The sequence below is a fragment of the Vombatus ursinus genome, unplaced genomic scaffold (assembly GCF_900497805.2).
Source record: "Vombatus ursinus unplaced genomic scaffold, bare-nosed wombat genome assembly UNPS02014798.1, whole genome shotgun sequence".
Classification (NCBI taxonomy): Eukaryota; Metazoa; Chordata; class Mammalia; order Diprotodontia; family Vombatidae; genus Vombatus; species Vombatus ursinus.
In genome coordinates, this window is record NW_020954576.1 from 13,139,034 (window position 1) to 13,283,212 (window position 144,179).

The window sequence follows — 144,179 nt, forward strand, 5'->3', positions numbered from 1 at the left end:
TGCACTTTCTGAGGGTTTATGCAATCTCATATTCTGGACACTGTAACTATAACAAGTGTTTAGAAAACAAAGAAGTTTGTTAAATCTAGATAGATATATTTTAAAATGTATCATTTGGTTAAATATTAAAGTTCATTCTAGGACAGTGAAATTCATCTTTATGATCTTGGAAAATCATTTCTAAATATTATGTAGGAATTGTATTTCAGAAGGTTCTAAATTCTGACTTAATCACTTTACTCTCAACCTTAATTTCCTGAATTAGGCAATTGGATTAACAGAAGCACAATTCTAGTGCTGACATGTGGGGAAAAGGGAAAAGATATCCAGAAAGCATGTGGGAATTGAATCACTCCATATGCTTTTTAAAATGTACTGTTCCTTTTCTGTTATTTCAGAATGCAACATTTCTAAATGCTTAGCACCACTGATTGAGATCTAACTGCACCAGGGTCACTGATTTTATTTTTCAGTGCTAGTCATAAAACAGGAACTGTATAGAAGACCATCAATAGAATTTTGCTTCATGTTTTTGTTTAGATTTTTCCACGTCCAAACAAATATTTATTGAGTGCTTATGGTCTGCAAAGCATTCCAGTTAAGTATCAGGACCCAAAAGATAAAATTCAGGTGATTTGCTTGTGACTTTCATCTATCTTATCCATCACTCTTTCCTGCCTTCTCTCCCCAACTAGAGAATGTAGTTGCTGCAGTGTTTTATCCTTAGCTAGATCCCTACTAAATACTGATGAGTCATTAGTCGATTTAATAATAGCTTAGGGTGTTATGATCCTGAGGAGTATTTTGTATTTCAATAGGGGCATTCTGGAGACCTTTTACTCTTAAATGCAAAGGAATGACTCTCTAATGGTAGAATTCAAAGTACAATAACTGGCATTGGGGCAGTGAGGTGGCATAATAGATATAAGGAGGACATTGGAGTCAAGGAGACCTGAGTTCAAATTTAATCTCAAATGCTTAATAACTGTGGGACCCTGGGAAAATCATTTAACCTCTGTTTGCCTCAATTTCTTCACCTGGAAAATGGAGATAATAGTAGCACCTATTTTCCAGGGTTTTGTGAAGATTGAATGAAATATTATTTGCAAAGTGCTTAGCACAGTAACTGGCACATAGCTACTATTGAAAGACAAATATGCTGATAATATATGGAGACAATGTGTCTGCATGTAATTCTAGTCCTGGAGAACAGTTTCATTTAAGATGAGTCTGCTTTCAGGAGGGCATTAAGGAAAACTGAGGTAATTGAAAGTTAGCTGAGATATTTGGAATTTAGATTTTGGATTCCAGAAAGTGAGAACTTTCTGGTTCTTTGTGAATCACAAGAAGAGCTTGGATCCTCTCTAGGAAAAGGTTGATTGTTTTTTTGATAGAGAGTTAATAGTTTATGGGGTCTTTTTACCTTTCCTTACTGATTGCTATTAATTATGTAACCAAGCCCATCCTTAAGAATTGGCTGAGGAGGAAAAATCACTCTCCTTTGCATATGACCAAGGTAAAAATGATGTTGGATTTAGACTCAGAGGACCTGAGTTAGAATCCCAGCTTTACCAATAACTACCCATATGATATTGGGCACTATAAATCAATTACAATGATATGTTCTAGAAGTGATGTAATGGGATCTGTTATTGATTTTCTTCAATATAGGGTCCACTATTATTTTTTTATATCTATCTTTATTTGTATAAATCTTTGTATCATGTGACATCTCACAATTCAGATTCTCCAAGAGCATTATTTGATGAGTTTCTCTTAAATACTGGTGTATAATATAGTAGTCTATGTGAAAGAGACAAACCATGCACCTCCAAACTGCTTTGTTTCTTTCTTCTCACTTTTAAGAACTGTTACCAGTGTCAAGAAAGAGATAAATTGCAACAATAGCAAGAGCCATTCATGAAGTATTTACTCTGTGCCAGGCAGTGTGCAAATTTGGGGAACACAAAGAAAGATGAAAACAGTCCTTGCCCTTGAGGAGTTTACATTTTAATGGAGGAGAAGCCATGTAAAAATAACTAGTTACATATGAGATATATACAGAGAATATGGAAGGTTATCTCAGAGGGAAAGTAGTGTCAGTAGCAGCCTGGGGAGTGGAGAAAATATGGAAAAACTTCTTAAAAAAGATGAAATGAAATGAGTCTTAAAGGAAGCCAGAAAAACCAAGGAACAAAGGTCAAAGGGAAGAGCATCCCCAGCATGAGGGACAGCAAATGCACAGAGACTGGAGATAAAGTGTCCTGTTCAAGAAACTTCTAGTGTATCTGAATTACAGAGTGAATGGAGGAGACTAAAGGGTAAAATAAGACTGGAAGGTGGCCAGGTTGGGAAGGGCTTTAAATATCAAATAGAAGGATTGATATTTGATCCTGGAGGTAATATAGAGTCCCTGGAACTCATTGAACAAGGGCTAGACGTGGTCATCTGTGCTTTAGAGAAATCAGATTGGCAGCTGAGAGGAAGATGGATTGTAGTGGGGAGAGATGAAGCAGAGAGACCAATCTATTACAATTGTACAGAGGAGAAGTGGTGAAATCCTGACCTAGCTTGGTGGTTATGTGAGTAGAGAGAAGGGGGCACAGATGATAGATGTTGTGAAGGTGATATCATAAAATTTGGAAACGGTTTGTATCTGAGAGATGAGAGTGAAGAGCCCAGAAAGACTTTGAAATTCCTAGCATAGGTGACTAGGGAGATTGGAATGTAAAAAAGGGGAATTCAAAAGAAATAAATTAGTATGTGTGTGTGTGTGTGTGTGTGTGTGTGTGTGTTTTGTTGGGGAGAGAAATATATGCGTTGGAGGTTATAAGCTCCTTGAGATGGTAGAGGATGAGAAGAGACAGATCACACAATAAATAATATTGAAAATAGTTTACAAAAAATTCTTCTCTCTAGTTATATGATTCTAAATGGGACCAATAGAAGTCACTTTTTCTTTTCTTCCTAAGAAATAGTAAGTAAAGGTCTTTCAAATGGCTAGGTTACCTGTACAATTAGCATAAAGTAATATGAGTATGAGAAGGGTCATAGTCTGCCCTCAATTAACATGTGAAATTCCTCCATGAATTAGTTGGACAATCTCTGCCCTTAGATAATCAGGTCAATTTTGTGAATTAATATCCTAAGACAATATATGACTTCATTTTTCATTTAAATTGGAAGAGCATAATATGATGAAAAAGACTGAGAACTACGGTGAAAAATGAAAGAAAAGGTTCAGACTTTGTAACAAAAATTTTGACTTTAGTGTAATTGGAATTAATTATACTTGCAGAATAATAAGCTAAACTATCCCCTTGAAATGTTAAATCTTGAAGGCATAAAGGTAACATAATTACATTCATTGAATCCTCCCTAAAGCACCATTCTAAAAATGTCACAGTATTGTCAATGTCTTCAGAAGATTTTATTAGAGATAGATGATTAAGAAATAGAAACAGAATGAGGTTGGGTACAAGGTGTAAATATAAATATGAAATCAATTTTACTAAAAATTCAGGAAGGTATATTATTGCAAAAAAATTATATAGATTATATAAGATTTTGAGTTCAAAATTTCCCCCCTTTTATTCATGCCCTCCTCCCCAAGATGGCATGCAATCTGATATAGGTTATACATGCAAGATCATATTAAACATATTTCCACATTAGTCATGTTGTGAAAGAAGAATCAGAACAAAAGGGAAAAACTATGAGAAAGAAAAAACAAAAAGCAACAAAAAAGAGAAAATAGTATTCTTCGATCTGCATTCAGACTCCATAGTTCTTTCTCTGGATGTGAATAGCATTCTGCATGATGAGCCTTTTGGAACCGTCTTAGTTCATTGCATTGCTCAGAAGAGCTTAGTCTAACAAAGTTAGTTGTCACACAATGTTGCTCTTGCTGTGCATGGTGTTCTAAGTTCTGCTCACTTCACTCAGCATCAGTTTATAGAAGTCTTTCCAGGTTGTTCTAAAGTCTGCTTGCTCACCATTTCTTATGTAACAATAGTATTCCATTACATTCATATACCAAAACTTCTTCAGTCATTCCCCAATTGATGGGCATCCCCTCAATTTCCAATTCTTTGCCACCACAAAAAAGCTGCTATAAATATTCTTGCACATGTGGGTCCTTTTCTCTTTTTTATGATATCTTTGGGATGCAGACCTAGAAGTGATATTGCTGAATCAAAAGGTATGTTAATTTTATATCCCTGTGGGCATAGTTCAAAATTGTTCTGCAGAATGGTTGGATCAGTTCACAACTCCACCAACATTGCATTAGTGTTCCAAATTTCCCACATCTTCTCCAACGTTGATCAGTTTCCTGTTTTGTCATGTTAGCCAATCTGATAGGTGTGATGTGGTACCTCAGAGTTATTTTAATTTGCATTTTTCTAACCAATAGTGACTTAGAGCATTTTTTCATATGACTATAGATAGCTTTAATGTCTTCATCTGAAAACTGTTTGTTCATATTCTTTGACCATTTATCAATTGGGGAATGACTTCTATTCTTATAGATTTGACTCAATTCTCTATATATTTTAGAAATGAGGCCTTTATTAGAGACACTGGCTATAATAATTGTTTCTCAGCTTTCTGCTTCCTTTCTAATCTTGGTTGCATTGGCTTTGTGCAAAAACTTTTAAATTTAATGTGATCAAAATTATCCATTTTGCATTTCCTAATTATCTCTTGTGTGATTTAAAATTTTTCCCTTCTCTGTAGACCTGACAGGAAAACTATTCTTTACTCTCCTAATTTGCTCATAGTTTCACCCTTGATGTCTAAATCATGTAGGCATTTTGACCTTATCTTGGTACATGGTGTAAGATGTTGGTCTAGTTTCTGCTGTACTTTTGAGTTTTCCAGTAGTTTTTGTCTGACAGTGAGTTCTTATTCCAGAAGCCAAAGTCTTTGGGTTTATCAAAGAGTAGATTACTATAGTCATTGATTTCTGTGTACCTAACCTATTCTACTGATCCACCACTGTATTTATTATCCAGTACCAAGTAGTTTGATTATTGCTGCTTTATAATAAGTTTTAGATCTGGCACAGTTAGGCCACCTTCCTTTGCATTTCTTTTCATTAATTCCCTTAATATTCTGGACCTTTTGTTCTTCCAGATGAATTTTGTTATTATTTTTTCTAGCTCTATAAAATAACTTTTTGATAGTTTGATTAGTATGGCACTGAATAAGTAAATTAATTTAAGTAGAATTGTCATTTTTATTATATTAGCTCAGCCTAGCCATGAGCAACTGATATTTTTCCATTTATTTAGATCTGACTTTATTTGTGTGAAAAGTGTTTTGTAATTGTGTTCATATAGTTACTGGGTTTGTCTTGGCAGGTAGACTCCCAAATATTTTATTTTGCCTACAGTTACTTTAAATGGAATCTCTCTTTCTATCTCTTGCTGTTTGGCTTTGTTAGTAGTATATAGAAATGTCAATGATTTATGTGGGTTTATGTTATATCCTGCAACTTTGATAAAGTTAATTATTTCAAATAGTTTTTTAGTTGATTCTCTAGGATTCTTTAAGTATACCATCATGTCATCTGCAAATAGTGATAATTTTGTTTCTTCGTTGACTATTCTAATTCCTTTGATTTCTGTTTCTTCTCTTATTGCTAGGGCTAACATTTCTAGTATGATATTGAATAACAGTGGTGATAATGGACATCCTTGTTTCACCCCTGATCTTATTGGAAATGCTTCTAGCTTATCCCTATTACATAAAATGCTTACTGATGGTTTTAGATAGATGCTACTTATAATTTTAAGGAAAACTCCATTGATTCCTATGCTCTCTAGCATTTTTAATAGGAATGGGTGTTGTATTTTGTCAGAAGCTTTTTCTGCATTTATTGAGATAATCATATGACTTCTATTAATTTTGTTATTAATATGGTCAGTAATACTGACAGTTTTCCTATTATTGAACCAACCCTGCATTCCTGGTATAAATCCCATCTGGTCATAGTGTATCATCTTTGTGATAAGTTGTTATTTAAAAATTTTGCATCTATATTCATTAGGGAAATTGATCTATAATTTTTTCTCTGTTTTGGCTCTTCCTGGTTTAGGTATCAGCACCATATTTGTACCATAAAAATAATTTGGTAGGACTCCTTCTTTGCCTATTTTCCCAAATAATTTATATAGTATTGGAATTAATGGTTCTTTAAATGTTTGGTAGAATTCACTTGTAAGTCCATCTGGCCCTGAAGATTTTTACTTAGGGAGTTCTTTGACAGCTTGTTCAAATTCTTTTTCTGAAATGAGTTTATTTATTTCCTCTTCTGTTAATCTGGATTATTTATATTTTTATAAATATTCATCCATTTCACTTAGATTGTCAGATTTATTGGCATACAGTTGGGCAAAATGGCTCCTAATTATTGTTCAAATTTCCTCTTCATTGGTGATGAATTCACCCTTTTCATTTTTGATACTGGTAATTCAGTTTTCTCCTTTTTTTTAAATCAAATTAACCAAAAATTATCTATTTTAGTGTTAAGCAGTCCTTAGTTTTATTTATTAGTTCAGTAGTTTTCTTAATTTCAATTTTATTAATCTCTCCTTTGATTTTCAGAATTTCTTATTTGGAATTTAGTTGGAGATTTTTAATTTGTTCTTTTTCTAGCTTTTTAGTTGCATGCCCCATTCATTGATGTCTTCTTTCTCTATTTCATTCATGTAAACATTTGGAGATATAAAATTTCCCTTATGAACTGCTTTGGCTGCATCTCATAAGTTTTGGCACGCTGTCTCATTATTGTCATTCTCTTGGATGAAGTTATTGATTGTTTCTATGATTTGTTGTTTGACCCACTCATTCTTTAGGATTAGATTATTTCATTTCCAATGAATTTTTAGCCTGTCTTTTCATGGCCCTTTATTACATGTAATTTTTATTGCATCATGATCTGAAATGGAGGCATTTAATATTTCTGTCTTTCTGCATAGGGTTGTAAGGTTTTTTTATGCCCTAAGTACATGGTCAATTTTTATGTAGGTGCCATGTACCTCTGAAAAAAAGGTATATTCCTTTCAATCCCCATTCAATTTTCCCCAGAGGTGTACCACATCTAACTTTTCTAAAATTTTATTTACCTCCTTAACTTCTTTCTTGTTTATTTTCTGGTTAGATTTATCTAGTTCTGAGAGAGGAAGGTTGAGGTCCCCCACTAGTATATATATTTTTTGGTTTATTTCTTCCTGTAACTCACTTAACTTCTCTAAGAATTTGGATGCTATACTACTTGGTGCATATATATTTAGTATTGATACAAGTAATTAAAACTTTCTAGGTTTCAGTTACCTCATCTATAAAATGAGGAATGAGGGATTTGGACTAAATCACTTCCAAAGTTGCTTTTGGGTCTAAATCAATGTTCTTATGATCCCCAATTGTTTTTCTGAATCTCTCTATCATTATTCACAGGAAAATGAATAATTTATTTTAGTAACTTATCCCCATGTGAAAATGAATGAACAATTGATTGAATGAAAATCTTTCTTACATGCTTACTATGTGCCAGGCTTGGGACTAAGTACCTGAGATACAAATTTTTAAGTTACATTTAATTGTTTTCAATAAACAAAAATGCTTTATCTCCATTCTACATCCTCTCCCTTATAAAAACAAAAGCAAAAAACAAGCAAAACACAACAAAACAAAACAAGTTCCTACATTGGCCATGTCCAGATAATATATATCTCAACCTATGTGTTACATTTGTCACCTTTCTGTTAAGAGGTGAGTAAAAACTTAATCTTCTAATGATGACTGGTCATTCTTAAGTCTTTCAGAGTTGCCTATTTTTATAGTTTGTTGTTATTGTATAAATTATTCTAGTTTTGTTTGCTTGACTCTGTATTAGTTCATACAAGCCTCCAAGGTTTCATTGAAGCCATCCTTTTCATTATTTATTATGGCATGGTAGTATTCAATTATATTCATATAATCTATTCAGTTATTCCCCAATTAATGTTTCCAGTTTTTTGTTACTACAAAAATAGCTGTTGACAGTTTTTGTATGTGTGAATCCTTTCCTTTTTCTTTAGTCACTTTGCAAATAAAGGCTGAGTAGTGATAACCCTGGATCAAAGAGTACACACAGGTTAGTGGTTTTTTGCACATAGATCTAAATTGCTTCCCAGAATTGCCATGGCAATTCACTGATCTACTAATCATTTATTAATGTGCCTGTTTTTTCACAATCTCATCAACATTTATTATTTTCCTTTATTGTCAGCTTTGACAGTCTAATGATTGTGAGGTAGAGTTTTAGAATTGCTGTAACTTATATTTCTCTGTTAGTGATTTGGGACTTAAAAAAATATGACTATTAATAGCTTGTATTTCTTCTTTGAAACTTGCCTGAAATTTTACTAATTAGGTAATTATTCTTACTGTTATAAATATCATATATATATCTTATAAATTAGAAATTATATATCTTATCAAGGAGATAAATCTTGTAAGTATATATCTTATATATGAAAACTTTAATAGAGAAGTTTGCTGCAAAAAATTTTTTTCCTATTTACTTTCTTCCCCTCTGATTTTAGCTGCATTGATTTTGTTTGTGTGAAAACCTCAATTTTATGTAACCATAATTGTCCATTTTATCTTTGGCAATCTTCTATTTACCTGGTTTGATCATGTACTTTCTTCTGTCTGTAGATATGAAAAGTCATTTCTTCTTGACTTCTCTAATTTCTTTATGATGTTACTCTTTATCTTTAAGTCACATATCCATTTAGAACTTATAAGGTGTGAGATGGTTTTTATCTAGTTTCTGCCCAATTGCTGTTCTCTTTGCCCTGCAATTTTTGTCAGGTAGTGAGATCTTACCCCATTAGCTGGGGTAAGGCTTTTTAAGCATCAGGTGACTCTGTTCATAGATTTCTGAATGTTGTATACCCAAGGTGTCAGAATGATCACTTTCTCTATTTGCTAAAACATACCAAATCATTTTGAGGATTACTGCTTGGTAATATAGTTTGAGATCTGATACTATTACCCCTTCCTTCTCACTCACCCCCTCCTACTTTTTTCTTAATATTTTTGATCTTTTATTATTCCAGATGAATTCTGCTATTTTTTTGGCTGCATAAAGGGATTATTTAGTGGTTTGGTTGACATGATTTTGAATAAGTAAATTAATTTTTGTAACATGATTTTTTTTTATATTGGCTCAGCATACCTATGAGCAGTTAATATTTTTTCAATTATTTAGATCTGTCTTTAATCCTATAAAGTACCTTGTAGTTATAATAATGTAGTTTTTTGTGTATCTTAGCAAACTCCTAAATGTTTTATATAGTCTGTAATTATTTTAAATGAATTTTCTCATTTTTTCTCTTTCTACTGGGTTTTGTTGGTAATATTCAGAAACGCTGATGATTTACATGTATATATTTTATAGCTTGCAACTTTGCTAAAGTTATTTCCATTAAGTTTTTAGTTGAATCTCTAGGGTTCTTTAAGTAGAAAATAATATCATCTGCAAAAAGGAGTGATTTGGATTCCCATTTGCCTATGCTTATTTCCTCAATTTTCTTGTCTTTAATGAGATAGCTAAGATTCTAGCATGATATCCAATAGTAGCAGTAATAATGCACATTCTACCTCTACTTATTGGAACCTTATTGGAAAGGAGTCTAGTCTATGCCCATTTCACATAATGGTAACTTTTGGTTTTAAATTGGTACTAATCATATTAAGGAAAAGTCAATTTATTCAAACATGTTAACAGTGTTTTTTTAAAAAGCAGAATGAGTGTTTATTTTGTCAAAAGCTTTCCCCACATTTTTAATAAAAAATCTGAGTTTTTTCTTTTTATTAATATGACCTATTATATTTATATTTTTTCCTATTATTGAATCAGCCCTGCATTTCTGGTATAAATCTAATCTGGTCAGTTTATAATCTTCATAATATGTTGCTGTAACTTGGCTAACATTTTATTTAATGTTTTTTTATCAATATACATTACAGATATTTTATAATTTATTTCCCTGCTTTGATTTTTCCTTGTTTAGATATCAAGACCATATTTGTATCATAGAGGGAACTTTGTAGAATCCTTTATTTTCCTTTTTTTCAAGTAGTTTAATATTAAAATAAATTATTCTTTAAATGTCTTCTAGAATTCTTTGTAAATGCATTTGGGCCTAATTTTTTTTTCTTTTTAGTAGCTCATATATGGCTTTTTTAGTTTCTTTTTTTTCCTGAGATTTGGTTAACTTTTCTTTCTCTTGTTCTGGGCATTTTATATTTTTGCAAATATTTATTCATTTAATTTAAACTGTTATGAAATATATAATTGAGCAAAATAATTTTAATAACTTACTTTAATTCTCATTTTTTTGTGAATCCTCATTTTTTATACTTGAAATAGGTTATTTGGTTTTCTTTTTTTCCTTAGCTAATGGTTTGTTTTATAAATTTTTTTAAACTTCTAATTTTATTGATTAATTCAATCCTTTTTTTCAATTTTGTTAATCTCTGATTTTCAAAATTTCTGTTCTGGTATTTAATCATGCTTCTGAGGTTTCTTCTAGCTATAAGTCAATGATCCTATTCACTATTAGTTATCTGCATTTTCCCATCATTTTAGAAAATAATTTATTATGTTAATTTATAATAGTTAATCAATAGTAAGTAATATTCATGCTAAACTAATAAATAATAAAAGAATGAATGAAAAGAAACTTCTATTAAGTGGTTACCATGGGCTAGGCACTGTACTAAGTTTTGGGCACTCATTTTTTTTAATGATAAAGGACCTGCCCTCAAAAAGCATCTATTCTAACATGTGAGAAATTGGTGATCAGAGAAAGGGATTTTTTTTTTCTGGTAACAAGGTGGAGGTAATATTGTCTGGCAGATGAGGCGTTGATGGGGAAGATGGTAAAAGGGTTTCAGTAGATGATTAGACAGGGTGTGAATCTAAACTGTCTAGGGCTAGTTAGTGTATAGAGAGGCTGAATGTACTGGTTTGTATAGACTCAGGCACCAGTTAATTGGGTGGGGCTATAGGGCAAAATATCCAAACGTGAATGAATGACCTTCCCCCAGAGACTAAGGAACTAAGTATCAGAAAGACCCAATATGGAGGTTCAGGTCACAGATCTAGTGTGAAGGGTACTGGTTCAGGTGGTAAGGAGGTCAAAGATGGCAGGCAGTTTGGTGAACTGGCCTGGTTTTATGGGATATGAAGCTGAAACAAGAACAAGAAGCATTTTACTCTCAGAAAGTCTGCCTAAATTTCAAAGAGTTTTTAGAAAAAGTATCCCACAATTAATGGTAACATGTAGATCATTGTATTTACTTAGGCTTTAGTTCTTCAAGGATTACAGCCAGGGTGGCTCCATTTTCCAGTAATGCAGATCTTAATCATAATTTGCTGCTGTGGCAAAATAAAATTAAATCATTAGCTAGTGGGGAATCTTGTAGCATTTGACTTCATTATAAAAATTAGGAAGAAAAGTTAATATAGATAGTATATGTGACTTCAAAAATGCACATGCTAATAATAACCAGAAGATTTATTGAAGTCATTGGTATTTAATTGAGTATGGAACTTCAGAAAAAAAGTGAATTCCTGATACTATAGAGATATATCACATACTCATTAGGGCAAATGACCAGTCACTCAAAACTTTTTTGAAAACCATGTCACTACTGACTTACAAATTGACCCGTTTCTTTATTAAACTTTTTGTGATTGATCTACTTGGTTTTACTTGAGATTTCTAGCATTTTCTCCTTTACCATAATATCTTCTCACTGAATAATTGGGAAGACATATCCAGACACTATTCAAAAGTTAATTCTCCAAAAGAAATTTGATAAGTTAGAAATGTAGAACTTTTCAGATTCTTGCAAAAATAAGAAAGAAAACAAAATTCTGCTAGCATCTTTCCTGGGATCTCTACTGATTCTTTTTTAGGATACTAGCATACTGAAATTTACTATATGTAGCTAATTTGCTATAAATTCAGTTGACTGGTCTTAGAGTTAATGTAGCTCCCAGTTGAAACCACTGTATGCACAGACAAACCAAGGAAGTTGGAAAACAAGCAACTAAGATGCCTTTTTATTCTACCTTTCATATCCTCCTTTTTCCATCTGTCACTCCTCTCCAGCCTCATATTTAATGTGGGTCCTGTAGGCCTGTGGCCTAAATTGTGGCATATACTAAGGAATGTCTTTCTAGGCATCACCTTATTCTCTTGACCTTTCCTTCTCCTTTTTTCCTTATCAATACTGACCCATCCTGGTGCTTTTTTTTTCAAGGTTTGTCTTGCTAATCTTCATGAATTTGAGCTCCCATGTTAATGGCTAATAATGGTTTAATAAATTATTATTCCAAAATAAAAAAAGTCATTAAAACCTAGAGAGGAGAGTACTCAGGAGAAGAGGATGAGTGATAGTGACTAAGGCTGCAAAAAATTCAAGAAGAATGAATATTTAGAAAATGTCATCAGATTTGGCAAAGAAGTCAGACATTTTTGGTGAACTGTATGTACGATTGTGTCTTTTCTTCTTTCTTATCCTTTATTATAAAAGATGGTTCTCAGGGAGAGTAGAAGGGAATATTAGGGAAAATGAAGATTATGTCAAAACAAAAGGCATAAGTAAGTATTTGTTTTAAAAAAGAGAAAGGGGTTACTGCTAGTTAACCTTTTCAAGGTTTTTTTTGGCAATTGGATTGCCTAATATGAGCTATTAGAGAAGATTTATAGATCTAACTACCTTTGAAACTAGGATAAGAGAGGGGGTAGTGAGTGACTAGTAAATATTTCTCAATTTGAGAAAGAAGTAGAAAAAAAATTAAGACAGAATTTAGGCTTTGCAACTAGTGACTATAACACATATACTTTGAATCACATTCTGATTACACGCTAACCCTTGGAGGTAATGGAATGCAGTGGAGTAAAGATAGGGTGGATTCATTCTGGCTAATGTTATGTGATATTAAGTATGTCCAAGTTTCCTCTTTTCTTGGTAATTATGCTCATCTATGTCATGGGGAGCTTCTTTATGTTGACAATATTACTGACTGCAAATTGGCACACAAGAATAAAACATCACTATGAGATATACACCTCATTGCCTTCAAGCAACCTTTTTTCATATCAATGGATTCACCTTGCATTCTCTGAAGTTCTAGCCAGATTCAAGTTTAGCTTCATGCCAAAATTGGTAAATCTTATTGAAAGGTTCATAAGCTTCGATGAAATGTCAATTGACCTCAGGCCAGCTCCTAGTTTGGTTGACAAACTTCAGATCATGCCAATTTTCCCCATTATGGAACCCCTATCTGGGATTAAATTCCAATTTGCATTTATGCAAATTTAGGCATATTTTATCTCCCCTGATTGAATAGAAGATCTTTGAAGGTGGGGACTGTTTCATTTGGCCTTTGTATCCTCAGTTCATAGCACAATGCTTACTTACCACAGTGTCTGGCACAGTGCTTCCCTTGAAAGCAAAGATCTGTGTTTTCAACAAATTTTTCCTGTCTTATTCCAGTATATGGAAGCTAGGCATGGAATACAGTAGCTTCTGAAGAACTAAAAAATTAAATCACACAGAGGACAGTGGAGAGGCGTATGGTGAGGACAAACAGGCTAAAACACATAACTAATAAGGAAAGAAGAAGAAGAGGAGGAAGGAGAAGAAGAATTAGAAGAATTAGAATTAGAAGAAAAGGAGGAGCAGCAGGAGAGTAGTAGTAGTAGTAGTAGTAGTAGTAGTCGTAGTCATAGTAAAGGATGTCAGTAAGGAATTATATGGCAGGAAGATGTTCTGGTCATTCTCTAAGATTGAAGGATTATAGATGGACAACCAACATGGCTGACTGGTACCCCTAGAATGTGTAGGAGAAAGGAAAACCTCCAGCATGTTGGATGGACCCTCTGTGCTAACTTTTGGAATGACATGGACAAAGATAACATACAATGGGCAGGTGTGGCTGGATTATGTTCTGCATCACTGATCCACTTGAGAGTGTATTTAAGTATTCATCATAAGTTAAAAAATGACCTCCCTTTTACTCCCCTGCATAATAAACTTGGTTTCTCCTTATCACCTCTAGGAGAGGGTTGAAACTGCTCTGTTTGGCTTTTAAATCCATTCACAATCTGATTCCAACCTATATTTCCAACTTTATTATGCAATATCCCCCTTCCTGCTATGGTTGAGCCAAAGTGGCTTTCTCTCTGTTCCTCTCTACCCTTTTGCCTGTCTCCTTGCCTTCATTCTGGCAGTCTCTCATTTCTGAAGTGCATTCTGTCCTAAGCTCTGTGTCATAGAATCCCAATCTTCATTTATAATATAGGTCTTGTACACAAAGACTTTGCTAATACTTCTACCTGCTGGTACTCTGCTTCCCTAAGGACCTTGGATTTATTTTGTTTGTATCATCTATGTATAGGTTATCTTTCCATTTCAGAGTACAACCCCCTTGAGAGTTAGGATTATTTAATTTTTTTTCTCTTTGCACCCTTGGTACATAGAACAATGCTTGGTACCTAGTGGTGATTAAATACTTGTCGATTGTAATAACTAAAAGATCTATATTCATTTCAACCTTTTTTGCCCTTGAGGTCATTGAGACTGTTATTCCATTTCACTGAGTAATGGAATTTGGAAAGGAAAAAATGGAAAGGGACCTTCAATCATTCATTTTATGGATCAAAAGGGGAAGCAAAAGACAAAAAACAAATGATTGACACCTGGAGAAGTTGTGTGTCACCCAAGGTCACACAACAAGTATTGATAGAGCTTCATCCAGAACCAAAGGTTTTTGATTTCTTAATCTATGCTCTTCCAATTACTCTACACTTAACTGATTGATTCCACATTTTCCTTTCTCCTTGTCATAGCCTTGCTTTCTATTATAACTGATTCTGTTTCTTTATAATTAAATTTTATTATGAACTTGACAAATATGACATTCAATTATACAAAGAACATAAAATAGCATTGAATGTGAAACTGAATTTTGTATTCAATATTTTTAAAAAGTATATATTAAATTTAACCTGGCAGTAACCAAACTATCCTGTTTGTATCTCCTTCTAAACTTCCTTCTGCTCTCATTTGTGCTATAATTACATAATCATAAAGGCATAATTAAATTGTCTTCTTGAATTTAATGTTGAACTGATTTAGTCTCTGCTAAAATTAACTAACTTGAGCTGGTTTGGCCCAACCAATTCCTGCTTGTCCTTTATCATAAATAATCAATCCTCACTGTAATTGATTGGTACTTCATATCATGTTGGGTTGTGTGTGTTTCTGAATTATGAGAACTGGGCATCATGCTAAGCCAAAGGAAGTAGTGTTCAGATATTAACAGTGATATTGACCTGGTCCTCTTAAATCCCTTGCTTATGATAGTCCATCATTTTTATGCCCTTCCTATATCCAGGATAAGGATAATTAGAGGCCAAGTAAAGTTCAGAAATTGATAGTATTAAATTAAAAGTAAGAGCTCACTAAAGTTCAGAGCAAGATGCGCTGTCCAAAATCTATGCAAGTAGTTAGCCCGACAAACAGCCTGCAAAAAGAATGACAATAGGAAATGGAAGAGCAGCAATGGGATAGACCGTACCCCAAGAACACAAATAGATCATTCATGTACTTATGTTGTGATAAAGGATAAAATGAGATCTATGTCACTAGTAGCTTTAGTTATCTTGACTTTATTTCATTGGGATCTTTACTTTGGACTATTTATGAGTTAATTAAAAAAAAAAACTTTGCATCTGACAATTAGTACTACATTGAGCCTCTCTGGAGCCTGGAAGTAATTGGTCCACCATTAAAAGTGACAAGGCCTTGTGAATTATGTAGTAGTGTTTCCTTATCATTGAATAGTTTTTCCTTGTAATTAACTGATTTTTGTTAGAATTGATCAATCTTGTCTTGGAACTGACAGGTCTTTTATTAAAATGTACTAGTTCTTAGCTAAAATTGACAAGTTCTTCAGTAAGAATGCCCTTTTGGTGGAAATGGTAGAACAAAGATCTGTGCAGATATATCAATCAAGTGGCTCAATATTATCCCATTTCTGAGACTGAGAGCTATTCAGACAGCAAGTCATAATATTTATATGTACAGTAGGTAGAAAGTGAGTTTAACAATGTAACCTAATTCTTTGCAAATAATTAAGGTTAGGTTCTCACACTTCTTTAGAGAATCTAGTGGAATGTCTTGATTTCTATTGTTGTCCTAATTTTTTTCTAGCCATCATTCTCTATATTTGATTGCATCCATCATATTCTTTGATGTTTGAGGACTGGATTTAACATTGCTTATTTAATGAATCTATGGTGCAATTATGAGACTCTCTGCCTCTGTACTTTGGTTCCACTATTCTGTAGCATTTCAGTTATGAAGATGTCAAATGTTGCAGAAATCATAACTAAGTATTAAATTCATGATTTACCATAGTAGCTATTTTTTTAAATTTGAATACCCCAGTTTTATTATTTTTCCAATTTATTTATTTTTAGTTTTCAACATTCACTTCAGCAAGATTTTGAGTTCCAAATTTTCTCCCCATCTCTCCCCTCCACACACCTCATGATGGTGTGCATTATGAATACCCCTACCAATCTGCTCTCCCTTCTATCACTGGGCCCCCTTCTCTTTTGAGAATTGGTCGCAGGTCATGGAAGAGCTCCAAAAGGATTTTGAAAATCAAGTAACAGAAGTAGAAGAAAAATTGGGAAGAGAAATGAGAGTGATGGAAAAAAATCATGAAAAATCAGTCAACAGCTTGCTAAAGGAGAACCAAAAAAAAAATACTGAAGAAAATAACACTTTAAAAAATAAACAAGCCCAAATGGCAAAAGAGGTCCAAAAAGCCAATGAGGAGAAGAATGCCTTAAAAAGTAGAATCAGTCAAATGGAAAAGGGGGTCCAAAAGCTCACTGAAGAAAATAATTCCTTAAAAATTAGAATCGATGCAGTAGATAGACCAGTGGCCCTGAAGTCAGGAGGACCTGAGTTCAAATCTGGCCTCAGACCAAACACTTTCCACTTACTAGCTGTGTGATCCTAGGCAAGTCCCCTTCTATTTTCCTTTTGGGCAGGATAGCTTTCTATACTCCTTTGTCTGTGTATCTTATTTCTCAGTTGCATGTAAAAACAACTTTTACCATTTGTTTTTAAAACTTTGAGTTCCAAGTTCTTTCCCTTCTTTCCTCCTCACCCACCATCATTGAGAAGACAAGCAATTAGACATAGGTTATACATGTGTAGCCAAGCAAAACACTTCCATAATAGACATGTTGTAAAAGAGTAACTATATTTCTCTCCATCCTATCCCACCTCCTTTTTATTCTATTCTCTCCTTTGACCCTGCCCCTCCCCAAAAGTGTTTGTTTCTGATTATCCCCTCCCCCAATCTGCCCTCCCTTCTCTCATCTTCCCCTCCATCTTATCCCCTTTCCCCCTACTTTCCTGTAGGGTAAGATAGATTTCCATACCCATTTGAGTTTATATATTATTCCCTCCTTAAGCCAAATCTGATAAGAGTAAAGTTCACTCATTCTGTCACCTCCCTAGTCTTCCCCTCCACTATAAAAGCTTTTTCTTACCTCTTTCATGTGAGATAATTTACCCCATTCTACCTCTCACTTTCTCCTTCTCCCAGCACATTCCTCTCTCACCCCTTAATTTTATTTTTTAGAGATCATCCCTTCATATTCAACTCATCCTGTGTCCTCTGCCTACATATATATTCTCTTCAACTACCCTAATAATGAGAAAGGTCTCATGAGGTACAAACATCATCTTTCCATGTAGGAATGTAAACCTACTTTAATAAATTCCTTATGATTTCTCTTTCTTGTTTACCTTTTCATGCTTCTCTTGAGTCTTGTGTTTGAAAGTCAATTTTTCTATTTAGCTCTGGCTTCTTAAGAATGCATTAAATTCCTCTACCTCATTGAATGACAATTTTTTCCCCTCATAGATTATACTCAGTTTTGCTGGGTAGGTGATTCTTCATTTTAATCCTAGCTCCTTTGACCTCTGGAATATCACATTCCAAGCCCTCTGATCTCTTAATATTGAAGCTGCTAAATCTTGTGTTACCCTGATTGTGTTTCTACAATACTTGAATTGTTTCTTTCTGGCTGCTTGCAATATTTTCTCCTTGACTTGGAAACTCTGGAATTTGACTATAATCTTCCTAGGTGTTTTCCTTTTGAGATTTCTTTCAGGAGGTGATTGATAGATTATTTGAATTTATATTTTGCCCTCTGGTTCTAGAATATCAGAGCAATTTTCCTTGATAATTTCTTGAAAGATGATGCCTAGCCTCTTTTTTTTTTTTGATCATGGCTTTCAGGTAGTTCAGTAATTTTTAAATTATCTCACCTGGATCTATTTTCCAGGTCAGTTGTTTTTCCAATGAGATATTTCACATTGTCTATTTTTTTTATTCTTTTTCCTTTTTTTTTCAAGAATTTCTTGATTTTTCATGAGTCATTAGCTTCCATTTACTCCATTTTAATTTTTTTTTTTTAGGCAATTGGGGTTAAGTGACTTCCCCAGGATCACACAGCTAGTAAGTGGAAAGTGTTTGGTCTGAGGTCAGATTTGAACTCAGGTCCTCCTGACTTTAGGGCCAGTGCTCTATCTACCGCATCCATTCTAATTTTTAGGGAATTATTTTCTTCAGTGAGCTTTTGGACCTCCTTTCTATTTGACTGATTCTACTTTTTAAGGCATTCTTCTCCTCATTGGCTTTTTGGACCTCTTTTGCCATTTGGGCTTGTTTATTTTTTAAAGTGTTATTTTCTTCAGTATTTTTTTTTTTTTGGCTCTCCTTTAGCAAGCTGTTGACTCATTTTTCATGATTTTTTCCCATCACTCTCATTTCTTTTCCCAATTTTTCTTCTACTTCTGTTACTTGATTTTCAAAATCCTTTTTGAGCTCTTCCATGACCTGAGACCAATTCATATTTTTCTTGGAGGCTTTGCATGTACGAGCTTTGACTTTGTTGTCTTCTTCTGATTGTATGTTTTGATCTTCCTTGTCACCAAAGTAAGATTCTATAGTCTGAGTTTTTTTCTGCTGTTTGCCCATTTCCTCAGCCAATTACTTGACTTTTTAACTCTTTGTTAAGATAGCAGTCTGCTTCTAGTGTAGAGGATGTACTGTCCCAAGCTTGAGGGGTTTTGTGCAGCAGCTGTTTTCAGATAAACTTCTAGGCACCTGTAAGTTTTCAGTTCTTCCAAGGTGGTATAATCTAAGCAGAGGTGTTTACTCCTGTCCTGGCCTGTGCTCTGGCCTGTGAGTGACCACAAGCACTCTTTCCTGCCCTGAAACTGCAAGGAGATTCCCTCTCCACTGCTGCCACAAGCTGTGCTATGTCAGTGTTCCTCCTCACCCCAGGACTGTGACCCAGATCCAACTATAGGCAAAGCAACAGAATCCTGCCTCAGTGCCAGTGAAGAGATTCCTATAACCTCCTTCTGATCAAGTTGTTCAATCTCCTTACCATCTGTGGGCTGAGAGCTCTGGAAGCAACCGCTGTTGCTGCCCCCACTGCAGCCACGGACTGGGGCTCCACTGTGCACTGCTCTCTAACCCAGATCAGACAGACTTTTCCCACTGACCTTCTAAGTTGTCTTTGGCATTTGTGGGTTGAGAAGTCTGGAAACTGTCACAGCTTCCTTTGTGTTCAGTGCTCTGAGGCCTGTTCTGGGTTTACTGGGGCCTGGTCTGTGCCAGCACAGCCACACTGAACTGTACTCTTTTCCCAGCCTGGCACAATAGACCTTTCCTGCCAACCTTCCAGGTTGTCTTGGGCTGGAAATTTGTTTCACTGTGTCTTTTTGTGGGTTCTTCTGCTCTAGAATTTTAGAGTCATTTTTACAAGTATTTGGAGGGTTTTGGGGGAGAGCTCAAGTGAGTCCTTGCTTTTACTCTGACATCTTGGCTCACCCCCATGATAACTTTTAAAAGCCATGATCTTTTTTCCCAATTAAAAAAATTCTGAATTTATTAAAAACTAACAAAATAAGCATTTCCATATACAAATTACAATAGAAAAAATAGGATTAAATAGGATACGAACCCCTGAATCAATGAGATCACAGATTTATTTGAGTATTGATGAATAGATCCCTGCATATCTTGGCTAACTATTTCTCAAATCCTCTACTCAATAATTCTTCCATGTCAACAAAAGAACTTCCCAAAACCACAAAACCATGTATATAAAAAAATAAAAACAGGTCTCTGATATAGTGTAGGTAAAATTATGCTAACTAAATAATAAAGATCCAGAGCATGGTAAGTTTAATATGAAGTTGGGAAGTTTAATATGAGTCATCCTCTCCTCAACCCAGCATTACTTCCATTGTCATAGTTTTGTTAAGTTACACCCTTGAAATTATCATGCTTTTCAAACTCAGTGGCATATGAAGATTCTGTTGTCAAAGTTGGAAAAATGCTGATTTTCCTCCTAAAGTTGGATTGTTTTACTTGTTTCCACCCAAGTCTAATGACTTTAACATTCTAAATAATTTGCTGTTTAATACTAAATATCCAGAAATGTTGACGTTCTAATACTACACTTAAACGACTTTGATTTGGTAAACAGAACTGCAATATTCTGGACCATGATTCCTTTAAAATAGGTCTATTTGACGTGAATCTAAAAGAACTAGGGGAGTATTGATGATATTAAGGGTATCTTTAACTTTAAAGTGTATCTATATCTTTATTAAAAGTCCAAAAATGGCTTTCAAATTTACAGTTGGAAAACTTTCAATAGCTTTAGCTTTTGCTGTATAATAAACAGCATATTCTCTTTCATCTGTTGCATTTAGTACTGTCAGCATATAGTTTCTAATGATGTATGTATGGGTATATTTACAGAAAATAAAATTACAACAGCAGCTTAGGATAGTGGATAGAGAATTGGCTTCAGTGTTAAGAAAATGGGTTGAGGTCACATTTCTGACACATCATGGCTAAATAACTGTGTAAGTCACTTAAACTCTCAATCTCCCCAGGCACTCTATATGATTCTAAGGTGAAGATAAAAGGGACTGATATGCATTGCTAGAGGGATTTCACTTACTGTGAGTTCCCCTATACCAGTGAAATCACAGATCCATTCCTTCTCCATTCTTATGCATAAGGATTCAAATTATTGTGTCATTGTTTTCCAACTTAAACGACCTAAAATATTATTGCCAATTGATACTCAATTGCCAATACTGTCTCTGAAACAAATTAACTTCTGACTTATGTACAAAAGTAGATTCTGTCCACAGGATTAGATGCATTTCCATATAAATGATTGGAAAACGACAGATTTAGACCTGGAAAGGGCCTTAGAAGCCTAATCCCTTCATTTTGCAGATGAAGAAATTGAGTCTGAGGGATCTTAAATGACTTGGCCAGGTTCTGAAAGCTAGTAAGTTTCTGAGGCAGGATTTGAACCCAGATTTTCTGATTCCTGTAGAGTCTCCTATCTATTACATCACTATTGAATGTGCTTCATAAAAGTGATTTTTAAAAATCACAGAGGTCCCCCTCAAGCTTTTTGTTCTCATTTCATTAATGTTTACTCACAATATTTCAGGACTGCTCAACTTGATTATTTAATAGATGCATTCCAAGTAATTCCCTGCAGAAAACTGAATTGAACAAGGAGGAGGTCAAGGTCCAAATAATAAGGTTGAAGGGTCCCTCTCTAACCTCCAATTAGAAAGTGGCCCAGGTGAACTCTGGGATGATAGGAACTTCTCTTATTGAGACCCATATCCAGTGGGAGGACACAACCTTGTCTTCATAAATGAGGTAGGAACATGTCAACCATATAGCTTTGGATTGCCTATAGTATTTGTAGTAGCAACAACTCACATAGACCTGTGATCTATGACTCCCTTGTGCTTCTTAAATGGAGCCTTGCTACAACTGTTGATTCTGTGGACCTCAGAATGCATGGTCTTGCCACTTTGTGAATGGCTATGTCCACTCCAGCCAATTCCTGGGATACTTTGTTCTCCATCTAGCACAAAACATGAGATTATTAAGCACTCACATAAACCCCACTAATGTCTAATGGTCCACTGAGAGGCTATTAAAATTGTTCTTTTAGCTGTGGTGTTCTTACATCAAATTTTCCTCTGCTAATTGAAATGTTGACTATAAATTGCCTTTAGAGGTGAATTTTAAAAATTAATTAAAACATGAACACCACCTTTTATTTTTCATTTTCACATTTTAATGTAATGTGTCATGGAGCTACAATAGTTAGTTGGTTTTCTTTATAAAAGAGAAGGCATTGTTATTCTGTTCCTTCTTCTTCTGTTACCCTTTGCCATTCACCCATAAAATAAGGGACATTAACGACATGATTAAAATAATTATCTCAGGTATTTTGGATTTCTTGATGAAAAGTTGTTTCAAGACTACCTTTCTAGGCTTACTGCAAAGTACTCTCCAAGAAATCTGCATTGTAGCCCAACTGGTCTGCTGCTATTCCCTATATACAACATCCCATCATGTATCATATCTCTGTGCCTTACGAGGCTGTCTCCCATGTGTAGAATGCCCTCCTTCCTTACTTCTTTATCTTAGAATCCTTATCTTCCTTCAATTCAATTACCTTCTCCTCCAGGAAACTTATCCTGATCTACACAGTTGCTAGTGCCCTCCCCCAGAAACTTTTCTGTTTATGTTTTCTATTTAGTTTCCTATATACCTAGTTTTTTTCCTCCAATAGAATATAAGGGCATTGAGGGCAGAGACAGTTCTATTTTTATCACTGTGTCCACAGTGCTAAGCATAGTTTTGGTACGTAAGTGCTTAACAAATGCTTGTTGAAGTAAATTCTATAAGCACTTTCAATGTTTTTTCCTCCACTTAATTTCAAAATTATTTAACTAATTTATTTTTTTTCATTTTTCTATTTCAGAAATTACTTCAGTGGCCCTTCAATTTCAACAGTCACATCTTTTAGTTTTTTTTCCCCCCTATCATTGCTACTCTCTATTAAATGAGTTAAGCAAGTTGTGAATTTACCCCCAGGAATCCAAAAGAGAAAGCTCTGATGGATAGTTAGCAATGACAAAGCTATTGTTAAAATAAAGTGTAAGAAGTATACACAACTTAGTCCAATCATTTTTACTTTTCAATAAGATTATATGATCACTGGAAATAAAAATGACTTGTTTTCCCAATGTTCAGAAGGATTACTCAATTGAATAATACATGGATCTTTTTGTGTCCAATCCATATTCACTTATAGTTCCTTCCATAACATTAACATATATAGATGATGTTCGTATAATAATAAAACCACTATTAGTTTCAGGTGCTTGGCATAAAATTCAAACAGAAATGGTTGACTCAGTGTTTTATTCTTAACCAGTCGCCATAGTCTTATGGGGGCACTGTCATAGTCTATCTTATGGTAACCCATATCTTCAGGGATAGCCATTTCTAAACTGCCCCCTCCCCACAACCCTTTACCTTTCTAGGATGTTTTAATGGAATACTGTGTTTGTTGTTTGAGCTCCAGTCTTTCTGCTGCTACTAATAACCATTTGTGACCCCTGTTGAAAATTTCCCATCTTCCATTATAACTTGACAGAGGACCTGAGGTACTTGGTTTTCCTCTTTTATTCGTGTGTATTTTCGTCCTTTAACTGGCTATGTTACTACTCTTGATATCTAATTATCCTTGCTTGCTGCTTGACCAGCTCAGGACTGCAGCTAAAATAATCATACACTCAGTGCTAGTAATTGTGGGGCAGACTATCCGTCCACTTGGTGTTAACTTTGAAGTGTGACTTCTTATAGTTACTTTTAACTCTCTTTTGGTGAAATGACACTTTACAGATTTCCCAGGGGTCTATATCCAGGGTACAATATCACGCTGCTTACTCTTTGAAATACTTAATGTTGTAGCTGAGTATGGAAATAAGTCCAACCAAACTGAAGCAGGTGATTGCTTCTGAGTTTAACTGACAATAACAGATAACTTCTGATCACATTTTTTTTAAAAAAAGGAACAAAAATGGTTCCTTTAAAACATGCATATTGTTCAGCTTTGAAATTTCAGTGTAAATCTTAATTATTAAATCATCTGGTACATCAAAATGAATATAATACCCTTTTCTGGAATAGTTACTAAAAGAAATAGAGATAGTTATGGTTTTGTGATTTTTAATAAGTCATGGCAATACTCTAAATCCATAAGAACTGATACCTGAGAACAGTAAAATGCTGGTTTTTATGAACATAGATACTTCCACAATCTGATCTATCTTCCATGATAGTCTCCTAGCTCTGAGTCCTCTTAAAGTATATATAACTTCTCCTTCAGTCTTCTCTGTTCCCTGTGAGACATAACCAGCACACCTTGATGGCACAGATGCAAAATCTTTCTAGGATTTAGCAGCTTCCCAGTCCATGAAGAGGCTGATATTGCTTTGAGGGTATCAGTACTAGGACCCAGGCCAAGGATATGCTCTCCATGCACCATTAAGAACTGACTTACAGCTAGGTCCTGATTAGTGCAAATGACAAATGATGAATCTGAGAAATGGTTTCACAATTTGAATTCACACTGAATATTTTATTAGACTGGAACCAAGTGCCATATTTTACATAAAAATTATAATTTTGAATAGTGCACATTTAAATACATATGACTTCTACAGGGATTCATTATTTATAGTCTGAATCTAGCTGTACCCAAAGGATGTGTACTTTCCTGAGCATACACATGAAGTCACCTTTGAGGGTCTTCACATGCAAGTTTATACTTGCTAGTGTTAAGAGTGGAGTAATTGATTCAGCCAAAGAATTGTCCCACCCTATTCAAGGCAAGTGATGCTATACCCGATACATAATCTAGATATGAAAATGTCTTTATAGATCAATCTATCATAGTGATGGGTTTTAGACCAAGAGTAAGCAATTTCTTGATAATTTAACTCTGTCACTCAGTAGGTATGTTTAGTTGGCTGAGGGACCTTGGTCACATCTTGTGGGTTGCCTATAAGATATGGGGCCAATATAAGCTGAAGAAATTCCTAGGGTCTGGCAGGGGTCATCAATAGATGACCTGGAAATCATCGGAAGCACAAAAGCAATCAGCAAAAGGAGAAAGAGAAAGTAGGACTGAACTGGGGCAGAGAAGAGAGAGATTGGGGATATCCATTTACCCCATTACGCATTATGGAGAAGGTTCATACTAATACCACCAATTGTATCCATTTTCCGGAGGACTGAGGGAAGTTTAAGAAATGGTCACTCTTTTCTGAAATTTCTTTTCTCTTATTAATAGACAGTACTATATTTGCTTCTTTACTTGCTTCTTTACCCCCAAATTTCAATTAACCTGAATTTTGCCTCAGTCATAAAAAGGTCAGAGATTAAATAGAGAAAAATCCAAATGTAAATTAAGACAGGGAGCTAAACCTCTACTGAAATACTAGGAATTTTCTTAACTGGGTGACTCAGTATTTATGACTGTACTCACTCTTAACTTTTCATTTAATATAAATTCCCATTAATAGCAGAGGAGGGAAACATATGAATCTACAGGGCCATTATTTTATTCCTATGCTTAAAATGAGCCAGTTATAACAGAGGATTACGCTACACATAATTGCCAATCAAAGAAGTAATTCTGGGAGTGTGCCCCCAGGTCCCCTTCCTTTCCCAACATATGTAGGACACAAACACACAACAATAGTCCACATTGTCGAAGTACTACAGTACTACCTACTACTTGGAGAGACCTGTTTCATTACCTTGCAGCAACTGGGGTAAAGATTGCTAATAAAAGAGGTGAATATAAGCATGCATTACATTTGATATCAACTTGACTCTCACTTGGTGTTTTGAAAAGTTCCAAAGAAGGACTCAGATTTATGTTCTTTTACTAAATTAAAATATAGTTTATTTTAGCAAAAAAAAAAAACCCTTGAATTGAGTGGTTGATCACTAATGGGCACCCCATCATTATCACAGGAGACCATGTTATAGTGATAAAGAATAGATTGAATAGACTAATTCACCCATTCCTTCATGCTTAATTGGACATGCTTTATAATAGTTATTTTGTCAGTCCACTTGGTTCAGAAGTACTGTAACCATGGAGTACGATAATTATTAAAAATCCAAACACAGTGGATTCAAGAAGCTTCAAATAATTAACAGTTGGTAAATATATCATTGGTTTCTAAGGAAAATTCAGGATGGGTCAGTGCATTGCTCAGCTTTTTAGCTCCACCTCAGAGATGATGGTTACCACTGTCTTCTTGGTTCTTCTATCAGGAATAGACTAGACAGATGATGATTCTGGCCTAGTATGGCATTTTCTAACATTTGCATAACATTTCACTAAAATGCTCTTCCCTTTAAGAGAATAAAACACTAAGAAAGATGGTACAAGGTACCCTGTGATTTGTTTCCATGCTGAGGGATATATTAGGGGAGAGACAGCTGTTTCAGGAGGAATAAGTGGACAGAAAAAAATGTATACAGGTAGAGAGGAGGGGGAAAATCTTGAAATGGTGAACAGATAGACCAGCTATTTGAAGTACAAATATATCTGAGCATACAAAGAGAATTGACTGGTGTATAATTCATATGTCTCTATGCAAATTATTATGCAAATTGTATAAAAAAGGGAGGGAGGGGACACTTTCAAATGATAGTGTTCCCAAGCTGTCACTCATATGACTACTGCTTGTCGATGGGTAAAAAAAACCAAACAAAAAAAAAAACACAAAAACAGAGCCCAGAATTTCTTATATTTTAAAGGTTCAGCATTCCTGGTGAAAATGAGGGACCTGCTTTGTGACCTTAGACATATTATTGCATCTTTTGGTCTGACATTTTCTAGAGAGGTCAAATGGAGCCATATGATCATTACAATAGGGTAGCAATAGAGTAAATAATAAAGTTGAATAAAATTATTTCTAGCAAAATACTTCCAAGACCCTAGGAAAAAGGTCCCAGAACACATACTTTACAGTGTTTAAGTAGAGCCATTTAAACTGTTAACAGCTTCTAACAATCTCAATTTCTATAGGCACTCTTAAGTAAACAAATGCCTGGATTTCTACATCATTTATTTGGCCATAAAGTTCTAATGGTGATTTTTATTAGCACAATAAAAAGAAAATGGTGAATCTGAAGATAGTGGAAAACTCCACACTTAGGTATAGTAACCATCTGTAAACACATTTAGAAATTAATCTTTGCAGCTAATGGATTTCAGAGGGATAATGCAATACCAATTAGGTCGGCTGTTTGTGACTCTAAGGCCAGCTTCAGTGAGTCCACAGGAAATCATCCCTTTACAAAGCCTGTTCATAGTGAAATTGCCCTTGTTTCACATGATTTATTTTTACTTTTGTGCCAGCAAAGGGGTTAGATATATTCTAAAAGATAAAATAGGTCTTTTTTTCCCATTCAAAACATATTTCCATGTTAGCCACATCACACAAAAAGCATAAAAAATAAAGTGAGAAAATCATATGCCAATTTGTACTCAGAATTCATCAGTTTTCTTTTTGGATGTGGATAGCATTTTTTTTTTATTTCATCACAAACTCTTTGGAATTGTCTTGGATTATTGTATTGATCAGTATTATTTCTATTGTGTTATATTGTCTTTCACAATTGATCGTCATTACAACCTTGCTGTCACTGTGCCAGTGATCTCCCTTTTCTTCTCACTTCACTTTACATCAGTTCATATAGGTCTTGCCATTTTTTTTTTTCTGAAAGCACAGCCCCCACCCCAGTCACTTCTTATAGCACAATAGTATGCTATTGCAATCTTATCCCATAACTTGTCCGGCCATTCCCCAATTGATGAGCATCCCCTCAATTTCCAATTCTTTGTGGTTACAAAAAAGAACTGCTATAAACAGTTTTATACATATAGGTCAGTTTTTTTCTTTGATCTCTTTAGGGTATGGACCTAGGAGTGGTAGTAGAGGTGATTTGGGAGAGGTGAGCAAGAATATTAGTTTTGAAACTAGTCTTAAACTTCTAGTAATTGGTCAATCAAAATGTAACAGTTATTGGGAACAGGATGAAGAGGAAACATCCAGTTTCCAATGAGAACTGGAAATGAAAACTCAAAAATCCCATTATTATAATTATATATAGCATATATTTAATATATAATAAAATATCATATATATACATGTGTATATAATTATATATATATGTGCATATATAAATCATCTGCATGGATGTGATAACTAAACTTGGAGTAGACAGAATTTCTGAGGGAAAAACTGTGAAGAAGGAAAAGATCAAAGAGGGAATACCCACATAAAGTCATGGGGAATATTCACATTTAGTGAGGGTCAGGAAGAATAGGAATTAGAGAAGAAGAAAGAAAGAAAGAGGAGAATCAGAATAATGTAATGCTGCAGAAGATTTTCAAGAATGAGGAATATTTAACATTACAAAGTAGTCCAAAGAGATCAAGGAGAATGGGGACTGAGAAAAGTCCATCGTGTTTAGTTATTAGGAGCCTATTGATGACCTCTAAGAGTTAAATTTTAGCAAAATGTAGAGACCAAAAATGGAGAGGGCCTCATGGAAGAGTGGATAAACACACCCTGGATTCAGAGATCTTGGGTTCAAATTCCACCTCTTCTGCCTACCAGTTGTGGGAACATGGACAAGTCACATAACTTCTCTTGGCCTTAGATTCTGCTTCTGTAAAATGAGTTGGTTGGATTAGCTAACCTCTTAGGTATCTTAGTCTTAGAGCCAACATTCTATAATTTTTGAGAGTTAAATAAAGAGTAGTTGAGGAAATAGAGGCATCTGATATAACCTACTTTTTTGTATAAATTTGACAGTGAAAGGAAGTAAAAGGTAAAAAGGTGTAACAATGGAAAATAAAAGTGTTTTATTCTAGGTTGGTTATACATTGTCCCTTTACAGAAAAAATACACATTCCTATATCCCATTCATAGAGTTATATATAGGGTACACACTGCTGATACTACAAAACTGTTCCCAAACCTTTTATGACATCTTCTCTAGCCCTTCTGTTATCTTTTCTTCAAACACAAAGTCTTCAACTATTTGTAACCTCATGGCCCATCCCTTTCTCTGCCTCCATCTTCAAAACTCTGGTTATCATGTAGACCAGGTAGAAGATCAGGGACAGACTCAAAGCAATCATGGTGTGTCTTCACTATTTATGCCCTCACCCAGAGGTTACTCTGGGAAAATCTCCAATTCTAGCTCTTGCATTTTAGTCCACAATAAAATATAGATAACATGGAACAGATTCAGGTAACACATGCATAAAGGTAGAGGGCAAACATCATTTCACTTCAGAGGAAGCTGTTGACATGGTGGATAGTGCTATGAGCATGGGATCAGGAAGACCTTAGTTCATATTTCACCTCAGACACTTATTAGTTGTGTGACCCTGGGCAAGTCATTTAAACTCTGTTAGCCTCAGTTGCCTCAAGTGTAATGTGGGTTTAACAATAATACCTCATTTATAAGGCTATTGTGAGGAACAAAATGAACTAGAAATTATTTAGCATTAGAAATTCTTAGCACAATGCCTAACACATAGTAAATACTATATAAATGCTTATTCCTTTTCCCTTGTCACTTCATGGAAAATAAAGGAAATATAAAATCTCACAGGAATCCATCAACAGATGCAATACACACACACACACACACACACACACACACACACACACAGTAGTTTCATTCAGAAGAAAATGAATTTTGGGTTAACCTCAGAGCAATCCTTTAACATTTTGGTGGCCATAATGTCTAATACAGTCTCCCTAATTCTTGTAGTATTAATTATCCTATGATTTGGGATCCTCCTCCTGCGCCAGGAGATCTCTCTTGTTTGGCTCAAAGGTTAGATTCTAAGATTCTCAAACTTGGGGTTACTTGCCAGGTAACTCTTGAGTCTAATACTGGCAAAGAAAACTGCCTTCTGCCTAGAAGGCTATATTTTGGCATGATGCTGCCTAGGGAGTCAAAATCCTATCTCTATATGGTAGGTTTGGGTTCAGTAACACTGCCCAACAACTTCCCTTTCAGGATATATCAGCAAGCATATGATTGCTTCTACTTTGGGTAAGAACTGTCTAGGTCATCTGGCTGTCATCTCTTTTTTTTTTTTTGACTAGGCAATGGGGTTAAGTGAATTGCCCAGGGTCACACAGCACACAGCTAGCAAGTGTTATGTGTCTGAAGCCAGATTTGAACTCAGGTACTCCAGGACTGGTGCCCTATCCACTGCGCTACCTAGCTGCCCCAAAAGATTCTTAGGTGTTTCTTTCTTTCTTTCTTTCTTTCTTTCTTTCTTTCTTTCTTTCTTTCTTTCTTTCTTTCTTTCTTTCTTTCTTTCTTTCTTTCTTTCTTTCTTTCTTTCTTTCTTTCTTTCTTTCTTTCTTTCTTTCTTTCTTTCTTTCTTTCTTTCTTTCTTTCTTTCTTTCTTTTTTTTTTTTTGGCACTTGGGGTTAAGTGACTTGCCCAGGGTCACATAGCTAGTATCAAGTGTTTGTTCTGAGGCCAGATTTGAACTCAGGTCTTCCTGACTGCAGGGCCGGAGCTCTATCCACTGTGCCACCTAGCTGCCACCTAGCTGCCCCTTGGCTGCCATCAATCTCTTGACTGGGCAAGTTCTCATTGTACCCCAACCCTCCCCACCCTACTCCCCAAGCCAGGTCTGCTCTCCTGTGCTCTGGTCTGTTCCCTTAACAGGGACATAAATAAAGCAAAATTTTAAAAAAAGAGCTGAATGTGGCCTGTTACTTTTTTTAAAAAAAATAGGCCAGTACAGAGGGATAGTTTCCCTGATCAGAATCCATCCTCATCTTGAGTCCCAGCAAACAAATCATTTAAGGGTAGTTTGAGCTACTGAAGTTATCTGTATCTCTCAAAATGAATCAATTAGCATGTCCACACTTGAGATGGGAAGAGAGTTATGTCCGTTAAATTAATTGGGGATGGTGGGGGAAATTCCTCATTAGCCTGGCTTTACATTTTTTAAGGCAGATCATCAGGCTATTATCCTCACGTACATAGCCCCAGCACCACCCCATACCCAATACTCTTTCCCCTCTGCATCCTCTAAAGGCAACACCTTCTGGAGGGGAGTAGAAGTTACTCTCTTGCCCAGCAGATACATTAGCAAATATCTCTTTCAGGAGAGAAATGCTCACCTCTTTGTTTGGACCTCAGAGTCTGAGTGTGGCTGCCTAGAGGCAATCAGTGTGGAAGGATCCTTCAGCCTAGGAGGAAGAAAGAGTATTGCCTTCATAGGAGGGTGTTATACAGATGCTCATTTCCTCTCCATATCCAAGAGTTTAGTCGTGCTTCCCTGAGACTGAAAGGGAGAATTGGACTGATTCCTGATAAAAATTCATCTGGGAACCAGAGAATGGACAGGTGTTATTATCTCTACTTTTCATATGGGAAAATTCAAGCACAGAAGGCTCAGAGGACTAAAGCAAGAAACATTTATAGTGTCTTTTGTTTGCTGGTGGGCGGGAGGAGATAGAGTGTCAATTCTAGGTGGAAGATTATGCCCTCTAGATTTTTCTTTAAGTCGGAATTTCTCTGAGTATTTATGTCTCTCCCTAGGGATATGGGGATAAGTAAGAAAAACAAAAATAAATGACTTTTTTTGCCTCTCAGTTGAAAGCTTCTTACTAGGAACTAAGACCTCTAACGATGCCATTTACTGGATTAATTTTCATCTTCCAAAAACAGGTGCAGGTATCTGAATCAGACTGAGAGAAAGCAGTTGTTGGGGGTAAGTAATTGTCAGGAGCCTCTACCAGCTTAATCTCATCTCAGACAGATATCTGCAGAAGAAATTCCTCAAAATTGTTTCTGAGAACCCAGATGAAGAGTTTAGCAGAGGTGAAAGCCAGTGATATGATTTCTTAGGGCTTATCTCTCTTGATCTCTTTTCTTGGCAACAACAGGACTTGAGTTATCAAACTTCTTTCCATTTTGCAAAGACAAAAAATCCCTGGCAATGAAAAGCATTGGCTGCTGGAAATGAACATTTAAAATGCTAAGCACCACCTTGGCAGTTGCCAGGAAGAATAAATATTGTCATTGCTTCCTTCACACCCTTCACTTGTTAGAATGCCAAGACAACCTGAGGTGGAGGACATTAAAGATTGTAGATTTAGTTAATTTAGTTTAGACCTTTTATTTATTCTCATTGGAAGAAAAAGTGAAGGAGGGTATAGTAAATCAGAGAGGAACATAAAATTTGAAAATCAATAATAAAATTTAAAAATTGTTTCCCAATAAAGAGCACAAAACTATAAGCAGGAGGTTAAGCAGAAATTTTACTATGATAGAGAGTTACCCAATTATGATTATAGATTTGTCATAATTGTACCCATTTTTCCCTTAAAAACTTTATTTTTTCTCCTATTCCTGTTATGAATTCTAAATCAACCAAAATATGCTTGATCTGCTTAGTTTTGGGGTCTACTTTTGTGTTTTGTTTTGAGAGACTAAGAAAATTAGAAGATATTGGCTAGCTCAATCTGTTGTCCAATCTTTTCAATGCATCATTCTTGTATTAGAATTTTCCCATTTCAAAGATTCCTTATTAAATCACTGCTAAATATAAAGTGGCGGGAAGCTAGGTGGCACAGCGGATAGAGTGCTGGGCCTGGAGTCAGGAAGACATATCTTTCCGAGTTCAAATCTGGCCTCAGACACGTATTAACTGTGTGACCCTTGGTAAGTCACTTAACCCCGCTTGCCTCAGTTCCTCATCTGTAAAATGAGCTGGAGAAGGAAATAGCAACTCACTCCAGTATCTTTGCCAAGAAAACTCCAAATGGGGTCACAACGAGTTGGACAGGACTGAATAACAACAAGAAATACACTTCATTATGCAAATTCCTGGGGTTTGGGGGAGGGAGAAAGTGATATAAAAGTGAATAAGAATGGTCCCTGCATGCAAGTAGTAACAATCAAGCAAGGGAGGAAAGAAAGGACAGCCACCTTGATAACTATAGTACAAAATAATACATGTTAAGTGCTTAAGGAAACTACAAAGAACATGCTACTTAAAACATGAGAAAAGGTGAATCATATAAAATTAGAAAGATAATAGAATTACCTAGAGCAGACCTGCCCAACTCGTAAACTTCTTTGGCCCCAGTTGGTTAGAATAGAGACAGACTGAAGATGGTTAGTTGTGGCAGGTCATGTGACAAACAGGAGAGTATGCAGGAGCAACCCTACATTTTTCCACAGGCCTCCGGGCATCCTTTAGTGGGCTACTTGTATGTTGTGCAGACCTGACCTAGAGTCAGTTGGAAAGGAGCTCTGAGGCCCTCTGGTATCCAAATCAGACTTTCCTCTGCAACAAGGGTTCTTAACCTAGCTTACAGGGGGTCTATGAATTAATTTTTTTTTAAAAGTGCATCTAAACTGTTATTTTAACTCTATTTAAACATGATTAGTTTCCTCTATAATCCTATGTATTTTATTTATTTAAAAACAATATTTTGAGGAGGGGTCCATAGACTTCCCTAGATTACCAAAGGGGTCCATGGCATATATATCAAAGGTTAAGAACCCCTTGTTTACAACATGCTTGATGAGTGTTTTTTCCATCCTCTGTTTCAAGACCTCCAATGGCAGCCTATTCCACTTTGGGTTAGTTCTAATTGTGAGGAAGATTTTCTTGACATCAGGCCTTATCTTTGCAACTTCTACCTTTTCAGCACGGGTTACCCCAAGTAGCTTGCTTGGACTGCATCTTATAGTAAGTTGTAAGAAAAAAGTATAAAATAAGACTAGAAAGGTAGGGAGGTACAAACTATAAAGAGTATATTCATGGATTATTAAAAAACTACCTTTTATTACCATGAACTTGATAGGCATCAACAAACATGAACATATCCCAACCATTTCTGATGGGGTTGGGATCTGGATCCCAGAAAGGAGAAACCCTGGACTTTCCCACATGGCCAAATCTCTGGCCCAATTCTCTGTTACCCTTAATCTAGCCTAGTCCTCCATTGTCTTACCTCCCTATGGCCCCTGGCCATTTCTCCATTCTCCCTTGGCCATGTGGTCCAGGTCCCTGGCATTCTATTACCTCATAGACTACTTGGCCACTCCTAGATTGCTCCCATATTCTTTCCATCTTGTCTCCATTAAGATGCTCAGATTCTTAGAATCTAGCCACTGCTCAGATTTTTACAATCTAGCCAATAGTTCGTAGATGCTCAGATTCCTTAAGAGTCTGGCTAATATGGCAGATCTTTAATAAACCTTGTCTTTGGCTGAAACAAGGCTTGGGTTGAATTCTTTTGGGCATGACCTGCGAGTTGTGATTTTGGGGTCCCAGCACCCCTAAACTTCTAGACCTTATCATTTCCACTTCATACTGCCTACACTTCAGCCATCCTATTTATCTTCCTCTTTCTTTTCCTATCAGAACCTCAGATTCTATCCCTGAGATCCTGGATTCTCCTAAGTGAACTTTGGCCACCAACATCCTTGGTGCTGCCAAAGGGCTCAGCATCAGAAAGTGACATGATTTTTATCAGTGGAAATGATATTAAAGAAGAGACATTATCACCACTTTGCTGCTGTCCCCTAAGGACCACGGGACCTTCCCAATTACCTTGCAGCTCAAACATTCCATCTATATTGTCTCATTCATTAGAATTAAGAGGAGGAACCATCTAACTCTTCTTTTTGTATTGCCAGCATTTGGCACTTTACACATATGAAGTACTTAATAGATGCTTCATTCATTCATTCATTACTTCATTCATTCTTCCAGGGACTTAGACCTCCACACCACTTGTGGGCCATTTATATACCATTCCACCACAATGGTATCTTCCTTTCATGTTTTAGTTCCCCTTTCTATATTGTCTTCCTCCATTAGAATGCAATCTCCTTAAGAGCTGGGAATGCCTTTGGTTGCTTTTATTTGTATCCCCAGTGCTTAGCACAATGCCTGGTGCATAGCAACTTCTTAATTAAGAATTCCTTTGTCTCTATTTCCCTACATAAATAAGAATAGAAAAAACACTGCATATGAAATGGTGAATCTCCATTACATATAGTTATCTTGAAAAGTACTTTTCAAATTTTGCCCCACATTTCTGTGTCCTTTTCTGAACTTCTTTTTGTTCTTCTGTATCTTTGAAAAGTATTTACTGATGATCTTTTTTTCCTTTTTTGTAGTATTACTGTCACAATTCATAACTTTCTCCTCAATAAAATAAGCCCTCCCTTGTAACAAAGAGTACAGTCATGCAAACCGTTGTCCATGTCTTATTCAGCACATCTTATCCATCACTTCTCTGTCAAGAGGTGGGGAAATGCATGATTTTCTGATCATTTTGAAATTGAAGTCCATATAAACCAAGAATACCATTGTGATTTATCCTTGGGTTCTGTGTAGGTCATCTGAAAGTTAGGACTTCTTGCTTGAAGTCAGAAAATCAATTTGTCTGTAACACTTCATCTTGGACTTGGAGTCTGGAAAACTGGCTCTCTGTCATCCTATATTTCTGAAGATTTAAAAAATTCTATTTATTCAATTACCAATTTTTAAAAAAAATATAGTATAGGAGTATGAAATGCAGAAGTATGTATCTATAGCCTATTGATCACCTGCTTCAGTCCTTGGCCTGTCTATAATTCTAGCAATGCTTTTATTCTTATTTTTCTTCTGGGGGAATGTTTCTTTACTTGAAGGAATTTTGCATCCATCCAAATTAGCACTCTTGCTTGCCTTCCTGGTTCACGGCTCTGGTTAGGTTCTACTAGGATAAGAGACAATTATGGTGAACTCTGGTTTGCTTTTCTATTGTACCTTTATCTTCACCTTTTGAGGAAGAACTTAAAATCTAATTTTGAGGATGGTGATCCTAATATCTGTGCCTGTTTATATAGTAACTTCTCCTCTCTGTCTCCTTTTTCTCCTTTTTTTCTATCCTCCCCTTTGCTTTTCCTCTTGTTCTCCCTCTTCTCTCCTCCTTCCCTTTTTCCTCTTTCTCTTCATTATTATCATTGTTGTTGCCATCCCAAATGAGAGTTTTCAGCATTACCTTCCTCCTTCCCCACATCTCTTTTAGTTAGAAGGACCTCCTTCCTGGCACTTCCAAGTCTGACTTGGTTGTTTATGAGAAAGATGATGACAGGTATGCAGTGGAGGTGGAGTACTCCACATCCAGGAAAACATCATTCCTAGTCTGTACCTGAAATGTGCTATCCTTAAGAAAAAGGGGAGAGAGACATTTTGCAATTTGATTCCCTCTCTCAAAAACCCATCCACTTTGAATTCCACAGATAGCAACGAAGTGTGAAGCAGCAGACAGCCAAATAGCAGGTGGCATCTCTTTCTTCTAGGGACAGATTCTCATTTGTCTAAGATGAGTTAATGAGGTCAGGTCTCACTAAGTGTCATAGTGGATAGCTACACTTAGAGTCAGGAAAAGCTGAGTTCAAATTCCACTTTGGATACTTACTAGCTCTATGACCCTGGATGAATCAATAACTCTTGCCTGTCTTAGTTTCCTTCTCAATAAAATGGGGATAATAATAGTATCTACTTCCCAAGGTGGTTGTGAGGATAAAATGAGATAATATTTATAAATAATTTTGAAAATCTTAAAGTGCTATATAAATGCTATTTTATTATTATATTGGTCAACTCAATAGAAGTGGAAACTTGTATCCTCTGAAATGAAATAATTTGGTAGGTAATTGGAAGTATTATCTACTTTTTGCCAATTCAACAACGAACTTAGTTCAATAAACTTTCATTTAGTACTAACCACTGGGAATTCAAAGGTCCATAGGTTTCCTGGGTTTCCATGGTGGGTTTCCAGGTCCATGCCCTCAGTGAGCTTACATTCCACTATAAATGGACCAAAGTGAGGTCAAAGGGGTAGTGTGTATGTGTGTATGTGTTTGTGTGTTAACCTGTACATAAAATCTAAACATCAACAGTTCAACAGTTAAAGCAACAAAGAACTTTATTATATTGTTTCTAAATTTATTCTGTTATTATTAAACCCCAGAATGAAATTTGTCATCTTGCATTTGTATTCAAGAATAACCAAATGGATAATGTTGAATAATTACTTTAAAGAAAGTTCTAAGCAAGATAAATGGAAGACTCCAACTCCAAATACCATATATAATCCATTTTTATAATTCTGAGTACATAAAAAGGAGAGGGAAGTAGAAGGACACATTGTATCATTTTGGGAGGTGGTTTTGATTCATAAAAACTCACAGAATAATAGTATGAGTAAAATGCCTATTTATAGTTCAATCTTACCTTTCATGTGAGGTTTATGAATCATTTTCTTTGCGATGCCACATTAGGATATAATTAGGGATGAAGCAAGAGAGTCTTTAACTAATCAATGTGAGTAATCTCCAGTGTTCTTGGAACCTAGATTACTCAGAACATATTGTTGTCTTGGCAGGGGAATGTGATTTATAAGTATTAAAAATCAAGTAAATGAGCCCAATAGAGCACTATCAGAACTCTGCAGTAAATGATTGGGAGTTAGAAGTCTGAGGTGGCTTTGTTGTTGTTTTTTGGTTTTATTGCTTAGTCCTGTCTCTGCATTTTTTCATTTGTCTCTAAAATTGCTTATACTTCCAGTTACTTTAAACGAACTCTCATTACATACCTTTAGATGTGGCCCTATGAAGAAAAAGGGTCATTTATTTTGAGACATAGGAATGAAAAATGCTGTGGAATGCAATGCCAGATAAGACTTATTCAACAAATAAAGTAAAAAGTAAAATAAAGTAATAAAGTAAAAGTAAAAAAAAGAGTGAGTCTCAAAGTGTGGCCAAAGACCCCTGGGATTTCCTGAGATCTTTTTAGAAAGTCTGGGAGTTCAAAACTCTTTTCAAAATAACACTAAGATGTTTTAATTTCTAATATGGTAAATATTGATAGATATAATCTATATAGACAAAATCTCTTTGGGGTCTTAATTAATTTTTCCTTGTAAAGAGGTCCTGAGACCAAAAATTTTAAGAACCTCAGGCCTGAAGAAAGACACCAACCTTAGAACTGTGGTTAGTTTATAGTAAAGCAACTACAGCAAAGCAGCTGAGGAAGAAGAGGCAATAATAACTAAGGAAGAAGAATATACATTCAGACAATAGTGATTAAAGTATCATAATGTACAAGTCTGCTATCCATTCTCTGAGTTATTAAAGATCTATATTTCTCCTTTTCTTGCTATTTGTCTTCTGATTATTTTATTGTGAAGAGTATAGGTGCTGTCCTGAGAAAAAATGAACTGTGATAATAAAATGAGGCTGGGCAGAGGTAATCCCAAATAGTCAAAATAGCTTATGGAAATGTGAAATAGTTGGTCAGTTAATAGTTAAGTTATCTGTAAAATATTAAGCAATCCTTTTTTGTTTATTTTGAAATTCTTTCTATGTTGTTTCACATATGTCAGTGTGTGTGCTAGTTTGGATAGATGCATTCTGTGATTTCTAAGTGGTTATCTACACATTGAGTGAGGCTGCCCATATGAGAAGTTAACCGTGTCAACATTTTACACTTCAGTGACAGCAGTATCTCTTTATGTATATGTCTGTTTTTTTTTTAATTTCAATGTCAACCATGCTTAGGGATATTAAATAGTAGAGAGCAGAAAAATTTATCTAGGACCGATTATATCTTAGGTTATAGGTTGCATTTTCTCAACTTATGTTTATATTTTATTGTCTCTTGTTCATGGTCCTGGGCCCATTGCTGACTCTATACTATCTGGTTCTACATCCACATTCCAGGTTCACCTTTTAAATGGGTCAATCTAACTGTCTAAATTTTTCTTTCTTTTTTTAAAAAAAGTTTTATTTATGTCTTTTGTTCCACATAATAGTCATTCCATTGGTATAATCCCTTTGTTCCTTGCCTACCCAATGTGCCTTTCTTCATAAAAATATTTAAAAGATAGGCAAAACCAAGCAACACATCAGTTTTGTCTGATAGCACATACAATATTCTACACCTATAGTACTCTCCCTAGACTGAGAAAAGGCAAGTGCATTTCCTTGTTTCTTCACAGGGACCAAGATTGGTCTTTATGATTAAACAGTGTTCACCTGTGTCTTATTGTTTACATTAGTAAAGTCATGGTGTATAGTATTTTCCTGCTCCTACTTATTTCATAGTATAAGTTCATATGTCTTCATACATTTCTTAGAATTCTTTCTATTCATTATTCCTTACATTATAGTAATATATATTGTATTAATACATATGTATATAGTAATATACATTACATTAATTTAACACATTTTTTAGACTTTCTCCAATCAATGAGGATCCACTTTTTTCTAGTTCTTATTATCAAAAAAAATTAATGCTATGAATATTTTTATATATGTGGGACCTTTCTTTCTCTGTCAGAACTCCTTGAGGTACATGCCTAATAGTAAGATCAAGGGATGTTAATATTTTAATCACTTTTTTTTTTTTACAAAATTTTAAATTGTTTTCTAGAATGGTTGGATTAATTTATGGCTCCATAGTCTACTGGCATGCCTTTCTTCCTACAACCTGTTCAGAATTTATTATTTGTGTTACTACCTTTGCTAATTGATTGGTTATGAGAAGAAAACTCATAGAGGTTTTAATTTGCATTTCTCTTATTAATGAGTTAGAACAATCATTCATGTGATTGTTAGTAATTTGAAATTCATCTTTTGACAACTATTTATTCACATCTTTTAACTGCTTAACTATTAGGCAATGGCTTTTTATCTTATATTTTGGGGTAATTATCTGTATATCTTAGATATCAGACCTTAGTCAGTGAAATTTAATGCAAATATTTTTTCCTCAATGAAGTTTCCCTTCTTAACTTAGCTACATTTATGCTGTTCCTTTAAAACTTTTTCAACATCACAATCAAAATTGTTCAATTTATCTTTAATAAATCTTCTCTACCTGGTTTGGTTTTGAATCTTCCTGATGGTCATAGTTATAAAAGATGACCCCCTTTTTGTATTTAGGTTACATATTCACTGTGAAGTTATTATAGTATACGATGTAAGATTCTAGTTGAGATGTTTTTGTTTATTTTGCCCAAACGTTCCAGTTTTCTTAGGAATTCTTTCAAACAGACAGTTCTTACTCATGTTGTTCATGTTTGGGGTCTTATCGAACATTGGGCAGTTGGACTCAATTATTTCTGATTCATGCTCTTCGAGTCAGTCCCACAGATTTCCTTTTATGCTTTTTAACCAGTATGTTTTGATGATTATTCATTTGTAATATATTTTGATATCTCAAAGTTCATTCTTCCTTCATTCATATTTTTTCATTAATTCCTTTAGGATTCTAGACCTTCCCCATCCCAAATAAAATTTGTCAGTATTTTATTTAGCTCTGTCAAGCAACTACTTGGTAGTTTTATTTACATGCCTTACATCTATAAGTTAATTTATTAGTGTCATTTAATTTTTGGCACAACCCAAACATGATAAAAATTCATTCCATTTTAATTTTATCACTTAGTAAGTGACCTTTCTTCCTTTGGGGAAGGAATTTATCACCCAAACTAGTAGCTTTTATCTACTCCCCTCACTTCATCTCTTTCCTTTCTTCCTCACTAAGTTCAGTGACTTGCTTACAGTCTTTCTCTTCTCCCCAACTGCTGCTTTCGTATTAGTGGACTTAAATATACATATTAAGATTCCCATAAGTACCTTAACTTCCCAATTCCTCAACTTACTTATTATCTGTGATCTACTCTACCTCACTGCAGCTACACACAGAGATGGTAATATTCTTGATCTTGCTATCACCCACAAATGTTCCACTTCCTTGATTATGAACCCTGAAATTCCTTTATTTTTTCTTTTTGATAAATTTATTTATTTATTTTTAGTTTTCAACATTCACTTTCATAAGATTTTGAGTTCCAAATTTTCTCTTGATTTCTCCCCTCTCCCCATCCCAAGATAGCATGTAAATTGATATAGGCTCAACATATACATTCATATTAAACCTATTTTTACATTAGTCATGTCATAAAGAAGAATTAGAACCAATGGGAGGAACCACAAGAAAGAAGAAACAAAAAAAAAGAGAGAGAGAGCAAATAATATGCTTCAATCTGCATTCAGACTCCATAGTTCTTTTTCTAGATGTGGACAGTATTTTCCATTATGATCCTTTTGGAGTTGTCTTAGATCCTTGCATTGCTAAGAAGAAATAAGTCTATCAGTTAGTCATTGCACAATGTGGCTGTTACTGTATACAATGTTCTCCTGGTTCTGCTCACTTCACTCAGTATCAGTTCCTATAAGTCTTTCCAGGTTGTTCTGAAGTCCATCTGCTCATCATTTTTTATAGCACAACAGTATTTCATTACATTCATATATCACAATTTCTTTAGCCATTCCCCAAGTGATGGGCATCCCCTCAATTTCCAATTCTTTGCCACCACAAAAAGAGCTTCTATAAATATTTTTGTACATATGGGTCATTTTCCCATTTGTATAATCTCTTTGGGATACAGACTTAGAAGTGATATTGCTGGGTCAAAGCATATGCACAATTTTATAGCCCTTTGGGTATAGTTCCAAATTGCTCTCCAGAATGGCTGGATCAGTTCACAACTCCACCAACAATGCGTTAGTATTCCAATTTTTCTACATCTTCTCCAACATTTACCATTTTCCTGTTTTGTCATATTAGCCAATCTGATAGGTGTGATGTGGTACCACAGAGTTGTTTTGATTTGCATTTCTCTAATCAATAGTGATTTAGAGCATTTTTTCATGTGACTATAGATAGCTTTAATTTCTTCATCTGAAAACTATCTGTTCATATCCTTTGACCATTTACCAATTGGGAAATAGCTTGCATTCTTATAGATTTGACTCAGTTCTCTATATATTTATCAGAAACACTAGTTGTAAAAATTGTTTTCCAGTTTTCTGCTTCCCTTGTAATCTTGGTTGCATTGGCTTTGTGCAAAAACTTTTCAATTTAATATAGCCAAAATTATCCATTTTGCATTTCATATCGTTCTCTATCTTTTGTTTGATCATAAATTCTTCCCTTCTCCATAAATCTGACAGGTAAGCTATTTCTTGATCTCCCAGTTTGCTTATAGTATCAGCCTTTAATATCTAAATCGTGTCCCCATATTTACTTCATTTTGGTATATTGTGTAAGATGTTGGTCTATGCTTAGTTTCTGCCATATTATTTTCCAGTTTTCCCAGCAGTTTTTGTCAAATAGTGAGTTCTTATCTCAGAAGCTGGAGTCTTTGGTTTATCAAACAACAGATTACTATAGTCTTTCACTGCTTTGTCTTGTGTACCTTATCTATTCCACTGGTCCACCACTGGATTTCTTAGCCAGTAACAAGCAGTTTTGATGATTTTGGCTTTATAATACAATTTAAGATCTGGTATGGCTAGGTCACCTTTCCTTGTATTTCTTTTCATTAGTTTCCTTGATATTCTAGACCTTTTGTTCTTCCAGATGAATTTTATTACTGTTTTTCTAGCTGTATAAAATAATTTTATGGTAGTTTGATTGGCATGGCACTGAATAAATTAATTAATTTAGGTAGAATTGTCATTTTTATTATATTAGCTCGGCCTACACATGAGCAATTGATGTTCTTCCAATTATTTAGATATGACTTTATTTGTATGAAAAGTGTTTTGTAAATGTGTTCATATGGTTTCTGGGTTTGTTTTGGCAGGTAGACTCCCAAATATTTTATAATGTCTGTAGTAACTTTAAATGGAATTTCTCTTTCTATCTCTTGCTGTTGGGCTTTGTTAGTAATGTATAGAAATGCTGACAATTTATGTGGGTTTATTTTGTATCCTGCAACTTTGCTAAAGCTGTTCATTATTTCAAGCAGTTTTTTACTTGTTTCTCTAGGATTCTCTAAGTATATCATCATATCATCTACAAAGAGTGAAAGCTTTGTTCTTCTTTGCCTATTCTAATTCCTCTAATTTCTTTTTCTTCTCTTATTGCTAAAGCCAATCTTTCTAGTACCATATTGAATAATGGTGGTAATAATGGACATCCTTGTTTCACCCTGATCTTATTGGAAATCCTTCTAACTTATCCCTATTACATATAATGCTTGATGATGGCTTAGATAGATGCTACTTAGTATTTTAAGGAAGACTTCATTTATTCCTATGCTTTCTAATGTTTTTTAATAGGAATGAGTGTTGTATTCTGTCAAAAACTTTTTTCTGCATCTATTGAGATAATCATATGGTTTCCGTTAGTTTTGTTGTTGATATGGTCAATTATGCTGATAGTTTTTACAATATTGAACCAGCCCTGCATTCCTGGTATAAATCCCACCTGGTCATAGTATATTATTCTTGTGATACAGAGTTGTTTCTCTTTACAGTGTTGTTATTACTAATAGATTGTTCTCCTAGATCTTTTCCCTTCAACTCTGCATTAGTTCATATAAATCCTAGGACTCTTTGTATCCATTCCTTTCATGATTTCTTTAATCATATCTCAATCATTCCATTGTTTGTTTTGTTTGGCCTGACCTGTGATTTCATCAATGTGGATTACTCTTGTGGTGGAAACTCCCTCCACCTAATCAGATTGGCAACTATCCTGTCAACTTAATCTTAATTCCTGTCACTGGGAAAATAAGTAATTTGCTCTGGGTCACATGATTAGTATATGGGAAAGGCAGAATTTGAATCGAGGCCTTCTTCACTCCCTGGCCAATCCTTGTCCACTACACCATGTGACCAGTCAAGATAGCTGTCTGTTTCTTTGCACTAAGATTTCTACTTCTAATTATTATTCATATCCTATACATTTGTGTATAGATAACTGAGATTATGAGTTTCATTGTTCTCTCACTCTTTAGATGTTGACTCATATTACTGGGCCTCTCTTTTTTTTAATTCTTAAAAAATTTGTGAAATAAAATAATCATTTCCATAATGAAGTATAATAATAAAAAGATAATTATACACGAAACTGCAAATCTACTCTGTACAACTTGTTATTCCTTTTAAATATACAATAAATTTATCATGTAAATTTCTTTTTTTTTCTTTTTTCCCTGAACTGGGCCTCTCTTCTTATGGTTAATCTGCTATTTAACTTGCTAGATATATGCAGTCAAAATATCACCACCTGAGTAGGCCTTTCCACTGTTGGATAAATCAAATTGTTTGCAAAGTTTTTTTTTTTTAACATTAAATTTTATTTTCTTTCTCTGAAACTTCCTACTCATTTTTCCTAGTTGTGTCCAGGAGGAACAAGTCTAATCTACCTTCTGTGTGATAGTCCTGAAAATAGCTATCATCTGTACCCTAAGTCTTCTAATCTCTAGGCAATGTGATATAATGGACGGGGCAGTAGCTTTGTGGTTAGGAGACCTGGATTATATTACTACTTCAAGAATTTATTAGTTTTGTGGCTATGGACAATTCACTTAGGCTCTCATCATTTTACTTTCCTCATCTATAAAAATCCTGGAGGTCTTGTGAGGAAAGTACTTTCAAAAATTGAAATCACTATACCCCAGTGAGCCATTATTACCAATAAGCATCTCTAGTTGCTTTGGTCATTCATCATGCAGTCTAATCTTAGGTCTCTTCACCATCATGTTGGACCTCCCCTGGGGGTTCTGTATACAATATTCCTGTTCTGGTGTGGTCTGAGCAAAGTGGAGTGGTATTATCATTTTACTCCTTCAGGATACTATGTCATTCTTCTTGGAGTCTAAGTTTGTATTAGCTTTTTGGGTTGCCACATCACAAAATTATACATGGCAGTCACCCTTGTACAATATCTTTGTCTCCCTATTGATCTACTTACAGTGAATGTGTCATCAAGAGTTGTGTTTCAGCTGGTGTATAAAATGGAAAACAGAATGTAGGTAACTTGTTAATGTCAGCTTGTTAATGTCAGCTAATGTCTTCCTTCCCTTTTCAGTTGACATGGTATCTACTAATTAAACAGACTGTTTTGGCTAAATGAAAGCAACCACATGTGGAATACTAATTTTCCAAGGATTGGGTTTGGATCACATACACTTAATACAAATTGTATACTGATCACAACTCTATTTCTTCTTTGATGGTGAAAGGAGTACTTCAGGATCTTGTAGCGTTTCATAGTCATAATTATGAGCATAAATTCTCTTTCTATGGGGACGTCAATATTCTTAAATGAATAAAAATCAGCTACATGAATGGACTTCAGAAGTCATGTAGTCTTAACACCTTATTTTACAGATAAGGAAATAGAGATAGAGAGATGAAATGTTTTATATGAAGTTACACAGATAGATTTGAATATATTGACTCCAAATTTCACACTGATTGTTGAATCCTTATTGACTATAGCTTATAAATTGCTTAAAAATAAATCTTTGATATCTTATTTAATTGTCGTTTGTTTCTTGATTTTAAAAGTAGAGTGCAGATTTTGTTGGATTTGAAGAAAAAAAGGGTCCTAGTAGCTGAGATGTCCAGTATTTGGATTTCTGATAAATGAGAATTTACAGTATTTGCAGAATTCAGGAAAGCCTGCAGTTTCCATCAAAACCACCACTACAGAGGATAATTAAGAGTTGGTATTGTAAGACAAAGTATGTGGGATGTTAAAAAAAATATCCTTCTCCAAATATGTTGGAGCCCAATTCTATTCCCAACTGTTGTGGTCCATATGTCAAAAGAAATTTAACAGTGTAGTAGGAAACAGAACTCTGGACAAGACCACCGTAATTAATGATGTGCCCTTTTAGTCAGAAAACACGTCATGTGGACATTAAAGTGTTACAGCCAAGCTCAGGGGTTGACTAATGTTCAAGGTCTTCTTTCTGACTTTATAGCCTGTCTTCTTGAACTAACAATATAGCCCATTCGTCAATGTCAGTGCCCAAAGCTGCGTACAGAAGTCGTAACCACAGCAACGTTCTCTGGGTGAAAATATGAAGCTTTCTAGAAAGAATTCCGATTTCTTTACATTCTCAGTCATCTTAGTATTCAGCACTACTCTCTGATCAGTAGAAACATTTTTCAGCTGCAGAAAAGTAAGAGATTATATTTGCTAAACCATGTGTGGAAAGAGAAAGGCCAAATTCAGATGAATTTCAATTTTACTAAGGCAGAACAAATTTTCCTCTTCCTTTTTGGTGGAGTGTGAGATAGGATAAGGGATAATTAATTGGGAAAATTCATTGCTTGGAAGTTCTACCTAGAAAGAAAAGGGTGATGAATCTAAGACTATTCCACCCAGAGAAATAAAACTGAAGAGTGATTTGAACTGCAGATGTATGATGAGGTTTGTTAGTGACAGAGGATATTAGCCAGCTGTTTTATTTCTCCACTAAGAAAAGAGAAAAATTATTGAAATTATGACATGAGGAATTCAGGTAAGATAGAAGAATGAGTTCTCTGATGGTGAAGGTTAACACTTGAATGGATTACCAAATAAAGGCTGAAATTGCCTTCTTTAAGGTTCTCTAGAAAAAGGAAATTCAACTTTTGAGGGGTAGTTTATGAGAGTGATTACCTGATCTCAGAATGAGGTAGGTTGCTTACCTGACCTATGATACTGGTGTTTGAAGGCCCCTAGGAAAGCAACAATTTCTGAATAGTAAAAATGTGGAACTTGATTGAGTTAGGAAAATGAGTCATTCTTATCACACATCCTCATAGCTAGACATTTATATACCCCTTTAAAGTTTTATAAATTTTATCTCACTTAATCCTCACAACACCTCTGGGACGTAGGTGCTACTATTATTTGCCCTATTTTGCAGATGAGAAAACTGAGGCAGACATAGGTTGGGTGAACTATCCAGGGTCAGACTTGTTAAATGTATAAGGCTAGATTTGAATTTGATGTCCTCTTGACTCCAGGCCTAGCAATCTCTCCATGGTACCCCGTCCTTGTAGCTACTCAGACCTCTCACTCCCCAATCTCCCTTATCAGTATCTATATGGGACCCTTTAATTTGGCTGGATGCTTATATACAACTATTCATACTTTAAGTAGTTAAACTCTTATTTGCAACTTATGACTTCATTGATCTAGGGAACTTCCATGGAGGAAATGCTACCAATACAGATTAGCAACCCCTCTGCTGCTTGTGATCTAAGAGAGTTGCCTGGGGACACTGCAAGGTTAAATGATTTGCTTGGGATCATAAAGCTAGTGGGAGGCTCAAGAGGCAGGATTCAAACTCAGGTCTTTCTGACTCTAAGATGGCTCCCTATATACTACACACCAATTTTGTTGTTGTTGTTGTTCAGTCATTTCAGTTGTATCTGACTCTCCCTGACCCTGTTTGGGGTTTTCTTGGCAAAGATATTGGAGTGGTTTGCCATTTCCTCCTCTAGCTTATTTTACAGATGAGGAAACTGAGTCAAACATGGTTAAGTGAGACTTATCCAGGGTCACACAGCTGGTAAGCTTCTGAGGCCAAATTTGAACTCAAGTCTTCCTGATTCTAGGCCTGTTGCTCTATCCATATAGCTTCACACCATGCAAACTCTCAATTGTGTAGCAACACCTAATATAAATGTTTCAGCTCTAGACTGCTGGGACCTTTAAGCTTTTGTTTGTAGTTTCATGCTGGAGAAGATGCCAATTCTATTGTCGGTTGCACTGAGCTCTGACAAGAATGGGAAGGAAAGGGAAGGGAAAGAGGGATGACCTTAGCATGATTTTTAAATGACCTAAATTAAAAAAAAACAACCCAATTCATTTACAAGTGAATAAACTGAGGTTAAGCTATAACTTGCCCAAGGTCACACAGATAATGCGCATTAGAGGAGATATTTGAATCTAAGTCCACTGACTCCAGAGCCATTGTTCTTTTCATTTTGCCATTTGGAGACAAGTGAGATTTGGTTTCAAATGCTAGCTGTGGTAGAGGTAATTAAGTTAATCTCTCTGAACCTATTTTCTTTACCTGCAAAATGGTGTTAATGATAACACCTGACTTACAGTGTTGTGAGAATCAAATGAGATTGCTTAGTGAAGCTCTTAGCAAACCTTAAATCACTATGTAAATATTTGCTATTATTCTTACTGCATACACGGTATACTTATCCTTTCTTCAGGTCTATATATCACATATAAGTGATCCTGGACACACACACACACACACACACACACACACATATTTTTCTCTTTTGCTGAGTTCTCTATATTCTGAGCTTTTTTTTTTTTCAGGGTTAGAGGCAAAATTGCAGTTGTGTTGAATTCTGTACTAGATCTTACTAGTCACTGATTCCATTTCAAGGGTGATGATCCATTTTAAAAGAGAGGTTAGTTTTAAATTGCGAAGGTTAGGCCCAGGTTGCAATAGAAGGCTATCCTCACTGTATATAGTCATACGGTCCTTTTTCTTAGAGACAATATCATGTGAAGCAGAATAAACAAAACACTGGGCATATAGTCAGTGGATTTTGGTTTGAATCCTGTCTCTGCTACTAATTCTGTCATTTTGGTCAAATCATTTCACTTCTCTTGGCATCTGCTTCTTCATCTGTAAAATGAAGGAATTGGATTAGGGAAATTTTAAGATTTCTTTGGTATATAAGTCTATGAATTTTTCAGCATCGTGCTTGGAGTCAGAAGAACTTGGTTTGAACCCTGGCTCCAAAGTTTACTAGCCCTATAACCTCCAGGCCAGTCATTTAACACCTCCAAGTCTCAGATTCTTCCTCTAGTTGTGGCATCAGTGGTTGTAGGGGTACCCACTGTTCTGGGTACAGTTGACTAGCTGGTACTTTTCACTCCCTTCTCTCCCTAGCCCATGTATCTCTGGAGATTTAATAAGATGTCTTCTAACAGTTAGGTCACATTTTGTAGCCTATGGAAATACAATGGGAAGCTAGGTGGTACGGTGGATAGAGCCCCTCTGGGCCTGGAGTTGGGAAGACCTGAGTTTAAATCTGGCCTCAGGTACTTACTAGCTGTGAGACCCTGGGCAAGTGACTTAACCGTGTTTGCCTCAGTTTCCTCATCTATAAAATGAGCTGAAGAAAAAAATGGCAAACCTCTCCAGTACCTTTGCCAGGAAAATCCCACATTTGGCTACAGAGTTGGACAAAACCGTAAAACTACTGAAATCTCTGACCTCTTCATATATGAGACAAATATGAGGTTATAGGAAGCATTTAGGTAAAAGAATCAGGCAGTATATTATAGCATCTGGTACTGGATAGGTACAAGGAGGAAAAATTGGGAAAATCATATTTTTTTTTTGTGAGGACTTCTATCAGTACTTCAAGAAGTAGATATAAATGGTAGCTTCAGCCCAAGAAAATCCAGGATGCCTGTGGGGGTTGTGGGGAGGGGTTCCATAAGCCTCTGAAGCTTTGCCTTCTCTGCCACAGATCAGTCATCCTTTGATCTATTCCTTGAAGCCTCTCCTTTCTCGTCTCTTTTCACCTGTTGCCATCAATTCTTTCCAGCTTAACTTATTAAGAGCTGGGCAAGGCTGGGGGAGGCTGTCCTCCACTGTTGCTGCTTAGCTCTTGAGGTACTGACTCTTTCCTCTCTATTTCTTAAAGATTATGTATGTGTGTCCCTTTAAGAACTCCCTGGTGTGATTTAGTTCTGCCTTCTGGTTCAAGGTTTCCTATCATCCTAAATTGTATGCAGTGATGAGAAGGGAAAGCTTGCCTCTCTGGACCTACAAATCCTAGGATGCAGTTCAGTACTCACACAACTATTACATATAAAATAGTGATGATAATTTATACTACCTGCCTAATAGAATTGTTTTGAAGGCAGTACTTTACAAGCTTTAAACAGTATGTGAAGGTGAGTAATTTAGGATGATGAGGATAATGATGATGATTAAGAGGTAACATGGCACAGTAGATGAAAGGTGGCCTTGTTGTCAGGCAAACCCGGATTTTAAAACTATTTGGACACATACTAGGTGGGTCAACATGGGAAGGTAAGCCACTGAACCTCTCAGTGCCCCAGGGAATTTTTTAAGACTGTAGCTTATATACATGTCCCCAAACTGCATCAGTAGAAGGGGTTTCCATACTTGTAGTTCCCCATATTGATGAAATTATAGACCTCTCAAAATAGTATCTCTTCCTCTTTCTCTCCTCCCTCCCCCTTCTCTTCCTCTCTTCTTCCTCCTCCTCCTGTTCTGGAGTCAGAAAGACCTGAGTTCAAATATGACCTCAGACACTAGCAGCATAACCCTGGTCAAGTCATTTACTCTTTGCCTCCTTTGTAAAATGGAATTAATAATAGTTTCTAATCTACCGCCTTAGGTTGACATGAGATTCAAATGAAATAATATTAATAATGCACTTAGCATAGTATCAGGTACATAGGTTCTATAAATGTTAGATATTATTATAATTATGATTATGATCATTCATTTATTAATTCTAACTATTTGGAGGAACACAATTTTATCACATCCTGCCACCCCCGCCCCCCGTTCCATGTAACTAGAAAGTTACAAATCAATGATAATATTAACTAGGTAAGTCTAGCTAAGTAGGCAGGCTGTTACTATTTCCATCCCTATAGTTCACAATCCTCTGTAAGAAAATATCTCCAAATGTTGCTCACACTATAAAAATGAGTTAGCATCCCTTCTTAATGAATGTCTTCCAAAGGATTTGCTCTTAACTTTCCATATGATTAAAAATAGCTCACCACAAAGAATGTGGGTGCTTGTGTAGAGCAATGAGGACAGGCTTGGGTTTTACTCATTTTATCTGGCCCACATCACCTTTTCTCAAGCCTGTAGCTGAATACACTCTTCATTTCTGATTTGTTTTCTAATGGTAGCAAACCTCGCCCCCCTTTCTATTTACCTCCCTGATTGCTACAAACAAGATAAACTGGATTTTGCTGAATGCCAGCATTGTGTGACTCAATTTAAATTGCTATAATCTTCCCCTATTTTTTTACTTTCTCTGATAATCATTCCTCTTAACTAAACATTATAATTAGCATTTTGTGTTTCTTAACAGCTGTTTTCCCTCTAGTCATCTTAAAAAACCATAAGAAAAAACTCTTGCTTTTCTTCGTTATTTTGTTTTCTAATTTCCAGTTTCAGTTTTTTTTTCATTGGCTCTTTGCCTTAAAAGTAAGACCATTTTCCTATGCATAGGTCATAGATCATAGAAATTAGATCTGGAAGGGGCATTAGCAATCACCAGGTTGAAATCCTTTGTCTTACAGATAAGAAATGAGTTTAGAGTGGTTAGCTAATTTGCCCAAAGTCACACATAGTTAGTGGTAGAACTCAGGTGTCCTGATTTCCAACCCAGTTCTTTTTTCTGATAATATAAAGTATCCTGCATTGCCTGTAAATAGCATTTTCCCTTTAGGTTTTTCTACATAAAGTCACTATAGTTTGTTGTCTTGTTTGGGTGAAAGAACAGCACTTTAAAGGTGTTCACATAGCAAACTCATTCCAAAATTAATCCTCTAAATCCTGTACTTAAAATATTAAAGCATCATGTCAATGACCAAAATCCAAAGAACAATTTATATCTGTGTGTGTATGTGTAAGGAGTTATCAAGAGAAGGGAATAAGCATTTATTAAGTACCTATTATGTGCCAGGTGCTGTGTTAAGCGCTGTATAAATATTATCTCATTTGAGCTACACGACAACATGGTGAGGTAGAGTAGGATCCCATTTTACATATGAGGAAATTGAGGCAGAAGTTAAATGACTTGTCTGGGGTCATATAGCTAAGAATTATTTGAGGCTAGATTTGAACTCAGGTCTTTCTTATTCCAGGCCCAACGTTGTGCCAAAGTCCAAAGACCAATGATATATGTAGGAAAGGAGGGGTCTCCCCTCAGTATCCCTTCACAGGATCATCTTTTTACATTGGCACCAGAGAGAAAAGGCTGATAGGTAAAGGGATGGCAATAACCATGCTCCTTCCAGGGGTTTGGCATACAATCTCTGAGTAAACCACCAGGTGGCACCACAAGTCCTAAACTACAACCCCTCCAAGTCCCTTGGCCCAGGGATACGGCTTCCCTTTTTAGTGCCTTGCCCAGGTTCTCTGTCTAGGCCAGGATGTGAAAAAGCAATGCCATCATTGCTCAAAGGAGTTTGCATGTGCTTCCATTCCACTGGGATTCTAATCTTTCCTACTTCAGGTGACCCAATAGGACCACAAAGTCGCATTATAGAAGAGTACATTTATTGAATACATTCACAAGGCACAATATTAAAACTTCAGAGCAGCTGAGTCAGCTGCTCCCAAAAAGGACTGAAGTCTTCTTTTCTCCATGGATGTAGCTACTTCTGTTAACATCTGTATTTTCTAGTTCACATTCACTGAGGGTATAGATCTTTCCAGGGCTCATTTGTTGTCATCAAGCATCCCTCCCAATTTTAAAGTTACTAAAGGGAGAAAACTGGAACTCTCATGAATTGGGTGGCAGGCCTTCTTCCTGACTCCTGTAGGGATGGCATTTGCTTTCTGCCAATTTCCTGATAAAAGTTCAGTATTCCTGATGACTCACCTCTATGATGAGGGGTCTTTCCAGTGTCTCTGACATCCCCCACTGCTGTACCTGGCCCTGAGTGGGAGGGGTCATTTATCTCACAGGAAAGGTGATTCCCACCACGTATAATGCTGCAATCACATCCATGTTAAGTCTCACATGTCTGTCATTTGACCCTGTGCTCTCTTCTGGCAACTTCTGAAACATTTCCCATAAAATTAGCCATTCTCTTTGCTTTTTAAATGTGCCTATACATCATGTCATTAAGCTACCTTAAACAACTCCCCATATGTTACAAGTCTTGGACATTTCAACTTCTTGCCCTCTTTTTTCTGTTACTCAGAGATGTCAGAAAACGAAAGGAAAAATATCAACCACCCATGGATTTCAATGGGCTATCACGATGGGGTGTTAGATGTACATATGGTAGGTACTCTATAAATGTCTGTTGAATTTAATCAAAACCAAAAAAATCAATTAAATGAATAGATGTGCTTCATTCTAGAACAAAACAAAACAAAGAAAAACAGATAAATTAGCTCATAGAAGTTGGAACTATAAGAAACTTTAAATCCTTCTGTTATGGGCAAGAAAATTACAAAAGTCTCTGCCCCAGCCAAATATCATCTGCAAGACTCTGGGCATTTTTTGACATTGAATTTTAGGAGGGACACCGTTCAACTAAAGATTATGTAGAGGACAGTGAAGGCCCTTGAGTCTAGACATATAAGAATCATTGGAAAGAACTGGGGATGTTTAGCCTAGAGAGAAAAAGGCTTGGAGAACATGAAATATTTGATAGGAAGTCACATGGAACCTCCATTATACTTGTTCTGCTTGGCTACAGGGGATAGAACCAGGAACAATGGATGTAAGCCTCAAAAAGTCAAATTTAGGCTTATTGTAAGGAAAACATCTTCAACAATGCTAACTCTCCAAAACAATTGTATCTCTTCCCAAAGAATGGGCCACCTCAGAAGGTAGTGGGTTCACTCTCACTAGAGGTCTTAAATAGAAGGCCAATGTCCACTTCTCCTAGGTTTGAGGGAATAAGTCTAAAGGTTGGAGAGTTGATCAGCCTCTCTTATAAATGGTAGAAAATGCTTTCTACCTTAAGAATTATGTCATCAAAGTTACTTCTGGGTCATGGAATCAGAGATTTAGAGCTAGAAAGGATCTTAGACTTTAGCCAATTCAACCCCATCATTTACAGATGAGGAAACTAAAGCTCATAGAGGTGAATTGTATTGCACAAGGCTACTGATAAATGAAAGCAAAACTCAATATAGGACAAACGTATATCTTCTCAGGATTTATTGAAGGATATTCTAGATCCACCTGGATCTCAGATGGATAGATAGGACAAGGAAGTGAAAAAGTCCAAGAACTCCTGGTGTACTTCCAGGTGAGGAGCACTCTTCTCCTAGGTTGAGACTTTGCAGACCCTACATCAGCCATTGACCCACTATTGAATGCAAAAGCATCTGTGCGGGGAGCACAGGACGAATGTTCCACAAAAATAAGTAATTTGTGACTGGATTCTTCATGCTCATGTTGAAAAACAAGAAGAACAAAGCTCTGCTTTTGATACATCAGCAAAGTCTTGCCCTCCAATCTGATCTAAAAGGTTTGGGAATACAATGGTACACGTGGATGAGATTGTGGATGAACCTTTTCTGAACTCATGATGAGTCTTTTGGGAAACTCAGTCTTGGCAACACATTCAGTGTCTTCAATAGGCTCAAACACAGGTTATTGTTACCTAGAAATTAGGCCTGCAGTGAGCAGTTTCTCATAATTAACCTAAGACACACTTCCCAAGCAACCTTGGGAAGAAGTCATTATTTCAGGGGACATAACCTGCCAAATGTAGGTGCTAATAATTATCCTGATAATGATTGGAAGAAGTTAAAGTTGTCTAGGAGTGGGAGCAAAGTCAGGGGGTAAGTATTCCAATAAGGTTTCTTATAGTAATAACTTGTAAAGAGGGGAAAAACCCAACTTTTTATATTTTAGCATGAAGTTAGAGGTTACAAAAGTGGCTATACTTCAAATACAATGAAAAATATTAAAACAAGTCATCCTTGAGGGAGAAGGATGTCCCTCAAATGGGATTTTCATTTGTAGTTTCAGTATAAAGTAAGTGATAAATGGATCCCATCCCACTTGGGTGCTTGGTCTATCATCAGACCTTATTTCTAAAGGCAGAAATTCATACATTAATAGTATCTTGGATTGGGAGGTAGAGAGCATCACAGTTACCTAATAAGTACCTGACTAATAAAAACATCTCATAGGATACTTCATAGGACAACTAGGTGGTGCAATGGATAGAGTAAGGGGCCTGGAGTCAGGAAGACCAGAGTTCAAATTTGACCTCAGATGCTTGCTAGCTGTGTGACCTTGGGCAAGTAACTTAACCTCATCTGTAAAATGAGCTGGAGAAGGAAATGGCAAACCATTCCAGTATCTTTGCCAAGAAAACCCCAAATGGGGTCAAGAAGAGTCAGACACGACTGAAATGAAACAACAAGGATACCTCATGTGAGTTGTATGTGGGGTTTCTTTTTCAGGTATCAGTTGGAATAGATAGGCCTCTTTGGGCCCTTCTAACTCTGACCTTCTGCAATTCTATTTTGTGCAAGTCATTTGTATATGTGTTATCTCCCTCTTGCATATTCTAAGCTCCTTAAACAGAGATTGTGTCTTAGTCCCCATACAAATGACACCATGGATTCCTGACACATAGAAGTATGTGTGAGGGGTCCTAGAGAATATACAAATGACTATCTATAGCAAAGCAGGCTAGAACTCTTCGCAAATGGCTTTTTTAGGGGCAGTTAAGCGGCGCAGTAGATAGAGCACTGGCCCTGAAGTTAGGAGGACCTGAGTTCAAATCCAGCCTCAGACCAAACACTTGACACGTACTAGCTGTGTGACCCTGGGCAAGTCACTTAACCCCAATTGCCTAAAAAAAAAAAATGGCTTTTTTGAGTTGGATTGGCCCCTACCAATCATTACCTAATAACCAATATTAACTTGTTCTCACTTAGCTAGCTTGGTAACTGAATAAAGGATAAGTGATAGCTTGTCATGCAGACTCTCAGTTTTTCTGTCTGGTAAAGTCTGAGAAAGCATGCCACAGACATGAAAAGACTCTAGAATAAGAACTTAATGGAGAGTTTTGTATATAACAGAGACTCAGTAAAAGTTTGCTAAGTTAAGTGGATGTTTTCCTTAATTTTCAAGTATCATGGCAAGATGGTTAATCACTTTGTTCCTTAGCATCTCCATCTCTAGAATGTTTACAAACAATGATGAAAATTAGGTTAGACAGATCACATTATATATCATAATGAGCTTCAAAAGGATATGTGACCTAATATAAAAGGTCATATCATAAGCAAATTAGATGAGAAGGGGAAGAGATAGCTTTCCTAACTATGGCTAAGGGGAAGATTCTCAACTAAACAAGGAATAGAAGAGATAGTAGAAGATAATGATAATAGCAGCTAGCATTTTATAGCGCTTTAAAATTCGTAATATACACACACAGGCCAGTGTCTGGCACAGAATAGAGACTTAATAAATGTTTATTAATTTATTCTGTAACCTCATGCAAATAGATAAATATATATATACCCACATATATGTAAATACATACACACATATATACTTATATTTACACACATGTATATATACACATGTACCTCTTCATTGTTCTTTGTGTGATGTTCATTTTCAATTATTCAGAAACTTTCATGCTCCATGGGCATGTAGTACTAGTAGATTATTGATATTAAAAAGATGGACCTTGATTCTGGAAGGAGTTTAGAATTGTAGTCCTTCACACAGTTGTTCCTCTCTCTCCCTCCCTCCCTCTCTCCCTCCGTATATATATATATATATACACACACACACACACACATATATATACATACACACCCACACACATATCTGTATCTATCTGCCTATCTAGACATACATATACACATATGTATGTATATGGATATATTTAGTCTTGATATATAGCTATATATGTTATGTTGTTTTACGTATATTATGTAGTCTTGCTCTATATCCATATCTATATATCCATTTTTATATCTATCTGTCTATTACCAACTGGGAACTCTGAAGAAGAATGAAAATAAAAGATGGAATCATGGAAATGTATTATAAGAAGAGGAGATAGACTGGTCACATGGTAAGGGGGAGAGAAAGCAGGTGAACTGTCTGAGTGATCCACTGGTATCTTCTGGATGTCAGGAGCAAATGAAGAAAGCTTCTGGCACATTTGGCGGTCCCTCTGTGGTGTATTTATGGAAGAATATGGACCATGAAATGGATAGGATGGGCAGGAATGGATGGATTTGTGGCCTTTATTCTTGGAGGAAACATTCACAATGATGAGATCAAAGGTCAAGGTTTCAGTGCAGTGCTATTCCCATCTTTTACCTCTCTCTTTTGCATCCTACTCACCCCATCTACTTTTCCAACCATGCATATTATTGGTATCCTTTATGGCCATGCCTTTCATCTTACGTAAATCATTTCTGGTAAATGCAAAAGTTGTGAAATGACAATTCATCTATTGAAGAGGAAAGCTTTTCTATAGAATACACGTTTTAAGTTTGTTAATTTATTACCCACTTTAAATAAAGAGGTAGAAATGCATACCATTTTTTTTTTTTAGATAAAGAGCCTTCCAGTGAATCCCTCTTTCCTTTTTGTCCTTAGGTTTTAGCTATCTGAAGATTTTGTTCACTGGTTTGAGCAGGTTTAGGGTAATTACTGTTGCTTTCAGTCTTCATTACACAAGAAACATTACATGGCTGAAATTAATTGATAATGGAAACTAGAATAAAATAACCTTCAACTTGTAAAAACATTTCTACAAAATCTATAGAAAAAGGTGCTTAAAGGGTGAGTACTAAGGAAGAAAAGGAAGGTAAGCATTTCTTAAGTACCTACTATGTACCAGGCACTGTGCTAAACACTTGACAAACATCTCATATGATCTTTACAACAACTCTGTGATGCTATTATGCTGTGGTGCTATTATAATTCCTATTTTATCATTGAGGGAACTGAGGTAGACAGAGGTTAAGTGACTTGTTTAGGGGCATACAGCTAGTAAATGTGTCTGAGACCATAGTTGAGGGCAAGTCCTGAGGCTACATCTTCCTGACATCAAGTCTAATGCTTCATCCACTGTGATGTCTAGTTGTACTAAGGAGCATAAATATTGAATACATTTATCTGACCCTTAAATCTATTCATTTCTAAATTTGAGGTTAGAACATTGAAACTCCCACTTTTCTTTTTTTTCTTCATCACAATTCCACCATTATCATTCTAAAATAAATATCTTGGTGAAACAAATTAGTTTTAGTAGGAGTAATTTTGTAGGTTGGATTAGGTTAAAAATGCATTTCTGACCTCAGAATGCCTGAAATATTTATGAGGAAGAGAGAAATAAGAGGGTGATTTTTGATATCTTGATTGGTATAACTAGCCTGCTCTGTTTATAGGCTCTAAATCATTTCTCTGTTTTAGATGAAAACCAATGTCAACTTGAGCCCTATAATGACCAGTGATCATAATCTGGAAGGCAGTTGAGCTGTGAGAATAGGAAGGCAGCAACTGAAGCCTATATTACTAATAAAGGCCTAAGGCTCTCTCCTACCATGAGGTTGATTGTGAGATCCCAGATCTCTGGACCTCTAAATAGACTTTAATGCTGACACTGAAGAGTTAAGTCTCTTGACAGGAAACAGTGTAAGAGATCCAGGTGAAACCCTGTTGTGGCACAGCTATGCATCACTGGGTGACTGCCAGCTGGGTGCCTTCCTATATGTTTGTGTCTACTTGGGTTGCAAGTGCCCCTAGAAAGTTTTGTCCATTCAGTGGTGTGTCAGCCTGCCTTAGGGGGCCATCTCCAGTCATACTGATCTGTATCTTGCTACTGGACCTATATGGCTTAGGAGGATAAAGTGAGGCTGGTGACCTTGCACAGCCTTCCCTCCCTTAAATCCAATTCACTTGCAAGTCATGGAATCATTTTCCTCATGTCATGGTCCTCTTCAAGAACCAAGGACAAACAACAATGACATCAGGCTGCCTTAAATCTCAGTGGCCCATCCCATTTGTCTACTCTACATATATCACAGCTGTGTCACAAAGGCAGAAGGCTCATAGGACGATAGAGTTAGAGATGCACTTTGCTATTGTTGAGAGTGCTGTATCTGGAGTCAACAATCCTGGGCTCAGATCTCCCCTCCAATATTTACTGCTGCTGTTTGACACTTGAAGCCTGTCATAATCTACAGTGTACCCCTCCCCCGACCTTTGCAGTCTTTTTACACCTTACAATGCTCCTTCCAAGTATTCTGAGTTCCAATGACACTGGTCTCTTTGCTGTTCTTCTAACAAGATATTTCATCTCCTGACTGGGCATTTTCACTGACTGTCCTATGCATGGAATGCTCTCCATTCTTATCTCTACCTCCTGGCTTCCTTCAAATCCCACTGAAAATCCTATCTGCTATAGGAAGCCTTTACCTCTCCCTTTTAATTTGAGGGCCTTCCCTCTGTTGATTATTTGCAGTTTATCCTGTATAAGCTGGTTTGTACATGAATGTTTACATCTTGTATCCCCCCTCTGTGAGAACAGAGACTATCTTTTTCCTTTCTTTGTATCCCCAGCACTTAGCACAGTCTGGGGTACAGGTAGAGACTTAATATACGTTTATTCTATTTTTAAGTGACTTGTCCAAGTTTCCATAGGCAATATGTACTTTATTTTTTCCACTTAATAGTATTTTATTTTTCCAATTATATGTAAAGATAGTTTTCAACATTCACTTTTATAAGATTTTGAGTTTCAAATTTTTTCTACACCCCCTCCTTAAGATGGCAAGCAATCTGATATAGGCTATACATGTATAATCATATTAAACATATTTCCACATTAGTCATATTGTGGAAGAAGAATCAGAACAAAAGGGAAAGACCACAGGAAAAAAAGGAAAAATAGTATGCTTCCATCTACATTCAGACTCTGTAGTTCTTTCTCTGGATGTGAATAACATTTTCCATCATGAGTGTTTGGGAATTGTCTGTAATAAGTGATTGACTGACTTTGTGACTATGCACAAATCACTTAACCTCTCTCGACTTCTATTTCTTCAATCACACAACGAACGGGTTGGACTACTAGATATTCTTAAAAGTTCATTTAATTTTTCAATTGATTATTTAAATACACCCATTTTATGGAGGTTTGAGGGGTTAAATGACTTACCCAAGATCACACAGGTGAGTGTGGCAGAGCTTGACCTCAAACCCAGGTCACTCAAATACAATCACTCCTTCTACTGCTTCATGGTGCATCCCTTTCTTACAAATAAAGTTTAAATATTTTTTTTCTTCCAGCACTACTTTTGACAATTATCTTTTGAGATGTCCATTTTCCAGGGCAAGGGTCATGATATAGGATCCATGAACTTAAAAAAAAGGATATCTGCTGTGATTCAATATAATTTATTTCTTTTACAATCTTATGTATTTTGTTTCATGTATTTAAAAACATTATTCTGAGAAAGGTCATGATACTGGCCAAGGGGTCCATGATAGAAAAAAAGGTTAGAAACACCTGCTGTAGTGTGTCTTTCATTCATTTAGTCCTTTCTCTCATGCCCAACTTTTTCTGACTCTATTTGGGGTTTTCTTGACAAAGATATTGGAGTGGTTTGCCATTTCCTTCTCTAGCTCATTTGACAGAGCAGGAAACTTAGGTAACATGGTTAAGTGACTTGCCCAGAGTCACACAGCTAGAAAGTATCTGAGGTCAGATTTGAACTCAGGAAGATGAGTCTCCCTGGCTCCAGAACCAGTACACTATCCACTGCGCAACTTAGCTCTAGTGTGTAGTTATGCCAGTTTTTGTAGAATTTTTAAAAATAGAGGTTGGGGTACTCTGATTGCAACATCAGTACCACTGTTGCCACAATTCTGAGGAGACAGGACTTTCATTACACTAAGCAATTCACACGAGGGACTGTGATGAACTAAAACCAGCCAATGCATCAGTAACTCCCATAGGAGCTAAATGTACACAGCCTTGTTGGGATGGGCCAAATGCCCATTAGGTGTATGTAGAAAGACAGCTCATACTCCTCCTGGCCCAGAGAGAAAGAGACAGGGAGAAGAATTGTGAGAACTTGATTAATATCAAACACGCTCAGAGGCGGAGGATAGTTAAGCTGTAGCCTCTAGAATTTACAGCTGATGCCAATATTGCTACAAAGACCAAAATCTCTTCCTCCAGTAGAATGAATGCATGAAAAAAATCATTTATTAAGCACTTACTTTGCATCATGCCTTACATACTGGCAACATAAATACGAAAGTGAGACAATTCTTTTCATAAAGGGTCTTAATCCTGGTGGGGACCAGGGAAGGGGGCTTTGTTTTGAAGACTGACAGCCATAGGGCAGTCAATATAAATGCCCTTTCCAGAATCAGTGGTAGTATTGATTTGTTTACTATTCCCAGAACAAGAGAAGGAGGAAGGGAATACATGAAGCAGCAGGATGAGATGTAGAAGAGAGAACATGGTTTAGTATGGCTAAATATAGTGGGCTAGGAGTGTTTGTAATTACTCATTTACCAATCAAGACAGCTGGTGGTAAGGTGGGGGTGTCATTCTGAGGTTGAGTGGGATTAACTTCCCCAGGGCCTGGGCTTTTGTTCCTGGAAACCCAGTTCAGATGTTGATGATTTAGATGAGGAAAAGGAAGGCAACTGCTCAGAGGGCGAAAGCCAACATGTGGTGACACGAGACAGCTGTCAGGCAAGTGTTCCCTAAACTGGTATCAGATAAGATGCTTTTACCAAGTATAAGTTCTGTCCATCACCAGAAGGGATAGTGGAGAGCCAGGTGAGACTGCTTTGTGGCAGATCCATGAAACTCTGGGGAATCTGGTTAACGGGGGCAGTGTTCCCTGGATATTTGTTTATATTCCAGCATACTGTATCCTCCTGGGAAGACTTGGGCTTTGTGGTGAGGTGTTTAGGTACATTGTACACCAGATATTCAGTTAAGTGATAGATCTGTGTTGTGTGATCAAGATGAATACTTGACAATACCTTCTGACTCTTTCCTGGTTCTTTCATTAGATTTTGAATTCCTTGAGAGCAGGGGCTGGTCTTTTTTTGTTTTTTTCCTTTTTTTAATCCCCAGGATTTAGCATGGTGCCTGGCACTTTTATTATCATTATTATTCATAGTATTATTTACTAACCACATGTACTTATTAAATTCTAGGTGACTGATCAATTCAGGTATGACTGTATTAGAGGTGGTAGCATCCTTCCATGATGTGTTGAAAGCAGAGAAAGGTCAACACATCAACACACACGCAAATTTGTGAGACCAACAGTTGAATCCAGGCACATTTACTGCCAGACTTTTTAATCTTCAGATCCCCATTTTTTTACAGTCGAACTCTCACGTAATTTTTTTTAAAAAATGTGGTTTGCTCCTTAGTTCTCTAAGGCTAGAAAAAAAGATCTTTTCTAAGTTCTTTGGCAGCAAATAATTCTTTTCAAATATATCATGAAATCATAAGGCTTTTTCTTTGGCTTCACTGCCTCAAGGATTATTGATTTCATCAGGGATAAACTTTTTCCACCTGTGCTTGTAGCTACCCCTGTATACCTTTATAAGTAGATACATACATCACCGTAGCCCCCATAGTTGGTCATTCATTGGCTAGTTCTCTGGTGGGAGTCCTCTTCAAATTTAGCTAACTTGATCCTGCACAATAGATACACACTTTATTTTGGGGCCCTTTCTTAAAATCTCTTTAGCTTAGTAGGGTTTGCCAGAACTTGTTTACTGACATCACAATCTTCAGCAACCGAGAAGGAAGCATTGGAAGAGATCTTTTTGGAAGACTGACTACTAGCAATAATTAGATTTAAATTGTTCAGTAGTCAATTAAGATTTATTAAGCACCTACTATGTTTTGGGCACTGTGCTAAGTGCTAAGGGTACAAAGGAAGAGAAAAGACAGTCCCCTGCTCTCACAGTCCAACATGGGGAAATAGCATACAAACAGCTGCACCAGAAAGCTGATTATAGGATAAATTAAAGATAATCTCAAAGAGAAGTCACTGACATCTAGGAGGTTTAAGAAAAGCTCCTTGTAGAAGGTGAGATTTAGCTAAGACCAGAAGAATTCCAGGAAAGTTAGGAGGTAGATATGGAGGAATCATGGAATTTCTGAAATGGGGAGTAGCCAGTGAAAATTCCTGGAGTCAGATAGGAAATTTCTTGTGTCAAAAAAAGCAAGAAGGCAGTGTTAGTGGATTTCAGGTTAGGTGGGGTTTCGGGGAATGCTGAAGGAAAGGAGGTATAAGGTGTAAGAAGTCTGGAAGATGGAAATATTGGAGAGAGCAGGTTATGAGGGTTTTTGAATGCCAGAGAATTTTATTATTTGATCCCAGAGGGGATAGGGAGACACCGAAATGTATTGAGTGTGTATGTATCTGGGTGACATGGTCAGACCTGTGTTTCAGGAAATCACTTTGGCATCTAATTGGAGGATAGACTGGAGAGGGGAGATTCTCATGGCAGTGAGCCCAACCAAAAGGTTATTGGAATAGTCCAGGCATGAGGTGGTGACGACCTGTACCAGGATGGTAGCAGTGTCAGAGTAGAGAAGGAGGCACAGAGGAGAGATGTTACAAAGGTTTTTTGTGGTCATCTTGAAATAGCTACCTGTTTAACTGCTATGGAATAAGTTCTATTTTTTTTCATTTTCCACTGCTTTGTTGTCTAACCTTTAACACATACACTCAAAACACACGGGGGAAAAGAAAAGGAAATCAACTCAACAGAATTACTTTTTTTTTTTAAATGATAAACCACTTTAGACTTTGCAAATTTTTCGTTATTTAAAGTCATGAAACACCATCATTAGCTGCTCAAAACCATCCCTTTAGAAATCACATCTTTAAATATAAATGATGCATATGGGAAGGCAGCAGCAAGCGATTGTTAGCTTGGCACTGTCACCATGATGGCTTGGCTATGCAAATGGCTCTGCCTGCTTTATACTCTTTTCCTAGCTATCCTTATATATATATGTATATACAGAACCATAACTAGCATTTTTAATCTCTTGGAATAAACTTCAGAAGTCACATCCTGGGGAAGAAGCATGAATGGTGCCCTCAGATCAACTTTTAAAGATGAATTCAGCGGGGGCAGTGATGCAGAGACCAGTATGTCAGAAAAGAGGTGCTACTGCCCTGGAGTTCAGCAGCCATCCGGACTTTTTGTAACTGATTAACCGGTGATTCTCACTGATTATTCTTGCTAAGTGCGGTATGCAGTTTTTTTTTCCCTAGCATGCTCAAGGAGGGTCAGTGCTATCAGTACCTGCTCAATTTTGGTCCCCTGGGGAAAATCTTCAGTCATCCCTCCCTAGTTATGGAGCTCTGTGTGTATTTGCAAACACGTATGATATGTGGACACATTAGCTAAGCTTAAAACCTTTCTATCAATGCCAAAAATCAAATTCCTTTTTCTCATGCCTTATAAAGCACACATTTTTGAAGGAAAAAATATCAAGCATAAGAAAAGAGAATTATGATATTCTCCCTTATTCTAAATATGACATGCTGTATGTTTGAAGAAAGAAGTGAAGAGAATGTGCCCACTTACTGTGAAAAGAAGGAAAGAATTTGTAGCCCTGTGTTTTCTTATTTTTCTTCCAAGAGTCAGATTTTCAACAAAATAACCATTGCTCCTGTAGTTCTTAATATGCAAATAAGATTGCATTTTGGCAATCTAGATATAAGACATTGTTTGATACTAGTTTAACCTAAGTCAGTAAACATTTATTAAACCCCAGCTATGTGCCAGGCCCTGTGCTAAGTAGGTTCTGGGGATGCAAAAAGAAGCAAAAGACAGTCACTGACCTCAAAGAACTCACAATCTAATGGAGGAGACAAAAGGCAGACAAAATGTGTACAAACAAGCTATTTACAGGGAAAATTGGAAATGACTAAAAGAAGGAAGGCACTTGAATTAAGAGGGGCTGGGAAATGCTTCCTGTAGAAGATGGAATTTTAATTAAGATGTAAGGCAAGTTAGGGTAGAAGAAGGTGGAGATGAGGTGGAAGAATGGCCTAGGCATGGAAGACAGCCAGAGAAAACGACTGGAGCTAAAGATTGGAATGTCTAGAGTTACTCTGTCAAAGGGACTAGTGTTACTGTATCAAAGAATATGGAGCGGAGAGTAAGGTATAAGAAGATAGGAAAGGTAAGGGGGTGCTAGGTTATGAAGGGCTTTGAATGGCAAACTGCGTCTTGCATTTGGTCCTGGAGGTAATTGGGAGCCATTGAAGTTTAAGTTGAGGGGTGGGGGTGAGGTGAAATGATTAGATCACTTAGTGGCTGAAAGGAGATTGAGGCAGGTAGACGCAACAGCAAGCTATTCCAATAGTTTAAGTATTAGTTGATAAAAGACTGCAGTACGATGGTTAGAGGAGAGAAGGCAGCATATTTGAGAGATGTTGCAAAGGTGAAATTGACAGGCCTTGCCAACAGATTAGATATAGGTGGTAAGATGTATAATGTGTAAGTCACAGTCATACCCTATTATGCCACTTTGTCTATATTCAGTCATTTGTTTTTTAAGTACTGTAACAGCTTCATCTTTCGAAGCTGCTTTTGAATGGCTTTTACATTAAGTAATAGCAACAAAAATCTTAACCCTGTGTGCCTCAGTTTCCTCATCTGTAAAATGAGCTGGGGAAGGAAATGGCGAACCATTCCAATATCTTTGCCAAGAAAACCCCAAATAAGATCACGGAGAGTTGCACATGACTGACAATAACTGAACAATAAACAAAAATCTGAAATACGTGCATTAAAATATGAAGCCTATTAATGAGTTGCATCAGGTCTCTCTTGTCTAACAGGTGATTATTACTCACTGACAATAGTGCTTTCTTAGAAACCCAAGCATGCAGCTAGATTTGATATAAGGGAATTCAATAGTATTTAAATAGTTATGAAATCAGCCTCAAACTTCTACAGAGCCAGGTTATGAGATGGTGATGTCCAATCCTCAGAATCCTGGGAGAATGGCAGACCATTTTAGAAAACGTAGATGCCATTATTATCTTCATTTAACAGATAAGAAAACTGAAGTTCAGAAAGGCTAAGTTAATAATAATAATGTTTATGTTAATAATAATAATGATGATGATTATGATAATAAGCATTCATATAGCATCTATTATGTGCCAGGCACCCTGCTAAGCATTTTGTAAATATTGTCTTACTTGATCCTCATAACAACACTGGGAGATATTTGCTACTATAATCCCCATTTCAAAGCTGAAGAAACTGAGACAAACAAAAATTAAAAATAACTTGCTTATGGTTACACAGCTGGTTAGTGTCTGAGGCTAGATTTGAAATTAGGTCTTCTGGGACTCCAGGTTCTGTGATCTATCCATTGCGACACCTAGCTCCTTCTATGACTTCCCACATGTTCACACAAATAGTCTAGTGGTAGAGGAAGGATTTGAATTTAGGTCTCTCCTGCCTCTGAGTCCAGAAATATTCCCACTTCCCACTACCACCTTCCATAATGGGAATGTTTGATTCAATAATTATAACTCCTTTCCCTGTGCTGGTTTATTTTCTGGACTCTTTCTTGGTGACTTTTCCTTCATTTCCACCCTCATTACATCTGTACAAATACAAGTCTGGCACCTTCAGAGAATAAATTGCTTTTGAAGGCAAGAGGTGACATGTCAGTAGCAGCTGGATCTTGAGATCCACCAGATGTCTTGCTTGTTACCTTTTTAGCAGTGCCAGGAGAGACTATCTAGAGATGGCAGTTCTAGTCCTGCCAGCTGCTCTCCTCACTCCAGATGGTTAAGCTGGATGGTTAGGCTGGAGGAGAATCATGCCCAGTATCATTATCCAAAAGTAATTTCTTTGTCATAATATAATAAAACCTCACTAATTGGACTAACTCAGGGAAAGGCCATTTGGGATCAGTAAAGAGTCTGAAGTATAGAAGATTTTTAATGAAATATCATTTCACAGTTTTAAAGTACACACATGTACTCGAGCTGCTAACAGAGCCTTTCCATGTAGAGGTCTTGCTTCTTCTACATTAAGGAACTGAATTGACTTAATTGTAATGAATAGCATCAAAAATTATGAACAGAGTTTTGCTTTAAGTAGGATAAAGAACAGTCTCTGACATGTAAAAAGACACATTATAGGGTAATGGCAGACAAAACCACTGCTAGATAAAGGAAGGGGAAAGAAATGTCAACTAACAAGAGAAAAAGTGGACTCATGTCTACTTTCTGATCATCAAAATTTTATTTTGGAGATTTGCTTTGCAAAGGAGTTTGTTTGGGCCTTTAGTGTAGTATCAACACAAAATATATATTTTTTAATTAAGAAAAAACACTGCAACTAAAAAGGAGGGAGAGCCTGTTTAAAAAGCCATACACACACCTTGCTCAGGCAGGACTGGATAGTGTCAGAAGATAATCATAGGATCATAGTTTTGAATCTGAAAGGCTCTTCATAAATCATTTAGTTCACTTCCCCCATTTCATAGATAAATCAATGGAGGTCCACAAAGGTTAAGTGACCCAAAGCGTTAAAGCCAGGATTTTTGAATCAAGGTTCTCAGATTTCAAATTCAGGGGGTTTACCTCCAGATTGTCTCGGTAAAGAAAGAAGGTACAAGTTAGCATCTGATGATGTCTTATCAGTTATGATAGAAAGGAAAAGAAAGAGGCAAGAAACCACTAGCTGCTGAATTTCTTAAGGGAAGCTTTATAGTGGAGGACATTTACAGATTAAAATTAGGGTACTGAGAAAAATATGTTAATTTCAGATCAGATGGTAGCTGTGCAGGTATTGCTGGATAATTTGGTTACCAGGAAAAGGGAAAAAGCCCAGGAAGAAGCTTGAAAAACTAGAGAGAATTTACATATACATGTATGTGTATTTATGTGTGTGTATGTATATATGTGTATGTATGTATATGTGTGTGTGTGTTTGCTTTGGAGTGTCCTATACAGCACATAGGCAGCAAACAGCAGTTTTTGTGCTAGTTTGCAACAAGAGTGATAAAGAACTGAGAATTTCTTTTTTATAAGCATGGAAGGCAAGTGACCCTGCAGAGATTTTATTATGTTTGTATTTCTTCCAGTGGCAAGTTGCAACTATCTGTGCAAAAAGCTGTATGTTGTTCTGCCTCCTAGAGGCGATGTGTCTCTCTAATCTGGCTGAAAATAGGGTTTAAGAAGAAACAAATCAGAATATAAGAGGATAAGATGGGATCAGGATCTGTGTCATGATGTTGAAGAAGACAAAGTTATGGTACAGAAGAAATGGGAAAACCACTTAACTGCCAAAGCTTTGCTTTGGGTTTGAGGCTCTTTGTAAACAGAATTATTGTTTGTTCGTCTTTCGCTCTTGAAGAGGACCAATGACACCAGGAAAGTGATGTCTTGACTTGAAATCGGATTGGATTTAAGTGAGGCAGAGCTGTACAAAGCCATGGGAGTCCAATGGCAAAACATAGGTCAGGATGACTGGTGATGGCCCCCGGATGCAGTGGGACACCGTGGCCTTTTTAAACTAAGGTCTTTCCCGGGTCTCAGTTTGTCTGAAGCAATGGGCATTCAGTGATTAAAGCCTAGTGGTGCTGGACTCTGAGGAGAAAGGTTAGCATTGTGTTTCGACAAGCCGCCATGAAGCAACGAGGACATTCTAAGCACTATTCAAGCATTGTTAAGAATTGTGTGGAAATAAGGTGACTGGGGTATTTAATGAGTGAGTGAAAGGGTGACTAGGGATTACTGGTGAACATTAAGGCTGACTCTTGCCTTTGATTCCTTTTTTTTCATTGCAAATTAGGTTGTCTGAAAAGTAGGGATGGCAGGTAGGAAGGTACATTCTCAGATAAACCTCTGTCTCTGGAGGGGAATGGCTCAGTTCGTCCACCTGCTGTCTAGACTAAAGTAAGCAGGGTGGGCAGTGTTATTAACCTATGATGTGGGTCCAAATCCCTCCTGATACTTTCTGTGTGAGCCTGGGCTAATCACTTAACTGCCCCAGGTCCAAATTTTCTCGCTTTCTTATAAAATGAAGGTGGTGTATTTGATGGTCTTTTAAGTCCCTTCTACCTTTAAATCTGTGATTTCTCTCCCAGCCGCTAGTGAGCTGTGGCCAAGCAGGAGCTCAGTCATTCAAACAATAAACATTTGTTAAGCACTTATTATGCCAGGTACTGTGCTAAGTGCTGGAGGTTACAAAGAAAGGCAAAAAACAGTCCCAGGTCTCAAGGAGCTCACATTGCCCTGTGGTAGGGGAGGTGGTAATGCTAAGACCATTTGTACACAATTCATGTATCCAATTCTAAATTCTAAAATGATTGTTGTTAGTTCACAGATTGAGAGCATAAGTGGACCTTAGAGGTGATCTAGGACCACCTCATCATTTTACTGGTGAAATAACTAAGACCCAGAGAGATTAAATGATTTATTTAAGTAGTAACTAGCAAAGCTAAGTATCAAAACTAGGTTGTCTGCCCACAACTCCAGCACTCTTACTAGTATAAGCAGAATGTGATGAGACTGACTCATCACCATAGGGTAAGTTTTGGGAGCCCCAGAAATAATAATCAAGCAGTCACCTGTTCTCCATGGAATGATGATGAGGATCTATCTGGATTCTGCCAGGAGGGAAGAGGCATTGATTTTTTTACCCCAAAAAGGGATTTTTTTTTGGAAAATTTTTTTTTGTCTTTTTATATATATCCTTTCTTACAAAACAGTAATATTCCATTAAAAATTCTAATTCGGGGAAACAACACTCACTGGTGAGTGGTCCCTGGAAAGGGATGTTTTCATTTAGAAAGTCTCTGGTTTGGTTTGTTGAGTCCAAGGGGAGTAGATGGATGTACTTTTCAAAGTAGCTAAGAGAGTAAGTACTGTTTTGTTTATGGTTCCAGGGCTGGGAAAGGAAGGTGGGAGAAGGCTAATCTCTTGCTAGCCAGGAGATGGTGAAACAACTTCATTCACAGCAAATCAATACAGTCAAAACTACATATGTTTGTTATAGGCAACTATAGTGTTGCCTATAATTTTAGTACATAGAAATATTTGATTATGGAGATAAGCACTTTATTTGCAGCTGCCTAGGAAGACCTCATTTATTCACGAGTGTGGCCCTTAAAAAGGAACAGTGCAAGTTAAACCTGGCAGACAAGCAGGACAGGTGAATAATATCAGATATTACTGGAATGTTTGTCAGGGACAAGGTACCTGGGCTCGTTAATTAGAGGAAGAGAAGAAGGAACACTTTTAGTTAAGTTGGCAGGATTTTAGGAGGAGGGATAAGACCAAGGACAGGTGTTGGGTGGTTCTGTCATGGCTGGATGGCCACTGGCAGAAATATAGTGGAAGGTTCTTTGGTCATAGGGTGGAGCCAGGGTGGGGCACAGATTGGCACAAATGTGTTATTACCAGGGTGTGGTCTCAACCAGAGGGGCCAAGAAAATGAAATGTCAAGGAAGGAGATTAATTCAAGATAAAGATCGTGATTTGTTCAAGAGAGGTAGATTGCATGATATACACAGTTCTTGCTGTTGAGGGCTGTTATTTAATTAAAAAAAAAAGTGGTCAATCCTGAGTGGGAGAAAGCTTCTTAGTTTTAATACAACTTTGCTAATGAGGGGAGAATGTGATGGTGGACAGTCTTGATATTCTGAGGCACAGTATTTTGGGGTTTTTTGGATCAGGGACTCCTTCAGATCGGTCACAGAAAGAGTTCTATGTTCTCGGAGTGAATGGAAGCTGGATTTGGAAGGGACATACAATCTTCTGAGTCCCCAGGGCTGTCACGTCTCATTCAACTTCCCAACTCCTGGAGCGAAGGCTCAAGTTGTGAGGCAGTGATATTTAGCTTTATAGAGAGGAAGATATCACCGGCACCATTTACTTTTTGTCCTGGGGGAGGGATTTGTACAATCATTAAACTCTGAAATTTGCATTGCTAAGTATTCAAATAAATCTTCTTCTTCTGGGGTTTTCCCCTATTTTTAAATCATTTGTTATAGATGTTACCTCATTTAACTTTTGCATTGTCCTTTGAATGCTAAAATGATGTAACTGACCTCCTACCACAAGAATGTGTGGTCTGAATTGATTTTCCAGTAACAGAGGCAGACTTTCCTGAGACATAGAAATGTTTTTTTTTCTGGATCTCCTTGTGACAAATGACAGACTTTTGGGAAATAATTAAGTGGACTTAAGCCGACACTCTGAAACTTAGGGGAAAAAGAAATATTTCTTTAGTAAGAAATGAATTGTGTTGGTAATTGTCATAGGGATCACAGCAGGAGATTTAGGGCTAGTGTACAGGCTGGCTCCTGAATGTGGGGATACTTGGTCACGTAGAATATGAATGGATATTGGGAGATATTAGGGAAATATTGGAATTCCAGCAGAAGTGGAAGATGACTACTCAATTCACTAGAGCTCCTGATGTGATCCTTCTGAACCAATGTTGGGCATGAAAAAAAATCAAACAGTTGCGTGGCCAATAATTAAATCAGTGACTGGGTTGAATAACATCTGGGATCTCTACCAAGAGGCTTTGTGTTGTTAACAAAGCTTCCCAAATGAATTGTGCCTTTAAATATGAAGTTTAGAACTTTAAGGGGTAGCCCCTTTTGGGAGAGAGAGCCTCTGGTCTAGATTTAAAGGGCCCTGATCACTTAAAGAGGGCCTGCTTTTGTTGCAGTCATATATATCTTACATTTCTTAGCCCAATAGTATTCTGAGGAGGCCCTGCTACACATTCAGGTTGCCTTAGTCAAAATTTCCCCAGAATTCCTGGTATTATCACTATTTTATCTCCTGGGGTCAGGGCCAAGAGAATAGTAATGGATATTATTGGGGTCTTTCCATATGAAGACCTTGATTTCGTTTTTAATCCACTAACATCATGTTGAAATGCCTCATTAGCTGTTCCAAATGTCCTGATTGCTCTCCCACCTCACCTTTGCTACTTAGTTTCCTTCAAGATTCATCTCTAATTTCACTTTATTAAAATATCCTTTTCTAGCTGCTCCCCAGCCCCCATCCTGGCCCTGATAATGTCTTTACTCTGAAATTACCTTCTATTTTACTCTGAACATACATCTTGTTTGCATGTACTATAGTTATTTGCTTGTTGTCCCTCCCATTAGGATGTGAGCTCCTTGAGGGCAGGAACCATGTTTTACCTCTGTGTCCCATGTGCTTAAGCACAATGCCTGGCATGTAATAAGAACTTAATGATTGTTGGCGGATTAAAAGGAATTGAGTTCAATTTTATACTACCACTCATATAAAGGACAGGATACATTTAAAGTATAGGATGACATTTAGTAATTTTCTCAAGATATGCATAGAATTATATTCTCCTTCATGAGAATATAAAGTCCTTGTGAGTAGGGGTTGTTTTATGCTTTGTACTGGTATATGCCTGGCATATAGGTGCTTAATAAATATTCATTGACTATTTGATATTCCAAAGTCAATTACGGATTATGTACGTTGATACCTAAAACATTAACTTCCTATTTTTTTCTTTTTCAGTTCATAGAGAAGTACCTGTTTTCTATATCATGTTTCTGTGCCATTCTGAATCTGTTGCCTAGTCCCTGACCAAAAGTAATTTTGTTTTGTATAATGCCTGTTGAATTGACTGCAGAAAATAAATGCTAAATAATATATTCAATGTCAATTTGCTTTAACAAAATTTCTAGGACTCAGTAATCATGTTGTGTTTGTCAAATAAAATATCTCATAGGAACCTTCCTTATTATTCATTTAAATCACAAAGCTTTAGACCTGAAAAAGGTCTATAGGTATTACATTGCTTATCTTCTTCCCTACACGCATCTAAGTGTCTAGAGGTAGACTACCTAGGAAGAAAGAATCTCTCCATATTTTAAAGCAAAGAGCAGCCTAAGTCACTTTTCTAGGGCCATGGTTCAAGGACATGGCAAAAGATAAGAACATTGTCTTGCCCAGATATGCTGATTCTTAATAATTTTCACCCTCATTCGTACTTGCCAAGAATTGATAAATTAATCATGCTGAGTGTTGAAAACTTTGTCATTATTTTCAAAACCTGAATGCTTCCTCAGATAAGAAAGGAGGCATCTTCTACTGTAACAACCAGTCACCCAATTTATTGTTATGAATATGGTTGTTATTTTTGTGATAGAAAGGAATAAGTAAAAGTTAAGATTGAGTTAGTATTTCATTGTTTGTGAAGCTGTTTGTAATTGCTTATTAGTCCTTATAAGGACATAGTGCCTCCTGTCAGGTGGGTCTTTTCATTATTTGGGAGACTTGTGAAGAAGATTAATAAAGTTACTTCCTTTAGGATACAACTCTAGAATATGGAAGAAGCTTTACAAAATTCTCTAAATCCTATTGTCAAGTTTGGATTTCATTCTCTTAGTCTCCTGGTCAATTCTTATTTCTGAAGATCTGTTACATATAGGGAAAACATTGAGGTTCAAATGAGATAACATATGTAAAGCACTTTGTAATCCTTAAAAAATTATATAAATGGTAGCCATTATTGAGCATCATACTTCTGGTAAATTTTCTGGAGGTAGAGAATGAAATGTTTGGGAGTGGGTAGTGGTGGCTGTTTAAGGCTATCCAGACTTTCCTTGTGTAGAGGATGGAGGTTAGAAGAAAGATAGTAGAGGAGACCTAAGGCTGGGTACCACCATTCTCACACTGTGAGTATGGGCAGTGCTGTTCCTTGGCATTAAGTGTCATATACATCCTCACCAAGCAGTTTAGAAAAGCTAATGCTGTATTTGAGAGTTTGGATAGGAGTTACTCATACTGTAGTTACAAACCCCCAACTTATCCAGAACTTATTTATGCTGCTGGACTTCTCCTCTCCTTTTAGTGTTCAGTCACTAAGTAAATTTCTCCTGTTGGGATAAATTGTGCTTAGACAAAGGGCACTACTGCTGTTGATTGACTCAAAAGTCTAAAGGAGAAGAGGTAATCACTAGGGGATTTGGCTTTATCCTCTGATTCATATGTATAGGAAAAAGAAAATTAAGCCTGCTGTGCCTTAGTAAGACGTTCTTGACAGCATTCCCTTGGGTATCCCTAATGTACTACCACGGAACTCTATTCAAGAATAAAAAACTAGGAATCCATCCAGCTCACTTTAGATGGCCTCTCAAGCTAAAACCTGTACCTTTTCCTAACCTCTCTCTTTCTGTTGAGAGCAATACCATCCTTTCAGTTACCCAAGCTTACAACTTGGGAGTCATCCTTAATTTTCCCTTCTCTTTCATCTTCGATGTCGGGTCAGTCACCAATACTTCTTGGTTTTTATCTTCATGGCATCTCTCAATATCCATTTCTTGCTGCTGTTGACACAGCTGCTATTCCAATCTAGGTCCATATCACCTCTCACCTGAACTATTGTGGTAGCCTCCTGATTGGTCCTCCTGCTTCCAATTTCTGCCCTTTCCAATCCATTTTCCACATAGCTACCAAACGGATATTCTCAAATCACAGAGTTGACCATGCTACTTCCCTGATCAAAAGACATCAGTTACTCCCTTTTGCCTTTAAGATAAAATACAAGCTTCTGTTCAGTATTTAAAATCCTTCTGACTCTATCACTAATCTGTATTTCCAGACTAGCTACTCATTTGTCCCCTTCAATCATTTTACTTTCCAGCTACCTTGTCCACCTGGTATTTCCTACACATGACACTCAATCTTCTGCATTTTTGCCTTTGCACAGACTCCTGGCTGTTCCACAAACAAGATGTCCCATCACTCAGCTCCATGAATTTTCTCTGGCTATCCCTCATGCCTGGAATGTTCTCCCTCCTTTACTCCAAGTCCTGACCTCTCTGGCCTCCTTTAAGTTCCAACTAAAATCCTACCTTATATAGGTAACTTTCTCTAACCTCTCTTAATTTCAGTGCTTTCTCTCTTTTAATTATTTCCTATTTATCCTGACTATAGCTCTCTTGCTCGCTCTCTCGCGCTCTCTATGTACGTGTGTGTATATATGTACATATATGTGTGTATGTACACACATATGCTGTCTTCCCCATTAGATTGTAAGTTCCTGAAGGGCAGGGACTGTCTTTTGCCTCTTTTAGTACACCCAGTACTTAGCAGTGTCTGGAACATAGTAGGCACTACTAAATAAACAGTATGTTTATTGATTGCACAAATGACTGTAATGCTTTCCCTCCTCACTTCTACCTATTGGGAACTCTAGTTTTATTTACCTCTATAAGGGCCTTTTCTGATTTCCCCTGACTTTAATGAGCCCCCTCAAAATTACTTTGTATGCATTTTGTTTGTAAAGAATGTCCCAAAAGTCTCAGTGTAGTTTTAAGGTTATGAAACTTAAAATTTATTTGTCTCTGAATGTATTTCCTCTCATTGGGATATAAGCTCCTTTAGGGAAAGAATTGTATCACTTATTTTATCTCTCTATCCTTAATTCCTATCTTGCTAAGTGACACATAGTGGGTACATAAAAATTCCAGCAAAATTGAATTAAATAAGGGAATTTTAAAGCAGGAATGTAATCTTGTATATGTGTATATGTATATATGTATATGTATACACACACATATATGTACATACACACACAAAATACGTCTAGGTGCTTAGCTCATCACCAGGGGATATACAGACAGACTCATTTTTATAAATATTCCCTTCCAAATCAGACTAAAGGTAGCTATTTTGGGAATTCTTGAAGAGAGTTACCCAAGCTGAAAATCTGGCACATCATTCACTTATTCCCCAACAGCATACTTCATCATTTCAGCTGTTTTTAATTGCCGAGTTGAACTGATTAGTGTTTCTAAAGCTTGAACAGGTTATTGACATGCAAACATCAGGTAGGAGGATAAGGAATAGGTCATGGTTTGTTATGTTTTTTATACTTGACATCTCCTTAATTCAGCTATATAATTGCCATAGAATGCCTTAGGGGCACTACCTCTGCAAATTGCTATGTATATCAATTACTATCAATTTATCAAGCATATTTTTAATGCCTCCATGAGCACAAGAAAATAAATTTTCAAGGAGTTTAAAATGATCTACACTAGCACTGAGCTGGTTCACATTAAAAAAAACCAACCCAATTTTATTTCTTTTTCCTTTTACGCATTTTTAAATATTTTAAAATATTTTTCCTTTTGTATTTTGATACACCAGTGATCTCTTTTTATGCAACTCTTGTCCATTTCTTTCCATAAATCCTCCACAAAAGATTCACTTCACATACTGGGAACCTTTCTCTAGATCCCTTATTGTCGTTGTTCATTTTCAAAGAGGACCAATGACCTTATGGGATACGTCTTATCTTGTGTGTGAATTGGACTTAAATGAGACAGATTTGCACAATATCATCCCTTGTCTGTAGTCAACATCAGTATTTGGGCTATCCATTGTTTATCCATTACTCTGTCTACCTCTCCTTTTTCAGTCATGGGTTTTTAATGGTATTTTTTATAGTATTCATCCCTTGCGGTTCTTCATTGGTAATACATTGTATGCTATTCATGCCTACCATATGCCTCTCCATTGCCTTTTGGGTAACTCATGTACTTAATTCTTTGTAGACTGTGGTATTCCATAACTCAGCCATAAAACATCATTGGAAAAATGTGTTTTAAATAAAGATAAGTTATAGTTTCAGAGAAAATCTTGGTTTCACTAAAAACAGGACAAAATTATCCAAAGACAACTTATATATGTCCTCTGCTCCTTTTTAAACTAGGTATCAATTCATTGTCCATTCCCATTTCCCCCCAAAAGAATAATCTTTTTAGTGATTTTCTTGGTTCTTCCAATTCAAACTTTTATTTATAAGGTAGCAAGAGACTAATGCTACGTTTTCCAATTGTCTTAGCAAAGAATTTTGACAGTAGTTTTACTCACCCAACCACTTCTCTGTGTCCCTCTTTTCTGTTGACCTTGCTCTTTGTTTCTGAGATTCCATGTTAATGTCATCATTCATGTGTCCAAGTATAACTGAAGAGATTTACATGTCAGATAGCCCTTTCTATGGATGTTCAGCTCAATTTCTGTGTTAGGACATAATGTGTTAGAGAATGAAAAAAATAACATGGTATCAAGAATGAGCATTTTTTCTAAAAAATTAAACATTTACAAAATTAAATTCCAAAATTAAATGTTTTATTAGAAGATAAGCATTAAGAGTCAGCATGATAGAGGGTATATGTGAGCTGTCTTCAGAGTCAGGAGGCCTAAGGTTCAAGTCCTACCTGTAGCATATACTGACTAGGTGAGGTGGACAAGTTACTTAACCTCTGAGTGTCCTTTTCAACTCCCTAAGTCAATAAGTTGCTGAGCAGGTGCTAAAATAAGAATTTTCACACTGGAAGTCCGTTATATGGATGTAGTCATAGATCCAATCATTTTCCCTACAAGAAACAATCTTAGGAACCAATTCAAACAATTATATTTGCTTAATAACTATTTACATTTCAATTAATTAGTTCCAATGCATATAAAATAACACTTTTCCAGCTTTCCTCTTAAGAACATTTCTTTAAGGTTCTAATGTGCATTTTGCTTGGTGTACTAACAACCCTAGGACTCTTTCCTGTACTTAAAGTTTTACTGGTTAGATGTTTCTTTTTTAATAGAATATTTTATCAGTATTCTTCTACATGGAATTAAATGATTGGAATTACAGTAATTTTCTAGCAGTCTAAAAAATTGGATTATTCAAGAGTAGATGTCGCAATAGGAAAGGGAGAGATAAGCTAACTTTATTCTTTTGTGACCTTATACAAATGATTAATATTAACCTTCTCCAAGTCTGTTTGGTTCTCTGTAATAAAATGAGGTGGGTGAGTTACTAACTGATATTTAAGGTCTCTTCTGATGCTAACCTTTTGCGACATAATTCTATTTTGGAAAAAACCAAAGGAGGAGAAAATGGGTGCAATGAAAAGATTTCGGTCATGGAGTCCAAAGACCTGAGACTCAGTCCTTGTTCTGCTACTTTTTTAGCTATGATTTAGACAAGTCATTTCACTTCTTTTCAATGTCGTCTGTAAAATGAAGGACTTGACCTAGGCAACCTCTATGCTATAATATCCTGTAATTATTCTGAATACAAAGGGTACATTGAATTGACAAGGTAGGACTCTCCTGATGATATCTGCTCTCAAATGGCCCCAGAATTCCTCTTTGGTGCCTTTTCAAGTAAAGATAAGCAGGATTCTTAAATAATAGCTTGGTTCTGCATGAAATCCTTATCTTCATCTATTCTTCAGTTTTATATGGCACCCGGGGAAGAAAAAGCCTGAAGACAGATTACTTGCCCCAGAGGTAAGAGATAATACAGAAATGGAGACTGCATTATCATGGCCATGATTTAGTTTCTCAATATCCAGGACCCTAGTAGTTCCTGTCAAATTCAGGGTGCCAGTGGAAATATAACCTTTGGAAATTTTCTTCAAGGAAAAGTCAATAGACCATAGTTTTATTCATCATGTTGGCATACTCCATGCAATCTTTTCTGGGTCATTATTTTATAATTGCTAATTACTCAATGTATATATGTGATGAAATCTATGGCCCAGTAAAGACAGTAGGCAGGAATGGGACAGAGGGGTTGTTAATTCACCTAGGGTACGCACAATATTACCTAGATTTGGTGAGTGTGAGGATGCCCATTGGCAATGCTAATTGTAGGATGGCCACAGACATACCTATAAGCACCGAGTTTCTTCTAATGTCCCTAGACCCCCTGCTTGTACTCACAAATTAACATGTAGGAGACACAGAGTTAGGGGACTAGGGAGAGTAGGTGGTGGGTGGAATTGGCATGGTTTGGAAATGATTCCTTGACCTAGTTTGGATTCTGAGTTCTGGTGGGAAGAAGAAGAGGACCAGAGTACAGGCAACATGATTTGAAGTTGACTGTGAAGTGCCAGGTGAATTTACAGTCAGTCAAGGAAGGAGAGGCTGCAGAGGACTGAAACAGTCGATGATTTATCAGCAATTGTGGTGTAGAATACAGAGAGTTTGACTGAATTTTGCACTTTTTAAACAGGTATGTCATGAGTTAGTAGTAAAGAAACCAGCATATGCAGTACAAGACAGTATAAGAATCATTGTACCAGAAGTTCACGACTGAGTTAGCCCTGCTTATTTGCACATAATTAACATGAACATGATCCAGCTTTCATTAAAATCTTTTAATTCATTTCTTCATTAAATTTGTGTATATAAGTTATAGCTATAGCTTTGTGGTGAATTTTCAAAAATACATTCCTTTTTAAATTGTGACTTTAAGTCATTTTCTTTTTTTCCTTTTTTTGGGGGGGGGGGGTTAGGCAATGGGGTTAAGTGACTTGCCCAGGGACACACTGCTAGTAAGTGTTAAGCGTCTGCGGTCAGATTTGAACTCAGGTCCTCCTGAATCCAAGGCTGGTGCTCTATCCACTATATCACCTACCTGCCCCTACTTTAAGCCATTTTCAAATGCTATCAATAGGGGCAGCTAGGTGGCACAGTGGATAGAGCACCGACCCTGGAGTCAGGAGGACCTGAGTTCAAATGTGGCCTCAGACACTTGAAACTTACTAGCTGTGTGACCCTGGGCAAGTCACTTAACCCCAATTGCCTAAAAAACAAAAACAAAACAAAACAAAAAAAAGCTATCAATGATATTTGAACATGTTTTGCATCAGCAATTATTCTATCCTATGCTCTAGGTTTGGGAGGAGTGGAATAACTTAGTAATCATGTCTATGCCCCTTCCCTCCCCCCCATGAAAAATAAATCATATTGTTGGAAATCATGATGTACCATTGAAATAACTGAAGTTGAAGTAAAATGTATAGCCTATTACAGCAGTAACAGTCCAGAGGGATAATTCAGTCCTGATGTAATAAACAATAGGGGATTGTTTCTGTTCTTTCTTACAGTGAATGCTGAAGACTCCTCTCTGGAGCTGTGCTCATAACCTTGTTTATCTTCCTCTCCACCTTGCCATTCAATTCACTATGTAGTGGTTGTATAATACAATGAGAAGCTAAAAATCTTCCACTGAACAATACTGTGCTATTACCTAGCTCTTAGAAAAGAGAAAATTGAATGGGAAGAGGTTATTAAAAATGAAGTAAGACTTTGATATGAGACAATGACGAGAATCTCTTTATTTTTCAGCACTGTTTTATGAATATTCTCAAAATCCTTATGGGCTGTACTCTCAGCAGAGTGATTTACATGGATGACTCACTTTCCTCTGTTGTTATTTCTCCCAACTCCTCTTACCTCCTTCAAAGAAGCTTTCCTTTCCTTTTTTTTAAGGACAGAAATAGCAGGTCTCTATGCTAATCAGATATATCCAGAAAGTCAGAGATGGGAAGCAAATCAAGATTATTCTTACTGTGAATTGTATATCCTAGAGAAGCAAACTTAGGCATTTTGTATGTGTATATGTACACACATATGTTTATGCATATAATGTGCATACACTTCAGCATTTTAAGTGCCATTTGGTATGTATGTATATGTGTGTTTATATGTATGTCTGCCGGAAAAGGGGCTGAATGGAAGTTTCTCTTAGACCCAACCTTCTACATCCTAGGGAAATGAGTAGGTAATGTAGTCCCATAAACCCTTCACGTCTTCTGTCTGTACAGTTCAAAGACAGAGCAGCAATCCCCCATGAATCCATTCACTAAGGTGAGAAGATGAACCCATTAACCAGTAAACAGAAAGAAGAACACCAAAGTAAAATTTTGGAGACTTCAAAGTCTGAAAGATATGGAAGTGGAATCGTGAGATAAAAGTAGAAGTAGGGTGTAGTTGCACTGACAGCTGTGTTGTTATAGGATGCTAAATTACCCTTGACCAGGGCATTTTAGGTCAGGAAGAAGTACTAGTAAAGATTTCTCTTGTTAGGGGATGATGTACCATCTTATGACTACAGGTATACACTGGTCCTCATTTTGTTGTCTCTTTTTACTTCTACCCTCCTAAAAGACAAGTATATTCTTCCTGTCTTTTTCAGAGGTTCAGTATTATTGACACAAGTCAAAAATATCCAATCTATCTGGTACTTCCTAGTGGCCAAATCTGATCGTATTTCCCCCCCATTTATAAACCTATTTTGTCTATGACATAAAATGATAATTCTTTATCCTTATATCTCAGGCCCACCAACACCTGACTTTTCAGCCTTAATTCATTCTAGCTTCCCTAGCAGGTCTCTTTGTTGCTGCAGGACTTGACTAGTAACTGCTCTTCAGTCGCATTCTGTTCTCTCCCACCTCTATGCATTGACTTGAGTTATTCTACTATAACTGGAACATGCTTCATTCTTTTCTTCACATGATAAAATTCTTTTGTTCCTTAAAGTCCAATCCACATGCCACCTCCTCCAAGAAGATTTCCTGATCCCCTAGCTGAAAGTGACCTTCTTTCTTCAGATATTCATAAAACATTTTTTCCTCCTCAGCCTCATTGCATTTTGTCTTTCTTAATTATATCATACTTAATTGTGTCCCTACTTTGTCTTCTCTGTTTACATTGAAAGTTCCTTTAGGTATCCATCACTTTTTATTTTTCTCTGTCAAATATCCAGCACAGGGCCTTTGCATATAACAGATGCTTAACAAATATTTGTTGAATCTAATTCATTCAAAAGAAGAAATGAATGCATTGGTTGGTTTTTGTAATGATAGTTTCTTGTTTGATTCCAAATAATTTCCTTTCTTACACTTCATAAAAATTGAGTAGACTGTTTGTGTTTAGTTATCATCTATAAGCATTGAAGAATGGATTTAGATACCATCTCATCCAGCCTGAATGCTGTTAAGTTCACTTATCTTGGCAGTATACTTTCTAGGGATGAATACATAGACGATGAGGTTGACCCACACCTTGCCAGAACTAGCTCAGTGTTTGGGAGGCTCTGAAGCAAAGTGTGCAAGAGAAGCAGCATTAGATTGCCTACCAAACTGAAGGTTACAGAGTATTTATGTTGATTGCATTTGTTGTTTGCTTGTGAAACTTGGAAAGTCTACCAGCACCATGCCAGGAAACTGAATTGCTTCCTTTTGAATTGTCTTAGGAAAATTCTGAAGATCACCTGGCAAGGTAAGGTACCAAACCTTGAGATCTTTTCTTGAGCTGAACTGCTAAGCATTCAAACCAATCTGCAGAGAGCACAACTCTGATGGACTGCCCTCCTTGTTTGAATGGCAACTGTACATTTGCCTACAAGACTAATTTACGGAGAACTTGCACAAAGCAAGTGTTCATATAGAGGTTAGAAGAAGCAATACAAGGACACTTTCAGAGTCTCTCTGAAGATATTTGGAATTGATAGTGAGACGTGAGAGACACTGGCACAGGATCATCCAGCATGGCATACCTGCATCAAAGAAGGTGCTGTGCTCTGTTAGTAATTGCAGAATTGCAGTAACTTCAAAGAAACATGAGATTAGCAAATTTAGAGAAAAATCCAATTCAAGTGTTCATGTCCTCTTTCTGTTCCCAAGCTGTTGTAGGGCCTTTTAAGCTCATATTGATCTGATTAGCCACAGTTGGACACACTGTACCTTGTCTCTGAATATGATGATGCCTTTCGGTACCCTTTGAGCACAAAGGACAGAAACCAAGTCCAACCTACTGAATAATCACGTTTATGGTAGTTAGGTCCCTTTCATGTAGTTATTATCCATCTTCTGCCTTCTTACTTCCAGTGATGAGAGGCTCACTCTCATTTGAAGTTTTGAAATATTTGAGGCAAAAGGCAAAAAATATGCAGTCTTGAAGGATCTCAAAGTATATACTGTACATGCATTAATATATACTGTTTTCTAGACATCACTATGGAGATCATTACCTAACAGATTGCTGAATATTGCCATTCATGAGATGTTAAATAAGGAGGTAAATGTTGACCTAAGATGTTTGCCAGTGTCATGGAACAGATCTTACACAAAACCCCGCCCTCGCCAGAAACTAATATTCCCTATCAATAATGAGGCTTGCCAAGTGCTCCTATTTGTAGATGCCATTCTTCTAATTTTATTGAATCCTGGATCAACCCAAAATCTCTTAAAATCTGAAGCATCATTAAATAGATTAGACTTGGGTATTATTTTAATGGCCTCGGTACCATAGATCACCTCCCTTTGTTCTTTGGTATTGAATTCTCTGGATAGCATTTGATACCAAGAGTTTGGGGCTATACTGTTTATAATAATATACCTCTCCATAAGTGCTCATCCAGAAGCATTGATAATACACAGCTTTTTTAACATATATCTCTGGTCCTAGGAAACATTTGACATTAAGTATGGCTTGTCTTTGGCACCCACTCTTGTCCCCTTTCTCAATCCCATTTTTTTTTCTTTTGGCCTGCATTGCTGGAGTATTCAGTTCTGCTCACTGTAGTGTCACACTTGGTTCTTCCATCTTAGAGCAACATTCCACATTTTTGACCACTTTCTTCCTCCTCAGTTCCATTAAAACTTGAATAAGTTGTCTACAGGAAAATTGAATGAGTTCATATGAAGTGATCAGTAGCTGATAATAAGAATATTACATATCCTAAACTGTGTTTCAAGGAACTCTGTGTTCTGGAAAATATGAGTAGGAGTTCCAAGAGGGAATTTCTGTCTTCCAATTTTTTTGCCTAAAATATGAAAGATATAATTATATGTGTATCAAAAAATTCTCCTGTGTACAATTTGGTATAAAAATCAGCTTAATTTCTCCCCTGATTTCTCTCTCATTTATCCTGTTTTTGTTTTGTTTGTTCAGTCATTTCAGTCATGTCTGACTCTTCATGACCCCATATGGGGTTTTCTTGGCAAATATGCTGGAGTGGTTTGCCATTTATTTCTCCAGCTCGTTTTACAAATGAGGAACTGAGGCAAACAAGTTTAAGTGATTTGCCCAGAGTCACACAGCTAGTTAAGTGTCTGAGACTGGATTTGAACTCACAAAGTTGAGTCTTCCTGAATCCAGGCCTGGCATTCTATCAATTGAGCCACCTACCTGTCCCATTTATCCTAAGATTATTTTATAAACCAGATTCTGCAGATTAATATCCTTGGTTTCAAGCCCCGATATGTTCAATTGCAAGTTAGATTTGGGAAACATTGAATTAATAGGAGGTATCTTGATATGTGAAAAATAGTGACAAACTTGAAGTCACTTAAAGTTTGAATCCTGGCCCTTCCAGTTGCTAACTATGACCTTGAACTAATTGCTTAACCTCTCTGGGCTTCAGTTACCTTACCTGTAAAATAAGAAAATGGTGATTCCTTCTAGCTCTATGGTATTCTTAGTATTTTAAGAGACTCAGAGTCATAGTATGTCAGGGTTATAAGGAACCTCATTGGTCACTTATCCAACCCATAATTGAAAAATAAGCTCCTTTAACAATGCACCCTAGAAATAGTCATCCAACCTTTCCTCCACTGAGAGGTGACCCTGCCTCCAAGGCATCCCATTCCATTTTTGGACAGCTGTCTTCCTGCATCATTTCTGAATTCTTTATTCCCTGGCACATGATCAATTTTTGTAAACGTTCTATATAATACTGAAAACCACAGTGCCCTGACCCTATAAGACAAATCTTAAATGACAAAATTTCAGACACAGAGCAAAGGAGAGAGATTTTTGTTTCCTCTGTCTCAATTGCAAAACATGACTATTTGTTCCATACTTTAGACGGACTATGTTAATATGTCTGACATTCACAAGATAGGTAGAATTTGTGGATTATGTATACATGACAGATATTTAATACCAGAATGGCTTTCTCATATCCCTTAGCATGCCTTCAAACTGCTTCTTCTGTCATCAGTTGTCAGTGTTACAAGCATAGTGATAAGTTGGAGCATGTCCCAGAGGAGGGGATTTCAAACCATTAATGAATAAAAGAATAAATGAAAAAGTACTTGATAAGCACCTACCTGTATGCCAAGCCCTGTGCTAAGTGCTAGAAATACAAAGGCAAAAGTGAAGATAGGTCTTGCCTTCAAGGGGTTTACATTCTAATAAAAGGTGGGGTGTTTTGGTTTGAAAAGTTATTCATTTGATGAATGACTGCCATCTAGAGCTGCACTGTTTCAAGAAGCAATGGAAACCTTTGCCTCAGAGATCCTTTTAACAAGAGATGAGAAAATATTTATTAATTATAGACCAAATTGACACCTTCCATGCTGCTCCCACCTTCTTCAGATGTTCAGGCTGGACAGTTTTCAAAGGACAGCAGATGTCCCAGCTAGCAAAAATTAATCAACTGGAAAGTGTGCCATTACTTAGCTGTCATTTTGGAGACCTGAATGCCAGTTATGATACTCTTTTTGGTCACTGCCCCTGAAACCTCAGTTGAACATTATCTTTGTTAAATAAGGAATGCTATTTATTTAGTTCCCCCAAAGTATTCCTCTCCTCTTTTCAAAGGATTTTTATTTGATTGTGCTATGCTATTCTATAAACAACAAACAAAAAACTCATAAAGAGATGGATTTTCAGCCCTGTAATCATCATCTTTTATAGTGTCTCAAAATTCTCAGTGCATTTTAAAGCCTAATGTCATAAGCATAAATGTTACAAGCTTACAGAAATCACTTGAAAAGTTAATTATTCAAAATATTAAAATGCTGATGTATTTCTTATTGAAATTAAACATAACCACCATCTTGTGCTATGCATCTCTCTAGATGATTTTTGAACTTAGTAAAAACCTTCATTGACTGCTTTTCAGTGATTAAAAGGACTATATTTGTAGTCCTAGTCTTAAGCTCATCCAAAGAAACAGGTTTCAATGTATATATAACACTTTTGATGTGACCTTACAAGAAGATCAAGTCACTGAGGTAGGCAACCAAGAAGACTTTCTCAACTGATCTACAAGTCTGAGACAGTCTCATCCAGAAACCATTGCAATGCAATGTGTAATGGAAAGGTGCCTTCTTTGGTTAAAATAAACATAAAAATTATTATTCATAATTCCCCAAACTAAATAGGTATAAGATAAATTAATATACAATTGAACTTTTAAGCCATATTTTTATGTTTGAAATATGCATCTGAAAAGTTAATGCAAGCTTATAACTGTGCTAATATTGTTCGGACTCCCTGTATTAAGGTGGGATAATGCCAGCTAGCATGGACCTGTATAGGTCAGTCAGTGAATAAGCTTTTATTAAACGGCTATGATGTGTGCCAGGCATTGTGTTAGTGCTATAGAAAGGACAAACAGTTGTTATAAGGAGTTTACATTCTCATTACACTATCACACCAAGGACATATATAAGTACATACAGAATAATATAAAGTAGTTAAAGACAAGGTGGTTAGGGAGAAAAGGCACTAGTAGTTGGTGGGGATCAGGAACAACTTTATCTAGGAGGTGATAAGTAAATGACATATTGAAGTAAGAGAGGAATTTTTTGAAATGGAGGTGAAGAGGTAGTACATGCCAGGCATTTTGATGGTAGGTGTACAGGCACTGAGATAGCAATGACCTATGAGTTAGTGCTCTTAGATACTGGCATTGATAGGGAGATGGTTGCCAAATAATAAATTGGTGGTGTATAGAAGAACAAAAGGATGATATTAGGAGTTGAAAAATGAATTCTCTTTAGCAATGACTCTCTTAATATGCTTAGATATTATTCCAAAGTAGAAGCAAGTCAAGTGCTATTCATTTACCTCCACACTGTTCAAAATTTGTCAATGTAAACCGCATTTTCTTTGCCCTTGAGAAGTCATCTCAAGGATAAGTCAAGAGAAAGACAACTCTCTTTCTCTCCTCCTCTCCCCCTCTCCCTTTCTCTCTTTCTCCCTTTCCTTCTCCATCTCTCCCCTCCCTCTTCATCTTCCTGAGTTTAAATCTGGCCACAGATAGTTGCTATTTGTGTGACCTTGGGCAAATCACTTAACCCTGTTTGCCTCAGTTTCCTCATGTATAGAAGGAAATGTCAAACCACTCTAGTATCTTTGTCAAGAAAACCCCGGAAGGGGTCATGAAGAGTCAGACATGACTCAACAACAATCCCACAATCCCATTTAGAAGAGAAAATTCCGGGGGCACGTGATAGCTGTCTTCTAGTATTTGAAGGGCTATCATGTGGAAGGATTTAACTTGTTCTATTTGGCTCTAAGAGATGTGTGAAAAAAAGTCCAATTTAGGCTTGATGTAAAGAAAACTTCCCAACAATTAGAGCTTCCCAGAGTAGAAGGGGCTCCTTCGAGGTGATGGATCCCTGCTCATTGCAGTTTTCAAGCAAATGCCAAATGACCACTTGTCTGTTAATGTTATAGTAGGGATTCCTTTCATGCGTAGTCTGGACCAGATGGCAATAATATCCTTTCCAAATCTCAAATTCTGTGATTCGAAGGACTGATAGAACCAATACAGGGGAAATCTTTAAATGGACCCTGCCAATCTTAGGAGTCACTTAAGAGGTATCTTAATCTAGGCACAGAGCTAGATTGGATTACTAGAAATGATAACAATATGGAATTCATGATTAGCATAATTTCAACTTCACGTCCAAATGAATAGAAAATTAATATTAGCAGGCATTGAAAAGGCTTAGGGATCCATTGGAAAGAACTTTGGCTTTGGAGTCTGAGGATCTGGGTTCGATTCCTGGCTATACTTTTTTGTGACTTTGGACAGGACTTTCTGGGCCTCTGTTTCCTCATTCACAAAGTAAGTAGGGTAGAGTAGACAATTTCCGGGTTCCCATCTCTGATCTTACAAGCAGATATGAAATAAATCATGCTATGATTTCAGGAAGAACTTGGTAAACTCACTTTTTACTACATTCACTTGTAGACTAACTTCTCAGCACAATTTCTGTTCGTTCAGAGAATCCTATACTCTTCATGTGGACATATTCACCTGTTTTTAGGCCTACCATTGTGATTATTCCTATGTATACAAATACTGAAAAGCATTTATTACATCTTAGGTTAGTCTTGGGTAGAACTATGCCAGCAAAATGTGTTCACAAAAATATTGACTGATCTATATTGGCATTTTCATGCTTAAAGGATTTAAAGAGACTATTATGTAAAATAATAGAATCCTATTCTCAGTTCTCTGATTGGCTTTAATAAGAAATGTATACTCTCAAAAGGACATATGCGCTGGAGAAAGTATACATGAGGTCCATTCTTTATGCCAGGACCAGATTGTTTCTAATGTTGTTTTCAAGCATTTTGACCAATTTTAGACGTGATTGCATGAAAGCAACTTTAAACAAAAGTACGGTCACATGAGAGCGTCTTTCAGATGCAGCAGGCACTATTCCAAAAAAAAAAAAAAAAGAAGAAGAAATAATAATAATAATAATGATGATGATGATGATGATGACCACCAAATTCGGTATCAGCAGTTTGTTCCTAACAATAGCAAATATTTATTGATGACTTCCGAGTATATGGCATAACCATATGGATGTAGGGTAAGTGCTGTTCTCATGCTGTGGGTGAGTAGATATTCTGAAGGAGCTGTCAGTGAAGTTCTTTATAAGAATATTTCAATCTTTCAGGAGATCTTGGATTTCATTCTTGTGGGCAGTCCCTCCACTGGAGTAGACTGCAAATCTCCACATGTTGGTACATAGTTCTGCATGAATTACTACAGCCAAAACAAATTGTCACATCTGTAAGAATGGGTCAGTCTTTTGGTGATGAAAGTGTAGAGAAGCAAAAAAGAACAGTACCTTGGAAAGAAGGTGCAGATAATGTAGCAATCAAAGGAGCATTCTCTAAATTTTAGAGGATAAGGGCAGAAAAAAAGAAGTAGATATCAAATGGGACCCTGATGTGACTATTTCCCCATATGAGCAATGTAGATAGAAATAATAGATTTGTATAAAGTTGTAGATGAATAGCTTTGGGTATCTAAATAGCAAATCCCAGACATGAATTCAGATTGTCTCATTATGCCTCTCTTCTGGTTTCCTTATGCTTTATTACCCATCACACATTCTGTGTTTCAGGAAGGAAGGCCTACTTGTAGAACACAATACTTCATCTTCCATCTCAGTGAATTTGCAATGACTGTTCTCCACAACTGAGATGCTCTGTCTCATTACCTTTGCCTCAGTTTCCCTGGCTTCCTTGAAGATCAAGCTCAAATCTCACCTTCTATAGGAGGCCTTTCCTGATCCCCTTGGCTGCTAATGCCTTCCCCTCTCAGGTTGCCTTCATGCTACTCAGTACATAAATTGTATATACAAGTATGTATCTTAGCTTCTGTCAGGTGTCAGTTCAAATTCCACCTTCTCTATAGAAATCCTTTCCTGATCCCCCTACCTACTAATGCCTTCTCCTCTCAGATTGCCTTTCTTCTACTCAACATATATCTTGTATACACCTAGTTAGTGATATCTTGTCTTCCCCAATAGAACATAAATGCCTTGAGAGCAGGGACTTTTGTTGTTCTTTTCTGACCTCTTAGCTTGGGGCTTGACACATAGTAAACACTGAATGCTTGACTTTTTTGTCGTGTTCTCATAATGTCAGATGTTTTCAATATTTGGTTAGTTTTGCTGAACTTCAACCCCCCTTCTTTATTCTTTATTATAATAGTTGGATTTCTGGGATAAGACGCATTGGGAAATATTGGTGTTATAAAAAAAAAAAAGTACTGAGATTTCTTTTTTAAAACCGTTCAGACCCACAAATACCAGCTCCAAAATCACACCCATCAAATTCTCCACCCTGTCTCTCCTACAATGCTATCACCCACCCCACTCCCCATAACACTCTAGTAAGGAAGCAAGAATATCTGCCCATGGCAACTGGAAAGTTCCTTATGGGCATGAATGGCCATGAGAATACATGATAATATCTGTTCCCGAGGATGTGATGACAGCACTTGGAAACTCTTAAGGCACTCTGTACATATGAGTTATTCTATCTACAGCAAAATGCAACAAATATTTGTGAAGTGCTTCTATAAGCACTTCATTTCAGAAGAAAAAGCTTCTATACTCACCCTCCCCCCCTCCAAATATGACAATGTACTGGAGAGTTACAAAAGTCTTTCTAAGTTATGACCATGAAGGTTGTTACTGATGGAAGCAGGGTGAAATCAGAGAAAGTTTCCATGAGGAGATAGCATTTAAATTAAATTTTAAAGGATAGAGAGTATTTTGTTTATTTTGCTTTTTGGTGAGGCGATCAGGGTTAAGTGACTTGCCCAGGGTCACATAGCTAGTGAATGTCAAGTGTCTAGTCTGAGGTCAGATTTGAACTCAGGTCTTCCTGACTCCAGGGCCAGTGTTCTATCCACTGCACCATCTAGCTGCCCCTAATAGGTAGTATTTTAAAAGGACAGCTAGGTGGGGCAGTAGATAGATCATCAGGGCCTGGAATCAGGAAGACCTGAATTCAAATGTGACCTCAGACACTTACTAGCTGTGGGACCTTGGGCAAATCACCTAACCTCTGTTTTTCCTCAGTTTCTTAATCTGTAAAACAAGCTAGAGAAGAAAATAGGCAAACACTCCAATAACTTTTGCCAAGAAGACCCCAAATGGGGTCGTGAGATGTTGGATGTGACTGAAAGGACTGAACCCATATTTCAACAGTTGCCATATCTTACCATTTCTACCTCTACAATCTCCCATTCAACCTTTGTCTCTAGTCACTCATCTATCACTTTATTTCAAGCCTTATCACTGTTTGCCTAGATTATTGCAGTAATCTCCATCTTGGTCTCCCTGTCTCAAGTTTCTCATCACTCTAGTATATCATTCACACAACTGTCAAAGTGATTTTCTTACAATCCACATCTGACCTTGTCACTCCCTTATTCAATCAACTTCCCTATTGTTTGAATGATAAAATATCACTGCTCTGATTAGCTTTAGAATTCACCACCCTTACCACCTGGCCCCCACCCTTCTTTCTAGTCTTGTTGGACATTATTCCTTTTGAATTCCATAACCCAGACCAACCAGTCTTCTCTCTGTTCCTCACACTATCCATCAGCCATTTCAATGCCTTTGCACTTATTCCCCCACATGGAATTTACTTTGTGTGCTCCTTACCTCTGACTCAAAATCCCTCTCATCCTTATCCTTCAAGATTTAGCTCATGTGCCACCTTTTTTTGTGAATAAAGCCTTTCCTGATTTCCCCACAACTGGCAATGTCTTACCTCCCAAATTACCATACGTTGAATTACTTTGTATTTAGTTAATTTAATTATTTTGTATAAACTTTATTTTGTATAAACTTACATATGTAACTTGTATTTTCCATTACAATGTAAGATCCTCATGATAAGTAGGGATTTTTTTTTTTATTCATTGAGTTTGTATCTCCAGCACCTACCACAATGCCTGACGCATAGTAGTAACTTAATAAATCTTTATTGATTGATTCATTCAGTATATTCCAGACATGGAGACTAAGTGGTCACAGTGCACGTTTGGGTAGCAAAGAAGTCTTACTTGGCTATTGGATAGTGTGTGAAGCGGGGCAATATGAGACACTATTAGGATCATTGAATCATTGATCTACAACTGGAGGGAAATTTTGAGGTCTCTCTAGTCCAACCCTTTTATTTGAAGATTAAGAAACTGAGGCACAGAGAGTTTAAGTGACTTAGCGTCCTACAAGTTGTGTGATGATTAGTATATATTATCATATACTAAGATTTGAAAAGACAATTTGATTATGTTAACTTTATTATGTTCTTTTAGTTTGTTAATTTAGTGCCTGAGAGCCTTTTGGCCCTTGCCATGTGAGTTTTTATTTAATAATTTGATTATGATTTGTTACTAAGTCTCAACAGATTACAGTATGTTGCTGGTAGCTACAGGCTCATTCACCTTGCTGGACAATGGACAGATAGATTAACATAACTTTTATCCCTTCCACATAGAAGGGATTAAGGGCATGGTACCCCTCTGACCTGGACAATCTGCATAAAATTGGCTCTTCCTTCATACCAGAGAAGTCTGAATTATTATGGTAGGAAAAGATAAAATATGTTGATACTATACTATTCTCTCCTTCCACATGTGTGTGTGTGTGTGTGTGTATATATATATATATATAAGTTTAGGGACTCAGAAATGCGTACTATTATAGTACGCATTTCTGAGTCCCTAAACCTTTTCTGTATCATCTATTGGCCTTTGCTTGTCATCTGTGGCTTCAACAAAACTCCCCCAAAATTGCCATTTAATTTCTTATGCCAACCCATGATTATCGGAAACCTCAGTGGGGAGAGTTGTGATGTGGAAGAGATAATTGGGCTATGTTGGTTGCAAGATGAGCTGACCAAAGGAATGTGAATTGCTTCTTACAAATCCTCTGTATTGCTGGGGGTGGGAAAAGCAATTTAAGGAACATGAGAAGAATTTTATGAAAGATTAGGCCTGAAAAGAAGAAACTCAAGTAATGTAAATGGGAGAAAAAGATTCAAAATAAAAAAAAATTATATGGTAGAGTAGAAAGAACATGAGATTAGGATTCATAATGCCTCAATAAGAATCTCAGCTCTTGTTACTTTCTATGTGACCTTGAATATTGATTTCCCTTCTCTAGGGTTTAATGTCCTTGTTTTTGTTGGGGAAAAAAAAAGGAAGGGATTGGATTAGATAATCTTTGAGGTCCCATTCAGCTTTAACCTTCTGATTTTATAAATATGTGTATAAATTTACAGGGTCTCAATTAAGCACTTCTCCCTCATCCAGTCAATCCACAGGTCTTCACATCATCCTTGTCCTCGTATCTGATTTGGAGGACACTTTTTTTATTTGCTTTGGCAGGCAAAAGATAGGGGAGCTGGAACGTGTTCAGCTCGACTAACACGACATTGTAAAAACTCTGTGAGAGGGAGACAAAAAAAAAAGAAAAGAAAAAGCAATGAAAGCTGATAATGTGAAGAAGAGTGGGAGAGTGAATATATTTTGGATTACTTCCTTGTGTGGAAGTTTAATTTTAAAATAGCAGCATGAAGTTTTGTAGCAAAGAAAATACAATTTTCTTTTTAAAAAAATTATTGATTTTTTTTGTTTTTACCTAAACTTCCCTCTCTCTCCCCCTCTCTGAGATCTGTCTCATGCAATAGAATTTTTTTGAAAACAGAAAAAAAATTAGCAAAACCAATCAACACATTGAAAAAAAACCTGAAAATATGTGCAATCATCCATCCCTGCTGACCTCAAGGGAGATGTCTTCTCATTGTTAATATCTTTTTGCTTTTATATTATTTAAACTTCCAACTATATTTTTTTCCTTTTCCCTCCTCTGTGATCTATCTCATATAATAGAATTTTTTTGAAAAAGAAAAACAAATCAGCAAAACTGATCAATGCATTGAAGAATCTGATATATGTGCATATGTGAATCTGATATATCTTCCATACCTGTCGACTTCCCAGGAGGTGTCTTCTCACTTCTCTTCTTTGGGACCAAGTTTGTTCAAGCCAAGTCAACAAGCATTTATATATTAAATCTTACTATGTGCCAGGCACTTTGTTAATCTCTGGAAATACAAAATAAAAGGTTTACAACTGTCCATGCCCTCAATGACCTTACAGTCTAACAACGAAACAATTATGTATAAACAAGGTATATAAACCACATATAAACAGGATAACTTGGAGGTAATCTCAAGGGAAGGCATTAGTATTAAGTAGAACTTGGAAAGGCTACTTGCAAAAAGTGGAATTTTAGCTGAGATCTGAAGGAAGATGGGGGGTGGAGATGAGGAGGGAGTGCACTCTAGGTATGAGGAAAGCCAGTAAAAGGGCATTGACTTGGGAGGTGGAGGGTTCTGTGAGAGGAGGAGCAAGGAGGCCAGTGTAGCTTCATGGTAGAGTACCTGGAGGGAGTTAAAGGCCCTTTATTAAGGGCCTACTAGGTGCCAGGCACTGTGCTAAGTGCTGGGATACAAATTAGGAAATAGACAGTCTCTCTCCTTAAGGAGATTACAATCTAATAGGGGAAAACAACACACAAAAGAAAGCTGAAAATGGTGGGGGAGGTGATTGCCAGAGGGCAACCACCCTGGAGACAGGATGTAGATGGAGTCAAAATGGAATTGAATACATGGTAAGAGGGGCAGCTAGGTGGTGCATTGGATAGAGCACCAACCCTGAAGTCAGGAGGACCTGAGTTCAAATCCGGCCTCAGACCAAACACTTGACACTTACTAGCTGTGTGATCCTGGGCAAGTCACTTAACCCCAACTGCCTAAGCCAAAAAAAAAAAAAAAAATACACGGTAGGCAATGAAGAACTGGAAATTCTGAGTCTTCTAAAGGGAAGTTTTGGGAGAAGTCTTTTGTTCTGCCCTGTAGTCCAGGGGAGAGGTAACTGAGGAGGTGCTGAGTACCAAAGGTTAAACAATTTCCATGATGATGATATTTCTGATACAACATTATCCTGGATGAAGCAAGATGTTGGAGGAGTTGAGACCAAACAGAGCAGCTGGTGGGAAAAGAAGAGTTGGAAAGAGTGAGAAGCTTTGAAAGGTAGGAAGGGGCCAGATTATGAAGGGGTTTAAAAGCCAAACATCTTCATAGTCATTGTCATCATTATCATCACTAACATTCAAATAATATTTACTTATGTGCTAGGTACTATGCTAAATATGTTACAATTACTTTTTCATTTGATCCTCAGAGCAACTCTGGGAGGCAGGTGCTGTTATTATCCCCATTTTATAGATGAGGAAACAGAGGCATACAGAAGGTAAGTGCCTCGCCTAGGGTCACACAGCTAGTAAGTGTTAGAGGCTGAATTTGAACTGTGAGAAACATTAACAGTTTGGCTTCCACAGGTTTGATAGAAACACAGGATGGGGAAGATTAGGTTATTGATTAATTGATTTATTGGTTTATTGTTTTATTAGTTTATTGGCTTATTGGTTTACACAAAATGTGCAAACAGAAGAGATTGGTTTTCACAGTTTCTATAGAAATAATAGATATTGTACTATAAACATAGGTGGTACAAGGAACGTGCAGGAATGTTGGGACAGGTTGGGGGTTAAAACCAAGAAATCTTATATAACCATTTGTTCTACTTCTGTATTTGTGTGTGAGTTCCATGAAGGAATCTGTACACCTGTTTCTCTCGAGAATCATCAAATAAAGGTATCTCTTCGTTCACTCCAAAAATTGTGATTTCATAATTACCCAGTTAACTCCTGTTTGGGGAATTCACCGAGCCCAGTCTCAGACTGAATCCCAAATTGAGTCTGGGATTTTTATAACAGAACTCAGGTCTTCCTGATTCCAGGCCTGAAACTCTATCCACTGTGCCACCTAGCTGTCCCTTAATTCTGGTGGTTATAGAGGGACACTGGAATTTGTTGAATAGGAGGCATCATGGTCAGACTTGAGTTTTAGGAAGATCACTTTCATAGCTGAGTTGATGATGGACTGGAATAGAGAGAGACTTGAGGGGGGAGACCAAGTAGAATGCAGTTTTAATAGAATTGACACAAAGTGATTTGAGTCAACACCAGGATGGTGGCAGTGTCAGAAGAAAGAGTGGGGATCCATATTAGAGAGGTTGTGAAGGTAGAATTGATAGGACTTGCTCATTGTAATTTTGCAAATGATATAATATGTGAGGGGCAGCTAGTGGCTCAATGGATAGAGCACCAGGCCTGGAGTCAGGAAGACTCATCCTTCCTGAGTTCAAATATGGCCTCAGACACTTACCAGCTGTGTGACGCTGGGTAAATCACTTAACTTACAATGAACTGGAGAAGGAAATGGCAAACCACTTCAGTATCTCTGCCAAGAAAACCCCAAATGGGGTCACAGAGTCAGATATGACTGAAACAACTGAATAACAATGGCAGGAAGAGATAAAAGTGTAAAAAGACTAGATAGAGAGAGAAGGGACAGATTGTGAATGACTTTAAAAGTCAAAAGTTGATTTTATATTTAATTCTGCAAATAATAGAGAGCCATTAGAGTTTATTGAGTAGGAGGCAGGAAGCATAAGAGCTGTATTTTAGGAAGACTGATGTGACAGCTGAGTGGAGGATGCAATATAGCCTTAATAGACGTTTATTTCATCTGTTTATTTATCTATTCAATTTGTCTAAAGTTAGTGAATTAAAATGATTTTTTTTCTTTTTGGAAACTGGGCAATTAATGAAGTGATATGTAGAGAAAGCCTCAGAACTCAAGAGACCCAGGGGTAGCTAGGTGGTGTGGTGGATAGAGCACTGGCCCTGAAGTCAGGAGGACCTGAGTTCAAATCTGACCTCAGACCAAACACTTGACAGTTATTATCTGTGTGACAGGTGGGCAAGTCACTTAACCCCAATTGCCTAAAAATAAAAAAAAGTAAAAGAAAGAAAGAAAGAAGTCAAGAGACCTGGGTTCACTTGGTAATCTAAAGGAAATTGGACCTTTTTTCTGGGATAGTTTTTCCTCAGGATAAGATTAGATGATTGATAAGGATTATTGAAAACTACTTTCCAACTGTCACTTATGGGGCAGGTAAGGAAGCATAGTTAAATCAGCAACATACCCTGGGGGGGACAGCTAGCAACCTGTGTAAGCCAGGTCAAACCCTGACCAGCACCACCTCAGTCAGCTGTGATGCAGATGGAGACAATGCAGGACTCTGAACCCAAAGGCCTGTCAACTGCTTCAGTGGGTTCTACAATTCAACTGATGATGGCCCAGGAAAGAACCAAAATCCTTGGTAATCTCAAATGGTTCCACATCAGAAATTATATGATTTTATCTGTGTAAATGCCTTTAAAGATGATTTTAAAAAAATCATTATACTTTATTGCTGCACCCTAAGGACCATAGGGTCTTTCAGACTTGTGACAGAAACTTTTTATATATGTTATTTTCTCCATTAGAATGTTCCTTGAGAGCAAGGACTGTATTACTTATGTCTTTGTATCCTTGGCACTTGGTACAGAGCTTTGTAGACTGTGAGTGTTTGGTAAATGCATTTCCCAGCCAGCCAAGGGGTAGGATAAGAGAGTGAATGTACTAAAGTAAAAGCAGAAGGTCTAAAAGATTTGAATGTCCTCATCACAGTGTTGCAATTGGCCTGAATCATAGGTAAAATAAACTTGGCGAGACTCAGACCTTGTCCATAGCCCCAAGATAGTGAAGTATCACTTAACAATCTTTTGAATGGGCTCTGTGACTTTAGGTATGTCAGGAAGGTATCCTACTGACCTGTAAATACTTGTACTATCTCTCTTTTGTTGCTTAAAGTTTCTTAATAATCAACAAGTATTTAGTAAAGTTTAAGAATCCGTAGAGAATAAGTAGAGATAAGTTTTAAAATGCAAACACCCTTGGAAGATGTGACCTGTTGACATAAATTCACACTAGAGTATAAATGACTGATATAAAACCATTTCCTAAGAGTAATTTACAGTCAGGAAGGGAGAGAGGACAACTGAGTCTGTAATGTGAAGGAGGAATAGCAGGAGGAAGGAAGCTTAGAAAGGAGAAGTTGGGTTCATGTAGTCAAACTGCTCCCAGGTCTAAATGATTTCTCTTCTTCGATCAATCAATCAATAAACATTTATTAAGTGCCTATTATGTGCTAGACATTGTGCTAAGCACTGGGGATACAAAAAGAGGAAAAAGACAGTCGCTTCCCTGGAGTTTACAATCTAATGGGAGAGATAACCTGCAAACAAATATGTGCAAAGTAATAGGATAAATGGGATTAATAGGAAATAATTAAGAGAGGGAAGACATTAGAATTAAGAAGGATTGGGAAAGACTTTCTGTAAAAGATGTGACTTAAAAGAAACCAGGAAAGGCAGTAAGCAAAGATAGGAAGAAAGAGAGCATTCCAGGAATGAGGGACAGTCAGAGAAAATGTCCAGAGCTGAGAGATGGAGTGTCTTGTTGGAGGAAGAGCCAAGAGGCCAGTGTCACTGGATCAGAGGTGAGGAGGGCTGCAGCAGAGTGGTGATAATACTGGAGGAGAGAAGGGGACTTATTTATTGTAAAGGTGAAATCGACATGCCTTGGCAACAGATTGGTTATAGTGGTGTGAAAATGAGGAATCCAGGATGACTCCTAGGCTGTGAGCATGAAGGACTGGCAGGATAGTTTTGCCCTCTACAGTAATAGGGAAGGTAGGAGGTGTGTGTGTGGGGGGGGAGGGTGGTTAGAAAGAAAGATAATGAGTTCTGGTTTGGATATATTAAGTTTACAATGTTAATTAAACATTCAATTTGAGATGTCTGGAAGGCAGTTGGAGATATGAGATTGGCCATAAGCCAACAAACATTTATTAAGCACTTTCTGTATGCCAGAGGAGGCAGCTAGATGGCTCAGTGGTTAGAATGCTGGGTCTGGAGTCAGGAAGACCCAAGTTCAAATCCAGCTTCAGATACTTACTAGCTGTGTGACCCTGGGCAAGTCACTTAACCTATGTTTGCCTTAATCTACTGGAGAAGAAAATGGCAAACCACTCTAGTATCTTTGCCTAGAAAACCTCATAGACAGTACTGGCTTCCTATGGTCCATGAGGTCATGAAGAGTCAGACATAATTGAACAAGTAAGTCAGGTACTGTTATAAGTAGTGGGGACACAAATATAAGCAAAGAGAAGGACCATCCTGTCCTCAAGGAACTTACATTCTAGCAGGGGTACATGACACATAAAAAGTAGCTACAAAGGGTAGAGAGATACCCATGTAGGGGCATGGTGGAGAAGTCTGTAGCTAGAAGCACAGCTGGAAAGGTAACAAAGCATGGCTGGCCTGGACCGGTCCCCAAAATGGAGGACCCTGGAAGAAACTCACCATGGCAGAAAGGGGCCAACAGGGAGGAAGGATGTCCCAGGATGAAATGCCCAAAGTACTGAAGAATATTTCTGTGTGGAAAGTAAAGTGAGATGTGGTGACAAATCACACAGAAGGTAAATGAAGTTTGACAGAACAGCCTTCTGAATAGAAACTTAGTTTTGTTATTTATAGATGGAATTTTTCAGTCATTCCAGTTCTGCTTTTGGGACTGTGAATCCATCCATAGTGATGCAGAAGGGGAAAGATGAGTACTTTGTGGTCTTCACTCAGTATTTGCCTCACCTGAATAAATGTCACTGAGAAGTGAATGGGCTAAAAATCTTAGGCCCAAACAATCCATTTGTATTTCTAGAAACCTGACCTCTGAGACAATGGAATCCAATAGCTAATCCAAAGATTGAAGTATAATATATACAATACATATGTAAAGAAATACTACTTATAGAAAAGCACATGAAAGATTTAAAGAATTAAAGAAAATGTGTATGAAATGAACTGTGGGAAGAATTTGGATTCATTTAACAAATTTAGTAAGAAGTCATTTAAACTATTTAATGGCCGAAAGGGAGGATTTCAGCAAGGAATTTATGAATATGTAACAACATAAATATTAGCATATAAATTAAAGGTAGAAAGAAGAGAAAAAAGCATATTGCATTAGCCATCATAAATTCAAAGGTGATTTAGAGAAAGCTTCTGGCAATATGATTTTTGCTTTCACGCTTTCCCAAATATTTATATATTAATGGTATGATTGTCTCTAAAACAAGAATTTTCTGAAAGGTTAAATCAGCCTTAATCAACAGAATTTCAAAATCAAGGAGGAATATGAATTCTGACATGCTGATTGAAAAGGAGGAGACTGAGGAATTTTAAAAACTGTTTTAAAGAAGGCAAAAACTCATCTGCATATTGCATATTTAGATGCCAGGCATCTTGAGAGAACCTAGCAGATTTAACTACTGTGTTTTGTTTTGTTTTGTTTTTTTTGGTGTGGCAATTGGGGCTAAGTGACTTGCCCAGGGTCACACAGCTAGTAAGTGTTATGTGTCTGAGGCCAGATTTGAACTCAGATTTGAACTCCTCCTGACTCTCAGGCCAGTGCTCCATCCACTACGCCACCTAGCTGCCTCTTTAACTACTATTCTAACCAAATCTATTACCTTCCATAAACAATGGTTACATCTCCTCTATTTGGGAAAAATTGTACTCATCTCCCAGTTTAAAATGGCACCAAGGTTTTAAGAAACCATCATTCTTCTTTCAAATGTACACACAATTTTATGCCAGACCGTTTACTTTAGAGGCTCAGATAAAGTATGTTAAATTAATTTAAAATTTAAAAAAAATTTGAAAAATAACCTTCCCCATGGTTTTGAAGAAATTCAGGGTTGGGATATTAAATTTTTGGACCTCAAGCAGACTTAATGAAATTGTGTTGGACCAAAAATATGTTATTCCAAATTACCCCATTATTGATGTTCAGAACACTTTTTTCAAGATTTCATGTTTTGTTTGGGGGTTCCTGATTCTCTTGTTTCTTTCACAGCAAAGAAATTTATAAACTTTTAAGAGCAATATAAAGACGAGTTATGATTTTCATTCTTTAGGTCTATAAGCAAAGTGGTACAAAAAGAGCATGGACATTTGAGTCAGAGGGTATGGATTCAAATCCTGCCTCTGACAACTTATCACTGTTCTGACTTGGGTCACACTGCCCTGAGTACTCAGTTCCCTCCTCAATAAAATGAAAGTTTTGGATTGGAAGGCCTTTAAAGACCCTTTAAGTTTTTGATCTATAATTGGAGCCTGTGATCTTTAGTCTGTGTAATCCCTTGGTTTCTTGCCTGCTGACTTTTATATTTCTAAAAAGCCACTTTCTACAGGAAGTCTTCCCTAACCCTTCTTAATTCCAGAGTTTTCTGTCTTTTAATTATTTCCCAGTTATCTTGTATATGGCTTACTTTACATATATGCATTTACATGTTGTCCCCCTCATTAAATTGCAAGTTCCTTGAGGGCAGGGACTGTCTTTTGCCTCTTTTTGTGTCTGCAACACTTAGCACTGAGCTGGCATATAGTTGGTGCTTAATAAATGTTTATTGATTTGAATCAAATTGAGTTAACCTAGGAATTCTTAGAGACCCTATGATTTCTCTTGCAGGGATTCCCTTTCAAATCATTTCACAAATTAGAATAGTCTTTCAAGTGCTCTATTTTTAACAGGGTCACTTTTCTGCCTTTTTTTTTTTTTTTGGATGGTAGCAGTCAGTAGACCAGACGAGTCATTGGTGATGATGATATGATGTCATTGTTATTGTTGTTGTATAGATCTGTAACTTCACCGATATGAATATCTTGCTATGAGAAAACTTCCTTCAGGAAGGAAGATTGGTGCCTTCTCCAAAATCTAAAGTCTTAAAGAGTTGTTGAGTGGTACTGAGAATTAAATTGCCCAAGGCCATACAACTAGTATGTGTCCAACTTGAATCCAAGTCTTTTTTTATTTCTGGAACAGCTTTCTGAAGCAAGCATTCTGGGTTCAGTCTGAAATCACATTAGCTGGTTACTACCCAGGGGGCAGGTCTACTAACCCTCAGGGTTCTAGGAGTAACCTGGGGAGCTAGGGTTTTTAATGCTTTCATCCAAGAGCACATCTGTATGCTGATGATTCTTAAGTATACCTTTCCTGCCCCAACCTCTCAGATATCTCAAACTGGATGTCCAGTAGACATTTTAAACTCAACATGTATGAAACCAAACTCATTATCTTTCCTTCTAAACCTTCCCCCCTTCACTTCCTATCTTCACTATTATGGTAGAGGAAACCACTGTCCTTTCAATTGGGCCCTTTCTCAGACCCAAAACCTAGTGTCGTCCTGGCCTCCTCACTATTTCTCACTCTCTATATGCAATCTGTCACCAAGGCCTGTTTATTTTACCTTTGCAATATCCATCAAATATGTCGCCTTCTCCCCTTTGAGACTGCCCCCATCCTCTTATCCTCATCATGTCGTACTTGTACTATAACAATAGCCTGTTGGTGGGTCTGCCTGCCTCAAGTCTCCTCCCATTCCAATCCACCTTCTATTCAGCCACCAAAGTGATTTTCCTAAGGCACAGGTCCAACCTTGTCACCCTCCCTACTTCATAAATTCCAATGGCTCCCTATTGCCCCCAGGATCAAGTACAAAATAATCTATTTTACTTTTACCTCTCTAGTCTCTCAGCCACTTACCGTTTGATCCAGAGACACTGGCCTCCTTAATGATCCCTAAACAAGGAGCAGCTAGGTGGTGCAGTGGATAGAGCACCAGCCCTGGAGTCAGGAGGACCTGAGTTCAAATCCGTCTCAGACCAGATACTTGACAGACTAGCTGTGTGACCCTGAGCAAGTCACCTAACCCCAATTGCCTCACCAAAAAAAAATGATCCACAAACAAGATGCTCCATCTTTCAGGAGAGACTGTCCCTCATGCCTAGAATACTTTCCCTCCCCATCTCTGCCTGCTGGCTTCCCTGAAGTCTTAATAAAATCCTATCTTTTACAGGAAGCCTTTCCTAACCCCCCCAGTGACTTCCCTCTATTAGTTATTTCCTATTTATCTTGAATGTTGTTTGTACGTACGTATTTGCAAATGTTATACTACCCCATTAGACTGCAAGCTCTTTGAAGCAAGGGACTGTCTTTTGCCTGTTCTTGCATCCTCACTGCTTAGCTCAGTGTCTGACAGAGAGTAGGTGCTTAATCAATGTTTAACAGCTGATTGACTTCTAAAGGTGAGCTTTCCAAAGATTGTTAGACTGCCAGACTTGATTAGTTTTTAGAAAAGAATGTTTACTAATGTAAAAAACAGTTGCTACAAAAACCTCTCCCCAAACCAGAAGCGTATTCTCCCACAGGTACATGTAGAGTCCAGGGGTTCATGTGGCAAAGAGATAAACTCACAGCTTTTGCTTCTTAAAGCCCTTATTTCCTTTTGTGGCATGTTTATGAAGTGCCACTTAAGGATAGCTTTTTCCTGGGTTTTGAAGCTGCCTTTTTCACTATGTCCAGTTGGTCCTTAATGTGCGTTTAAGTTACCGTTACAGATACTCTTGTCAGCCACTAAGACCGATGAGGGCTCCTATGGACCATACTGAATTCTTCCCACCTTTTGAAATTCACTAGGTCATCTTCTAGGCATGGGGGTGGGATGTGGCATTTTCTCCAGACTGCCTCTCCCCCTTCTCTTGCTTTCTTCTGTCATAGACACAAAATACCTGCCTCTCAAATAGCTCATGAATGTCTCCTGCTGGAATGTCTCCTCTCATCTACAGAGACCTTTCTTGCTCATATCTGGTTTATGTCTTTGATTATGTGACTCAATTAAAGAGGCATTCTTACCAGACAAGAGTATCAGAACATAGAACAACTTGTTATTTATGTTGAGATTGAGGGATGTGGAATCGCCCCCTTCTCCTTACACCACCATCCGTTGCTCCAAGATGCCTCTTAAATAAAAATTCATATTTATGTGGACTTCCTGATCTTGCACCTCTCAACTCTTACTTTCTCTCTCGGCATTCTGTTATTTACAGGCTCCAACTCTAAAGAAATAAACCTTCTTGTAGTGAAGAACATACTTTTTTGAAATGTTTCTTTATTCATTCTGTCCTAACTGGCACTACCAAAGAGGCAATGTCATATGGTTGGAAAGAACGTGAGTGTGGACTCTCCCTACTTCATATGTGATAGACCCTCCGTTAGGGACCCAGGGGCACCACGCCCCGGGGCCTCTGGCTCAGCTTCCCCTAACGGCTGTTACAACACCCTGGGTGAAATCCTCAAGGGGGGGGGTGCAACATCCTGTTCTGTAAATAACCTGCTCCCTTCCCGGCACCCCACCGGACCCTGCTCCCTTCCCGGCACCCCACCGGACCCTGTTCCCTTCCCGGCACCCCACCGGACCCTGTTCCCTTCCCGGCACCCCACCGGACCCTGTTTTGTAACCGGACAGTATAAATATCTCAGATGAAACCCTCGGTGGGACTGCCCCTGGGATGCATGCCTGGGGTCCGTCGCCGGCCGGCTCAAATAAACGCGCTCTCAATTAAAGTCAATTGGGTGTGATGCTCTGATTTCTCTCGGGCGTCCAGTTCACATAGCCACATGAATATAGGCAAGTTATTTAATGCTCGAACTTCAGTTTTCTGACCCAGGAGCTTGCCAATTCAAAACCTTAAACACAGAAATTATTTCCCTGCTATATCTTCTGTTCTCCAGGTTAAATATCCAGTTCCTTTTTTTCCCCTTTGTTTTTATATGTAGTACTTGCCCATTACACAGGGATAATTCTCCAGAGTTTCCCTGTCTGGTAGAAGATAGAATTGTCTGTGAGTGATAGTGTTGGTGATAAAGGACCAGCCTGGTGACCTCTCCTCTTGAGCTATTTTCCTTGAGAGGACCCTGGCAAACTCCTTTCCTTCACGAAAGCAGGTGTATCAATTACAAATTCAGAGATTCAAACGTTCTCCTGTTTAGATGTAGTAACTACAAATCCCTATTTGCTACCTTCTGACACACAGGAGATTTGTTTCCACCTGAGTGAGCACTCTTTTGTTGTTCACAACTGACATGGTGCACACATTTCCCTTGATTATTTCTTTTTCTCTTCTTTTAACTTCCAAAGAATCTTGATGAGGCCCCTGAATGTGATTATGCAAATCATCTAGGATTGTTACTTACCACACCAAAAATGAGGGGCTTGAATGGGGAAGCTATTGGCTCTCCAGGACCTCCTGTATATTCTCTTAGGGCACTTGGCTGGGAACAGAGGTGGGAGGAGGAGGAATTTTCTCAGTACTTGCTGTATTCAAGCCAGAGCCTCTCTAGGCCATACTTACTGCAGATCATGGTTTCTTAACCTTTTTTTTTGTTTTGTAATGGACCCCTTTGGCATTCTGATGAGCCCTTTCTCAGAATAATGTTTTTAAGTGTATAAAATAAAGTATATAGAATTACAAAGGAAACCAATTATGTTGAAATAGCTATAAAAATCTTTTTTTTTTCCAGCCAAAGACAAAATTTATTAAAGAAAAATCCGAGCAGTGGTTAGATTATAAGATTCTGAATGTCTGTGAGGTATTGGCTAGATTGTAAAAATCTGAGCAGTGGCTAGATTGTAAGAATCTGAGCACCTTAATGGAGACAAGATGGACCTTATATGCAGAAAGACTATGGGAACGGCCAAGTTTTCTGCAGGGGACCATGAGGTAATAGAATGCCAGGGACCTGGACCACTGTGGCCAAGGGAGAATGGAGCCTAGATAGGAGTAAGGGTGGGAAGAGGCCTTAGGGAGGTAAGACAATGGAGGGTTAGGCTAGGTTAAGGGTAAGTGGAGAATTGGGAGATTGGATGTAGCCACAATGAAAGGCCAGTTGATGGGATCATAACCTCAGGGAAATGCCAGAGATTTGGCCAAGTGGGAAAGTCCAGGGTTTTTCCTTTTTGAGGTGCAGATCCCATTCTCATCATTCCCCTCTCAAACAAATGGGACTCAAATTCTTTAGGGGTAAGGGGTGAAGGTCTTGGATTCTGAAACTGCTTCCTGCTGGCAAGGGGTATAGAGCTGGCCCTGCCTCAAGGGGGTCCCAAAGAGGAGGTTGACTGGAACTGAGCACAGGCTGCATCTAGGGAATGATGGGGGCATTGGCTGGTACCCGCTGTTTGCTACCAACTGTAGGTGAATGGCCTGTAATCTGGAAGACACAAATCTGACAGAAAAGACTGCAGGGACCAGATATGACAGGATAAAACATCCTTAACTCTGTTTGGATTCAGATAACTCAGTTTTCCAACCATGCAGTATCAAATCCACCTCATAACCTGACTCAGGAATAGCCAGGTGGGTAACATTCCTTTTTAAAGGAACATAATGGGTAGGTCCTCTTAGCTTTTCCCTATGCTGACTTCCTGCCAGTATTGCATTCTCTCTAAGTAGCTTGTGACATTTCTCTCAGATGGTGGATTACTGATTATTGATGGATTATTATGATTCATCAGACAACTCAAAATAAAATCCTATGAGCTTTTACTGCACACAGCAAGTTTCACTAATCATAGCTTAGGAAAAACTTTTCCAGAATTTACATCTCAAACTTAAATTTGTCCTGATATAAAAAGCCAATTGTTAGAGATTATTTCTATATACTTGCAAATTCTCAACAAGACAGAACCCAAACAATCTTTTTGGCAAGTTTACACATTAAAACAATAACCAACAATAGCCAAATTATTTTAGCAGTAACCAAATTATGAAAAATTGCTTGACATAACTGATACAAAATGTTCAACAATTTGAAACAAACCCATTATCAATCAGGTGACTTCAGTTTTGTTAAATGCATTTCCAAATTACTTTACACAGAGAATCAACATCTCATCATTAACAGTTATAACTACAACTTTAAAAGACCATGCTTACCCAAGTTCAGAAGCTAGCTTCTTTACCTTGAGCAGGATGTGCTGAGCCTGGGTGATGCTTCCAGGCAAAGGTTGTCTTAGGACCCAAGGCCATTGCCAGTGGGGCCCATGCTGTAGCTACTTCCCCCTCCCTGCCTTCCTTTCCCCAGGTGGGAGAGGGTGAAATCAAAGATAAGGGGGAAAGGGTGAAACTCTCTTCTCCTATGAGAGGGGTTAACAGATACCCTCTTGACTCAAGGGAAAGGAGTGACCGGTTGTACAGAGGTGTTTCAAAACTCCTTAATGATTGATCACAAAACTTCCACAATATGCTAAGATGTTTTTTAGCTGTTCTAACTTTTCCTGTAACCTCCATGAAGGAGGATTCAGGGTTGTAGAGGGAAGGGTGTAAGTAGGCCTCAGGGACCCAAAAAGCAACTGCAGTTTTTCCATTTCTCTGGTGCTGAGAGAATTGACAGAATTGGGCATACACTTCTGGAGAGGGCATCCGTCCTTGTCTTCTGTGCTGTGGAAGGTGTACCCAGGTCCATGGCCTTGAACTGAACCAGTGGACTGAGAGCCTGAGAGCATCAGGCCGAGTGTAAAACGGCCTCATATCTGCATGTCCAAAAAAGTACCTCCAAGCCTTGGTACTTGGAGACTGACCCCAACTGCAGAGCAAGAAAGGTGGGGGGAGGCTTATATACCTTCCAGCCTTGGCTGGAGAAAAACTTGGGGTTGGGCAGTTTCCGTATACGGGCCACCAAAATGTTGAGGTTTATGAGTATAGAGGTGATGGGACCCCAAAATCACAACACATGGGTCCTGCGCAAAAGAATTTGACCCAAGCCTTCTTTCAGCTGAAGACAAAGTTTAATAGAACATCCGTCATATTGGGCAGACTCTTAAGGAATCTGAGCACCTGTGAGGTATTGACTAGATTGTAAAAATCTAAACAGTGGCTAGATGGTAAGAATCTGAGCCTATAAAAATCTTTAAAAAAAAATTTACAGACCTTACATTAAGAACTTTTGCTGTAAAGCATAGATTCAAAACTTGAGAGGGCCTCAGAGATCATCCAATCCACCCTCCTTATTTTATAGATGAGGGAATTAAGACCAGGAGAGGGTAAGCTGTCTAGCTATGGTTGCATAGAGCAGCAGCATTTAAGTGCTTACTATAGGTTAGGAACAGGCACTGTGCTAAGCACTGAGGATACAAGTAGAAGTAAGTAAGGCAGTCCTTGCCTTCAAAGTTTAGCTTACATTCTAATGGGGGAAGACAACACACAAAGAGGCTGGAAGAGGGGGAAAGGAACTTATGTGGAGGAATGGTGAGGAGAGTGGCATAGAGGACTAGTTCCAAACTTGCAAGATAAGACAAAAGGTTCATTCCCTTAAGGGGATAGTAAAGAAAGAATTATTATAATGTTATATAATTAATATGATCAATTATATCATATAATTAATATAATAATATTATATGATAATATTATACTCAAAATATGCTGAATTAAGTATTTCTGTGGAAACTCCCTCACATGTATGATTTACTGAACTTAGACAAGAAATCCAATTATCTAGCTGTCATCATCCATAGGAGCAGAGATTTTTAGAGCTTAGAAGACATCAAATTCACCACACTCAATTTTACAGGTAACAGAACTCAGGTTAAATGACCTACCTGATCAGGGTCACTCAACTCCTAAGTGCTCTGGACCCTGAACCCAAGAGCTTTGGAAATAAAGCAATGCTTCCAGCCTGGTACCTGCAGTCATCATCCTGGGAAGCAGCCTTGCGACTGCTCCTGTAGGTGCTAAAGCCACAGTTACCAAAGACCCAGAAAGGACAGTTCTTGACACCAAAGTACTTGCACTGTCAAATGGTTCAGCATCAGAAAATAATATGATTTTATCAGGGCAAATGACATTTAAAAAGAAGCATTAACATCTGCGGCCCTTGCCATCTCACTCACAGCTGAAACCTTACCTATGTGTTGTTTTCTCCTTTAAAATGTGATCCTGGAGAGCGCGGACCATCTTACTTTTCTATTAGTACTCCTCAGCACTCAGCGCAGTGCTTTGCACATAGAAAGCTCTTGATAAAAGTTTTAGTCATTCATTAATTCATTCAAAATAGAGATATAAAGTCAGGTCTCCCTGACTTCAAGTTCAGCTTTTTATCCATTTTGTGCTATTTCTATGCAAAGAAGAAACATAGGATCTGTGGCAAGGAGGATTTGGCTACTCATAAATATACAGGCATGCATATGGCACAGGAGGACATTGTGTTTCAAAGAAGAAAGCTCTGAATTATTCACAGGTTGGTAGGCAATCCAAACTCTGCCCCCCCCCCCCAAGAAAGGTAATTTTTTTGTGTTCTATTGCAAATGAAGTGCCTCCCCAGTCCCTCAACCAATCTGTTGACCATTTATAACTTTTAAAGGCACATACAAAGTAAATTGCAGAATTATATTTAACAGGCTTTCTTTCAAGAGCACTTGTAAGGCAGAAGCTACTCATTTTGATTTTGCACACTACTTAGCATACAATAATTACATAAACACATACTTATGAAAAATAAAAACAAAACCAACTTCATCTACTGAAAAGAAAGGCGAGAAACTATGAGAGTTTGATTTCTACTGGTAGAAGTGAAAGGTGGCTATTGAGTATCAAAATGTAAATTTCCAAGTACCCAAGGCACTGCAAAATAAAACATGTGAAAAAGCATTGCCTTATCTTTTTTTACTTAGACATATCTTGTTGTGGTTTGGTAAGTGCATAATTCCAGATAAAAGTTTCCAGTGTTGGTCCTTAGTTACTTCAGAAGTGATAAGATAGGTACCAAAAAGTACTTTCAAGGATCCAGTAGACTCTGATGTTGTCCTAGCATACCCAGAGTAGCTATGTGCATTTTGGATCTTTAGACATTGGTCAAGACTTTCATTATAAAGAGTATAGAACATGGTTTTCTAAAGTATGGAGGAAACTTGACCTCCAGTGGTGGAAGGAATACCTATATTATTGAAATCAGAGCTTTTTCAAAATATTGAAGAAATAAATACAGGGAGTGGAGGCCATTACTTGTGATTTCATAAAGGACTTACCACTCTGGGTCACATCTGTTGTTACTGATTGCCACTGAATTTCTGAAATAAAATTTGACTGTCTTCATTGCAAACACAGGAACAATTTTCCTTAATTGGAAATACAGTTTAGTGGAAAGAGGCCCAGCCCCTGGAGTCAGAAGATTGGTTTCAGATGCTGCCTGAAATGCTTGATACCTTTGTGACTTTGGGGAAGTCACTCAGTGTCCATGTTTGTAAAATTATAGAGTTGAACTAGTTGGGCTCTGAGGTATCTTGTCTATGATCCTGTAATCTTATGAAAAGGAAAAACATATGAACGTGTGATCAAGAATAGTCTGTGGGCAGATATCTTGAATACTATCACACAAGTCCTTTAATGCTCTGTGTTATACTCTAGCTATATCTTGTTGCTTTAAAAAATGATAATAATTTGAAATGCTATATATTGTTTTTATACAACAGACACTGACCAAAAACCACTCAATATTCCAAGTATGTTTCCTAAACAGATAAAATGACCTTATATAGTGTAGTGAATGACTTGTAAAAGGTGGGCCTAACTTCAAGATTCTCTTAGTTCAGGTTTGATTTGAAATGAAATGAGGCACTCAGAAGTCATTGAACAGTTGATAAAAAGGTTTGCTTTGCCCTAACATAGCAAGGGTATGCAAAAAAGATGCAGTGGTTGTTATTTTTGACTTTGGTAGATATGGAAAGCCTCCCTTGCCTCCTCGTGGAAATGTATCTATATGCTTGGCAAGTCATCATTCTACAGCCATTTGTGTGTAGTCTTAGACACCCACCAAATCTGAGAGGCTTGGACTCTACATGGCTGGGATTTATTAATGCACTTAGGTGAGTAGGAGAATTCAAAAGGGAAGCTAGGACCTGACCCAGAAAGAGTTTTGTCTCCTTTTAGGGAAAGCTAATCCTGTTGGAGGAGGGAAGAAGGAAGGGGTTGGGCCTGCTCCACTTTGGGAATAGGTATTAGTTTTATCACATGTGTCATTTTATACTTCTGAAATTTACCAATTAAAAAGGAAGAATGTATAGTTTGACTTTAACCAGTTAATATCAACATTGTCCATTTTCTTTGATAGAGGTCGGAAGATTTTGTGAATTGGTAAACCATACAGAGGTAGAGTATGCTGGCAATTTAGCAGATTTGAAATTTACCAGATAAGATTTTGAGATCTGTCCATCAAGACCAATCTATTGGTTAGGGTCTCTGGCTTTTTAAAAAGTAGGATATGTATCCTAAGGCAAAGTACTTTTAAAGTCTACAAAATCTTATCCTTATCTTTCAAGAAAACACACGCATGCATACACACTCATATGTACGCAGATGCAGGAAAGGCAAAGCATGTGTTTTCAGTCTAGTGACTGAAGTGACTCCTTTTGTACATCCTGTCTTCTTAAGACTTTCTAAACTGGAAGCTAACTGAATGACAATGGCTAGTATGGACCATAAGTGAAATGCTCTATGTAATGCCAATTTCTTGTTATAATACATATCTTAGATTATTCAGAATATCCTTGAGTTTTGATTATTATGCAAAACTAAGGTGCTTGCTATAAATGAATCTTGGTCTTAAAGAGAATTAGTTATGTATTCAGTGATCTTTTTTGAAATCACTGACTTTTATCCTGTCTTTTTTTAGAATCCTCCAAATTCTTCCTTCTCTCCCCTCCCTATTGGTTTTTGTACATTTCATTCTCCTCCCCTCCCCCCACACATTAAAGAGCTCTTAAAGAAAACATCAGAAAGTTCACTGGCATCTTGATATACTTTCTAGTTCAAAGTTTGATCACAAGGGCATAGAACGGCTACCTCACTGAGTCAAGAATGTCAGTAAGAGAAGATGTATTTCATAAAGCTTTCCTCAAAACGTTTGGAGCAAAAGAGATCCTTACCTACCTGGAAACCTTGATTTAATCAGCATATTGCATTCCTCAGGCATTCCAGCTCATCAAGACTATAGTCTACAGGGTGACCATTTTATCTGTTTGGGTATATACTTGTTTTTTGGGTGCCAGACTATATGTACCTATTGTTGCATGGCCATGGCTTATGTTAAAATCATTAAATCCAACCTCAGACTTTTACTACCTGTATGATCTTGGGGAAGTTACTTAACATCTGTCTACTTTAGTTTCCTTAACTATAAAACAGATAATAAAAGTACCTATTTCCCAAAGTTGTTGTGAGGGTCAAATGAAATAATAATTACAAACTGCTTAACTCAGTGCCTGTAGATGATAAATAAATCCCTAGTAGATGCTATGTAAATGCTAGCTGCCATTTTTATTATTATTCTCACAACAACCCATTGAGGTTGGGTAGATACTGTTATTAACCCCATTTTACAGTTGAAGATACTGAGACAAATAGAAACTAAAGTAAATTGCCCAAGGTCACATAGCTAGAAAGTATCTGTGGGCAAATTTGAACTCAGGTCTTTTAGACTCCAGGTCTAGTACTCTATTTACTGTATATCACCTAGCTGACCTAACACACTAAGATGGGTCACTCACATAAAATAATTCATAAAAGAAATTCATTTCACTGTTGACGAATTGAATGCAAACCAGGAGGGATTCATTTGATTACTGTTCTAGCTTGTCAGGGAAACAATACAACCTGCTATTTCTAACTCTCTGTCAAAAAGAAATACAGCTGAGGTTTGTCGACCTCACTGAGTGTGATTGCATTTCATCTCTTGCCTTTATTAGTCCTGTCACAGTTTATTTTGCCACACTTACCAGAACGAATGAAAGTGAAATCATTTTTTATGTCTTCTTGACCTCATACAATATATTAGGCCTAAGTAAAAAAGCCACCCCAACCCCATTCTAGATGAAAAGAGCTGATTGCAGATATTTATGTTATGACAGTTCTTTGTATAGGAGTATGCCACAATTCACTGAATGAAGATGAGCATCGTGAGTAATGTTCATGTCCTGAATGATTAACACCACTGCTGGCAGTGTGATGGAATCTATTTTTTTGTCTCCCTGGGATGGGAGTTCAAGGACAGAGGGAGAGCAGCATCTCACTGAAAAATAACCCTATTTTTTGTGGGGATAGAATAAAATGGAATTCCTCAAATATTGAAAATAGGAATTTGATAGAAGTAAAATATTTGGATAGGGAAGAAAATGAGCTAACGATGAGGTGCTTGTTAATATAAATAAGAGCGTGGTAAGAATTCTCTCTAACTAATAATGTAATAAAGTAAATAGTAGGATCAATCTCTCCTGCCTCCCAGAAAACCCTAGGCAAATTAGATATGTTAGTTAAGAAATGAATATATCTTCTTTATGATTGACTTCTGAAATAAGTTTTAAAGAATTAAAATCAGTATTATACTTACTTTGATCTTCATGTTTTGGCATTGGTCTTGACAATCCACTTTAAATGTCTTTATGAGAATGGAATTTTTACTCATATTGCTTGGCCATGGAAGGAAGGGTCCCTTGCTCATGGGAAACCCCTGAAATACATCCCAATTTTGCTGCACTCAGTTGAAATAAAAATTGAGTTCTCCTGTACTTTTGTTTATAAAGAAACAGTGGAATTATAGAGAAAGAACAATAGTAAAGATCAGTTCTACTGAGGGAAGAAAATGTCAACTTCTTATGTCAGGTCAGAATTCACTTATAGCTTCAGTTTTCAAAATAAGGGAATCATTTTGTCATTGAGCCATCTCCAGCCTTCTGTTTACTGATTTTTGCAAACAGAATCTCATTAACAGTGACATTTACTCACAATCATTGCCTATGTTAAGCCACTATTTATCTTTCCAACTCCTAATAATGTTTGTTTAGATCCATCTCCTACAGAACAAAAATATTCCAAATCTCCAGGATTTGGTATACACCATTTGCAGCCATTTGTGCCTTTTTTTTTTCTTTAAGAGGTTATTATCTTTTGTGAGGAAGTACATAGTTGTTGGCATGTTATCCTTTCCCATTAGACTGTAATTTCTTTAAGAGCAGGTACTATCTTTTGCCTTTCTTTGTATCCCCAGCACTTAGCACAGTGCCTGACACATAGTAAGTGCTTAACAATGCTTAGCTGTCTAACTGATGGAATAAGAATGGTCCTAAACAAAACAAAGGTAGGGAGAGCTGCTGGATTAGAGCAAGTATATACAGAGTATGCCAGTGCTGGAAAAAACACAATTGTCAGAGCATTTAGAAATCTGTTCTCAAGATATTTGTAAGAATAGTAGATATTAAGGCCCCCAGGTGGTACAATGGACAGAGTGTTGGACCTGGAGCTGAGTTCAAATCTTTATGCAGATACTTAGCTATATGACTAAGCAAGCCAGCCTTCTTTAACCTTACTTTTCTAATCTGTAAAATGGGGAGAATAATAAAAACTACCTTTCAGGGTTGCTGTGAAGCTCAAATAAGGTCACACATGTAAAAGATTTTGCAAATTTTGAAACATGATATAAATGTGAATGATATTGTTATTAATAATAAACCAAAGTCTTGGGAAATATCCTTAATTTTATTGTTACTGAGGAGATGACATAGATAATTAATAAATACCAACCTATATGCTTATCTTTGCAAAAAAAATGAAAGTAATCTGTACACATTTTGAAGGCATCCTTAATAAAGGTATAGGAAAGGAGTAGACTGGCTTTTGCAAATGATCTTCTGTCAGAAGATATCAGATCTATTTCACATTATCCCTCTTCTTGCACTCTTTCAGGCAATCTAGCCTACTCGCACTCCTCCCCAAACTTGGCCTTCTCTCTCCCACATCCATACTCTTGTGCAGGCTGTTGCCTAGGCCTGAAATGCACTCTCTCCCCACCTCCATCTATTTGAATCCTTGGCTTCTTTCATGACTCAGCTCAAGTACCACCTCCCACAGGAAGCCTTTTCTACTCCAAGTTTTAAGTGTTCACTGTTCCTTTTAAAATGATCTCATATTTTCTTATCGGTGCATATGTTTTCCCTTTGAAGGCAGGAACAGTTTGTTTTTTGACTGTACATCCTCATCTATTTTGTCTCGCCCGGAGTAGGTGCTTGTTGGTGTTTGTTCAAGTGAATTGTTGAATCCGAGGAACATCTGGATTTTCCCAGCTGTGTGTAGCTCCAACTTTTGTATCCAACCTCTGATTTTATTCTTCAAAATAGTTAGTTTTTGATGAGGATAAAAATGAATGAATTTTCTGTTCAGCTTTTACTCCCACTTAAAGGGTGATTTGCTTCAGTTGGATGCATATTTATTACTTATCTTTGAATTCCATGAAAACATGGTCTTTTCATTAGGAATATCTCAGTATCACAGACATAATGCAAATAACCATTAAATCTCCAACCTCCCAATTTTGAGCAGTTAAATCATGAGTGACAGAATAATCAACACTATTTATAAAGCAAAGAATTCTTGTAAAATATATCTTAGGGTAACTTCTTGCAACTGAAATTTGTGGTGGTTACAAGACGTGATGATGCTTACATTTCTCTCCCTGTTAAAAATAGAATTTGTGGAGAATGGGAAGAGATCAATTTTCCATACAATGAAACCTCCAGAACATTATGGAAAATTATCATTTAAATTGATATGCAATCATCCTGTCATACATATGAGTTGGATGGCACTATATATAGTCTCCAGGGAGAATGAGGTTCCTTTAATATTTTTTTTATGTTTTATAAAATTATCACTTCTAAATTTAAGAGAAGAAAAGCTCTATTTACTTGCATTGTTCATTGATCTATTTCCTCTCTTGTCATGAGACTTTGAAAGCCAGATTGGAGACCTGTCATTGATGACTTCTTTTGGAGAATGCCCAGTGAAAGGAGTCTTACATGACAGTGACCTTTGGAACCATAATTTCTCTTTGGTTTTCCTTTGTTGTACCTCAATAACTCATACTGGTTGGACAGGAGTTAGATAACAAAGTATTTATTCTCTGTTTGCAACTCACAACTTTGTCATAGAAAGTCCCAGGACAGACTAAGTAACCCAACTCAGGGAATACTACTGACATTCTGAATTATACCTTGTCACCCTTTAGAAAGCAACAAATGGCTTTTCATCATTAATAATCATAGCATGAAATAAGTGGTGTTCCACAGCTATCGTTTCCTAGGTCTATTGCCATACAGCTTTTCATTGATGATATGAAGGACAGAATTGAGAGTCTACTCAATCATGTTCGCCGATGGCACTGAGCTAGGGGACCAACTCTTTGGATTTTGGTTTAAATAAGAATTCATTCAAGAAAGGGGCTGAAAACAAAGTTAATGAGGCTTAATTGAGATAAGTGTAGCCTACACCTTTGTAATTCCAAAACAACTGGTGAGAAGTGAAAAAATCAGTTAAACACATTTTTTTAATTTAATGGGTGTGAATTGGGCACCATGTAGAAATCTGTGTTTGCAAACAAAGATGTGTGAATGGTAAGATTGGTCCTCCTCAAACTCAGGCAAATGAAATAAAATTTAGAGCCATCCAAAAAATGCCAACATACTCTGAGTGGCCTATTGGTAATATAAAAGTAAGGATCTCCTAAGCTAATAACACATTTATGCATGAAGCACTTTCACCAGTGTGATATGAAACATAGTGTAACCTGTCCATGAATTTGAACACAGGGTTTCCTAAGTGTGGCATTCTACCTACTATTCCATGCCATGTTTTACCCTAAGTGTATTTCAAAATAACAACTACAATGAAGCGAATAGAAGATAGTTATGAGACCTCAGACGCTGTGAAATTTGATTTGATGTCATGAAAGGCAAAGAAAGACACTAGATCTAGCTTCTACTTAGTCATAGAATCTATTTACTTTGCATAACTTGGAAAGGACAGTTCTAAGGATATCAATGGATCTACATTATTTTCTGAACTTGTACGGATCCCAACTGTCCGTCCCCAGATCTTATTGATCTGGACACTAACATCTTCAGTCATAGGATTTTGGAGTAGGAAGTAACTTTAGGATTCAACTACAGTTACCCAATCCTCTTATTTTACAGGTGAGAAGACGGATGCAGAGAGGTTGCATTTTACTGAGGGTTACACAAATACTAAGAAGCAGTGCCAGAATTTAACTCTGTATATCCTCCACGCTGTAACCCTGCCCCCCTCCAGGTAAGTATTTTTTGTTTAATCTGGATTACAAAGTGCTTAGAGATTCCTAAGAAGCACTTACTTTCCTGACTGCCTTTCTAGGAAGATCAACATATCAACAGAGCAACCTGATAACCCACACAGATAGGTAGATCTGTTACTGCTGCAGCTGAGCTGCAACCAGAATCCTTTCTGCCTCCTCTCTCTGTCATTTCTCATCTGCTTTTTGGTGGTTACAGAATGAAAAGGAGGCCCTGTGCTACACTTGCATTGCTTTCTCAAAAGTTAGGGTATTCCAATCACTTTATCCTTGAACTCCTTGCTTTTCAGTAAAGCTTTCCATACCCCATACTCATTATGTAAGGAAATAATTTCTAGAGGTACCAGTTTCCTCTTTGCCCTAAGGGGGGAGGCAGGATCATGGTGGTGAGTATGTTGCAATTCATGAACAAAAGGAAACTCTAGAGAGGCAGGAGGTAGCAGCAACATTGTGTCCTTTGTTGCTGCCTCAAGCTTTGTGCTGGTTTTCAAGTATAGTTCATATCTTGAAATGTGTATTACTGAGATATGACTGCAAAAATAAGAAGTGCTAGTCTGTAGAGATGCTTGAATGACATGCTATGAGTTGAACTTTATGCATTAGCCAGTAGAAGGATATACAAGGTTTTATAGCAGAAGAATGGACAGAAGGAGGCAGGTAAAACAGACTGGAAGCTTATCAGGAAATAGGAAGTGCTGTCCAGCATCTGAAATCACATAGGCACTGCAGATAGGAACTTTACATATGAAGTTAATTAATTGAAGCTACATTACAGAAGCTGCCTAATGTATCCAGTGCTATGAAAACCTGTGAGAATTAGGGGACTCTGCTGGTTCTTCTTAACAGATTTCTTAGGGAAGATTTTAAGTGACTTTGTTATAAGAAAGCTCCTGATGGGGTCAAGCTTTAAGGGAGTTGTCACCTTGTCTTGTTTGATAACCATTCATGGAGTGTGTGTGTGTGTGTGTGTGTGTGCATGCACATGTATGCATATGTGTGTATTTGTACTACTCAAATTCTCTGTACCCCAAATGAGAGAAATGATTATTTATCTCTAGTATTTAATAACCAATTATTCAGTTTTTCCCTTTTCTACTTCCTCGTCCAGGAATCTACCAGTGTGGGAAATCTTGCACAGAGACTTACCTAGCCAGCAAAACTAAGATCTAATCAAAGATAATAAAGATATTTGAAGTTTAGGTGAATGGGTAGGTTCCTGCTCATTGTGTTTACATAGGTCTGGGAAAATATACGTTCTCCCTTTTGTCAGATGGGTGATATGTCAATTGATAAACCTCTTTGACAAAGATTTAGGTGCTAAGTGTCACATCAAGATCCTCATTGGAATAAGCCCACCTCTTCTCAGAATATTCTTTCATTAATTGTTAATCAATCAGAGTTGATTGCTGTCCTCAGGAACACCCACTCTTCCAATGGCATATAAACAGTGAGCCCACTGCCATGATTCATCTTTGGCATCTGAGAGTGTCACTGACCCATTTTATTGGTAATATGCCAGCATTATTAATAAAATGACTACCCAGAAACTATGTCTCTTGAACTTTTTAAACATCACAGCAGGACTCCTTTTTTGGCTTTCATCACTCTGTGTAGGGCTGGTGAGAGATGGAAGCAGCTCTGTAAGGATCCCCTAGTATCCAAAAGAAGATCAATGGTGGTAACTTATTGCTAGCCTTTATTTTAACCCATACATGGGGGCTTTAGAGGTTTGATGATCTACTCCTTTCACCTTCTTAGAATGTGAAATTTAGTCTAGACATAGAAAGTGTCATAGATCTATAGATATCACCAAGATTTAAAGCATGAGTGACTGGATGATGGTGCAATGGAAAGGAAAAGAGCTATGTCCCATAACACCTTTTTAATTCAGCAAGGGTGACCAAGAGATCAATCAAGCAGTAAATCTGTGAATTTAAATATTATTTTAAAAATAATTAATTCTTACTACTTTAAAATGATCTTGTGATTTTGCCTCTTGAATTCCTGGCTTGCATCAAGACTTATCTCCTCAACCCCCTACCCCTATCCACTGTTAGTGTTCTCCCTTTAAACATAAAAATTATTTTATGCTTCTTTAATATATATATATATCTATATACATATATTATATTTCTTTATTGTGTATGTGTTGTTCCCCTCTTCTGTAGGCCTGACTTCTCAGAGTCTGTCCAACATAGACTGCTTCCACTTTTTGTCACCTTAGCCAGTTTTCAGGATGTGAGGTAAAAGGAAGGAAGGCAAGAGAAAGGAAGGGAAAGGGAGGGAAGAAAGAAGGAAGGGAGGGAGGATCTAGGGTAGAGCAATATATAGAAGTGTATCTAAATATATAGTAAGACACTGACATGTAGAGATTATATATTCAGATATGAAGAGATAAATCTATATTGAAAGAGAGAAACAGAGACAGGGAAGAAGAAGAGGAGAGGAATGTTGTTAATCAATCAGAGTTAATTGTACTAGTATTCACAGTTTCTACCCTCAAGGGACTTAAGATCTGGTAAAGGTCTAAGAAAATCACCAGTGTGATGATGGCTATGTTGAAGAGGGAAATTTGACCTACAGATAGCAATTAGGAGACTTCTGGAAGAGTTCAGGCATGAGGTAATAAGTTGTTGTGGCAGTGAGGCTGAAAAAGAAGTGACAGATGTTACAGACATTGTGGAGAAAGAATTTGCAGGATGTAGTAAGTGATTGCAAACAATGGAGAAGAAATACTCGAAGATGACCAGAGCAGTAGATATCTACAGCTTTCCTAGTACATAGCTCATTTCATTACGTGATCTAGAAGCTTAATAAATGATTATTTAATGAATGTTATTTTCTTATATTCCTATGGATCTCAATGTCTTATCACCTGCAGTACAAATACTTTAGCCTGGCAATAGAGACCAGCCATTGTCTGGTCCCAATGATGTTTCTACCCTTATACTATACTTCTCCCCAACTCAGATCTTTCATTTCAGTCTGATCTGTTTATCCTTCACCTACATCTTTGCCTCTGTGACTTCATGTCTAGGTCTTCTTCACAGAACAAATCTTTGAAAATATTGAGGCACCTACTCATATTCTTCTCTTTCCCAGTTCTTTCAATGAGTTCTTATATGACAAAAATTCGAGTGTTCTCACAATCCTAGCCACCCTCCTTTCTTCTAGAATTTGATTTCCAATCATTCCCATTTCTGAGAAAGTGGCTAAAGAATTCAGTGACTCCCACAACTGAGTAGTTAAGAGGCAGCAGAGTAATGCTGCTAATCTGCATGAGTACAATAAATACAATCCAATAAACATTTTATGAGCTCCTACCAACTGCCAGGCATTGTACTAAGTGGATAGATATATAAGAAAAAGAAAGATAGTCCCTGACCTCAAGGAAGTTACAATTTGATCTATATGTGTGGGGGTGCAGACAACATGCAAACAGGGGCAGGAAAGCATAGTGGGAGGACAGAGGAGAGAGTCGTGTACTTGCTGGGGATTTTGGGAGCAGTTGAAACCAAGCAGGGCAGCAGACACACAATGGAGTGAACTGAAAATACCACTTTCTGTCTTCTGTTGAGGAAAGCATTGGGAGGAGTTTGGTAATATACCCTGTAGCCCTACAATCTGAGAGGAAAGGAGATTGAGTGAGGTTGTGTTGGTGAAGGTTAGAGATGGCAGAATAATGATGAGATTAGAGGTGAATGATCTTAATTTCGGAGGGCATGTTTTGGAACCAGGCAGAGCAGCAGATATTGAGTGGAGTGCTAACACTATGCCTAAGTAACAATTGTGAAAATAAACATTTTTTTTTTTTTGCTGGTTCTACTCATAAGCAATTGAGACATCCGCTTTGAATAATCAAACAAGGCTTCACAATAATGTCCAATAAACATAACTTATCTGAAACAAGAATGAATTCATTACTAGACCAAAGAGTTGAAGAAATCCTTGATTTCTTGAGCCCTTGATTTGAAAAGGTAATTTATTTTTGAAACTAGATTATTGTTACTTGTGAACAAGTATACTAAAAGTTCATTGGAGAAAAAGTTATTTCCAACTTTTTACCTCAATGAAAATTTTCATTTAGAGTTCATATTCTTAATTAGTATGTCTAAGTTACAAAGAAATATGATTGAATCTACAGTATCTCTTCCCTTAAGATATAGAACCATTGAAATGGTGATGAGGAGAAATGATTGTCTTTTTTTTAAACAAATTTTAATGTTAAATATATACTTGGAAAATAAAAATAAGCTCCTCTCCTACCTACTGGCCTTCTCTTCTCTGTTACCTATATTCTTCCTCTAGTAACATGCTGCTTGTATCCCATACTGTGAAACCTAAATGGATGACATGCAGGAGCTCCAAGAGTATAATTGTTATTATTCAGTCTTTAGTTGGGTCTGACTATTTGTGACCCCATGGATCATACTGTCCTTGGAGTTTTCTTGGCAAAGATACTGAAATGGTTTGTCATTTCCTTCTCCAATGGGTTAGGGCAAACAGGGATTAAGTGACTTGCCCAGGGTCACACAGCAAGTAAAAGTCTTTGAACTCAGGTCTTCTTGACCCCAGGCCGAGCACTCTATCCACTGAGCTACCTAGCTGCCTCCTAAGAGTATGATAGGAAAGTGTAGATTTATGATTGATTTTCTCTATCAGCAGTTGGACTGAAGACTTTGAATAAGCAAATGTAACTTTTGATACTTTTAATCCTGAGAGGCACCATGTGGTAGTAGAAAGAGAATAGGCCTGCAAGTCAGAAGAAACAAAAAACAAAAAACCCAACTTTTATTTGTGTTTCACCTTTGATTCAGGCAGTCTACATGACCCCTGACCCCAGGCAAGTCACTCAGTCTTCTATGTATAAGGCACCTCTCTAGGACTCTGAAGTCCCAGTGAAGGTATTGATTGGAGTTGGTAAATTACACCCCCCCCCCCCCCACCCAGAGCTCCCTACACAGATGAAATCACAGTTTGGCTTAAAAAAAATCTTTTGATTGCATCAGTGTATTTAAATTAGCTGTTGAATCTGCTCAGTGGCATGTTTATATCAAAGTGAATTCCCTAGATTAATAGCGTGCAGAATAAAGATACCTAATTTTAAAATAAGATCTTCTAGAAGTAGATGAGTTTTAATTGTACTCTCTTGGTTTTAAATCACCTTGATGAAATAGCTTTCTGCTTTATTTCCTCGGAGGCTTCTGCTATAATAATCACCCATTTTTCCATGTAACCCAGGGAACTTTAACGCACATTCTCTTATTAGCAACACAAGAGGCTTTTGGGGGGGGCAAAGAAATGGACAAATATCCTTTTTGTTGACATAATTGGAAGCTCAGTGGCACTGAGCTTCACACAAATGAGCCATACACTCTCACAATTTTATTACTTCATTGAATTTTTTCCTCTTTCTCCTTGTCCTTTATAGATGGAAGATAAAGTTAATGGTATAAGTGAGAATAGATTCAGATCACAATACTTAGAGCTAATTCATTGTGTTTTCTCACTGAGGTAGAAGATTGACCTTTTCTTTCTTCCCCCAAAAGACTCAAATATCTATTTTAATACCACTAAATGTAAATAATAAGCAGAGCCCAGAAAAATCATCAGTTTCAATTCTAAGAGAAATTAATGCTTTGCACTCAGCTAAAACCAAGAAACTGTATTAAAAACTTAACTCTCCCAAAACCTCTAAGTCAGTAACTAAGACACTGATTTTCGATAATAATCAACTGAGGTGGATATTTTAATGACATTTATAATAAAGCCATTGTAGAATTAGTCACCTTACATTTACATAGTTTTTTTCCAAAGTACAATTTTCTTATTTGATACAAAAATTCTAAAAGATATGCTAACTGTTGTATCAGTTCATAGGTCAGAAAATTGAAACACTATAGATTACATTTTACTTAAGATTACACCAAGATTGGGTTATACAATGCCAAGATTGGAATACAGGTCTCTGGGCATCTAGCTCCATATTCTAAGTAAGACCATGCCTATAGACTCCTTTATTTACTTCTTGAAATTTCACTAGAGGTGGGCATCGTGATGCATACCTGTAATCCTGGGAGTGGCTGAAGTTGGTAGAGCACTTGAGCTGAGGAATTCTGAGCCCCTTTGATAGACCAAGCCTCTCCCGGTGTCTACACCCAAGAGGAGAGTGGGAGGAAGGGGCCCAGGCTGTATAAGGAGGTACAAACCAGCTTAGGACAGAAAAATGGAGTAGGCTAAATCTCCAGTGTCGATCAGTAATGGATCAGGACAGTTATTAGCTGCACTTACTTCCACCCTGGGCAAGATTGGGAGATTTAGCCTCAAAAGCTAACATAAAAAGAAACCAAAGAAAGAAAAAGAAAGAAATTGAGTCCTAAACAGCAGTTTTCTTGACAAGTCCAGCCATGTAAGATCTTCCTTCCAGAAAATCCTCAGTCTAATTTGCCTCAACCCCACCTCCCACTGTGGAGAAAATGCTATCGTAAAGTAATGGAAGGTCACATTTGATCACCTGATGTGGAAGCAACAGGAAATTTTTCAAGAAAGGCTCAATGTAGAAGGTACAACTTGAGATGTGTTTTGAGGAAGAGTTGAGGGGGGAGCACATTCCAGGCATGGGGAACAGTTGGCAAAAAGCCAGAAATAGGAAGTGGAATGTTATATGTGGGCCAAACAAGAATGCCTTTTTGGCTGTACCATAGAGTCAAGACTGTAAAGGACTTTAAATCCCAGGAGAGGTTATATTTTGCTTTAGATGTAATAGGGAACCATTGGTGATTATCGAGCAAGATATAGTCAAACCTGGGCTTGGTCTCCCAACTTCTCCAAATGCTTAGTGTTGAGCTTTTGCTATGATATCATTCTGACTAAGCCGTGTGACAGATGATTAGTTAAAATATCTTATTAAATCAATATAATCATGTTCTTCTCAGGCAGTAAAGGCCAAGTGGCACGGTGGATGCTAGGATTATTCTGTCTCCAGTGCTCTCAGAGTTCAATGTCCAATTAATAACTTGGGCCCCATGGACCAGCAGGAGAGTTGGAATCTAGACCACAGTCCCACATTTCACACAGCTTTCTCCTTAATCCTCACCTCCCACCCCCTTTATAGTTATTGTTCAAAAGCCATCTTCCTAGCTGGCCTATCTATCACAAGCATTGTTTGTCCACTGATTAGGCCCAAGCTATTCTTGCTTTTCCAAATAGGATTCTCTTTCCAGCAAGTGAACAGTGAAATGAGACGAGGAAAGAAAGCTTGGGCTTAATACTTCTCTATTAGCATCTTATTTAAATAAAGAAGTATTTCAGTCACAACCAGATAAATAATATGACATTTTGAAATATAGAAAATCAATTCTCTTCCCTTATTAATATCATCTCTAAGAAATCACAGCATTTTAGGGGAAAGGGAACCTGGTTTTCCATTATTGCAATTCTTTAAGAACATAATGAGGGAAACCTGTTTCAAGCCCATCATTAGGGAGGGGACAGAGACTATGGAATGATTTTCTTCTTTGACTCTTTACTGCATGATTATTTTTGTATGAAAATCTGTGTTTTATAGTTACTTCAGTGGATCTAAATTTTTCAAATGGAAGGGAATATCCCACAGGGGAAGGGGTGATTTTTTTTGTTTGTTTTTGTTTTTGTTTTTTAAGGCAATTGGGGTTAAGTGATTTGCCCAGGGTCACACAGCTAGTGTCAAGTGTTTGGTCTGAGGCTGGATTTGAACTCAGGTCCTCCTGACTTCAGGGTCAGTGCTCTATCCACTGTGCCACCTAACTGACCCTTGATATTTTTTCTGTAATTTGAAACCAATGTTACTGTTACTACTACTACCACCACCACCACTGCTACTACTAGCTTGTGAACAGATGACAATTTTACCTTGGTGATAGGCAAAGGGAAGAACATTGATTTTGCAATGAGAAGAACATAGTATCATAGATTTTTTGGTGAAAGGAACTTGGCAGTTTCTGAGTCCAACAAATAGGGAAATGGACCCAGAAAAGTTAAGTATCTCTGTGTCCAGGGTTGCATAGCTAATAAATTTCTGAGGCAAGAATCAAACCCAGGTCTTTCTAATTCCATGTCTGGCATTCTATCCAAGACTACTTACTGCTTTTCTAGTTCTAGCTCTGAAATTACTATCTGTGTTGTTTTAGACAAGTAATAACCTTTCTGGGCTTTTGTTTCCTTGTCTGTTTAATAGATGTAACACCAGATCAATGAACAAAACATTCATTAAGGACCACTAAATGCTAGATAATAAGTGATGTACAGAGAATATAAAGACAGAAGAAGTAGAACAGTCACTGTCTGCTAAGAGTTTGTATTCTGATAAGTGAGACAGCATATACCTACAAGGCATATGCGAGCCAAATTCATGGTCTACTGCACAGGGCTATTGTGATTTTGATAATGTTATTCATATTCACAGTGCTTGTGTTGGTATGGTTTTTCTTTCATTTTCCTAAATAATCAAAGAGGATCATTTACAGCTTTTGTACTAATAAGAAATATTTTGGGGGGGGGCAGCTAGGTGGCTCAGTGGATAGAGCACTGGCCTTGGATTCAGGAGGACCTGAGTTCAAATCCGGCCTCAGACACATAACACTTACTAGCTGTATGACCCTGGGTTAAGTCACTTAACCCCATTGCCTAGCCAAAAATATATATATATATATATATATTTGGGGAACTCCTTTCTCCTGTATATGCCTCAGCCCCAGACTGAGAAGGAAGAGGAAAAGGCCAGTTTCCACGGTGAAGAATTTCATAATCCTGGATGCAAAGATGAGTTGTGGAGATGAGAAAAAAAGGGAAGGGGCCAATTCTTGTCACATCTTGGAGAGTAGGTGGGAGGGGAAGTTTAATCTTGTAAATCTGAGGGCAAAATGAGGAGACTTAAAGAGGATAGAACTGCCTTTGTGAGCACCTGGTTGGATCATTCTGATAAAAGCTACGCATACACACAATGCACACACAAATGTATAGACACATACATATGTATAGATGCTCATATACTATATATGTATGCACATACACACACATACATACACATATATACACACATACATATACCCACAATACATTGCCATTACCTAGCCTTGGTCAAGTCATGTCACTTCTCTGTGACACAACGCAATCCAAATCATTGCAAAATGGAAGGATTAGAGTAGATGCTCCCTTAAACCAGAATATTTTAAATTCCTCCTTCCCTTCCCTGCTCCGTGCCTCTCCTCTCACTGTCTTCTTCAGAAATTCATCTCTTCCCAGCAAAAGTCAATGGGGCATCAACCATTATTATTATTATTTTTTGGTTGGTGAGGCAATCGGGGTTAAGTGACTTTGCCCAGGGTCACACAGCTAGTGAGTGTTACGTGTCTGAGGCTGGATTTGAACTCGGGCTCTCCTGACTCCAAGGCAAGAGCTCTATCCACTGCGCCACCTAGCTGCCCCAACAATTATTCTTGAATGTGAAGAACTATAATCATATTTTGCTTTCCTTATAATCCAGAAAGGATGGTAACCACATTGATAAATGTCACAGTCTCAAGTGAATGGCCCAGTCGTAGGAAAATTCACATTCTAGGACCAAAGAATCAAAGCTTATGAGCAATCATCCATTGCCTGTAACTGTGGCTACTCCTCTCATCCAGAGGTGGCTAAGCTGCTTGGCTGTAAAATGGAGCAGACTTTTCCCCTCTGTAATGATTCCTGACTTGACCATTTACTGGCTTTGCTGGGAATTATTATAGGACCATGGGCTTAGAGCTAGAAGGGGTCTCAGAAGCCATTAAATCCAATCATTTCAATTTATAGATGAGGAACTGAGGCAGACAGAGGTTAAGTGACTTGCCCAGGATCGCACAGCTTCTAAGTGTCTGAGGCTAGATTGGAATCCACCTCTTCTTGGCTCTAAGTATAGCACTACAGTACCATGCTTTCTCTCCCAGTGGGTTCTAGAGCAGAGTCTCTAAGAAAAGTAGCACTAGTGAACTTATATCGTATCTGTTCTGCAGAAGAATTCTAATCCTTTATGTCTAATGGCTAGACTCCACTTTTTGGTTATGTGTGTTTTTTTACCCCATGGCAACATTTTAGAAATTGACTGTGCATCTTTTTTTGTCTTGTAAAAAGCACAGGTCACTGATGGGGTGGCCTGGTTATATATACAAAGACAGGAGGGGAGTCATTCATTCATTTGAAAAACATTTATCTCATTCAAAGTGGTGCAGTAGATAGAGCATTGGACTTGCAGTCAGGAAGACCTGAGCTCAAATCCCAACTCTGACATTAACTGTATGACTCTAGGCAGGCCACTTAACCTCTACCTGAGTCAATTTCTTTATTTGTAAAATGAGGATAACAATAGTATCTACCTCACAGGGTTGTAGTGAGGATCAAACAGCATAAATACTTGAAAAGTATTTTGCAAACCTTAAAGCTAGCTATATAAATGCTAGCTATTGTTATTATTATTAAGTGTTGTATTAGGTGCTATATTCATACATAAAAGGCCTCTATCTTCAAGGTCCCTGTGAATCATTAAATAATATAAACAAAGGATTTAAGCAGACTAGATATCAACAAGCAGATGAAGGCATGGCTTGTCATGGGTAAGAAACCAATGGATTATACATATTCTATAACATTTTATACTCTTTAATCTTTTTTTCTCCTTTACTATGAGTGTGTATAATGTAAGGACTAGCTTGTTATCAGGTACTTTACTACATTTCATGTCCTTCATGAGTATTCAAATGCTAATTGAGGACGTGTGGTTAAGGGTCATAATCCAAATGTCATTCAGCGTGTGATCTCAGAGACATTGAGAAGTGAATTACCAGTCTCAATGCAGGAGTAGGGCCACAGCTGGTCAATTTACCCACTGCTAAGACCTGGTCCCAAGCTAGTCTTCTTTAATTTGTGCCTGAAATTGTGAGTCTGAGGTCCCACCTGTGTCTCCTAGGTACAAGGGAAAATTCTGCAACCTGACATACACTGAGAGAAAGGGGTGTTTTGATTGAGGAGCCAATGTAATTTTGGAGAGTGGGACCCCTTGACAGGTGGGAATAGTGAGAAAGGGGAGGATTAGGTAGTCAGAAGTAGAATGAGGGCACATTGATCCTGAGAAGCAGGAAGCAGATTTGTAAAGCCTCTGAGGACAATAATTATTTACCCTTTTTTCTTTCCAAGGGGCACTGGATGGGGAGACATCATCTCTCTCTAGAAAATAAAGACTTTCCTTTAGAAAATAGCCTTATCATCATATCCATGTTAGTCTTTGGTAGTAAGGCAAAGGGTTTGGGAGAGGAATGTCTCAGCACGTTTCTCTAATTCTTGGGCATGAACCTCCTGTCTAGTAAGGGGACAGTAAGGGGAAAGGAAAGGAATTGGCATTTTTATAACAGCATCTATGTGCCAGGCACTGTGCCACATGCTTTACAAATATTATCTCATTTGATCTTCACAACAACCCTATGAATTAAGTGTTATCACTATTCTCATTTTACAGTTGAGGAAACTGAGGCAAGTAGAGATTAAACAACTTGCCCAGGGTCACACAACTACTAAGTGTCTGAGTGGAATTTAAACTCAGGTCTCCTTGACTTCAAATCTGGTGCTCTATCCACTATTCTACCTTGCTGCCCCAAGAATTAGGAGGGGCACACAATTCATGGATGAAAAATCAGCACTTTCTGCTTTGTACCCCCACCCCCTCAGTTCCACTACTTAAGTTCATTTGAGGCTTTTCCTTTTTCCTTGTATTCAGTTTTTATATGCTAGGTTGCTTCCATGGGGAAATGGACAAAAGTCGGTAGACAGAACAGATTGAAACAGCATTATGAAGCAAACAACAAATGTATAGTACAGAGATGATTTTGGTCATGTTTAGTCATCCCCAGGAGTCACTTAGACCAAACTTTGAAAATAGCTCTATCCTATAGCCTTTTACACTAATATATTCTGGGTTGATTTCCTAGGATCTTTCAGTTGGCATAGGTTTCTGTTAGATACAAGGAATTAACATAATGATTGAAATGAACATAAATATATATCTCTTTATTGTGATTTTCAATGCTTTGGGCAATAATAACTATGTGACCCTTTAGAAATGACAAAAAAATGGCAATACTTTTTGAATTCTAGTTGATATTTTTCTAGGAAGCATTGGTTTTGTTTCCCTTTGCTAATCTTTTACTTGGAAGGGAAACAGAATCACGATTCAAATTCCTCATATAATGAAAAAGCATTTGCATTCACTTGAATGGTTTGGCCTGGCACCTGGTGAATGAGATAACCCCCATGTCATTTAGAAGTGATCTAGACTAGTTTCTCAGGGGTTGCTGAACTTTTTTCAGGTCTGCTCATCCACCTTTGGTGTCCATAGGTTATCCGACTTTCACCTGTGGCTCCAAGAAGCTGTAGCATGTGCAGCAGCCACTCCCTGGGGTAAAACCATCTCAGCTGATGGGTTAAATCAGGTTGAGGGTAACCAACAGGCCTCAAACCCATTGGTGAGTTAGGGAAATGTGTACCTCAAGTATGGAAAGACTTTCCCTGGTAGAATGGGTAGACGAGAACAATTCGTTCCAATGCCTCCAAAACTGAAGGAGGTGCTGTGGAGTGCTTAGAGCTTGGTCAGACATTGAAGGCTCCAAGATCATCCACTGCATCTTGGGCCATTGCCAATGGTCCTGACTTTTGTCTTGCCACTGAATTTGAATGAGGTTGATGACTTCATGCAACTCTGCCTCACTTAAATTCAATTCACATGCAAATCAAGACATCACCGATTATCTACCATTTTACTATTAACATTATGTGTTATTGGTCCCCTTTGAAAATGAAGAATGAACTACAACAACAACAACAATACCTGTAAATAATTACTATATGCCATGCTATCCATTTGTAGAGAGTTTTTTTTTAATTACAAAGCAAATCTGGGTCTGGATTTTTATGTCATCTACATATCTGGCCACAGGGAGATAGTTTTCCTGTGAGAGAATACAGGAAGAAACTGAACAGTGTTTACTTTCTGATTCAGAGCTAAAAAGACTACAGAAAAGCAGAATAGTGATATTGGTGCAGCTAAAGATTTTGAGACCTGTCAAAGATAACATTCAAGATATGACACTGAAGTCTAGAATAGAAATCAATTCAATTGACTGAGTTTCTTTTTTATGTTTCTTTTTTTTCTTTTTCACTTGGATTGACTTTTTATAGGGTGAAAACAACTATATTGTGCTTTTCTGACAATCTGCTAAACTCACCTTGAATATGGTCTGGGTGTTCTATCTCCCAAGATTTTCACTATTCCTTCTTATGATCTCTCTGACTCAGTTTCTGTCCTTTCACTCTGAAAAGTGCACCCAGTAATATAGCTAGAACCTTTAAAAGATAACATATGGTCTTACTAGTGAGACAGACGTTTTATCTGTGATGATTTCCTAGAATCTGTCAATATCACATTATGGAGTCAGTATTGACTAGCATTTATATAGTGTTTAAAATATGTTATCTCATTTCATCATTTGGTAATGTCCACTAGGGATTGCTTGCCAGATTTATACCCCCATTGCTAGATTGGGTCCCCACAGGGGTGATTGTTACTACTCCTGTAGCTCAAGGAGAGGTAATTCTGTGGCTGTCAGTCTTCCTTAATAGTAGTCACAAGGCCGCATTGGTGTATTTGTTTTTAAGTTGTGTCTGACTCTTTGTGACCCCATTTGGGGTTTTCTTGGCAAAGATATTGGAGTGTTTTGCCATTTTCTTCTCCAGTTTATTTTACACATGAGAAACTGAGATAAACAGGGTTAAGTGACTTGTCCAGAATCACACAGCTAGTAAGTATCTGAGGCTAGATTGAACTTAGGAAAATGAATCTTCCTGACTGTAGGCCCAGCACTCCTATCCACTGATTCACCTAGCTGCCCTACTGATGTACTTTCCTTTAATAAAATAGTAAATTCAGTTTTTTAGGAAAGACATTTACAAAAATAGCATAGCAAGAAGAGTAGGTATAAAGGATAGTCCACAAATATCTAGGACCCACTCACATAAACAAACCCAGAGTACCAGGGTAAAGAGTGGTCATGAACTGAAAGCGCAATGGTAATCAGGTACATGTAGGAAACATATGTGGCCAAGGCACCACACAACTGTTTTACTACATGTCCTCAAGATCCTTTCTCTTTTTAGATGGTTCTCACAAATTTCACTATGAGTAGCTACACTGTTTGACTGGTCTGACTCTTCACAAAGTTTGTTCTTTGCTGGGTACAGTGTCTTCATTGGACTGGACTTATGTTTTGGCTGAGTTTTTTATCCTAGGGGTAAATCTCAGAGAAAAGGGATGATCTGTTGTTGGGCTGAATCGAGTAGGGAGTAGGAATCTTGATACTCTATTGACTCCATCCAGGTTCCACTGCTGGGGCATTGGGTTTGGCAGCTGGTGACAGATAGTACCAGGCAGGCCAAGCTGTACAGTGATTGATGAACAGGGCTGGGCAGGCTACTCTGTTGTAAAGCAAGAGTATTGAATGGGGTCAAGCTGGGAGTCTCTGCCACTGCTACGAGTCTGGGTTGGGCACATTGCTGCTAGCTCTTCTCAGGGTATATTCTCAAGGTGACTGTAGGCACTCCATTTAAGGAGGGAGTTCAGCTCAGACATCTCATTTCTCGCCTGGCTACACTACCCCAGAAAGCTTACTGGGAAAACCGTGTCATCGTCCTGCAAGATTCTACAAGCCTTGGTATTCTACATCATTACCATCTTCAATCCCTCTGATTGGAAGGTTTTTCTGTTCAGTTGTTTTTCAGTCATGGCCTACTCTTCATGACCCCATTTGAGTTTTCTTGACAGAGATACTGGAGTGGTTTACCATTTTCTCTTCCAGCTTGTTTTATAGATGAGAAAACTGAGGTAAACAGAGTTAAGTGCCTTACCCAGTTTCACACAGCTAGTAAGTGTCTGAGGCCAGATTTGAACTCAGGTCTTCCTAACTCCAGACCTCACACTCCGTTCATTGTGATACCTAGCTCCCCCTTATCTGAGTTTATATGTAGGCCTTCCAACTCCCTTCACGGGCTGGTTCTGGACTTCTGGGTCTCCTTCTCCTATAGGACTGTTTTCTCTCTCCTGGAACTGGCCTAGGTGAGTGTTATGCTACTCTCTCTACTATTAATGGATATTTGTGTGGGGAGGGGGATTGGGAGAAGAAGACCAGATTGGCTTTGACTACTCATATAATATCCCCAAATGGAGTCTATGTGGTTGGTTTGGTCAGTCCTAATGAATGTAGTACAAAGTGACACTGGGAATGGTGCTGTGGACTTCATTTTGAGTGGAGCTGTTATTTTAGAGGGCTTTATGTTACATTTAGGTATTTCCTTTCATCTTCAATTCTCAATGTAATTTTACGAACTGTGTGTCTGCTATATTATCTGTAGATTTTGTTGGAGGATTATGGGAGATATCTTCTACCATGGCTGACCTCTGGTTTTATATCCTGTTACTCCCTTTCATGTACTTTCTTCCTTATTAAAATTAGACTGTTATTTTTTCTATAAGTGACATTCTATTCCCTACCTCCAGGTTTTACAGTTATTCTCTACCTCTGGAATATACTCTTCCTCACCTCCATTTCATAGAATTCCTAACTTTCTTCAAAGTATAGATGTAACTTCCAACTTAAGGACTTCTCTGAATTCCCTAACTTTCTTCTCACTCTTGAAATTATTTTGTATTGTTCTGTATATGCTCTGTGTTTACATACATACATATATACATATATCTATATAGATATATAGATATATCTATATATACATATATTCCAGTTTTCCCAGGAGTTTTTGTCAAATAATGAATTATCCCCAAAGCAGGGATTTTGGGATTTATCAAACACTAGATTACTATGGTCATTACCTACTGTGTATTATGTACCCAGTCTATTCCACTGATTACCACTTTATCTCTCAACCAGTACCAGATTGTTTTGATGATTACTACTTTCATAATATAGTTTGAGATCTAGCACCATGAGGCCACTTTCTTTCACATTTTTCGTTTCATCAATTCCCTTGATATTCTTGAACTTGGGTTCTTCCAGATGAATTTTATTATTATTTTTTCTAGCTCTATAAAATGTATTTTTAAGCTTCATTGGTATGACACTGACCAAGTAAATTGATTTAGGTAGAATTGTCATTTTTATTATACTGACTGAGTCTACCCATGAGCAATTAATATTTTTTCTAATTGTTCAGATCTGATTTCATTAGTATGAAGTGTTTTGTAATTGTGCTCATGTATTTCCTGGGTTTGTCAGGTATGCTCTCAAGTATTTTAAATGGAATTTCTCTTTCTATCTCCTGCTGCTGGACTTTTTTGGACATTTTTACAAATGCTGATGGCTTATGTGGGTTTATTTTATATTTTAAAACTTTGCTAAAGTTGTTAATTATTTTGACTATTATTTTAGTTGATTATCCAGGATTCTCCAAGTATGTAGTCATATCATCTGCAAAAACATCTGAAAAATTGTTTTCTTGTGGGCTCTTCTAATTCTTTCAATTTCTTTTTCTTCTCTCATTGCTACAGCTGGCATTTCTAGTACAATATTGAATAAAAGTGATAATAGACATCCTTTCCTCTCCCGTGATCTTATTGGGAAAGCTTCAAGCTTATCCCTATTGCAGATAACACTTGCTAATGGTTTTAGATAAATATTATTTATCATTTCAGGGAAAACTCCATTTATTCCTATGCTTTCTAGTATTTTTAATGAGTTACTGTTTTATTTTGTCAAAAGCCTTTTCTGCATCTATTGAGATAAACATATGATTTTTTTGTTTTGTTAGTGATATGGTCAATTATGCTGATGGTTTTCTTAATACTGAAACAACCCTGCATTCTTGGTATAAATCCCACCTGGTCATAGTGTATGATCTTTGTGGTATATTGCTGCACTTTCCTTGGTGGTATCTTATTTAAAATTTTTGCATTGATATTCGTTAGGGAAATTGATTTATATTTTTTTTCCTGTTTTTGCTCTTCATAGTTTAGATATCAGAACCATATTTGTATAGTAAAAGGAATTTGATAAGGCTCCGTCTTTGCCTATTTTCCCAAATAGTTTATATAGTATTGGAATTAATTATTCTTTAAATGTTTGATAGAATTCACTTGTTAAGACATATGATCCTGGGGATTTTTTCTTTGGGAGCTCATTAATGCCTTGTTCAACTTCTTTTTCTAAGATGGGGTTATTTAAATATTCTAATTCCTCTTCTGTTAAATTGAGCAATTTATATTTTTGTAAACATTAACCCATTTCACTTAGATTGTCAGATTTATTGGCATATAATTGGGCAAAATAGTTCCTAATAATTGCTTTAACTTCCTATTCATTGACGATGAATTCACCCTATTTGTTTTTGATACAGGTAATTTTGGTTTTCTTCTTTCTTTCCAAAAATAAAATCAACCAATTGGTTATCTATTTTACTGTTTTTCTTCCCCTTTTAAAACTTACTCCTGGTTTATTTAGTAGGTTAATTGTTTTCTTTTAATTTCATTCATCTTTCCTTTGATTTTTAGGAAATCTGATTTGTCATTTAATTGGGAGTTTTAAATTTGTTTTTTTCCCTATTTTTTTAATTGCATGTCCGATTTATTGATCTGCTCTTTCTCTGTTTTATTGATGTATGCATTTAGAGATATAATTTCTCCCCTAAATGCTGCTTTGGCTACATCCTACAAATTTTGGAATGTTGTTTCATTATTGTCATTCTCTTTAAGGAAATTATTGTTTCCTTGATTTTTTCGTTGACCCACTCTTTCTTTAGGATTAGCTTATTTAGTTTTCAATTCATTTTTAATCTATAGTTCCACAGCACTTTGTTGAATGTAATTTGTATTTCATTATGATCTGAAAAGGGATATATTTACTGTTTCTACTTTTCTGCATTTGGTTGTAAAGTTTTTATGCCCTAATCCATAGTCACTTTTTTGTGAGAGTGCTAACTACTACTGAGAAAAAGGCATATTCCTTTCTTTTCTCATTCAATTTTCTCCAGACATCATATCTAGCTTTTCTAAAATTCTATTCATTTCCTTAACATCTTTTTCATTTGTGTGTTAGATTTATTTAATTTTGAGAGGGGAAAGTTGAGGTTCCCCACTAGTATCGTTTTACTATCTCATCCTGTAATTCATTTAACTTTTCCTTTAAAAATTTGGATGTTATACCATTTAGTGCATATATTTTTAGTATTACTATTACTTCGTTGTCTATGGTGCCTTTAAGCAAGATGTGGTTTTCTTGCTTACCTCTTTTAATTAGATATATTTTTGCTTTTGCTTTATCTGAGGTCAGGGTTGCTATACCTGTTAGTTTTTAAACTTTGGCTGAAGCATAATAGATTCTGTTCGAACCCCTTATTGTTACTCTGTGTGTCTCTCTGCTTCAAGTTTTTCTCGTAAACAAAAATACTGTAGTATTCTGGCTTGTAATCCACTGTCTAATAGGCTTCTGTTTATGGGTGAGTTTATCACATTCACATTCACAGGTATAATTACTCACTGTATGTTTCCCTCCATCCTATTTTCTCTTTGTTCATTCTGTGACTCCATGATATTTGAATTGTTTCTTTCTGGCTGCTTGTAGTATTTTCTCCTAGACCTGGGAGATCTGAAATTTGCCTATAATATTCCTGGAAACTTTTACTTTTTTTTTTCTTTTCTTTCTTTCTTTTTTTTTTTTTTTAAATGAGGCAATCGGGGTTAAGTGACTTGCCCAGAGTCACACAGCTAGTGAGTGTTATGTGTCTGAGTTTGTATTTGAACTCAGGTCCTCCTGATTCCAGGGCCAGTGCTCTCTCCACTGCACACCCTAGCTGCCCCTGGGAATTTTCACTTTGGTATCTCTTTCAAGAAGTGATCAGTGGATTCTTTCAATTTTATTATACCTTCTGGTTCTAGGATATCAGGGCGCTTTTCCTTATCAATTTCTTGCAATATAATGTCTGGGCTCTTTTATTGACCATTGCTTTCAGGTAATCTAATAATTCTTAAATCATCCCTCCTCAGTCTGGTTAACAGGTCAATTGTTTTCCCAACAAGATATTTCATATTTTCTTATATTTTAAAATTCTTTTGATTTTGTTTCCCTCTGTCCTATGGCTGAGTGCTCTAGTGTACTAGTTTTTCTCCTTGCCCTGGAACTGTGACCTGAGCCTAGATCTGGATCCCATATGAGCAATGCAACAGAGTCCTGTACCCAGAGTCAGTAAAGTCTCCCTAGTAATCTCCTTCTGACCAGTTGTTCAACTCCCTTACTGTCTGTGGTCTGAGAGCTCCAGAAATCATAGCAGATTCAGGCACCCCCCAAGGCCTGGACTGGCATGCTGGGCTTAGCCTATTGCTGATTTTCAGGGGGCTCCACCTCACCTGGACTACACTCCACTCTCACCCCAGTGAAACAGACCTTTCCTGCTGACCTTCTAAGTTGTCTTGGGCTGGAAAATTGTTTTACCCTGTCCTTTTGTTTGTTCTGATGCTGTAGAATTTGTTTTGAGGTATTATTTTAAAGTTGTTTGGAGGGGAATTTGGGAGAACTCAGGTGAATCCTTGCCTTTACTCTGCCATCTTGGTTCTATACCCCACTTACCCAGTTATTGTGTGAAACAAATGAGATAATAATTGAAAAAAAACACTAAACATATTGCCTGGTACATAGTAGGTACTTAATAAATGCTTGTTCTCTCCTCCCTTTATTTTACTGATAGCAAACAATTAGCAAATGTTAGCTGAGTTGAACTGAACTCAAATGTAATATGTAACAATTTATTATGGCTTTCAAATGAATTGGGAAATAATAGCTATGAGGCAGTTTAGTAGTTTGTTTCTTAATAGTTTGTACCAGGAATACAGCAAACAAAGAATCCACTGCTAAAAATATAAGGACAGACTTTGCCGAAGATGGAAGGCTAAGAGTTTGTAAGGGTCTCAGTCTTCTCCTACTTTCCCCTTTCAAAATAGCAATGGAAATGACAAAAACCGAACAGAAAATAAAGCAAGAAAAATAAAATTCAGTCCAAAGTCAATGAGTGAAACAAACAAACATAATTTTGAAAAATTATGATTTAAGAGAAACAAGGGAAAAATAGCAGGAGAAATGCCCAGCAGGGCAGGGAACAAGATTTTGTTAAATCCTTAATATGTTCCACATATTCTGCTAAGTTATAAATAATAATTAACAATAATAATACTAGTAAATAGTTAATATTTATATAGCACTTCTTATGTGCTATATAATAGCACTGTGTGAAGCACTTTATAATTATTATTTCATTTGATCCTTACAACATTCTTGGGATCCAGGTATTATTATGATTTTCATTTTGCCTTTGTGGAAATGAAGAGGTTAAGTGACTTGCTCAGGGTGACACAGCTAAGTAAATACTTAAGGCAGGATTTGAGCTCAGATCTCCTTGACTCTAAGTCTGATAAAGTAGGTGGTGTTATGATCTCTGATTTTAAGAAAACTGAAGCTGAGAGATTAAATGACTTGCCCAGCTTCATATGGTTAGTAAGTTTCTGAGGTTAGTTTTAAATTCAGGTCTTCCTAACTCCAGGTCCAGCATTGTATCTACTGTATCACCTAGCAACCTCTGAAAAGCAAACAGTAAAAAACAATTTCAGAAAGCAGTGCTGAGACTGATGAAAGAAATCCTGAAAGAGAAGTTTGATTGTGTAAGCAACACTGACAAAATTTTTTAAAATGATCAAAATTCTTTCAAAATGGTGGGTTTAAAATTTCAAATGAAAGAAAATGAATTAAAATAAAAAATCATGAGAGGACTAAAGGAATAGCTAGATACTAGGAACTAAAAGGAGAAAATGAGAAAAAAACCACACCAAAAACCTGTAGAACTTCAGTCACTGAGGGAAGGAGGCATGCTGTTAATCAAAGAATAATGGCACCAAAAGCAGAAAAAAGGAGGCAGCTAGGTGGCTCAGTGGATAGAGTGCTGGGCCTGGAATCAGGAAGATCTGAGTTCAAACCTGACCTCAGATACTTACTTGCTGTTTGACCCTGGGTAAGTCACTTAACCTCTGTTTGCCTTAATCTACTGGAGAAGGAAATGCCAAGCCATCCCAGTATCCTTACCAAGAAAACTCCGAGGATGGTATGGTCCATGGAGTTACAAAGAGTCAGACATGACTGAGCAAAGGAACACCACCAGAAATAGAAGAGACAAGCTTAGGGATGTTTAAAGAAAACCTCTCTGTGAGAACATGGATCCTAGAGTGCCTTCCTACAGATTCCTGGATGTCTCAGTATCTGTTGTGACAGCATAGATAGAATCTTGGCCCCCCATGAAGGTTTAATATTTGGAGGAGATGGAGGAAATAATCAGATGTTTTAAAGTAACCAAGAAGAGTTCACTTTATTCTGACCAAAGGATGACAAAGCTTGTCCCATTTTGGAAGTGTGATCACCCAAGAAGAATGACCTTTTTAGCTTTTGCCACTGTGTGGAGTAACTATGGAGATACCATTTGATTTCAAGAACCTATCCTCTTTTTGCTACTGGCAACGAGGGTGTCTATTTCTTTTAGTTAACTCCCTCTGTTATTCCTCCGGTTGATGATAGATACCAACCTTGGTTGCCCATATCTTTGAGTAGTTTTGACCTTGTGCTCAGCCATTACATCATTCCCTTTGTGCTTGTTGCCATCACAATCCCCCTTCTGTTTGAAGCTGTGGGATTGGTTGGCCTTTGGGGTTCTAGTTATGTGTGGGATCCAGAGATGGTTAACTACTTGATATATGGGATAACTTCTTGTATTGAAGAGTGTCACCCCCAGGCTTCAGAAACCCCCTGTTTAATGCCTTAGTGTTTAGATCTAGAAACAAAAACTCTTCTAAGAAACTAAATAAAAGGGATGAAGAAATAAAGTATGCTGAACCAATGGATCTGGCCAATTTTTTTGACACCATTTCTTCTATGGTTATGGCCTCCTATGTCTTTGACTCCAGGGATGTATTCTATTGGGGGACTATGTGGGTCATCACTGCCTCCATTGGCCAACTCTTCTCTTCCTATTATAACTATTTGAATAACGATGCATATCGTGCCACCAAATTTGGCTTCCATAGCCTCTTTTGGCAGATACAAGCTTGGAAACAGTTCGTGCTGAAAGTAATCATCGGGTCAGAAAATGTGAATGAGACCAGGGAAGGAATGATTGGGAAGTTGTTTTGCTGCATTATTGCCTGTATTTTGCTCCTGACATCCCTCAGTGTGAGCGTCTTAGAACTGATCCAAAATGTTTTCTTTGTTCTTCTTACTATCATCACCATTTACCAATCATCTGATGATGAAGATTACTTTTTCTTTGGGATTATCTGTTTCCTTTATGCTCTTATTTCCCTCTATGCTGCTTGCGCTAGTATAGTGAACTCAAATAGGAAAGCAGATTTGATGCCCACTGGGGCCCCAATCACATCCAAAGTTGAGGTCCTTAGGCCTTTTAAAAACCTCATCATTCAGTCCATCCAATCAAATGGATTCCCAGAAATCACCAGCTCCCATATTTTGAATACCTTATTGAATATCTGCAATGGCCTGGCTGCCCTCTCAACTACTCGGGGTACATTGATTCATTCTACTAAACATTCTGTCAGAATCCCTCCTATCATGACTCCTGGAGCTGTGTTTCAGTTGTACGTGTGCAGTATCCAAGCCCACAAAAGGAGAAGGTTTTCATCACTCTTGCCATTCTGCTATGCTGCTATCTGGGCAACCTGGACCTGGCTTCAATTTTCAGCATCCCTGAATGATACTGAGAGCACAAAAGGGATCACACTAGGGACTTTGCTCTTCCTGATCATCAATATCTTCTTCATCCTATTAGATGCTGATGCAAATATAGTCCTGGTGCTTTTGACTCTTTGCATGGAAATAATGAGTGTCACTTTCTTTTTAATTACCTGGGAGCCGTTGCCTCTTCCATTGGAGGTCACTATTTTGGCTATTTTCTGTGCTGTTTCTATCTATGGCACTGTAGCCTCTTTCACCATCTTCACGTTTAAGACAGACCTTATTTCACTGGGTCTTTTTGCAATTGAGAAGCCTCAAAAGACACATCCATCTCTGTTTGGCAAATCTGTCCCACCTACGCCTTCCTTTCCTGAATCTTCTGGGCCCCGAATAAGCAACTGCACCAGGAGCCTTACTTCACTTTTAAAGCTCTTTAAGGAAAATGGATTGTGTGCAATTCCCATCGAGACTTTGAATTCTCTGATTGCCTCAAGCAAGAAAGCAGATACTTCTGACCATCAAAGAATCCAGAGTATGGAGCCCCCAAATGAAGGTACATCTATGTTGTCTAAGGCCCAAAGTGAACTTAAACCTCAGTCCCGAAATCAAAGTAAGCCTCCACCACAGCATTCTCTCCAACAAGCAAGGAATGTACAGATAATTGTAAAGATCTTTGAAAAGGAATCCAGTTCTGCAGTCTCCACTGATATTGAAAATGAAACTGAGAACAATGCAGACAAGACAAAACATGGGAAAAAAACGAATTAATATTTCTTGGACTTGAACCAATGTTCCCTCATTAGAGAATCAACATTTTGGGGAATAGGAAAGCATAGAAGGAAATCTTTTTGTAGATAGGGAGGGTAGGCTATGAAGATCTGGACACTTGCTCCTGACTGGCCTTGGTTTCTGAAAAGAGGGGGTTTGTGTGGTATTTTACGTATCTCATCTTCCCTGGAGAGCTTTGGGAGAACAGGGAAAGAGCACTGGAGGCTGACCAATGGGAGAAGTGGTTGATGGGTCCTGCCAACTCAAGGGAAATACTCTAGAGTGTCTGTCACATTTTTCCAGAGATGGGAATATACCAGGGATCCTCAAAATGGATATGGGTTCTGATGGGAAGTGGGAAGAGAATGTTGGGACCCTGAGATTCCCTCTTCTTTTGGCAGAGATATTATTAAGATCAGTTCCACTCCATGGGAGGTCTTAGTTCTTGGGGAGTTCTAACCAGAGGGCAGGCAGATAGTGATATAGGTCCAGAAGGATGATATATGTAGGCCTTAGGATGGACAAGTAGAAAATGGAAAGGCCTGGATTCAACCTAGGCTTATGATCAGGTGTGTGGAACTCCTTGCATAACACCACAGTGATCTGATATTTCTGGGAATGAGATTTCTCAGAGGGTCCATCAAGCAAAAATATGGTGAGGGAGACATGGAGAAGAACTGTAATAATTCCTTAATTTGTCGGACTGTATAGAACAGAAGTAGATATCAAGTTATAGAGTGGGGTAGAATGCTAGCTAGACCTGTTGTCAGGCACCTGGATTCAAATCTCATTTCCACTATTTACTATCTGTGAGACCATTGTCAAGACAATAAACCTTTCTGAGCTTCAATTTCCTCATTTGTAAAATGTGTCTAATTCCCATACAATAGACTTGAAAGGGTTGGGGTTGTTGTGAGGATAATATGAAGCACCATACACATGTGCATATATACACGCATATGTATGCCTACATATGTATGTATATATACATACACACTTCCATATATGCACATACATATAGAAATATATATAATATATATAAAATGCCTATATATATATCAAGGTTGGGTATTGTTTTTGAGAGAGAACAAGGCTTTTGTCTTTCAGAAAATCCACTTATATGTCACAGAATGAAGAATTTATATGTGTATATGTAAAAGCCTTTAAATAGGAGATTAGATTTTAGAATGTTCCAGAAAGCAGAAGAAACAAAGAAGAGAATAAGTTAAATTTCCTTGGAAGGGGTGCTCTGAATGAATGCTATTCAAATTAAGAGTAGATGAATCAACTTACTAGGATGATTCTGCCATCATCTGGACTGGGATAGAGAAGGGAGAAAAGCAAGAGACAGGCAGAAGATAACAGAAAAGGAGGAAACAATAAAGCTGGCCAGTGGAATGATGGAATTACTGTGGATTGGGAAAAATATTCAATCTATTCCAATAGGTGGGGCAGTAGGCTTAGAGTTGGAAGATCTGAGGTTCAAATCTTGCTTCAGACACATTTCCCTGGATGACTGGACAAATCATTTAACCTGAGTCTCAATTTCCTCATCTATAACAGCACCAGACTTCTAGGGTTGTTGTGAGGATCAAATAATATAGCATTTAAAGTGTTTTACAAATCTTAAACAAGTGCTAGTCATTTATTATTATTATTTTGAACCTTTTCACTTAGAAAAATATGGAAATACAGCACAAACGATCAGGTTAGTGGTGGTTCTTATAATTTGAGAAACCAATTCTATTAATTTTTAGGCACCATATAGGAAGGACATGGACGATTTGAAAGGTGACTAGAATGGTAACATGATTGGGGATTATATCAGCAGTTCATCTGTTGAAGAACTGGGGATGTTTAGCCAGGAGAAGAAAAGATTCATGGGAGATTGGGGATAGGGAGGAGGGGAGAAAAGTTGCCTTCAAATATTTGAAGTTTGTTGTAAAGAAGATGGGCCAGGCTTATTCTTCATTGCTTCAGAGAACAAAACTAGGAAGAATGGTTATCGGTTCCAGAGAAACACGTTTCTCTTCCAAATGAGAAAATGACACGAAAACAAAACTAAGCCTTAGGAAGAAGTTTCTCAGTTTCCTTTTGCCTGGCTATATTCCTAACATCAATGTGATTTTGTGATTATTAAAGAATGGCCTCATCAACTAACTCTCCTTTATCAGACCTATAACTATTTCTTTTACATTCTTTCCATCTGTGTGTGCTAAAAGAAAACTGGAACTGCCCTGACCATACGTTATCTCTGATCACTCTGGTCAATAGCACACACTCCTTTCATCTTCCCCAGAGCACAAAGCCAAAAGTAAGAGCAGACCTCCTTATTACTCCAACCACTTCCAGTCCTACCCCAACTCAACAGTTCTCTTCTCTTGAGGTTCACTCCTTCTGCAATCTAGCCTAGAATATTGTTGCTATATTCTACTAGCCTCTATGGGTAACAGTGAGAATAGCTAACTATTTTGTACTTTAAAGTTTACAGAGTACTTTGCATATATTATCCTGTTTGATCCTCACAATAATCCTGTGAAGTAGATACAATTATTATCTCCACTTTACAAATGGAGAAACTGAGATAGCTTAAGTAATTGACTTAGGGTCACACAGCTAGTGCCTGAAGCAGTATTGAACTCAGTCTTGCTGAGTTCTAATTTAACCATTCAACTGCCTGGTTCAGGACAGTGCCTAACACATAGTAGGTACCTAATAAATGTTTATTGACTGGCTGGTTCAAAGTCTTCCTTATATCCTTACCCTTATTTCTATTCTTATATTTTTAGTTATCAATGTCTAAATGATAGCCATCTCTAGGGTTGGGGGGGGAGGCGAAAAAAGGAAAAAAATAAAGTTACATGATAACTTTATTATATTTTTAAAAGGAATAGCAAGTTATACATAGTAGATTTGCAGTTTCATGTGCAAAAAAAGAAACCTATTCCTGTTTGTCTTATCTCAAAAACAACTTAAAAGTTCACCTTTCTGTCTACTGATACATACATATATGTGTATATATATGTGTATATGTAAAGAGAGAGAGAGAGAGATATGGACATTTAAGTTGTTATTCTACTGACATATAGATAGATAGATTGATGCTATGTCTTCCCAAACAATGGTGTCCAAATAAAAAAAAAAAAACAGAAAAAACCAAAACCTCAAATCATTGCTTATCTTATCTCTACCACACCCACAGGACTACAATGGTCATACCTTAGATATCACTGTCTCTGGCAACCTTGTTACCTCCATGATCCTGAACTCTGAAATTCACCTCTCCATTAATAAATTCAAATCCTTCTATTTCTTTATCCACCTCCTTCTAAAACTATTGTTCCTCTTTACCACAATTTCCACTTGCTCTACATCTTCCTGTTATCCCACTGTGTGATGAGGAAGTAATATGAAGTCAATCTCAAAAGACAGGTTGGATCTAGGATGGTAAAATAAATGCTAAGCAGAAGAATTTATGCATTTCATCTTGGAGGCAGTGGGGAGTTCCTGAAAATTCTTCGTGGTGTGGGCAGAACTGCGTTCCACAAATATCCACCACTTCTAGGCCTTATCTAATTTGATTCCTTCTATAACTTCTAATGGTGTTTAGATGGGATCCATCTTATCTTCTCCCCATCTTAGAATGTAAGCAGTTTTCCTTTATTTAGTCCTTTGTCATTTTTAGTTCATGTGTGCCTTTTCATATTTTTCTGAACTTCTTTGTTTAAACTTCAGAGTTTACATATATCTCATTTTTTTTTCATCAGGAATGCTTGGAAATCTGCTATTTCATAAAAGCTCCCATTTGCCCCTCTAGGATTTTATTGGGATAAGTTATACTTTTGCTTTCTGAAATACTGTATTTCAATCTCTCTTCTTAATGGTGACTGTTAAATCATGTGTAATCCTGACTGTGACTTGAAATCTTTCTTTCTACCTGCTTGGAGTATTTTTTTTTTTTTTTGTTGATCTGGAAATTTTGGATTTTGGCTATAATGTTCCTGAGAGTTTTCATTTCGGGGTTCTTTTTTAGGAGGTGACCAGTATATTGTATTTCCATTTTGTCTTCTGCTTCTAAAAATTCTGGTCAGTTGTCTTTGAAAATTTCTTTCAATATTTCAAAAATTTTCTTTCTTTTTTTTTTTTGGTCATAGCATTTAGGTAGTTGAGGGATTCTTAATTTTTTTCTCTTTAATTTGCTTTCCAGTTCAGTTGTTTTTGCTGTGAGAACTTATATTTTCTTCTTTTTTTATTTTGTTAATTTTTTTTTTTTTGTTATCTCATGCAATCATTGACTTCCATTTGGTCCATTCTAATTTTTGCAGGGAGTTTGTTCTTAGGACAAGGTATTTT